At 41.2% G+C, this 144,179-nt stretch overlaps 2 protein-coding genes across 4 annotated transcripts in view; one reads left to right on the forward strand and one right to left on the reverse strand.

Moving 5' to 3' along the window:
- Positions 1-20,028: 20,028 nt before the first annotated feature.
- On the forward strand, positions 20,029-114,462 carry LOC144537160 (cadherin-20-like). Of its 2 annotated transcripts, none has more exons than XM_078280629.1 (12): positions 20,029-20,505; positions 81,665-81,937; positions 91,324-91,618; positions 92,614-92,727; positions 97,557-97,724; positions 98,813-99,000; positions 100,128-100,381; positions 104,712-104,848; positions 107,197-107,318; positions 109,625-109,742; positions 110,613-110,864; positions 113,088-114,462. In XM_078280629.1, exons 2-12 carry the CDS (start codon positions 81,749-81,751, stop codon positions 113,606-113,608), a joined length of 2,358 nt encoding a protein of 785 aa, XP_078136755.1. In that variant the 5' UTR covers positions 20,029-20,505; positions 81,665-81,748; the 3' UTR covers positions 113,609-114,462. The 2 variants fall into 2 exon arrangements, with proteins under 2 accessions (XP_078136755.1, XP_078136754.1); XM_078280628.1 differs by having other exon boundaries at positions 20,030-20,505; positions 92,608-92,727.
- Positions 114,463-141,456: 26,994 nt separating this feature from the next.
- The window catches only part of rnf152 (ring finger protein 152), a 66,705-nt gene continuing 63,982 nt past the window's right edge, over positions 141,457-144,179 (reverse strand). For both annotated transcript variants that reach the window (XM_078280293.1, XM_078280294.1), the window contains exon 2: positions 141,457-144,179. This exon is cut by the window's right edge and continues 3,387 nt beyond it. The gene's annotated coding sequence lies outside the window, so the exon portion shown is untranslated.

Here is a 144,179-nt window from a genome sequence, read left to right on the forward strand (position 1 = left end):
ACTTTTGTTCTGCCTTCATGTTGAATGTACACACTTTGTCGCAGCTGACATAAGTGTGCACTCCGATATCTCCATCGGGCCGATTGGGCGCATGCAGTCATTTTCTTTTCTTCCACAGGTGACTGCCTTGTTCACTCATAAAGGCAATGGAAGATGTAAGAAGATTGCTTTTTATGGATTGCATTCTTAACAGTTGGGATTGACGCTTTTCTCCGGCTGGCTGAGGGTGCTCTGTACAAAAACGCAGTGGGTGATGGGAGACACTTTGCATTGTGCGTCGGTGCAGCAGCACCCTGTGAGAAGATCTCCTCTGATGGCCCAGGCAATTTCAAGTTGCAGACACATTTATCTTGGAAGGGAAATTGCAAAACTGTGGTAATGTGCATGTATTTTGATGATTTACTGTGTAATATAAAGCACAATCTAGGACCATGTATATATATACATGTATATATATATATATATATATTAGGGCTGTCAATTGATTAAAAGATGTAATCGAATTACATACTCTGTGATTAATTAATCTAAATTAATCGCATACATAATTAACGGTGCCTGAACCGAAACTTTTTAATAAAGTTAAAAAAAAAAGAAAAAAAAGAAAGGTACTAAACAACAGTTGGCGAAATTAAAGAACTTGTTTATTGCTAAGGCCATATGGTCAAAATTAAATGATTTAATAATAATGTAATAACTATAACAATAACTTATTTCACTAGTAAAGTGCGACAAAAACAACCACCAGATGGGAAAAGGACATTTAACAATAACTTTGAATGCACCACGAGAATGTAAATTACCAGTTTCATTGAACGCACCGTCTGTGTTTTTCTGACGTCGGCAGCTGCAGATTGTTACATACCGGTGTTGAATCCTCTACAGTGAAATACAGACAAACTTTACACCGTTTAGCGTTAGCGGTCAGCATTTTAACCGTTTTTAATCCAGCTACTAGCTAGCGGTAGGCTAACGTTAGCTGCTGTCGAGTATAGTGTTAGCATCACGTGCAGCAGTGTTTGTGTTGCCTGTAACGTCTGTTTCAGAGCATCAGATAGAAGTGCAGACATATCAGTGGTACCAGATTTCGGTACCCAACCCTATTCAGGAAGAAGATTTGTATAAGTAAATGTTCCAATCAATGATCCAGGCAGCACATTCTCGTCTCCCTCCTTCATTTTACAGTCCAATGGTGCTAGAACGGCTCCGGGTCAAGCGTCAATATGGAATGGATTAATCTGAGTTATTTTTTTTAACGCGTTATTTTTTCTCAGATTAATTAATCGAAATTAACGCGTTATTTTGACAGCTCTAATATATATATATATACTTATTTATACACTGTCAATGTTTCATGTGGCTCCCTGCTGAGGATGGCACAAGTTTCCATTGGAACTCTGACAATGAACGCAGCCTTTCTCCTGCCTAATGATGCAAATTATTATAAATAATTTCCCTCCACAACCTGTATCATGCATTTCCTTCCAGAAATAATTGAGGAATCTTTTTATGTTTTCAATTAGCCGCTTTCTTTTTTTCTTTTTTTTTACTTCCTCTCTGGTTGACATTTGTTCTAATTGCAAAAGATTCCGGCTTTTCTTGGAAATGTTGCAGGGCCGCACAATTACAGGCACTTTATTTTCCCTGTCAATCTTCTACAATGGGAAGGAGAAGTGAGAGGGAGTTCACTAATAATTACTGGAAGAAAATGCACACATATTCCTCTCAGGGAGTAATTAGAGTCTATATTGACACAATACCATTTTTTGTTGTTTTCAGGAAATTTGCTGCAGTCACACCTGATACACGTATATCTCTAATCCTGCCTGGATTTGTTTATTTTCTGTTGCCTTAAAATTAAACCCAACCCTTATGCATCCTCTTGTTTGTGTTTCATTGCTACAGTCAGTAGAAGTTTGATACTCTGCAATGTTCCGTGCTCCATCCTAACAGAAAATGCCACTTAAATACTTTCTACACGCAGTTCTACTACTACACAGTTTCAGTTTATTCATTAAATATGTACAACCATAAAACAAAATGGACACCCTGAAAAGCCATCTGAAGCTTGAGAAACGGGGCCCAGAAACGAGGCATGTGGTATCTGAAAAATGTTGGTCTATATCCATGACGTTCCATTTCCGGGATTGCTCCGCCGTCGGAAAATCCGTCGGCAATCTTTGGATGTCCGTTACCTTCCGCTTTCTTTGTGTTGGAATTCACTATGGTTAACTGCAGTGGTGTAGTCTACGTGACATGCAAGATAACGCCCTATACCCACTAGGAAAGGTCAGCGATTTCCGTATACCTTAGAATATGTATCGACGATTGTTTTGTGACAGAACTTTCCCACTTTTGTTCATAAATTCAATTCTGTGTTACGAGTCACTTATCACATATCTTCATCTTTAGTTTTCTGTCCTGTTTGATTTTGCCTTACATTTGCACTATTTAGAATTGATTACTGTATTGTATACATTACTTATCTTTCTTTATCTTATTTGTACATATTACTTAACTTTTCATCTTTATTTGTATATAATTCTTATCTTTTATATTATACTTGTTGTAAGTGTCCTTATTGCACCGTGGGTCGGAGAGAAACATATTTTCAATTGCTCTGTATGTCTGGCGCATATTGCAGAATTGCCAATAAAGTTGACTTGACGAACAACAACACAGTTGCTTGGCTGTCGTTCTCTGCGCAAATTTGAAATGAACTAATGTGAATCACCATAGACTATAGGAGATACAAAACTAAAGCGAACATAACTACACAAACTACACTCTCAATGTTTTTGGTAAGTCTGCCGCTGAAGATACTGCCGCTTCGTGTGGCACTGCAGCAGATGTTAACGTTACAGAAACTACAGAAAATGAGCCAGATGAGGCTGATGTTATACGCGGTAACGTTATAACGCTCTGGGACGGGCGGGTATGAAGCTGGGAGGGAAAAATCACTCTACTTTCTACAAAAAACTAGACTACACCACTGGTTAACTGCTCCTCAGATCTCTGCAGGGTAAATCCAGACAGCTAGCTAGAGTTTCTGTTGAAGCTGAGTTTTCTGTTGCACGACTAAAACAACTTTTGAACGTACACATGTTCCACCAAAACAAGTTCCTTCCAGAGGCTATTTTGCAGAGGCACCGAGGTTTTTCTCCCATACCGGAATACTGTGTGGACTAGCCAGACCCTCCTCCGCTGCGCTGTGGAGGAAGGTCTGGTAAAGCGATACTAACTAACATGTTGTCTAGATGGATGGATGGAGGAAGAGGGGGGGGGAGGGGGGGGGGACAAAACACACACACGGATGGACATTTGAGAGTCCTGATGGAGGTACAAACTAGGCTAACCTTCCTGGCTGTTTCCCTTGGGAGGAAGTGACAGATGTACAGAACCATACTTGCCCAGTAGTCTACACATCATAGACTGTATAATATTATTGGACAAAGCATCCGGTTTGGCGAAGTGCTGCAAATGCGGAAGTGCCTTAAAGCTGCATTCTATCTGAATTCCAGCAGGGGGCGACACATGCAGTTGCAAAAGGAGGTCGGTTTCTGTAGAAGTCTATGAGAAAGTGATCCACTTCTCACTTGATTTATTACCTCAGTAAACATTTTCATAATGAGTTTATGGTCTCAATCGCTAGTTTTAAGTCTTCTGCAACACAGAATGATGTTCATTTTTTTAATTATGGTCTCGTTGATTTTAAAATTGGCGATAAAGCGGGGGGTGTTTTAGGGCGTGGCTATGATGTGATTGCCAGTGAAAGTGTGTATCGTAACGTAGAGTGTAAGGGCTCCTCCCTCACTCCTCCTCCTCGTCTAAAATCGTCACATCCGCAACCAGGACGGCAAACTCGATGACTCATAGCAGATCTCCACAAACCTATGGGTGACGTCACACATGCTCTGTCCATTAATATTATACAGTCTATGCTACACACCCTAGAGTTGGATAGTCTGGTTTGTTTCGGGTAGCGTGAAAGCTCATTTGAACTCTGGTGCGGACCAAACAACCGATTCGGTTGCTTTCAAGTGCCCTAGAATTCCGTTTACTTTAGGTAAGAAGATGATTCAACCCAAATACAGGAAGCCTGCGATTTCAATTAATTCATCTTTGCACACATTTTAAGAGCCCGCAGTCACCCAGAAAACGACCAGAGAGTAGAGTTCTTTGAATCCTTCCATTGTGGATAAAAAAAAAAAAAAAAAAAACTTCCGTTGTGGCTTTGGAATTTGTGTGAACCATCTCGCCCACTGTGGACTTACAACTCTAACACGCGGTCCAAGCTGTTTTTTTAATTTTATTTCATTTACTTACTCACCTTCATTTCTACCCCATACCGTTCCATTTAGTCTGTGCCTCTCTACCTACAGTATATGATATGTTATCGTTATGTAGTTTCTGAGGAAATCTAAGACATGACAACAATTATGTCGGTGCATCCAGATGACACAAGCCTTGCGTGATCGCGCTTCACCCTAACTCCACCCCTACGCAGTTGCTGGTAACCAAGGAGGACACGGAGGATTGAAAAAACAAGAAGAACTCTTCGAGGAGGGATTTATCTTTACTCGAGTTTCTGCGTGCGAAAGTCGCTGAACGACACCAATTTCTAAACATAGCCATACTGAGAAATACAGAGAGAGTTGTGTGAAGCTGATAGGCTTAATTGGCTTTGTAGCAACTCATTTGGCAATCGCTTGAATGTAACGTCATTAATATAAAAAGGTTACGCACTAAAACTTTAAAGGTTTGAAAACTCATCAACACGTAGGAGTTTGGTGCACTTCACTCTGTCAATAACCCGACTGTCTATTTTGATAGAAACATGTTCAACATTATTTCGATTTCTACTGGAGCAAAATGTAATGACGTTTGTCTTATATAAGGATCATTTATTTAGTATTATGTATCCACATTCGGCCTTGCAGGATTGAGAGGGGGTTATTAAGAGTTCTTTATAGAAAACAGCAGCTGTGGTCAGTTTGAACTCATGTGGGTTACAATGGATGGTGACTCACAGAACAGATATTATATAACCATCTTCTCAGACCACTTCAACTTCAGATTCTATAACAGAAACTATCAATGCTTTCAAGTACGGTTACAATACAGAGGATTGCATACAGAAGCATTCCTCTTTTTGTCATACTGTCATTATTATGGAAAGCACAATAACCGATTTTATCATGATTTATTACTCAATTGATGTAACTGAATATAAATGCAGGGAATAAGCATATTTATTTATTATTCATCGATCAAACTAAAACTACATCCTTGGATGGGAGGGGGACAAAACGCACACATATGGACGGACATTGATGGAGGTGAAAACTAGGCTAACCTTTCTGCTTTTCTGGCTTTTCTGGTTTCCTTTGAGAGAAAGTGGCAGATGTACAGAACCATACTTGCCCTCCCTAGAACATATACAACACACACACACAACACTGAACCCAAAAGCTCTCCAGGGTTCTGTCTCAAGCCGAGCCAAAAACCCAAGCTGGGGTAATCCCAAGGGAGCTCAATTCTACCACCGGCTCTCCCCTCAAATCCTATTGGGTCAGAAAATCCAGAGAGCAACTGCTCCACCACTGGAGGGAGAAGGGGGGTGCTTGTTTTGCTCACAGTCCCGTACAGTGCTGTCGTCCCTGAGGAGACAGTGGCAGAGGGAGCAAAGGTCGGACACAGGGACGTTGTGTATCGTGACTTTGTGAAGCCCCAGCTGAGCGTGGCCAGCTGCTCTGTACCATGGTAAAAACACACACATACAGTGGGTATAATTGTCAGTTTTTTTTTACATAATTGCAGTTTCTTTGTTTAACCGCAACTAATTGCTAACATTAGCTAAGGTCCTAAAGCATATGTCTGGTAATTATTGATTTTGTTTAAATATGCTGAATTGTAATTATATAAGTGATTATTGGTCGGACGATATATTTCTATTATTATTTCAATTGTTAGTTTTTGGCATTTGACCCCATACACGTTAATAGCAACAAAAATAACAAGGGGGATAGAGTTAGAAAAAACAATTATGATAATAAAGAGGCATAGTTTACTTCATAGGCTATGTATTTGTGTTATTACATTATCTGGGTCACATAACAAAAATTTAAAAAAGTGATAAATACATAAATATTTTCAAATTGGACTAACAGAGAAAATTATATTGGTAATTGCAATTATTTCTGAGACAATTCATTGTACAGCAAAATATGGAATTGTTACAGCGCTATGTGTGTACACAGTCACCCCTCTCCTGGGCTTTAGCAGCACATCACATACATTTTATAGTTAAGATTCAACAGCCATGATAATGTCACATAAGAGAAGTCAAAGCAAAAACAACAAGGGAAACAATTTCTTTCATCACTTAAAGCGTTCTGGAAGCACAACAATCAATCACAGACTAATCCGAGCAAACGCTGCGGTCAGCTAATCAGCAGCAAGGCTGCGAGGTTTGCCTTGAATCATGGCACGGCACCGTCATGCCAGATGCCTGGTGCTGGCATGGAAAATGCACCAAAGAGCCAAAACGTGCCAGAGAAGAGGTTGTTTAACAAGCCAAGATGGGAAATAATAATTGGAAAATCCACTGAGCTGGGGAGCAAAGATAACACAGAAAGACACTGTAAGAATAGCGCTATAGGGAAACTCAGAGAGCACTGTAACAGCCGACAGGGGCATATTAGGTAGCCGTGTGCAGGAATCTGTCACTGATGTTTTTGTGTAAATTGACATTTAAAGTTGGGGCTGCACGATTTGAGGAAAATATGTGATAACGTTGAATATCGTGCCAACGCTATACTTGTTATATTACATGTATATTTAACTCTATTGTACTCAGTTTCTGCTTAAATAGAACACATTGCTTGTTGAATTTAAAACTTTTATTGACCAAATTGAACATTGAATTGGATATAAAAGGCCAACACATTCTCACTCTCCCATCGCGTAAAATATGGACGCTTGGTCATGTGCCTTTTGACGCTCAGAATCGTGACATACTGACTGACATGCGGCACAAGAACGGGACAGTTAAGTTCAGGAAAGGATTGTGGGTGGGGTTATAGAATGTATGTTTTCTGTGACACGCAGGACAAGAATGGGACTCAACCGATTCTCCTGGGTGAAAGTCCTGTGTTGTTTGGCCCATCCACCACCCCAACCAACCTCCCTCTTTATTACTACTCGCTACCGTTGTCGCTCTTAATACTACGTCATCTTACAGCGCAGCGGTCGCGCTGCTGCTCTGCCCGGTGCATTCCATACACATGCTGAAGTGTGATTTTTGCGTCATATCTGACGCTGAGAGCCACTGCCCACATGCGAGCAGGAACATTCTTTCGCTGGGGGGTGCTGCAGCCTAAATTTGAGGGAATTGCACACGCTTACACATATCCTCCTTTTCATCCATTGCAATAACATCACTCCCTTTAAAGCCATTTCAGATATAAAACATGATATCCACACCCTAAATCAGCTGATAGTAGGTTATCCAGAACCAAGCCGGTGTTACACCGTAATGCATTTATGTTTAGCCTACATTATGCCGCTTTTGTATATACGCTCTTCTTTGCCCCTGTTGTCGACAACGCACGTGCAGACAATTTGTGCAGTACCAGCACCGTTTGCAGTCACAGTTTCTGATGGGTCACAGATTTCGGTGTAACGCCTGTCAGCTGAACCCATCTATTATTAGAAAGCTGTGATCCGGATGCAATCAGAAACGAGAAATTCCGGACCCCAATGGCCCTGGGAGACCCAGCCCCAAATAGAACATATCCTTGCTTGGTATTTGCTATTACACGTTATTGGAAAAAACAAACCAGTGTCTTAGCTAGTAACGTAACGAAACGTAACGTAACGTAACGTAACATAACGTTAGGAGCCATCTCTGTCTCCGGTGCCAACCATGTTTTTATCGATACTTAATAATGTCCATCCAACAATCCCTTGCCATTAAAGTTTGTATGGGCTATTTGATAACACAATTGGCCACAAACACAAATACAGTAAATCCCCATTTTCTGTTGATGTTCTTCCTAATAAACACTTTAGTAAAATAACGATCGCACCCACGGCTGCTAGCCAGGTAGCTAATGACCCTAACTCGACCTCACTTTTCCACGTTGACCTGAGCAACATTCTTCAACCGACTCCTGTCTGACGTGATGACGCTGTCGTGTCAGATTGAAGGAATTAATTAAATTAGAATATTTAAAACATTTTTATATACTTTTTCTGACAGGCACGTCAACTGCTGAAAAATAAATAAATAATTGAATAAGTAAATAAAATAATTTTACATTGCTCCTCTCCCCCCCTCTTAGCCACCCTCCAGTGCCCTTGCCTGCCCAAGTGTCAGTATTTTACAAGTTGGGAGTGAGAATGAGTTGAAAGGGCACCACTAAAAAAAAAAGAATGACAGTTACATCATAAAGTACAGTTTTCTACTGATATTTTCTTTCAGCTAACACAAAAACTCTCCGAGTGTCTTTTGCGATATGTCTGCCAAATTACCTCCCAGCATCAAAATATGCATAAACTCATCAACTTTGGGGAGTCATTAAAACAGAACTGTGCAGAAATGATTTACAGTCATGAAATATTTACATCTAATCTCCACATAAAATCTGTGAACTGCTGGAGTGCCCTAATAACACCTCATTTCCCATCCCCCCTGTGCAAAGCAACCAAAGGTCAACAGCTGCTCTTGCCAGTTTGGAAAACACTGGGAGGCAGAGGATGACTGGGGGGGGTTGAATGGTGTCATTAATTGGCAATCAGAATCGGAATGGCAATCACTTTATTTGCTCTGTGCGGGAAATGAACAGAACATTTTTGTAGGTGATAATCAGTGGTGGAATGTAACAAAGTACAAATACTTTGTTACTGTACTTAAGTACATTTTTCACTTATCTGTACTTTATTTAAGTAGAATCAATATTGCATACTTTTTGACTTTTACTTTGTTACATTTTGCAGCAATTATCTATACTTTCTACTCCACTACATTTCCGTTTCCTACGTTCCGTTACATTTTCGTTACATTTTCTGATCAGTTTTTCCCCCTGCCAAAACGTCTTCCTGACCGTCACACACAGATCCTTCATCGGCTTCCAGCGCCGCTGACCCTCGGTAATACAGCCTCTGGTAAAATTGAAAATGTTTTTATTTTTATTATTCCCGTTTTTAAATCATAGTTGCCATCTATTTCTCTCCACAGCGTTGTTTACTTCTCCGCCAGGCTGCATAAGACGCGTTCATATGTCATTTATTTTGGCTGGACCTCTTCTTCACATCTGCCTCCCCATTCCCACTGCTTCACACACTTTATTTGCTTACGTGGTTAAAGGAAATAAAACCGTCTTAAAATACATCCATGAATGAAACCAAAAAGCATTCCGATTCTAACAACATATTTCCGTTTTATGCTGGTTAGGATAGGAACTTTTTTTAAAAAGCCAGGCCTTGTTTGTGGTCGTGGACAGTATGGATACTGTCGAATAAAACCAATCGCTTTTTAAATGGTAATATGCAAATAAGATTAAGAGAATAAATCGTTATGCAAGTACTTTTACTTTTAATACTTAAAGTACATTTAAAATCAGGTGCTTTTTACTTTTACTTAAGTAAGGTTGTCATTGTGGTACTTCTACTTCTACTAACTTCACTGGTTACCAGTCCAGTATAGAATTCAATTTAAAATCCTGATCCTTACTTTTAGAGCCCTGCATGGTCAAGTTCCTCCCTACGTCTCTGACTTGATACAGCTTCACACTCCCACCCGGAGTCTGAGGTCATAAGATCAGAGGCTAACATCATCATCATCTTAAAACTAGAGGGGACCGATCATTCCAGGTAGTGGCTCCGAGGCTGTGGAATGTCTTGCCTCCCTTTCTACGTTGTGTGAATTCTGTTGAATCTTTTAAAAAGCAACTGAAGACTCTGCTCTTCAAGCAGGCTTTTAATTAGTCAAGGGTTTTTTATGGTTCTTTGTTATGTTTTCTATTTGTATTTAATTGTCTTGTATTTTAATTTGTTGTACTCTATTGCATTTTGTTGTGAAGCACTTTGTGATTTTTGTCTGTGAAATGTACTATATAAATACACTTTACATACTTACTTTTACTAAAGTAAATATGTCTCTGGTTATTTGTACTTTTACTTAAGTACTGAGAATCAGTACTTCCTCCACCAATGGTGATAATGATGCGGGGATAAATAGCAGTACATATATAATTTGTCTGCAAAAGGGGCTCAAACATTTCTGCAAATGGATGCACATACAGTATCTCTGCATTCAACAATAATGCAGTAATGGATTTGTGAAGGGGGCTTGTCCATTTTTTTTTTTTATTCTAGGTGGACCAGGAACAGTGAGCCGAAGCTAAAGTTACTTTTTAAAAACCTGATATAATAAAGTGTTTTTCTCCATTCTGTATTTCCATTTAAATTGTGTCCGTCAACAATATTCTCACTTCTGCTTAATATAGAAACAGGACTCTCCCAGATAACGAAACGATCATGTAGGTTTAAGTTATGACCAATGGTTTCAAAAAAAGTTTAAAATTACTACTTTGTTTCTGAGAAATCATGTTTAGCCACCTAAAAAAAAGGACCACCTAAAAAAATCTATATCTGTTTAAGTGTACATTATATTAGGAATATTTTCACCGCTTTACCTTGCCGTCCGACAGCCCTTTACGATGGGGAACTGAAGCCGTTACATCACTCTCTTCAAAGCCACCAGACTCCTTTGACAAAAACAGTCATTTTAACTCGCAGAACACGTAAGTTGCTGCTGTACCGCTGCCTCCATCGGTCAGCAACTCCCGTGTTCTGCGACTAAAAATGACGGAACTATCCCTTTAAGGCCACATTTTGACAAACATGATTGTTTGGACATGCTTAGGATAGAGACAGAGAACGGAGCTGCAAAAGTGATTTGAAAAGTTTAAATGAACTTTTCTCTGCCGTGAAAACTTTAAAACTAAAGTTAAGATCTATTGGAGGAATGCAAGCCGTTTTCTGTGAAGGCGCAAACGTTTTTTACAGGCCCATTTCAGACACTGAGGGCTTAAACAATGATTGGCTATGCAACATGTGATGGTAATACAGGGCTGAAAAGGTTAATATGAGAGAGATGATCACTTCATGCAGAACGTTGGCGTGATTTAAGCCGCATTGGACCCATTTGCATAGTCATGGCCTGGGGATTGTTTCCTGTGGTTCTAACTCTTCAGTACCCAGATGTCAGTAAACCTCACACATCACTCAAAAAAAGTAAAACCTTGCCAGTCTGTGGAGAATCCACAGGGACAAGAAAGGAAAAGATTTGCACTATGACAATCTCTTCTCTGAGACTCCCTTCCCAACGGCTGCGTTTGGTTGTCTGAGTACATCTGATCCACCGTGCAACATTTATTCAAAACAATATATATATATTGGATTGGATTTGCTTCCTCGTGTGCACAGCATGTATGGATCACTCTGATTGGCAACTTGCATTTCACACATCTCCACGGCTGCGGAGGAGAGAGACGGTCCCTGTGGTGAGACAGCAGCTTCTGCCAGGGGTCCATCATATAAATAAATACATAAATAACACAAACACACACTCGCTTTGTCATGCTGAAATACTTGGAGCAGACTGACAGAATTTGGTTGTGAAAAGGAAGAAAGAAAAAAAAGGCAGTCCAGTTTGTTTGGTTGTTGACTGGCGGGGTATTGCATATCGAGACAGAACGCTGACCATCAGCTGACTAAGTGTAGAATCAGGTCTGATCAAACTTCAGCTCAGATTTGCTCTGACCCTCCTCAAGAGTCATCCGAACCGTCACCCCCCCCCCCGGGGGACCGGCGCACAACTTCTCTCCAGCAATGTCCTCCTCAGTTTGCTTGCGTACACGTGAGCGGCTCTCCATCCAAATTATTCATCAGGCCAAGACTAGACAATCTGCTGGAAAATGGGAACTGAGAGAATGGTAACTAACAGTCTTGAAAGAAATTGGTCGAGTCCTTTTTTTCTCTCTGTTGGTTCAGGATGCCGAAAAAACCAACAACACATCAATCTTGCATGCTGTTGACAGACCTCGGAACACCTTTCCAGCGACATTTGGTTTGTCATTTGAATAATTTGTGCTATTGTTGTTTCGCGGCCGGACCGTATCAACATCAGCAGCTGTGTGGGCTCTCTTGCGGCGGTGTCTTGTTTGGTATTTCAAACTATGACAAACGTTATGTGACAGTTGTGTTTGCAGTGTGTACACTAATTCAATACAGAGAAGTGCGAGGCTCCCAGACCTAATTTGCCATATATGGTACCCTGGTGGCTCAGTTGTTTCTTGCGCTACACAACCGTTTTGATTTATCTTCCGACTGCATGGCCTCTCTGATTTAAAATTCCCTGTAGATTTGTGTAAAACGGTACAAATCATCGAACGTGTACTTTATAAATTAGGAAGGTAATATGTTCAGAGGAATATTTACAGTGGCACTGAACTTTGTTCTACACTCACACTCATTAAAAGATGTTCTGGGGCATATATCAGCTTGCTAAATGCTCCTAATGTAATTGACTTTTCATTAATATGCATTTTTGTGTATTTTTGGTCACTGCCAGACTGAAAGCAAAAACCTTCTTAGCCAGTGCAGAGCTAGGTTTGACAGGTCCAGTCCTTTATATATATATATATATATATATATTTTGCTTCTTACAATAACAAAGACCTGGATCATGAATCAGACAGCCAGGACCAGCAGTCACTGCACATGTCCATCACAACGCAAATGGCAGTTTGCATGACTGCAGTCCAAAAGCCACTGCCAAACCGCCAGCTATAGTCACAACACAGGCAACTGTCACAAAAGAGATATAGCTGACAATTAGGAAACTGTCACTGTCATTCACTCCCAATCATTCACATATTAAATTGACCATTGGTCCAGAATGGGAGAATAGACTTCAGTGTTTTTCTTTCTTTACTTCACTGTTTTTTTTCTTATTATCTCCCGTTGAGGCTTCACAGAGACTTTCCCACTTGTCAATTCTCACTAGCCATTTGGCCATCAACCACAGCACACAGACGGCTTATGGCAAGACCCATGTTCCGCCTTTGTATGACTTCCAGGAAACCGCTGTGTCCATGGACGAAATAAAAAGGAAGTGATAGAAAACTGGGAGAGTGTAATTTTTAAATCTGTATTAACTCAAAAGGAAAAAAAGTGCCTTAAAGGAAATTATGAGTTTTGACCTTGGCTTCCCATCATTTGTATCAATTATGATATATTCATTTCATTTGCTGAGTTCTGCTACAACACCAGAGACAACATTTTTACAAGGGAGTTAACTGACAATAAGATCAGAGTAGCTTCATAATCACATTTTCACTCCACTTATTCAGTCATGTTAGTCGTAACTTTCCTATACATCATCATCATCATCAGTCAATACAGATGCTGTGGTAGTGGTTGCTAAGAGAAGCTAAAGCCCCTTTCACACATGCACTGCAAACATGAACTTATCTTGACATTACCTAGCTGTACATGAGAACGCAAATGTCTGAAGCTAACCCCTGAATAGTTCATGATGCGTCGCGCGAGCGTATCAGCTGCGTGGCGTGTCCGTTTATATTTCAGCTCCCATGTTAACAGGTTAGAGCTTACACACTGCCTGCGTGACACGAGCGTCTCAGGCCCAACGCCGAAACACGTGCATGCTAGAAATACAACCAACGCCTATTTTTCACACGACACGCAAGCGTGTTGGAAGCGTTTCCAGGCAAAATAGAATAGGAAAAGATGTTTATATGTCGTTTATACGAATACATATTAATAAATTACATGTTGATGTTTGAAAGTCTCTAGGTTTTGATATATATGCAGATATAAATGTAATTTAAAAAAACAAAAATCGATTTTCTAATATTGCACCTGTCAATACAGAACGAAATATTCTGTAGCCTATTTTGCCGTCAATACTGCCGACGTTGTCTTTGTTCAAATCAGTATATATTTATGTTTAACATAGTATTTCATTTTATCAATGGGAAACATACATGTGTCTAGACAAGGCTAGCAGCAGCAGCACCGCATCTGGTGTGTAAAGACATCCACGCAACCGCCACGCAGGCAGTTATTCTGCAATTGAGCCCAAAGTCTGAGAAGCTACAGCGGGCGAGTGGGTATGTTGATGACGTTTCTCTTTTTTTTTTTTTGCTCACGCAAAACCAGAAGAAAACAAAGAAGGGTAAAGAAGGAGGAAGATTTACACCAAGACAGCAACATAAATTTCTAACTGGAAAGGCACAGACATATTCAAGGAATGGCAAGAGACTTGGTTGTTTAGGACCAAATCCGCGTCATGTTCTACCTACATTATAAAGCTCTGATTGGCTTGTGTTTCTTTCAGCTGAGGAAATAGTCATCAGTGAGAGCACTGGACACTAATGGTGTTTTTCCATTACATGGTAGCTGCTTGACTCGACTTGCCTCTACTCACCTTTTTTGTTTTCCATTATGAAAAAAAGGTCTTTAGTATCACCTCCGTCGAGGTTCCAAGCGAGCTGAGGAGATACCAAAAGGTGACGTGAAAACCTGCAGACTACTGATTGGTCGGAGAGAATCGTCACTAATCACTGCCTCATCACGACAGACGGGGTATCCTGAACAAACCCACCATTTGTAAATAGTTAAGCCAGCTGTGTTTTTTTTTTGTTGCTGCCTCCAGCTTCTTTTGAGACAAAATTTGTCTTCTGGCAACAGCCACATGCCGAGAATCAAAAACAACACACCTTCGACGTTCTGTGTATGTGTCGCGTTAGGTCATGGCAGTTTCCTGTGGTCACCGTACTAAATCTGCAATGAAAAATGGAGGACGGGGGCACCGCGCCGAGCCGAGCCGAGCCGAGCTCGTACTAGCAGTGGGTAAGCGCCATAACTAGACCTATCTGAATCACTGGAAAATCGGTTGTGATTCAGAGGTCTGCAACTGGGATAAGACCAGACAGGTGCAAAGAAATCACCAGTTTCAGCCAAAATGTTTTTAACCACTTAAACGTTGTCATTTGCTTGATACAATGTATCCTTCTAATCTTACAGAAAGTGAAAACCTATCCAGTATATAGTAGGTGGAGATGACTCATATAGAATCCACAGGTCAAAATAAGTAGGTCAGGGTTAACAAAAAATGTCAGCAATAGTGTGGAAAAGATAAACGTGAGTCTGCCCTAAATTTTATGATTTCCTTCCCTGACACTTTCTGTACCTTGACAGTTCAAAGAGCACCATCCTCATTTTGCCTTTTTCTTTTGCCTTCTTTTTTTATTATCTATCTATCTATTTATCTATCTATCTATCTATCAAGGTCTTACTTGTATTTCATCTCTGCCTCTGTGTCTGTCTCTAATTGTTTTCTCAGTTCACTCTCTGGGGGATGTGTAGGCATGGCCTTATCATCCTGCCTGATCAATGTGATTTATAGGTTTAGGGACCGAGACATGCAAACTTTCTCATCTCCTGGGGATAAACCGAAGAAATCAATCACACACACACTCGCTGTGTGTGTGGGGCCAATCCAGACCTGAAAACTACTTTCTCCAAAGACCATCATGGAAGCAGTAGCACTTTTCAAATTGAGTTTCTGTGTGCAAGTTTTTTTTTCTTCCTCCAAATACTCAATTTAATCTTTATACTAGCATAGTGGCTAGTATGTGCTAAAAATATACACAATCGTGATGTTACTCAGCTGAAACACCTGGAAAATATTGTCTCACACTACAGTTGTGGTGATCAATTTGTTCATGCAATTGCACTGTGCAGTCATTTTCCATGATGCAGATGGCCTCCTTGTTAACATAAATGATGTTGGCCCTCAGGAGGACAGCAGGAAATCATATTGCTGTGGAGATAATTCCCAACAAGATCATGGTTTTTAATGACATTCAGCTTCATAGCAAGAGGCACCACACTTTTCAGACCTAAATTAACGTAGTCTTGCTGCTTGTGTTTTTATTGATTTGTCTACATGACTCAGGCTGACTAATAAAGGCTTAAGGACAATAAAAGCCTTCCAAAGACTGTATTGGATGAAAGCTTCTCTGATTTATTTATTTTTAACACCTCTCCCTTATCCTTGATGATAAATCAATACAGTGCACCTGCCAGACAGGTGCGGTGAGTCACATCAACATATGGCAAGCTGCGAGAGTCACAGTGTGGCTTCTGCGGGATCGATACCAATACAGTTTAGCATTCAGAATCAGCCTTAACCCTTAAGAAGTGTGCTGCGTAATGCATATCAAAGACTGAATTGTCTCCATCCAGCTCAGCAAACTCTTTAAAATACATCCAGTAAGGTTAGCTTACTTTAGCACTAGCCTGAAGCTAATGACACTGACAAAGTTTGCTAATTTATTGACAGATTGCTGCTAGTTTAGCAGATTTAATTGTAAATTAAAAATTGTTTTTTGGCTTTAAATGGTCTGTGAAGTGGATTTTTTATTACAGGACCTAACCAATAAACTGAGACTTTCTGTAACCAAAACTTTAAAGGTCCAATATCTAATACTGACAGCTAGCGTTTAAATTGGTTACTGTAGTCCAAATTCTCAATACTGGAGAGACCCGTCTCACCCGGCCCCTCCTCCCCAGTGTCGAAATACACAGAGGTTGCAAAGTTGCGAATGCTAAACCCAACATGAGTGAGCTAGATGCTAGTCTCGCATTGCCAGACATTACTCCACAGCGCAGTGGAGTTCCTAGATGCTGCTATGAGTTCTGTACCCAGTTTTTATTGGCTAATTGCAACAACAACGACCGCTAAAAAGACAGCAACCTTGCGGAGCTTTGTGCCCGACTGACAGCCACCCCTTCTTGGCTTAGCGTCACTGCAACAGCCACTAAAAAGGCCGCTAAAAAAGCAGCGACCTTGCAGTTGTCTGTACCCAAATTCTAGACACCAACTGTCGGTTACGGCCACTGAACAGAAGCGGGGGAAGAATTTCGGCATGGGGGAGATTTTCGGTACTACTACTTTCCAGAACACGTTGTACAGCTTGTCTATACACTGTATTACACATTATGGTTGCATGCCAGTTTGTAACAAAGTGAGATACTGTCCAACATATCATAACCTTGAGGCTGGCGATGGTAACATTAGCCACAATAATATTCCATAACATAACATAACGTTACATACATTGCAGAGCAACCTGTAGAGAACATAAGCTGTGTCCCAATCCAACATTTTTAGGCTACGCGGGTGTTTTGCCAAAGTTAAATTGCACACAAACATTGCGGTTTCTGTCATATGTCTGTCATTAACACTCTAGATTATTTAATGCTAGCACATGAATGTTCAAATGACTGAAAATGCCCATACCTACTACGTTACCCGTGAAACTACTAGAAACTAATGAAGCTCAACGCTTACCTGTTTAGGTGGAATTTAGCCAACTCTGTTGTTTTACTCCTTTTAGGCTCTAAGCTGTCTCCATCTTTCAAATGAATCTCCAATATTTACCCGTGTTTTACCACGTCTCTGGTCATGCAACTGTTTACAAAGAGTTTTTTATAGGTCTGGTAGAGTGAATATGTTAATCCAGTTTGTTTGGTTGCTTCTGCCATGGCTGCAGCCAGCACATTGTTTTTGCGTGCTTGTGTTTCATGTCTGGCAACACGAGCGTCAAAATGGGCAGTTGACAAGAACACAGGCCAAAATAAAAAAAGACATTGCGTCACGGAATGGAAATTTCAAAGGAGAAAATACTGGCATTAGTATTGTTGTCAGAGAAGATAATATTTCAACTTATATTTGTGATTTTTTGATTAAATACAGTAAATGTATTTCATATTGGACCTTTAAAGCTATAGTGCGTAGTTTCTGTCTCCCCCATGAGGAATTCTGAGTAATGACAACAAAACTTTTGGCTCTTCCACATGACACAAGCCTTCCGTGACCGCGCACCGCCCCCGTCCTTCCTCCACGCAGTTGCTAGTAGCCAAGGAGGACACGGAGGATTAAAAAAACATGGACTCTTCTGATAGTCTTAATTAGCTTTGTAGCCACTCATTTGGCAATGGCTTGAATGTAACCGACATTCATTAATATAAAAAATGTACACACTAAAGCTGCAATGATCAATATCTAGCAGTAGTGTTAAATTCAAATTTGAGTTTTGGCCAGATCCCACTTTAACCCCTGATTAACAGCTCCCCTAGGCTTTATGGGGAGACAAAGTTAGCGACTAGCTCACCAGTTGATCAGGAGTTTGTGTGGACCAAAACAGAGCTAAAACAAGAGTGAATATTGGCCTTTCGCTTGATCCGCTTCATTTACTTCTGTGTCTAAACAAGTCTCGCTCGAGGAGAAGTCTCGTTCGAAATCTCACGAGAGCTGACTTGACTCATCCACACTGTTGAAATCAGCTAAATATTCAGCCATAACTTTGAAAATCTTTTAGATAACACTAAGCTAGACTTTATGAACTCCAACACAAACTCTTCCCGACTCACTCAGTGTTTCCACGCTGTCTTCCGACAACGAGTCAACTCTGGAGAATTCAGAACGAGACTTTTATGTGAGCAAGACTTTGTTAGATGCTATAACAAACGGATCAAGGGAAAGGTAAAGAAAAACCTTTTACTTCTCCATAGGGTCCTTTCCATAATGTTGTCATAATGTCGGACGTACATTGATAATTCGTAATTGCCCCGTGTGATTACATTGCAGCCCGTTTCACGGCTGCAGTGTTCTTGCTCAATACTGGACCAATTTAAAAAAAAACAGTTGTCCCCATTAGTCACTTAGACACAGAAACATTGGAAAATAGGGTCCAGGTTGAATACCAAAGTTTCCCTTTGAGTGCCAAGTTGGATACATTTGAGGAAAAATCCAGATTTTCTAGTATACTAGTCGTTAGTAAGACAACTTGTAAGTTGATGACAAGGAATTACAAATCAGAAAATGTTCAATGCAATAACTTTGATATGTCACAACTGTAGCAATAGTATGACCTACTGAGAATGGCTACAGGAAGTTATCTTTAAAGCACGTTGAGAACAATACAAGCAGCAGAACGTATGACAATGCATACTTGTCATGAAGTTCATATAGTGAGAGCTATTTATTCCCTTAAATGTGTCAACATAATCAGCGTATAAAGTTGACTCTGATTGGGTTTCATTAAAGGGAAGAAGTAATTGGCAGTAATCACGCAGTAATCAATCCAAATCACATTTTCAGAGCCTTTTGAGCCTGGACTCTGACTTTGATTTGGTGACGTATGAATGTCTCTGGGTTCGCTGAGCTCATAGGAGACGCTCATCGGAGACGCTCATCGGAGACGCTCCTCAGCCTGCGGTGAGACATCCAGCGACGGTCGCTGGGTGATGTTTTATCTGTTTTCCAATGGCTCAATACTTCAATTAACTCCAATTACACTTGTTTAAGGACAATTAATCATTAATTAACAGAGGGAGGTGGGTGGTAAATATTTACTTATTCATCATACACATTTCTTGTTTTGCTCATGATTATTTTATGAGCCAATTTTCTTATAATGTGTGCTCGTGCTCAGCATCCCAATCTAACAGGCCGGCGTCCCTGATTGCACATCCATCACGGATGTTCGACCATCATTTTTTATCCCCCCTGCTCCAGACAGTCTGTTGATGCAATCCAGTGGAGAGCAGGGACCACAAAGTTAATAGACTATCACCCCCCGCCCCCCTAAAAAGAGAACTGATTGAACTATTCAGGGGGTCAAATATACAGAGTGAGAGGGGTCGCCGCAAAAGCAGGAACAAGAAGAAAAACTGGGGGAAAGTGAGTGAAGCGAGAGTGTGTATTTTGGAGTTCTGCGGGTTAATTCAGTGCCTTTCAGCTACAATTGCCGTGTCTAAACATCCATGAGCTGTAGAGGGATGGAGGGAGGGAGGGAGGGAGGGAGAGGCAGAGAACCGAGGGGCATGGATGGAGCAACAGCACAGCGCTCATACACAAGAGAGAGAGATAGGGAGGCAGCTGCTGTGTGAGCTATGAGCAGGTAGAGCGAGAACAGGCAACAAAGGGAGAGGTGGGGGGAGCGAGAGAGAGAGAGAGAGAGAGAAAGAGCAAAAGCAGAGGGAAAGGAGGGAGGGATGGAGTCCTGTCTCTTCACCTGAAGATTACTTTGTCTCTCACTTCTCTCACCCTGAGCGCTGGAAGGAGCAGCGAGGAGGGAGCAGAGTTGATCAGGAGGTGCCAGCTCTCGCTCTCACTCTCTCTAGTCTTTTTTCCCCCCTTTTTTTCTTCTGCAGGGGGTGGGGGGGGGGGTCAGCTGGACTTCTCTGCGAAAACCCCGGTGATCAGCCTCCACTGGAAAGACGGAAACCAACGGCGCGTCAAGGAGAGAAGTCTAATAAAAGAATTGAGAAAACTGCAGTCAATTGCGCTGGCTGCAAGGGAGAAGTTTCACTAAAAATCTACTACTGAGACCTTTTAAAAAGGTAGGATTATTTTTTAAATATATTTCTGTGCTAATATGCATCTGATAAAACTGCATCACCTAAACTGGTGAATGTGACCACTTGCATCTGGATTACTATAAAATCCCTATCATATATTCATTTGTTGCACATAATGACCAGAACAACCTGTTACAAAGGTAAGTCTTTAACTGCTTGCAGAGGTCTTCTTCTATCTGTGTGTGCTGCAATCGTGAAAATCGTCTGCTGACTTTTGAGAAGTCGCAGCAATTTTCACTCATTTTGTTTGCCACATGTGGGGGAAATGGTCTGACAACAAGGTGAAGTAGAATAGAGTGGTGATAAGAGGAAAAACACAAAAAGCAGAGCGGAGAATGAAGAGTACAATCAGAAAAGAGAGAGAGGGAGAGGCAAAGAGATCTGTGGGAGAAACTGGGTGTTAGATTGAACTGAGGGGAGGCAGAGAGAGAAATACACGAGTGTTAAGGAGAGTTGCACTGAGAAAGAAAGTAAAAGAGGGATAAGAGGAGGAGAAGGAGGAGGGATGGAGGACTGGAGTGGCGGGGGCTCGCTGGCAGCCAACTCGGTAACCAAGGCAGCTGACATGAGGGAGAGCCAACAGGGGACAGTGGGATTTCTATTTTTCACCCTTGCCGAGATACGCAGGGGCTCTGCCAAGTCCCCTGCCTCATCCCCCACGGATAAAGATTTCATTGGGCGGCGCTGTGACCGAATTCATTAAGCATCTCTCCTGGCTGCTCTTACTCTCTTATGTTCTCCCAACTCCCTCTCCACTCGCACTCTCCGGCTGATACTCACTCTCCCCCGTCTGCTCCTCCCCTCTCGCTTTCATTACAGTCTCAAATGGCCCTATAACAGCCTTGATTCGTGTGTGTTGCATCAACAGTTGTATTTTGTAAAGCTTGGCAATGGGCAGTGAATAATTAAAGACATAATGTATGATTCTTGAGGGAGGATATCTATCAAAAGGACCAGTCTTTTGGAAAGACTGGCCCCAAACCTAAAGTTGATCAACCTTGGTGCGTCAGCCTTTATGCAGCTGAGGGCCACAGGAGATTTCATAGATGGAAACTTGGCGACTTTGCTAGCGTCGCGGGAATTTGGGGAATTTTAGGCCAGTAAAGGGGTGTAAAATCAGGTTGACTTTTGCAGTTTTAATGTCAAACTGAAATTCTCTAAATACAGAAGACAAAAACTAAATTATGTATTCAGTATTCACTTGCATTTCTTATTTAAAACTGCATTACCTTTAGAAGGACATGATGACATTAAAGTGAGTAGTATAATAAATCATTTTATAATAACATTGGATTACATGACTGTCTGTAGGTGAAAGGGGTTACTCGTATAGTGACATAATAGTGAAAAATGTTTTCTCACAGTTTTCTTAAAATAAGCACAGCTTATTTCAGGAATTCATAGTAAATACTGAGTGAAGTTGGAGAAAGCTGGATATAAATGTTTTTGTATGTGTTCACTGGATTTATTATAGTCTTTTCATGCCTTTACAAGTCACCAACCCTTTAGGTAAAAAGGCTGGTAAAAGGCTCCTTATTGTTTCCACGATGTGAGACACTTTGCTCACGGTGAAATCAATAGCCTAGTAAAGTCTTAATTGAATGACTGCAGGGCCTGGAGCATGATGGGGCTTTATGGGCTAGCAGAAGGCGCCTTTGAGAGCGTGCTGAATAACAAGAACTCTGTCGGCATTGTTGTGGTCTGGGAAATAACGTCACGTCACTCAGCCCGGCCTGGCAGGCGTCAGCGGCAAAGAGAGTGTGTTAGCGCTTGTACACCTGCCATTATGCTTGAGCTGGGGCCAGTGTCATCTTACCTCTAATTAGCCTTTGTTCCATTGAAACACTTTTTTTGGCTCTTATGATCATTATGCAGCACATTTTCCCCGTGATATGTGACACCAGAGAGTGGTAGCGTAGATGTCATGATGGTGATCGAGGACGGAAAAGCACCCTCAGGGCAGAAACATAGTTGACAGGAAATGGACAAATGTCAAAATGAGATGTATGTTTTCTGTACACAAAACACCCTTGTAGTGTTTTGTAGCAGAGCAAATCCTTTTGTTGGAGCTGGAACTCATCTGCCAGAGCTGTTGATGGATTTGACTGACCCTGGTGCTCTTGAAGACACTTCAACACAGGGAAAATGCTACAATGCATACTTTTGGCCACGCTGTAGAATGCCACCCATCACTTTTTTAACCAGTGTGTCCACAATGGAAAGCGTGCAGATGTTTAATCAGTTAGTAAGTAGGAATTGTACACTGAATAAGTATTCTTTTCAACTGAAATGAATGGGAGTCTTGATCATTTTGTGGAGTGACCAGTATAAACCAATGAAAGCCAAATATATTTGTTTTACTGATATACAATTCTTGTTTCTGCCTATGGGAAGTAATGGGTAGTACATTTCAATACATGCTCTCTCAGAAAAGCTGTCCTTTCATATATTAATATCCAATTCCCGCAAGTTTACTAAACCATCCATCAAATACATAATAAAAATTCCCAATTTAAGGCCTTTTTTTCATCTGAAATTGTCACACGTTTATAAAATAAATACGACCTCTCACTGTGTCAATGACGTTTACACACTGACTCCGAAACTTTGTCCGTCAAAGTTTTCCAAACAGGTTTGATTTTCTGCTGGGAATCGGGGATGGTACTGATCACAAAACAAAGGATGTACAACAAAATAAGACAGCTTTAGGAAGCTAAACGATAGCTTCTGGCTAATGTCATTCATTCATTAGCCCCGTTTGGGACTAGTGCTATCCATTTCACCCACGTAATTAATTCAGTTGACTTTCAATGGGATGCAACTCTCGTATTGCGAATGAATAATGAATGAATAATAACACATCGGAATCTGTGTGCAGGGTTTCTGTACGTAACAATTGTTATCGAATGACGGATTAAGCACATGTGAAAAATACAGACTTGGATGTGCAAAGGCCTTTACTTTTACTAAATGGTTAAAGACACTTAACAGTTTTAGCAAAATATGTCTGCAATTTAACTTGCAGTCTTTCTTAACAAAAAAAGCACAACCAGCACTTTTCCAGAAGCATTTGTTTAGCACTTTACGTTAAAGAAGAGGCACATGGTGGACAAATGGACTGAGGCAGCTAAAAATGCAACTGTAATTTGAACTGTCAGTACCAACACTTCCACCTTAAAGAACACCTACAGCAAGTAATAAGACCATTCCCTGTGAGTTTTTTTTAACACAAGCAACATCTCCCCTGTTCTCCCCCAGTGTATACAGTACAATAATTGGTGTAATTCATACGTGTGCACAGGCCAATAATTGTGTTAGTCGGAGCAACTTCCTCAATTCCAGAGCCTGATCCAGAAGATGCAAGTTTTCTTTTTATTAGGCTGCCCCTGCAACCTCAGACAGTGAATTATTCCATCCCCTCTTGGGTTGAAGAAATAAAATCAATGTTTTGACTTCATTTTCTTTTTTTTTTGTAACCAGGACTTTGTGACTCTCAGGCAATGGATCCATTCAAAATGAGAGTTGTTGAGAGTAATAGACAGAAACACCTCATCTCTGAAATTAATTTGAATTGATTCTCCCTGGTCCTTTTCCCCCTCCTGCTCTGACAAGGTTTTGAGAAGGAAATTTCAAACGTTCAAGGCCACATGTAAAAATCAATTCCTAAATGAAGCAGATCTGAGAGATGAGCTGTCTGTCTCAGTAGTCCTCACTGTGGACAGGAGAGCTGCACATACCAAATGTGCTTTAACTGTTGAATGGTAACTAACACGCTGTAGAGCTCATTAGTTTCCACTAACCAATTGGGATTCCTATACAAAAAAAACCTGCTCTGCCTAAGTTTATTCATTTCTCATCCACAAACTATGATTGCCATGATTTTTAGGATACTTACACTGCTCACTTTAATAATCAAGATGACAAATCAAAATCACCAATAAACCACACCCGAATGACAGAGGTTAAAGACGCTTTGATGCCATCTGGTTTGCTATAAATCTTTCTGACAGTGCAGTGTGCAGACACGTCACTGTCCAAAGAAGAACAATAGCATGGCTACAGCTGTGTTTCATGACAAGACACAAACATACATGTTAGCACTACAGCCAGTTCAAACAACGGACAGTTAAACGCAGCTGCCAAAACTGGTATCAAACTGGAACTTGTACAAAGCTTCATTTTGCAATCAGATACAAGTCAGTTAGCAAGCTAATGGCATGTAGCTAATGTGTTGTCTTGAATATTCTAGCAGCAATGGTTCCCGAACTTTTTCACGTGAAGGATCCTGAAACTGACACCACTTAGACCACGGACCCCCATTTAATAGGATTTCCTCCCAGGGTACCCCACCTTTAGGATATTTGCTTTTAGATGTTTTATTATTTCACATTACATTGCATTAAGTGTATGAAATCCACGACCAAAATAGTCATGAATTATGTCATTGTGTTACTTATGGACGGAATTATAGTAAAGATTATACTGAAACAATAATTCCCCTTTTTGCTGGGGACCCCTCGGAATACCCTCAAAGACCCCTGGCAGTCCTCGAACCCCATTTTGGGAACCACTGTTCTAGCTTAATATTACTCCTCAAATGGACTCCTCTGCTTGCCCAACATTGCCAGACTAAATCGCAAATGGAAGTTCAGTCTGGAACCTCTCAGTTCATTTTTGATTTCCAAGGGGTGTTATCAACGGCCGTAGACTAAATTGCCTCTTGACACAATTGGATAGACCTACAACCGATCAGCGCAACAGAAAGTGATGTAGTGCTGAGCAACTTTCACGTGTAAACAGACGACAGCGGGTAGAGATGAGCTGTGATGGTGTAGCATCAATACTATGTCTGCGAACGAATTGGAAAATAAATACTTTAACAGAAAGTTTCACATCAGCTGCAGCCATCTTGGGTGTTTTTGAAAATGCCTTAACGGCACTCTTATTTACTAAACCAGGTTTATGCTCGCTGTAGTTTCCCCATCATGTAGCATATTTTGCATGAAGTGTAAAGCTCCGCAAGTTGACAGTCATTGTCTGAAACCCACCCCCATTGGGGCCAGAAAAAAAATATCTGTTAAGGCCAAACCTTAAGTCCCATGAGCTGCAGTTCTGACTGTGGCCACTACTGCAAAATCACCACACAGCCCAGTGTTTGTTCTAAGAGCCTGGGTGAGGGGCTGTCCATGCAGTCCATGCTGCGATGGGATTGGAGGATTCAAAGTAAACTGTCTTTACTTCTGCCAATAGAAGACACTGAGTAATTGAGGAAGGCGGTCCCCCTTACTGAAAGGTCACCAGCTTATTCAAGCAACAGCACTGTCAACCTGTTCAAATATCCTACCAACACATTTATCACACTCTGGATTATAGCAGCAGGAAAACCCCTTAAATATAAGTGCAAACTATGGTCCGTAATAAGATCAAAACCAAACATCCACTATTTAATTTAAAAAAAATCCATCTCTCAGACATAGGCGAAAAATAAACAGCTAATGGACCTTCAGCAAAAGCCAAAATAATCATCACATTACATAAGGAATACAGTGTGACCTTGGTCCTGGCAGACAGTGATTACGTTTTATTGGCCCAAAAGAAGGAGCCCAATACTCACCAATGTACTCTGGCTGAATAAAATGGAACATGGTGGGGAATGAATTATAGTCTCTGGAGTCTGGGAGCTCCAGTCAACTTTTTCTCTCATATAGCAATAGAAGGGATGAGACACTATAAATCTTACTCAGAGATCCATTAGGTTTCTGTACTCTGCAGCACACAGTATATGGCTACTCTCTCTTTTTCTCACTCTGTCCACGGCTCTTTGGATCAGCCCTGACAGTAAAATAATGTGTCATGGTAATTCATGTTAATCAGGATTTTGTATGTGTATTTATGCATTTTTGAGAACATACAGTATCTTTCTCTGTAGTATGTTGTGTGTTTAATTCAAAGAAACCACTGAATTACTAGAAATCAAATAGAGAGGGGTGGGTCCAAGATCTTGGACCTGATCTACAGTAAAACCCAAACCCAATGTATGCAAGTTACAACAGAGACAATCTGAAAGGGATCCAAGAGACAGTTGCACCCCGTCCAAATGACCCAATTCATATGGCAGTACCACCAGCTACTTCTGCTTTACAACACCTGATTTCAACAGCCGCCTTCTTCCAACAACCCCCCCTCAGCGTGCTCAACTAACATTTTCTTCACGGTTAAAGACGTGTTGTCCAAACTTGTTGGTCCTGCCATCGATTTACAGGCAAGTCAAAGTGTTTCTTGCACGTCGCAGCTCACACCCTTTGTTTGACTTTTCCGCACCACGTAATCAGAGCTGATTGCGAGTCCGGAAAAATTGACAGTTTTTATGAAATTGTGACACAGAGTGTGTGTGTGTGTGTGTATGTGGGTGTGCGTATTTCTTTGTCGGTAACCTCTAAAGACATGGGTGTGCGGGGGGATGGGGTGTGTGTGTTTGCATCAGCGCAGACTGCTCATGAAATATGACCCCTGGAAAAGTTTCCTGTCCGCATTCTCCTCCCTTGAACTCCAATCCATTATCTCCAGGTATCAAATTCATCCCAACAGGTGTAGTAGTGTGTTAAATGATATGGGCCCCTGGCAGCCTGCCACAGACACCGGGATGAAAGAGAAGCACAAGATCAGGTGCCAAGTGCTGGCTCTGCTTATACACACACAAACACACATATACCAGCATAGCTTACACATTTCACAGGGGCCCCATACTGCAGTTATCGCCCGCATCATCTGCAGCTGCGAGGGAAGTGAGAGCGTCACGCCATGACAGTCATCTGATTGAAGTTTAAGGGATTTTTTTTTCTGTCTTGCAGGAGATGTGACTCAAATTTCGAAGACATATTGTAAGATACAGTTTTCTCTCTGATTGGCTGGAAAGCTTTTATCTGAGCTTCACTCTGAAACATTTTTTCCTCCATATCGCGAAGCATCCGATCGATAGCGCGAGAGTCATGTAGACAAAGGAGACAAAGTCAGGAAAGAAAAGTCTCACATCTGTTTCTTTCCTTTCCTGCTGTTTTGCTGAGACACGCAATAATTGCTAGTTCTTTGAGGAGAAAGAATAAATCTTTACACTACACTTTTTACCTCGCAGTTCTGGAAATGAAATAGTTTGCATTCATCCACTCCTGTCAAACTCTACGACACCATGATCAAAATGATCCTTACTCAAAGAAGACAAACAAATTCTGTAAAATTGCTGAATTCATCTGCTAAAAAAATGGCTTTTGGCCTTTCAAAGCAGCTATAATAATAAATATTTTTATATTGGTAATGGATCAAATGACAAAATGTAATGTAAAGGGGGCGCTCGCAGTGATGAAGTCACAGATAATTATCATCGGAATTCTGTAGGAGCTTTATCATTGGATTCTGTAGGAGCTTTATAGCTTCTTTAAGCTCACTGTTTTATCACCGCTCTAATAGCATTGCTTTCGGATGCTGTTTTCAGCTAAAAATCTCGAAAAACCCACTGTACACTACTTTCCAGCACTTAAAAGACAACGAGACAGACAAAATTAGTGACACGCTGGTGAACATAGTGGAGCATTTAGCAGCTAAAGAGACAAACAAGTCCCTCATAAGATGGTGGAGACCCAAAACGAGCTAAAAGGAGAGTAATGAGTGTTCTACGTGTCTACATGTCCACTGGATGTGTAAATGTTCAACTGTTTTGATAACACGTTTGCCATATCAATATTATAAGGTGTCAATCTTGTGTTTACAACTTGTTAAACTGTCCCCAAGTGGCTAAACAAAATCTGTTAATGCAAGCTTAAGAAAAGAAAAAGATGTTTGGTTGCTCCTTTTTGGTCATATTCTTTATATAAAGTTTGATATTATTATTCATAGTGTAAGCAGTTAGCATGGATTAATGATTACAATTTAAGGTGACTGATGGTCTTAGGGTTAATGTGATTTTTAGCGCCAAAATATGAGGGTACAAAAATTAATAAAAACACTAAGCGTATCTGATATAAGAATCCTCTCTAAACTTAAAATTGTCTCAGTCACACTATTTTGGTTTTATTAAACATTTAATTTACTTGTGGATAAGAAATGAAAATGTACAATGATCCAGAGTTTAACACATTAGATTGGTTATAAGTTAGATGAATATCAAGCTTAACAAATGAATGCATGACACATTAAATCCTAATTTTCGTCAAATATTAACTTGCTCTGCCAAAGCTGAATTTGTGGTGTTAATTTGCAGGGAATTAAGCTTCAAAATATGATTTATGATGAAATTACTTGTGAGAACATTATATTTTCTTGCAGTTGAATGATGTTGCCAGCCCCAGTGAAAGAGCTCCAGTCAGAAACGTAGTTGTTCACGCTGAGCAAAGTCCCTCATGTTCATGCATGCTGTTTGATGGGGCCGACATCAGCGAAGCCTTGTTGCAGTGATGGGTGGGAGTGCCGGGGCGGGGCGTCTGCCATACACCCCCTCTACACACAAACAGATGAGTCGTTTGATCTCACTCAGAAGCGATCTCCCCCTCAACAGCAGTCATAACCCCCCTGAAAACACACACTTCTACACCCGTCCTCCCTCACATCCCTCTGCCTGGCATCATTATACTTCCCTTTGAAATCACATTACCTGTGTCCTCTTTTTCAGCTGAGGAGTGTATATAGTAGTAGATGAGACAGAATGGGAGATGTAGAGGAGGACAGAAGTGAGGATATAACCACAGCAGGAGTTCAGTGTTGGCTGTCTACAGGAATTCCCAGTCTGATGGGAGGATCAGTTCTTTTTCCTACTGTATTCATGGTCTCAAATGTCTCCCGAGGTGATTTAAGTGTCTCATATGGTAGCCATAAAATCTAAATCGTGGAAAAATGTTAAGCAGAACCTCCTACCATTTCCCAGCAAGCGTGGTTGTGATCGTTTGCAAGTCAATAGTTGTCTAGATGCGCAAGTTAAAGGTTTTTAGACATCTGGGAAGCATAAAATAATTCTTTGAGACACTTGAGGCAGCAGAACAACCTGTAATCATAACATAAAATCACCTTATAAATTGGACATGCTAGCTAACAGTTGCTCCTAAGCACATCCAGGAGCTTTGGAACAACATTTGGAGCAACATTAGCATTCATTTGGAGTCAGGTTTTTAGTCCACTTGAAACATTTAAGTACAGTATCAATTTTCCTTTGAGCTCCGTTTTTGGTCTCCACCAATGTGAGGGATATATGTTTCTTTAGCTGCTAATGTTATACTATCTTCACAAGCCAGTTGCTTACTGAGTCTGCTGTTTGGTGGTGAGCAGGTAGTGTACAGTGGGTTTATCTTAGTTTTCTTTGCAGAAAACACCTGCCTGCAGCAACAGGATTGATGAGAGAAAGCAAAACAATGAGCTAAAATGCTGAAAGTCTTCCTATGTAGAAAACTGCTGATTCGGTGATAATTATTTGTGGGTTTCTTCCCATGAACTGTATATGAAGATGGACGACACATCTCCATTACCTCCCACTGTACAAAAGTTAAGCCAAAATACCACCCCCGCCCGCCGAAACGCGAGTCAATCACAGCTGTCAATCGTGACGTTTCATTCCGTTTTTAGGTTATTTAATAATTAATAAAAAAAACATAAATAACAAACATCAGTGTGTTCAGAACTACCTAAAATGACAGAAACCATAGTTTGGCTGATGTCCCATCTGCTAACATGGTGGGGGCTGTGTTTTTGACCTATACTGCAGCCAGCCACCAGGGGGCGATCTAGATGTTTGGCTTCACTTTTGGGGAGCCCACAAATTACCGAATCACTGCTTACTGCTTTTATTTCATATCCAAGAGTACAGCTTCCAAAAAATTTATTGTATGAATATATCAATGCTAGATAACGGTTTGGCTTCCCTTTTTCAGTACTTCAGTACTTCAGTGCCAAGCTCTCGTGGTCATATGTTTGAATAAGTGCCTGTCTTGTACAACAACCTACCTCGCCTTGTCAAGTGGGCCCTCGGATCCATGTTTGCCGTCACTTCAATTCTTAAATCCTACCTTTAAATATTTGAAGAGCCCGACATTAATTAAGAACAAGGAGAGGCACAGCACACGTAGGCCTACAAGAATAGGAATGCATTCATAATTAATGCGCCTCAGTTCCCTCTCTTGATTTATTTCGAGGCCAATGAGCATAGTGAGCTAAATTAACTTGTTTTACACATTTAGCATGTGATGGGAATGCAAATTGTTTGTTCCCAAGTTGGGAATACAAGGATTTGATGATTATTTAAATGACTTTGTCGAAGCATTCCAGGTGTGGCGATGTACCATGTAGTGCTTTATTTTCCAGGTGAACTCAATTCCTCTCCTACTGGCTCGTGTATGTCAACTTCAGTTTGTCATATTTGTCATTTCCTAGAATATGTTTTTGAAAAAAGGGGGCAGACAGCATGCTGTATGCAGCTATGGGTTACATACAGGCTACAGTCCAGAAAATGTGGGAGTCACGTGTGCATGTGTGCCCACATCCTGTAGCCGTATGGCATCATGGTCTACTGAACCTGCTGTTGTTTGAGAAATTGGTCTGACTTACAATGGATTTGTCTCCGTTTGATTGTTCAGTTGGCTGAAAATGTTGCTGTAAGATGTCACTGCGGTTGGGGGAATTTTATGGATCACATCATCACGAATGAATATGCCGCCAAACAATAAGAGATAGATGTTCAGCAGGGAGGTTTAAGTGTTTTAGGATGGACTTTCTCTGTAGATGGCAACGTATTATTCTATAAGATTAGATATAATCTAAGAAATCGTTGCAGGAAGACAATTGCAACGAACGTGGGTTTGTAGTTTAACATTCTGAACGACACTTCAACAAAACACTGAATCCCTTCCTGCACACTCTGGTGGGCAAACCAACCAAAAACAGAAAAAATAATAATAATAATAATGTTATAATCATGAGAGAAGACAGAGCCCTATTTGAAAAAAGCAGTTCAAACCTTCATGTTTTAGTTGCTAAGTGAAAACTCCAATCTGTCATTTCAACACCAACAGCTTCACACATTTGGCAAGGCCGGGTGGATTTTTTTTTTTTATGGTTGAATGTTTATTAGAGCAACGGAAGTAAATTACTTCTCTTTAGGAAAGCGCTACAGCGCCGTTTATTCCTTGCTCCTACAATTACACAGCTCCAAATAGTGCAATTTAACAACATGCGCTGCACTTTTTCCTCTTTATTACAGTTTTAAAATCTTAATTTGCAACTTTATGAGCAGCTTTGTCTTGTAAGGAAGTCAGTTATGGATGATTAGTATTAAAACACAAGAGTAAGAGAGAGAGTGTGTGGTTCTGTTTGTAGACAATGCGTGTGAATGTGCCAAGCTGGAGGCAAAAAAGCCAGAACATTGATATGGAGTGAGTAAGAAAGACAGAGATAGACGTATGTAAACAAAGCAGGCAGAGGAAAAGCGAAGTGGAAGCCTGCTGAGTGTTGGACTGTGGATTTGTGTCCTCAGCTGCTGGCTAAGTCTGTCATCTGTTCCCTGGTTGAATCAACATCTGGCGAAACCCGCATGAACGCAAGCTCTGAGCAACCGACTAGGAGGCAGTGAGGGAGAGGGAGAAGCTTACACACTCGACTGGGTGTCACAGTTGTAATACACACATAGAGAGAATGCAGAGTGCAGCATGCAGCATTTTCAGTACATCTGTAGTCAATTCTGCTGGAAGTAATGCATTAGAAAGCACTGTAATCATATTACTGTTTCCTGTGAGGGAATCAAGCGGGATATCAAAGGTCTACTTTTAGTCATCACATCCCATTTACTGATCTTGATCTTATCAACAGGTTTTATTACATACACAGTAATATAAATAATTCTAAAGTGTCATACCTATTACAGTCTTATGCCTTTAGTTTGCCTTACTTCTGCTCCTGCATTACAACAAAGAGAGCTCAGAGGTAGAAGATGCATGCAGGAAGATGAGAGGCAGTGAGATGAGGGAGAGATCGGACCTGATAGAGGAAGAAGAAGAAACTCCTAATGGCCAGAAGAACTGATTTAGTTTTGCTTATTGTCATCTGGCAAAGCTCAGTAGACATTTTCTAGGGGTAAGGGGTGTGGCGAGTGGACCTACACTACTCCAAGCAACCTGGGGTCAAACCAAAACGCAGGTGTCTACGTGTTGCTACAGGTGCTAGTTCGAAGATGAAATGTGATCCAGGAAGGCCAGTTTAAGTAAAACATCCATGACTTTAAAGGCTAATTAAATACCAAAACTCTTAGCAGCGGTTTATAATACAATGAAGAAGAATGTACAGCTCCTGGCAACAACCATTTTATCCTCACTCGACAATCGTGAGGTAAACTGTACAATTACAACCCGTTCTGACTCACAACTCGTCAAATACAGTACAGCAGCTTGGTCAGTAGCCTTCAGCGTCTGATACCGACGCACCCTTTAGCTTCAGCAACCAGCAACCAAAGGCCTCTGTGCAGGAACCACAGCTTACTAATTGATTGCGCGTTTTGTGTAGATTTGGACTTTTATACGTTTTATTCCACATTGTTTAAATGGCGAGGTGGATCCGTCTGAGACAGAGAAAAAAAAACCTCTTCAAGGTCACTTAGTTACCTGTTCATACATTATGTTTTGCGAGAGACAGTATATCTTCTATTAAGATGATACATTTGCTTTATAATTTGTGATAATCAAAAAGGAAGTGCAGAGTAACACATTATAGGATCAAAGTAAGCCATATAATTAACTTAAAATATAAAATGGAAATGTTCCCATTCTTGAACTTATTACTTGTCCTAAAGAATTCATAGTACAAAGTGCTCGCTGACATTGTGTCTGTGGCCAAAATGAAAATGATTGATGCCTGATGATTGAGGTAGCCTACTGTATATGATGCAGCCAGGCGTATAGCAGGCGACCAATCTCGATGCCTGTTCTAGATGGATTTTGAATTGAACTAATACCTGTTTTCTGAACGAGCGTGGTTTTGTTTTGAAGGAGGAAGTTACTTTAGAAGAAAACCATATAGTGCTGGACTCGGTCGAGACCAACTAGAATATTTGGAGAGTCTAATGGCCGAGTCCGAGACAAGTCTGAGTCTAAATACCAACGAGTCCTAGACAACAGAAAAGCGTCTCGAGTCCGAGTCCGGACTCAAGTACTACAGCCCTGGTTGATTGCATTACGTCATGTGTCACTATCAAGCATGTATGGTTATTCAGATGCATACTTATATACTAATATTGTAACTCAGCAATAGATGTAAAAAGATAAGGATTAAGTTTAAAGCTAGTTAATTAGCATTTTTTCACAGTCAGGTTGGTTACAGAAGGGGATGAATTTTACACTTTTGGCCACAACAACAGCAGTTAGAACTGCATGGGTAGCATAAAAGGTGAAGAAAAGATTGCTATGTTCAGAACCTTAATCTTCCAAAATCTAGAGAAGGGATCCCACAGTGCCCCCAACACTGTTTGAAAAGTGGTGTTGTAAAGAGCACGGCAGAAACACAACAGCTATGGCACCATACCACCAAAGATGGCGCCAAAGTTAAATAAATAAAAAAAAATCACAGTTTACCAATTTAAATGAGTGTGCAGACAGTGTTTCAGTCAGCCTTCATGGGACATCCTCAATGCATCAAGCTGTTCTATTTCTGGGCCGTAGGAGAGAGAGAGACGTCCTGGATCAGTGCCTGTTCAGGCTCGCTTTATGGGAGACCTCCTCCTCTTGCAGTTCAAGTCAATTGTCAACATGATTTATGGAGACGTGAGCTATCTCCAGACTGGCTACTCAATCTTCCCCTGACGAATTGGTACCATCGGCCCATGTAACCGTTGTTTTCTTCAGCGGCCAATTTTATATCCAAGTTAACAAATTAAACCTGCCATGTTTTTGAGGAAGCTATTTTTTTCCTCCCTTCCTCCTTTTTTCCATATCTGACCTGCTCGACAATTACCGTAGATGTGAGATTGACATGGAGGAATGAACTTCACAGAACAGTTTGGCACATGGCAGTTTTTTTTTCCCTCGTCCAAGGCTCAGATATGAGTAATTTCCAGGATTTTGATGGTGGTGTAGTGTCGTAAAATGTAATGGTTGGGAACTTAGTTTTAAATGACACGTTCTGAGTCTCACGTCTCTCAAAGACACTCACCACTTATTGTCCCAATCACGTCGTATAGCTCACCAACACCAATACAAACTTGATTAATGTGGCTGGCTTTTATGGGCTGGATAAAAGGCTCTGCATATAACCCAGGCAATTATAATACCCCAGGAAACTCTTCTAAAAACAATGGAAAGCTCATGCAATCAACATAAGTGGTGGTAACTTTCAAAGTTTGGCTATTTACATTTTCAATTGACTCCTCTCCACCACCACTAAAAAGAAAATTAGGGTACAGTGAGCAATAAGCCATATCTTTATCCAACAACATTGCTGCCCTGCTGTGCCCTGACCTGCCTGCAGATTAGGGGAAATTAACTGCCGGTGGCAAGGTGGCTGAAAGGTTGGAGAAAACAGAAAAGGCAGGAGGTTTGACCCACACAGCAGCTAGTACGTCCATCTGCTGTCTGTAAAAGTGGAGACAATCAAAATACTGTCTCCGAATCATTAGTCTGGCTTTGCCAGACCTTCCTCCACAGCGCTGCAGAGGAAGGTCTTGCTAGTCCACACAGCATGCCGGGATGGGAGAAAAATGTGCTCTGGTTTATGGTCTTTAAACCAATCACAATCGTCTTGGGCGGCCCTAAGCTCCGGGAAAATCCACAGTGCCTCGGGAAGGAACTTGTTTTGATGGAACGTGTACGTTTAAAAGTTGTTTTAGTCGTGCAACAGAAAACTCAGATTCAACAGATAGTCTAGCTAGCTGTCTGGATTTACCCTGCAGAGATCTGAGGAGCAGTTAACCATAGTCCTCATAGTCCAATTTCCGACGGCAACAGAGCAATCACGGAAGTGGAACGTCGTGGATATAGACTACCGAATCACAGACCTTATAAAAGAAGTGGACGTAGCCACCGTGACGTCATCCGTTGGTTCGTTGACCACAGTTTTGAAGCCTCGAGTTTGGCATTTCGTCAGTTGCCATATTGATTTTTTGGAGCCAGAAGTGACCATATTTGGATGAGAGGATGAAACTAGGAAGGAGCGATGGGCAGATCTGACTGAGAACCCGAGGACACGGCTGCGGTAGCGACATCCAAATCACAAGCTTGCCAGGCCCTAAATCATATCCTGCTTTATCATCTATCTTACTCTAAATGGGACCGATTTACAAAAATTAACAGCATGCTGTATTGAAGACTTCAAACTAGCGATTAAAACAATAAACCCATTAGCAGTGTTGGGGAGTAATGGAATACATGTACAGACGTTACGTATTCAGAATACAAATTATGAGTAACTGTATTCCGTTAGTTACAATTTAAATAGTTGGTATTTAGAAAACAGTTACATTGTTTAAATCAATGGATTACATGACGATACTTCTCTGTTTCACGGGTTTATTCACTCTCGCAACTCCATGCATTTCCCAGAAGCCCCAATATGAAAACAAAAAAATTAGCTATTTGCTTGATCACTGATAGAGGTAGAGATGGAGCCGGAACCGGCACAACAGAGCCAGGGCAGGAATGCGTTTCTATCTTGGAAATTCAAACAGCATTTCACATTAAAGAAAGAGAAGGGAGAACGAAATATAACTGTGCACTGCAGTGCAACTTCTGCTTGCCAGCAACCAACTTCCTTTCAGCGTCCAAATTACTCCACCTCCAACCTGAAGAAGCATCTTAAAGTAAGTTATTTTTAGCCAAGGGTAGTCTTCTGCTGTAGTTTTACTGGTCACCTTGCTATTTTATAGTTGACGTGCGACTTTACATTCTCCTACATGCTGATTTACTAGCCCCAGAGCCGTTGAAAGACTGACTGGCCCCGTTTGACATGTTAGCTAACGTTAGCTAAAATTAGCTCATGGTAGCTTAGACTGCGGTTCGATTTTTGTAGTATGCAGTTCGGGACTACAAATACAAAAATCTATCTGCTTGTTTAGGTACACATTCAGCCAGTTGGAACAGAAGAACACACCAGAATAGGCCTGTTTAGTAAGCTGTATGTGATGGCCGCATTCCTACTTATAAAATGCAATTCAATGTGGAAGTAATCCAATCCATTACTCAGATTGAGTAACGTAACGGAATACGTTACAAATTACATTTTTGGGCATGTATTCTGTACTCTGTAACGGAATACGTTTTGAAAGAATCCTTCCCAACACTGCCCATTAGATACATATTTACAAGGTAATAAATCAAGTGAAAAGTAGTATTTTCTATTAGGCTTCTATATTTTTTTTTTGCAACCAGTGGAGTCAGCCCCTGCTTGCCATCAGTGCTGGGAGTAACGCGCTACAAAAGTAATGCAATTACAGTAATGTATTCCTTGTTGCTGTAACATAACACATTACTAGTTAAATTTTGGTAATATTATACCCGTTACAATCTCAGTAATGTGAGTTACAATGCATTTTAACCCGACATTTAGAGGTGTTTGTTATTTTAAGAATTCACCAACACCGCAAAACAGAGTGGGATTTCTTGTTGCTGGAATTCTGTGGTTAAAATGACTGTAGAGACAGATGCATTTGTGAGATGGACAATATTTTCAGGAGTTATTACGCTGCGTTGAAGCGAGCTGTCCCGTCACTGTTCCCGTGGTCAGAGCCAGTACCAGAGACGGTACGGACAACATCTGTGTCCCAACAGGTGACTGTACGTCAGCGCAGACAGCCGTGTGTCCGAACAGCATGACATAACAATATGTTGGGAATTAATGTTTAGTCTTGCTTCACGTATTATCATTAGCCTACATTTTATCAGCAGTGGAAAGTAACTATGCCATAGGTTACTTCAATACAATTGTAAGGTACTTTTAAGTTAGCATTTTCATTTTTTCTACTCCTACTTTATATTTCTACTCCACCACAATTCAAAGTCAAGTAGGCTTATTGTACGTTTTACTTCACTATTTATTTTATAGCTTTACAATTCAAATTCATTATACAAAATATTATGAATAAACTGTGTGTTAACGTGGATAAAGATAAGACTTTATTGATCCTGTGGTGAAATTCACAAGCTACCTGTCAAGTCATAGCCTACTTCTGCGGTTATTTTGGTTAAAGTAACTCAAAAGTAACACAAATGGAGTGTAAAGCATTACAATTCAGAGACAGTAATATTGTAATATAACTAATTACTTTCAATTGATGGTTGACTAGTAATCTATAATGTATTACATTTTGTAAACTTGAAGTAACTTGTCCAACACTGCTGCCGTTTAGAAAATAATTGCTTGGCTTCACATTTCAAGACCAGATGTTGCCGCTTGGTCCAATCGTCGTCAGTATCCTTAAGATGTCAGTACAGCTTTAAGTTTGTAATGCAGATCCTCATCAACAGCTTGAAGTGTTCTTCGAATGTTATCCAGGGAGAATTATAGACAGTTCAATGTGATTTCACAGGAGGCTCATTTTTTATTTTGAATAGTCTACAGCAACACTAGCGGCTTTGTAATGTCATCCTGCTAGTGGGGCTAAAAAAAAAAAATAACAACAACTAGCAAGCATCTAGCATCCACAAACAAATTGTCAGAGAAGGACGTGATCGGTAGGAATGAAAAGTAATCCCACTGTTCATGACTCTGAATTTAATATGCTTTTATCCTCCAGCGAATATTGTCAAATTGAAACAACAAAATGCTAATTGTCAAAATTCCTCATTATTTGTTATTTTTCCTTTGACCACAAACTGTAGCCCGGTCGTGCCTACCGAAGGCTCATGAAGAAATTAAATAAGTTGTGGAACGCTGAAAGAAAAGTAATCGGGCTGGAAACAGCAGCAGTGGTGATTCATGGGAGCTGTGGATTTCAGGAGACAGGAAGCAAAGCTTTAGGCTTTTAAGACTCTTCACCCCCCCCCTTTCTTCCACACAACACAAAACAACACAAATGCGCACAAAGGCACACAGGTCCGCACTCTGGAGTATCTCCACCTATAGTGCCAGATGAGAGAGATGGATGGGGCAGCAATAGTTTCTGATTTAGTCCGCACAATACGGCTGAGTGATTTTCTCTGTGGAGCGTGTCTTGCCTCTCTTAACCCTGTGAGGGGGGGACGGACTCATCCCCCCGAACAACCTCTCCCCGATCCCGCACCCTCCCCTCCCTCCCCCCTCCTTGCTGCTCAGAAGATTGCCTCGGTTTTCCTGGTGTGATTGAGGCAATAGCCACTAATGGTTTCGGAGCCCTAGGTTCATTTAGGAGGAGAAATGTTGGTGAATCTTGCTTTAACTCCAGAATAAGCAGGGAATGCTGATGAACTCGTAAACCCAGTGCAATATGGTCTGCATCAAAAAGGCAAGATTTAAAATATGTACGGCCAGAGCTCCCGAGTTTGCAGATGAGCATCGATTTCATCTATCGTTACGAGTATAAACTATTCATAGATATCATGCTCAAGACCTTAGAAATTAAAGTAACATTCTCCTCCTTCACATTCCTGTAGAAAACACTTGAATGAGCAGGATAATCAACAGCTCAGCGAAGGGAAACCTGAAGCTATATAATCATAAATTCATATACCGAGGCACAAACAAATATGTATAAACACTGGTGCCCCTGCACAGCGTGATCCGTGTGCAGGCTTCTTTTAGCTCGCCTCGGGGCAGGGGGAACCCTCATTGTCATGTTGAACAAATGTGCCGTCAAACATGCACTTTAAAGATGGGACGTGTCACAGGGGATATGAGGGGAGGAAGCAAACACAGCAGGCGGCAGCGACAATCCTTGGCATTTGGCTACGAGCACTTGTTTTAGCTACTGCTGAATACATCATCTGAGCACGGGTATGATAACTATCCTGCAACGTTGTGGTGTGGAGGGAGAGCTGTAGCCAGACCTCGAGAGGGGAGGGTTATTGGGTTTGAGGTGAGGAGCCAGAGACACACTGGGAGTCCATTTGACTTTGGTCCAAACAGAGCCAAACAGAACACCCAGAATCTTCTTCAAGGGGCATTACCGACACTGTTACTCTCAACTCTTCAAGCACGGCATCTTTTTTAGGACCCATTTGTGTCACAAACTACTAGGCTACTACTTTTTTAGATTTAGGCAGCAAAACTACATAGTTAAAGCTTTAGTGCGTAACTGTTTTATATGATTGAACGTCCGGTTCATTCAAGCCATTGCCAAATGAGTTGATACAAAGCTAATTAAGACTATCAGCTCCACAACACTCTCTCTGACCGCCATTCTCACCGCCGCTCCCTAAAGGGCTTTTCACATGGGGAGCGCCACCTTGCCTGAATAGTCGCGTGAATCCGCACGGACTACTACGCTCCTCATGTGAAGTTCAACACTCCACGATTGAACGCCAGGCGATCGATGTGTGGTAACCATGGGGATTCTGTGCACTACTTCAAACAAAACCCCTGCTGTCTTCGTCCTGATAACTGTTTAGAAAACAGTTTAATATTTTAGGCAACTCACAAACAGCAAGAATCCATCTCTTGCTCATTGATTTGCAGGGCGCTCACGTAGGGAAAAGTTCAACACAATTAATCTCTTGCGGCGGGCAGGGGTGTGCGTTTGACGAGCACGAACGCGACAGTTTGGGACTGCGCCCACTTGTCGCGTCGCCTGTCAAACTGCCCGCGCCTCCCTACCTGCCCGCTCCTCTCTCATTGAAAATGAATTACGAGGCGTGACAATCGCTTTCCGTGTGAAAGCCCGTAACTGCCGCTCCCTAACCGCCGCTCCCTGGCTCACTAAACCAATTTATTTTTTTCCTGCTCCATGTCTGCTTCTTTTCCTTTTCACATGTACAAACACACTGATGAGTGAAAAGTGCCCTCCCCTTGTAGAACGTGTTAAAGGAAGCGAGAAAGGTGTGGGTGGACAGCTTTTTTCGGTGTCTTCCTATCAGTTTCATCCACTCTGACAAGTTCCTCGGCTACTGTGTAAAATGCTTTGGCATTGGAGGAGGAAACCAACCCGTGCTGGCCCCAGTAAGAACGTGTGAAAATCAATGATGTTTAGATAAACTCACTATCAGTCCTGGCATCTGCTCTGCCTCCTCTTCATCTCTTTTCTCTACGGAGTACAACAACAAGAAAAACAAGCCTCAGAAACGTTGCGCTTTGTGTGTGTGGGTGAATTGGGGGTGTGTTGGGGCTAGAGGAGGGGGGAAGTTGGGAGTACAGAGGGAAGCTATATTGGAGAGGTTTGTGAGTAACGTTGCAGACTGTGGGACACTCAAGGTGTGTGTCCATTGTCAGCGTCATTTCCCCGCTTCCCATTCATTTCTATGGGAGCAGCTGTGCAATGCATTCTGGTTGTGTCGCGGGAACTTTGGAGAAGCGGGGCGTCGAGTCGCCCTCTCTTCATTTGCATAAAGTTGAATCCAGCCCACTTTCATGCAAATGAGGAGTGGGCAGCTCGGCTCGCCGCCTTTCAAAAGCTGACGAAAAATGTTTTCAGAAACACATTTCGGTATTCCGAACGAGCCGCCATTATAGTTGGTTTTGAAAAACGGGAGTAGACAGACCCGCGTGATGCGTTTCGTCCAATCAGCTGCAGCCATGGCGGTTGAAGGAGGGTGTAGACTGTTTTCTTTGCTTGTCAGTGGTCATTGAAGAGAAACTGGTAGCAAGCCCACTAGCGTGCAATGCTGGGAAGCGAGTCGATCCCATCTGTGAAAACAACGCCTATATGCACATGTACCATCACAGTACGCTAATTTCACTCAAATCCTGAGCCTCACTAGCAGCAGTGGTAAGATGTGGACGAAATGCAAGACACTCAAAGTCTGGGAGGGAAAGTTTGCAGATCTCCCTGTGAGAGCGAAGGACTGTGGGTACACAGGGATGGACAGAGGATGGAAATATCCACTCACACAGACAGCAGGGAGGTTAAAAAGGGAGGTTTTTCATGCAATTTTAAAAGACAATTCAGTGGTCCAAATGCTTGCAGGCTTTTGCTTTATGAATTTATTTATAAAAAAAACATTATTAAAAAAGATTTTATTTTTAAGATATTTTTTCTAGAAATTTTATTTTGTTGTATGTATTTAAAATATAGAAGCATAGTTCGATTTCTTTTCACAATTTATTTTTATTTTTTTATTATTTATTAAATGAATCTATAAATTATATATGTATCTCGTGTATCTTTTTGTCGTTTTTTTATTTGATATTTTCAATTTATTTGTTTAAATACGATGATTCTTATTTATTTAATCCTACTTTTTATGTTTATATACTATTTCATTCAGTTTTCTATTCATTATTTTTTTTCATCTATCTTCTATATACAGTTTGTTTATCTACATGATGAAAATGTTTTTCACACTATACTATTTATTTATTTATTTATTATTATTATTACAATTATTTATTTTAGTTTTTTTTCTATTTTCTAAATATACATGATACACATTTTTTATTATATTTGTTTTCTTTTGGTCTATTTTTATATATCATAAAATATATTATAATACCATTTTCTTACTATAATGACACAGGAAGTATAGCCAATCGATGGCTATCTTGAATCACAGATGAGTCACGTCTGCTGGGTGTAGAACACTCCGCAGACCGGGATCAGAGAACTTAGCACGGCATTCTGCTCCGGAGATGTGTTTAGGCCATTTGCTCTCTCTTTAGCCGATCTCCATTTCAGACGTGCTGAAAAGGGATTCAGACCCAATATTCTTTCGCCCCACCTCACATGAGACATAACAGGAGGCAGGAGATGGAAGATTCAGCTCCCCTGCAGCAACAAAAGCCTCAAATTACCCGATAGATTAGCAGCAACACCAGAGGGGCACAACAGGCCTCTCAGGGATCGGAAATACCTGGCGTGAAGGGGTGCAGGTCAACATTAGAGTGCATCCTGGAGCCACAGCTGCATCTGGGCTCCATCGCCAGCAGGAGATAGCATGTGGAATTACATGTAATGGTACTTGGTGAAGGCTGGACGACTGGGGGAGAGATGGTCCAGTACCATTTTTATTCTTCCCGATACCGATTCCAATACCTGAACTCGCAGGTACTATTACTTTGATGAACTTTTACTTAAGTACAAGTCAAATTGTATTATTCGTATTAAAATCTACTTAAGTAAAGTAAAAAGTAGATCATTTAAAATGTACTCAGAGTAGTTACTTTTTAACAGTGGGGGGAGTTGTACTTTTTTTTATATTTATACTTAATTAATATCTTATTTATATTCATTATACTTGTTTAATTAATGGCCTATGGGCGGGTACAAAGTGATACTTTGCCATAACAACGTTAGACCTTTTTTGTTTACGTTTTTTTATTCAGTAACGGATGTGATTGAAAATGTATCAAAGTACAATACTTCAAACAAAACATACTTAAGTAAAAGTACAGATTTTAAAAACTATTTTACAAAGTAGGTGTACATATAAAAACTACTCGTAATGTGAATAATTGTAATTTTTTACTTTCCACTTCTGGATATAACAGCTGTACGCTACAATCCCTGTATGGATGTGATATGATTTCTATATTTGTTGTACGGCCTGGCTCAGGTTCAGCTTTTTGTGAAACATTAACAAACACAAACAATGAATGCCACACAGAACTTTCTTTTACTATCCCGTTTGATTCAGTTGTTGAGTAAGTAATGAACAGAAAAAGAACATAAATAAACTACTTATAGGTCGTTTTTCTTCGGGGCTAAATTACTTTGTATCGGATCGGTGCATAAACTCCAGTACTCTCTGATACCAGGATTTATTGCAGTATCGGAGGCTTTTCCAATACTGAAGTTGCATATCGGCCGATACTGAGTACTGATCCGATACCAGCGTGTCATATTTAATTATGATATAACAGCTGTACGCTACTATCCCTATATGGATGTGATATGATTTCTATATTTGTTGTACGGCCTGGCTCAGGTTAAACTTTTTGTGAAACATGAACAAACACAAACACTGAATGCCACAGAACTTTCTTTTACTATCCAATTTGACAGTCAGTCATAAGTGGAAAAAGAACATAGAGGAACTACTTTAAAGTAGATTTTCTTCAGGGCTAAATTATGTGGTATCAGATCGGTGCATAAACTCCAGTACTCTCCGATACCAGCATTTTAGGCCATATCGGAGGCTTTTCCGATACTGGTGTCTGTATCGGAACATCTCTACTCCAGGGTTAGGGTGAAGGATTGCAACCAGAGAGCAAAGCAGCGTACTCATGTCTAATTCATGACACTCAGAGAAACTAGGTTTCTGGATGGGAGATGGCGTCGGTTCTTTTCAATGCAGTTATTACATGGCTGAGTGGAGATGTAGGTGGACAGAGGACTAAATGAGGAACAGAGGTGTAATCATGGTTGGACAGCAATGGAGGACCTGAAGAGGCAGATGACATTACAGCTGTGCTGTGCCTCAGATTCATCACTCAGGTGTTTTGCTACAGATTGTTAGCTTAATAACTTTTTCAGAGAGGTAGCTGCTCACGGGGGCAGGAATAAGTTGTTTGTTAGAAAGTTTCCAAAGAACTAAAGTTTTTACGTGATGTGTGTATGTGTGTGTGTGTGTGTGTGTGTGTGTGTGTGTGTGTGTGTGTGTGTGTGTGTGTGTGGTCTGTCTCTGAAATATCTTATGAACCGTTTCATCCAATCTACTTCACACTTGGTTTCCTGGGAACTCGGTGAACTTGGGGTTTGGATTTTGGAGCAATTTGCACAGCATTGGATATTGGATTGGACAGAGCCATGGTGCCTCTGCAAAATAGCCTCGGGAAGGAACTTGTCTTGGTGGAACATGTGTACAGAATCTGTCTAAACTCAGATTAGACAGATAGTCTAGCTAGCTGTCTGGATTTACCCTGCAGAGATCTGAGGAGCAGTTAACCATAGTCCTCAGAGTCTAAAATGCCAACACCAAGAAAGCAGAAGGTAACAGATATCCGGCCAAAAAGGACATCCGGCGGATTTTCGATATAGACTAGATAAAGCCAGCTATCAGCTCCTCTAAAGCTCACTAATTAACACGTTATATCTCATTTGTTGAAATAGTACAATAAAGTGTAAAATCCAGCTGTTTTCAAAGCAGTTTCCTGCCTCCACAAGAGACATGAGAATGGTATCAATCCTGTCGTCTAACTATCTGCAAGAAAGCGAATAAGAGTATTTCCTAAAATGTGATTCCACAAAATATTTATGTAGCTCTAATCTCCCCGTTTCTTCTGCTATCTATCATATTCAGAGCGGTTTGATAGAGTGAGCGTCTTGACATCTGATCGAGACACACAGCTGTTGATGGACACAGGTTGCATGGTAGCTCTCAAATTATATGGAACTTGTGACCAAGGGCTGGGCCGATATGGAAAAAATTAAATATCACGATTTTTCTGACCAAATACTTTGATATCTATATTGCGATTATATTGTAGGGCTGAGAATTTGTGCTTTCACAAAATATTTACACAATGAAATTCATGACAAATCATCATCAGTAATGTGGATGTAATGACTAAGTGGGTAAAGGCAAATTATTGAGCTGCGAGAACAGTTTGGTAAGTTTAGAAAATGACATCGCTTTACTGTAATGCATAGACAGTTAAAGACGTGGACAAAGTGACGCCGTTGTTTTCTACGGAGACCAGTGAAGTATATTAGAAGCACTTTTCCGGTGATGGCTGAGCGTTACTGCACAGTCTCCAACTGAGCTCGAAGACATAAATGTGACGTGAGCAACCTATCTGAAAGTTGGAAGTCTTCTGGTAGCTGTGCCAAGAGAAATCTCAATCATTCCCAATCTTGCAGAGACGGAGAGCGTAGGTATATGTAAGGAGATAACATAGGCACAGGCTAATTATTGCTAATTAAAATGCTGCTAAACAGCTAATGTAAGTCCAAACTGCCTGCGAGCTCCTACTGTACGGTAATTTCTCTACTGTGCGACAGTAAGTCGCGTGGTTATGACACAATCGTTAGCCTACTTTAGAAATAAACAATGGACAAATAAAGTCTTTAAACGCTTCAGATGTAAAGGATTTCGCTGTCAAAATGAATGGCAGTCAATGGGATGTTAACGGCAGGTGATGGCTTGATAGCAACAAAATGGCTCCATAGGAGCTACGCTTTGTGGACACTCGCTTACCCCCTTGCTGTAATGCAGCCTGTAAAACCAGGAAAAGACAACACTTATTTCATATTACGATATCCAAAATCAAAGACGATATCTAGCCTCATATCACAATATTGATTTATATTGATATATTGCCAAGCCCTATTGTGACCTTACGTGCTTATACATGAATTGAAAGGAGTTGATGCTGTATTAAAATATACAAGTTCAAATGTGAAAGAACTAGTCATGAACTAGAGGGGAGTTGAAATAGAACGAAGCAAGGAGATGGCACCCTTGGGCCTTGGTTGTGTCATTTAGTTGAAACCCATCACAGTGCCAGTCCTTATTCCCTTTGGGCTCTATTACAGCCTACAGCTACTCCTGCTGCCCAGCCAGACACAAACAGAATCCCTCTGTGGTAAAGTAAAGCCAAGAAACTTGGGGCAGGGCGCATGTTTAACATCTCGATTCTTTCTTATTCCACCTTGGGGGGAAGCGGTCTTGGCAAGATCCTGCTCCAAGATCAACACGAGGTTGACGGCCATCTGGTCTACAGCGCTGAAAATCCTCAAATGGCAAATACCACCCACAGCCTGGGCTCTGTATGTGTCCTAACAAACACAGCAGTAGCAGGCTCCAGCAATCAGTCAGGCAGGCCAGCCGAACAGCACAACGGCCCCAGACCAAACTAGGGAGACTAGATCAAACAAACGCTCCCGTGTGTGGGAAGGTGGCATGTCTCTTTAAACAGAGAGGTGATTGGCTTTTGTACTCTTTTATTTATAGCAGCGTTTATCTGAGGGAGAAATAGACTTTGTGAAGGACAGGAAGCTCAGTCATCCAGGGGGGAGCAGGGTTTGTGAGCCAGTCAAGGCTGTGCATCACACTCCATGGTGGATGGAACCGAGCGGTGCACGGGGGTTGCTATTATCCTCTTTCGCCTACACGCCCTCTCTGGATCATCATTTCTATTAGAGCTGCTATAAATATTTTTTACTGCTATGGAAACATCTATTGTGATTGCCTGCCCTTCTATTGGCAAATGTCATTGTCATAATAATACCCGGGAGGTTTCGCTTAGCTGTGATTATGAGTGCCACACAGACGCGGCTAGGTGGGCCGCACCAAATAATCCGAGCGAAGAACATCCTCAGGCAGAGGATGACTTTTATATAGCAGTTAACAGCTCATGTATGAAAAGTTCTGTGTGAAAAGTTGAGCACAAACAGGAGGAATATAAGTAGCCCCATGGTCATATCCATTAAAAGGCCCTTAAAATATATTTTCTCAGTCAGCTAAGCGATGGGATTCCACATGAACACAGTTTTTTGTGAGATTTGTTTTGGCTATTTCACAGGAGAGATTTCTGTCTGTGCTTTTCTTACTGGTTTGAAATGGGCGAGGTTCGGTTGAGGTCACACACATTCAGAGTGTGATTTTCCGGGGGGGATGTGTGGGATTTCCTACTTTCTGGTCTATATATCCCTGCCTCTGCTGAATAATTTCTATTACCGGTGGGGACAAAATGCATCCCCCCCTCAAAGTGATCAATGTTATTTCACCAATAGACCTAAAATAGAAGTATTTGAAACTAAAGCGCTGTAACATGAACAGTCTATATTGCCATAGAACGATAAAATCTAAGCTGCAGTTACTGGTTGTATTTAGCCGCTACAGAGCTCCGGGGCGGCGGCTACCAGCGACAGTTGTTTAGCCGCCAATAGGTGACTGTGAGCCGGCTACAGGCACCGCTAGATGATGGTCCTTTCAGGGGCCATGTAGTGGAGTTTAGCCAGAAAAGGTAAGCGTCATGCAAGGTTTAGGCACCAAAATGACTAGTTAAGTTTAGGTAAAAGATCGTGATTAAAACACTCCCGAAGAACGAACGAGCGTTTCCTGGGTGAAAGTATTTTGTGTTCGCCGCGAAGTGAACTCCGCTCTCCGGCTTGAACACGCTGTGTTTTATGTTGACACCACGTTGTGCTATTTCATTTTGAAATCATTTTCCATTGGATATTGAAGTTCATAAATCAGTGATTTGGCATGGCTTGCCGAGTGGCAGTATATCCATGGTATTGAAAGGGGGATTTAATTCTTGCGCATTTTTTTGTTGTTGTGCATGTTTGTTTTTTACAAATCAAGTCTAAATGTGATGACATGGTGAGGTTGTTTGTTCAAGTTGGCTGCACGCTGTCAATCAAATCTGATCACCATCACAGTCTTGATTGAAAGATCTGAGTTGTTGAGGGTTAAAGTCTTACAAAGTAATAGCTAAGGAAATTTGGCTTATTAAGTCATTATTGAATGCTATAGAGATACACAGACGATTTTAAATCAAGTTGACAGCCACTTGAGGTGTATCACAATTCCAAGCTACATAATTACAGTGGGGCAAAAAAGTATTTAGTCAGCCACCAATTGTGCAAGTTCTCCCACTTAAAAAGATGAGAGAGGCCTGTAATTTTCATCATAGGTACACTTCAACAAATCCAGAAAATCCAGAAAATCACATTGTAGGATTTTTAATGAATTTATTTGCAAATTATGGTGGAAAATAAGTATTTGGTCAATAACAAAAGTTCATCTCAATACTTTGTTATATACCCTTTGTTGGCAATGACAGAGGTCAAATGTCTTCACAAGGTTTTCACACACTGTTGCTGGTATTTTGGCCCATCCCTCCATGCAAATCTCCTCTAGAGCAGTGATGTTTTGGGGCTGTCGCTGGGCAACACGGACTTTCAACTCCCTCCAAAGATTTTCTATGGGGTTGAGATCTGGAGAGTGGCTAGGCCACTCCAGGACCTTGAAATGCTTCTTACAAAGCCACTCCTTCGTTGCCCGGGCGGTGTGTTTGGGATCATTGTCATGCTGAAAGACCCAGCCACGTTTCAGCTTCAATGCCCTTGCTGATGGAAGGAGGTTTTCACTCAAAATCTCACGATACATGGCCCCATTCATTCTTCCTTCCTTTACACGGATCAGTCGTCCTGGTCCCTTTGCAGAAAAACAGCCCCAAAGCATGATGTTTCCACCCCCATGCTTCACAGCAGGTATGGTGTTCTTTGGATGCAACTCAGCATTCTTTCCCCTCCAAACACGACGAGTTGAGTTTTTACAAAAAACTTCTATTTTGGTTTCATCTGACCATATGACATTCTCCCAATCCTCTTCTGGATCATCCAAATGCTCTCTAGCAAACTCCTTTGCTAGAGAGGGGGACACGTCTGGCACTGCAGGATTTGAGTCTCTGGCGGCGTAGTGCGTTAGAGATGGTAGCCTTTGTTACTTTGGTCCCAGCTCTCTGCAGGTCATTCACTAGGTCCCCCCATGTGGTTCTGGGATTTTTGCTCACTGTTCTTGTGATCATTTTGACCCCACGGGGTGAGATCTTGCGTGGAGCCCCGGATCGAGGGAGATTATTAGTGGTCTTGTATGTCTTCCATTTTCTTCCATAATTTCTCCCACAGTTGATTTCTTCACACCAAGCTGCTTATGTATTGCAGATTCAGTCTTCCCAGCCTGGTGCAGGTCTACAATTTTGTTTCTGGTGTCCTTTGACAGCTCTTTGGTCGTGGCCATAGTGGAGTTTGGAGTGTGACTGTTTGAGGTTGTGGACAGGTGTCTTTTATACTGATAACAAGTTCAAACAGGTGCCATTAATACAGGTAACGAGTGGAGGACAGAGGAGCCTCTTAAAGAAGAAGTTACAGGTCTGTGAGAGCCAGAAATCTTGCTTGTTTATAGGTGACCAAATACTTGTTTTCGCGAGGAATTTGCAAATAAATTCATTAAAAATCCTACAATGTGATTTTCTGGATTTTTTTTCATTTTGTCTCTCATAGTTGAAGTGTACGTATGATGAAAATTACAGGCCTCTCTCATCTTTTTAAGTGGGAGAACTTGCACAATTGGTGGCTGACTAAATACACTTTGTACTGCATACAAATTTTCTAATCACAGGGTTTCCATGACTACAGTATATTACAGTCAATTACATTCCTGTCTGAATAAAGAAGCGGAAAAGTGTTATAAACAAACAGACCTGTTTAGATAAAGTCAGGCAGATTTAGTCTACATACTGATATCTTAGGAGTAAACTTCATTTAATCACTTCTCCAAAGTTAATAAACTACATACGCACAGGCCTGCTTAGTATTAGTATGCAGTGTGGATATCAGGACAAAGCTTTGCACCTACAGAAGGCGTGTAGGTAATTACTGAAAAGCTGTTATTTGCTTAAGTGCAGTGAGAAACAAATCCTATGAGCTGTATGCAAAAGGAGAAATATAAATAAAAGTTTGAATTCTGCAGCACGCAGACACCAGCTCCCAGCAGATTTGTGTAAACAATGTCTTGCAGGAACCTATATGTCAAACATTAGCATGCACAGCAACTGACTAGCGCACAGAGGAATTCTGTTGTTTGGGACCTGGGATGTGTCATCCTCAGTTAAGGATATGTCAGCTACGAGGGTGGCTTCCTGCTTCCCCATCACCCTGCACTGCACCCAATAAATCTACTGTATGTAACGCCTTGTTTTTTTTTGGTTGTTTTTTTTACAAACTTTACTTCTTCTCTGTCTTCCAATCTGTTCAGTCACTTATCAGGTTTTCTTTACTGACAGTAACCGTCTCTCTGGTTAGCTGTTCATAGATCAATCCTCTGCCCGTTTAGCTAATTGCGGGCTATGGTGAGTGGTGTGTAATTCATCCACAGGCGTGATCCATCAGCCGATCAATTGTATTGACGCACTGAAGTCTTGACATGTGTTTATCACAGTGCCGCAGAGAACCCATGAAGATGGATGTTCGTCGTGTTGATTGATATAGAACAATGCGCTGAAGTGGAGCGAAAGTGGAGTTATTTTCCAAGCAATTATTATTTCAAAGTTTACATGAATCTTTATGGTATTTATCATTGTTTTATTTACATTTTTAACATATTGGTTCTTACCTCTTGCCGAGAGTATCCATATCTGTTTGACAGTTTTACATTTTTAAATCTTAACTCAATGTCCATTTACTGGCTTATTTGGAGCCTGTATGTAAGGCTTTGGAAAGCTCTGAACTGGTATTTCCATGGTCAAGAATGAACTTTAAAGGTGCACTATGAGTTCCTGCATGGTTTCAGTGCGATTTCATTTTTGTCTCATAGGCATCTCTCCTTGATCCGCTACCTGCCTGCCCCCTGAACACACTGTGAAAAAGCCCGGTCTCGGGAGACAACACAGGGGTCGTAAACGTCAAACAAACACTAGGGGCACAGGCTGTGCACCAAAATACAACAAACCACGTTCCAGCCAATCACCGACAAGATGTTTGGGGGTGGGGGTTAGTGACAGTTAGTCAGTTAGTCATGACAGTTATGGAAACATGGGGGGAGGGGCGAGCTTGCTCTGTTTTGTTTGGTATTTACTTGGAACGTCAACAGAAGTGACATCATGCAGGAACTCATAGTGCACCTTTAACACTCCACTACTAGTACGTACTCCTCTACTGTATTTATCTACACTGTAAAACTTGTTACCGTAAGTTTACAGTAATAAACTGGCAGCAGCTTCGTCAGTAAACTACTCTTTATTTACAGTACACGTACCGTTTTTAAAGTTTAAGGTATTTTACTGTAAATAGACAGTTTCTTACAGTAGTATATGAATATACAGTAATATACTGGCTGCAGTGTAATTCCCGCCTTTTCCTTTATTTTCCCAAGATGGATTGGTATTAACAGTAAATACCTGTAATCTGTAACATTCGCAGATAGTGTTGTAATATTATTTTCTCCCAGAATGCATTGCCATTTGCAGTATGATCCTGTTTAACATTAAAACAGTAAGATACTGTGAGATGTTAGCTGTAAATTTACATCAAAGGTTTATAGTGTAGCTATTTAAATACGTTCCTATATTACTTTATATATTGAGCTTTCTATCCAGCTGTCAATCCAGTCTTCCTTCCATCCATCCATCCAAAAAATATACACATATACAGTATGTGCACTTATTTTTGTACTATAAGTTTTACTATAAATTTTGATAAACCGCTTAGCTATTTATCATGTCAAAAATGCCAAGCATTTGCTCGTTGTGGCTTCTCAATTGTGATGATTTGCTGCTATTCTTAGTTTTATATCATTATAAATTGAACACATTTGGGTTTCGGAATGTTGGTTAGAATAAATTAGCAATTTGAGGACGCCACTTTGGGCTCAGAGCACTTGTGTAATAAATGATTACGCGATTAATCAAAAAATGACAATTGATATATTATTCAGCAACAAAAATAATCATTAGTACAACATTAGCAGCCCTGGTCAAAAGTCGTATTGTTTTTTGGTTACGTGACAGACGCCTGATTCTGTAAACAACACCGGATGCAACACACCTTTCTTGACAGACATACAGGGCATTAGAAAACCTGACATCCTTCCCAAAAATCATTGTGTGAGTAATGAACAGCCATGCCTAGGATTTTTCCATGATGTTGAATTACTGAGAAAGACAAAGAAAAAAAATCAACACAACAGAGCAGCAGAGACACCAACTGACAGCACAGCCTCGGCGTTAAGATCTGAAAGTCCAAGTCTCTGACAACAGAGATGGCAGCGCCTGCACTGTGACAGACCTGATCCATTTGGCACTGCCGAAGACACAAACACAAGCTGTCTGAAGGGAGAAAGGTAGACTTCAATCTAGCTAAAAGGTGATAAAACATAATTAATTTAATCACCCACTCACTCTCTCATCCCCCCCCTTCTCCCTGTCCTCAGAGAAAAGCAAACAAAGAAAAACAGCAGCTTTCCTTCCTGTGGGGATGCATTCACAGTTTCTTTATATATATATATATATATATATTTTTTTTTTTTAAAGCCTGCCTTTCCTCTTTATTTATCCACTACTCAATAACAAGCTTCCCTCCATTCTGTGCAGTTTTATAAAGGGGCTCACAATACAGCTCATGCCATTAAACACACACACACACACACACACACACACACACACAATTATCTATGTACGCAGATCTTTATTTATATATTTACACATCGCATGTTGAGACCCTCTTCACACTTCTACCCTAGTCATTGAAGACTAGGAAGCAAGACCTGGAAAATGATAGATGGCTGGCGGGAGAGAGGTAAAAGACTGTTAAGTGAGCAAGTGCATATACACCCGTTGAACGCGATGCAAAGTAAACCAGCAAGAGCCCAGACTGTGTCCGTCAGGGTCAAGTAGGCCGTGATTACTCCATCACGCCACGCTCCCCGTCTCCTCGGAAAAAATGACAGCGTGAGATGGAGAAACAGGCTCGGAGGGAGGAGGAGGAGCAGAAGGAGGGGTGTAGCCTCTGCAAATGAGTTAGCATCAGATTTCTTGTCAGGCAGGTGTGAAATATGCGCTGGGAAAATTAGTTGTCTGTGAAGATCCTAATGGCCTGAAGGTAGATGTGGAGAGATCAGAGAAGCGTGTGATTTGTGAGTGTGCGCACATTCTTTTTGTGAGCCAAAAATGAGCATGTCTGCAGGTAAAAGTGTGTGAGTGAATCTGAGTGGGAGAGTGGATGTTCTTTTCAGGCCTTACAGGTAGGATATATAAATGCCTGAGAACTGGTGCACCGGTGAAAGTAGAATCCACTTCCCTGAGGCGCTCCCACTAGAGCAAGGTGTGAGGAATGAGAACAATAGCCGTTGAAGGCAGAGTCATGTTTCAGCACAAATTGCTGCCCGCTGTAATACAAGGCCGCTACAGCCTTGTCTCCCATGACAACCAAGCCCTACGCTCCAGGGACCGGTTGGTAACAGGAGACAGTTTGTCCTCTCCGTGTCAACTTGACCACAGTGAATAGTGATGTCGTGGAGGAAAAACAACAACAACCTCCTGTTAACAACACACAAAAGCTACAAAAGGCGTTCATTTAAGCTTTTTACCTTTAGAAGACTCATGGCTTTCATTAGTCTGACACTACTTACAATTAGATTTTGGTCGATATGGGTTTTTAAAAGGCCTAATGTTTCTGTAATGTCGCTGCCAGTTGTAGCTGTGTTATACCAGTATCTTTTGATCCATTTTTAAAGCTCCCCTAATCAATATTAATGCAATTTCTAATATTTTACATTAACAATGATTCAAATGACTACATGTAATGTCAAAGGGGTTGCTCGCAGATGACGAACGCACCGATAATTATCACTAACTCTGTAGCCCAGCGCAGCTTTTAGCCTCCTTTAGCACATTGTGGGGTTTTTATAGCACATGTCTCACACCCATTCCTTTTATGAATCCCTCTCCAGCAGGGATCTTAACAATCTTAAACAAAAAACAAATTTGATAAACTTTACACTACTTGTAGTAGCAAATGAAAGGCAAAGCTAGAAACCAGCTAGTGAAGAAATCTAGCTGCTAACCTGCCAAATATTTTTCTTAGGCGTTGGTAGAGACAAACCAGAGTTAAATGTGAGATAATGTTGTTTTTTTCATTCGGTGAACACAAACACAACTCCAAGTGAGTGCTAATTGTGTCTGTTGGATGTATAACTATGTAACTTTTTGTGAGTAGTAAGTAGTACAGTTAGTGACAAACGTAGCTAGGTGGAACCTGTATATTTTTCACAGAAGATAGTGAAGACCAAACCGGAGCTGAAATGTGAGTGAATGCTGGACTTACATTCATTGCAATGTTTAGCTTACAACTGCGACAAAAATTAAAGAGTAGAACATTAAAACTGCAGTTAGTGACTAACGTTAGAGAGTGAAGAAGGTGGAACACAGCAGCTGTAGAGCCAGACATTTTTCAACTAGGTAGAGACCAAACCAGTGTTAAAAAGAGAGTGAATACTGGACATCTGGTGGACACAAACAGGACTTGATAGGACGGATGATAATTGTGCTCCATGTTTACTGAATTTTTAAACAGAGCTGTATAGTAACGAGGTAGAACTACTTCACTACTGTACGTAAGTACTAAAAAGCTGTATCTGTACTCTACTGGAGTATTCTTTTTTTCTCCTACTTCCACTTTTACTTGAGTACATATTTTCGATGAGTTTAATACTTTTACTCCGATACATTTTTTATGTGCTGCATCGTTACTCGTTACTGTTGTGAATTCCTCACGCTACGGAGACTCTGTAGGTTACAGTGTGTGTAGTTACGGCTACGTAAGTTACGTAAAAGATCCACGAGATTGCGTCGTGTTTCTTTTCATTACGGCGATCGCCTGTTCAGAAGTCAGAGACGATGTAAGTTTGTACTCTTTCTATTTAGCCGTTGTTGCAGCAGATGAAGCTATTCCTGAGTTGTTTCAGTCTGAAATGAGGACTGAATGTTTTCTGTGATGTGAAGCTGCTAGTTTATCTGTGTTTTGCTAGCTTGCTAACTTTCCACTACATTACACATTTTATTTCAGTATTTGTTAATAAGTGATTAATAACCCACTGCTGTATCAGATAATAGTAGTTATAACAGCTGTGACATTAATGTACCTTTTTGGGTTTAATTCAGAAACTTCCTTCATATATCCAGCAATGTACAGCTTGTGAATGCCTGTAATGAACCATCTTAATACCAAGTAAAAAGTTGAAATCCAAAAATATGATATTCAAAATTTGACTGCTTTCTTTAATAACTAGGCTACATAACACAATACTTGTACTTTTACTTTTAGTACTTGAGTAATAAATTACTTAAAACTACTTGCAATACTTAAGTACAAAAAATGCTGAATACTTTAGTATTTCCACTTAAGTAGGGTGCTTAAAGAGCACTTCAACTTCTACTCAAGTCACTTTTTTGATAGAGCACTTTTACTCAAGTATGGGTCTCTAGTACTTTATACACCTCTGTTTTTAAATAGGCAACTTTTTTGCTAGCACGTTGAGAAAACTAATTTACAAGACCATGATATGCAGGGCTGCAAGCCCACAAGCTTGTTTTGCCTTCTAATTGCCAAAAACAATGAAAGTAGAATGTATTCAGTGTTTCCCCCTGCATAAAACTCTTGCTGGGAGAGGGATCTTATTAAAACTAACTTCAAGTTATGGTTTGCTGCTCTAAAACGGATGACTCACTCTGTTGGTTCAATAGCATGAATGTCTGGCATATTGCTTTCATATGAGAACTTATTAGCAAACAAAATGTGTTATTGTACCTTTTACATATTGATTTTATGTCACAAATAATATCAGCAAACTCATATCATTCTAAACTCACTTGACATATATTCTTTATGCCCAGAACAGTTTGTGGAGTTCTTTTTGGTGCAACTGAAATATTATATAAACTGCCATTTTCAATGGATATACTCTCCACCTGAAGATCACCGCATCGTAGCATATCCCGCTTGCAGGACAGCACATTATAATTCCATAAACAAGTAATTTAGTTTGAATTGAGTCTTATAATCTTCTTTTCCTAAAACCAGGTCAACAATATCTTGCCAGTGGGGTGATATAATGAATACACAATGAGTTTCTAAAGCAGTTTTTCCTGTTTGGAATTTCCAAATAAATGGATTTTAGGCAGGTCACATCACACAAAAAACTGCCGTTTGTTTTAGAAACCATTAAAAGTATGAGATAGATGTTTTCCAAAGGCGAAATCCAGTTCTTGTTCTTTTGTTCCGTGCACCAGTGGATGATGTAGCCCATCAAGAAAGAACTAAACGGCAAGAAAGAAAGGAAGCATAATAGTTAGACAGACTGACACAAAGAGACAAAGAGTGAGGGGAAACACAGGGAGGTTTCTGCCTCAATGTGGATAATTACATTTCTACCTTTCTCTGGCAGTTGCATAGCCTTAATGCTCGTAATTAATTTCATTATTTTGGGCCCTGGCTGTTGAGTGCAGATTAGTTCTCTCTGAGTTGTGGGGATAAACACACGGTAATTGCTTATTACTCTCAGAGCCCGCATTAGATTATACTAAAGCCAACGAATTAGAAAATATCCAATCACCTTTAGCTAAAATTCTAAATCTGCTGTTGTTATAGTCGTCGCTTGTTTTCATTTGTCGAATACGTTTTTCACTGTGTTGGACACTATGGGTCCACTTAGAACAATGCTCTGCCCTATACCCTGCTGCATTAGTTCATCTCTCACGTTTTAATGTTGTTACCCTAATTTTGTTTTTCTCAAATTAAGACTTTTTTTCTAATAAGGCGTTCTAAATACATTTAAACCAATAATGTAATAAAAGTGATCCATTTTCGTCGCGGCCTCTAGCTCACCCAGTAGAGCTTGCGTTCCATGTAGACTGAGTCCTTTGTCGGTCCGAATCCGACCTGCGGCCCTTTGCTGCGTGTCATCCCCTTTCTTTCTCACCACTTTCCTGTCTATCCACTGTCACTATCTCATAAAGGAATAAGCCCCAAAAAATAAATAACCGGTTACACTTTAATTGAAGGTATCTACATAAGAGTGACATGACACTGTCATGAACGTATCATAAACATTATAAAAAAAATTCATAAACGTTTATGACATAAAGCGTCTTTTAGTAAGTGTCATTCGGTTTTTGTCATGACAAAATATGGTTAGGGTTAGAGTTAGGGTTTGGGTTAGACGTAGGGTTAGGGTTCATGTGTCATGACAGTGTCATGTGTTCATGACACTGTCATGTCACTCTTATGTAGATACCTTCAAGTAAAGTGTTACCAAATAATCTTTAAATAAAAAGTGATCCATTTTGATATTGCATACATGTTCTTTGAAACTAGCGTTACCAAAACCATATTCATTCTCAGTACAATGTGCATTTTCCATTTCATCAAACTCACCAAAGTCCTTGAGTCTTTTATTTTTTTTACCTATACTATTTCTGGGAAGGTTACCAGAGCATTGCTGGCCTTTTTTTTTTCATACTATAGCTCTTTTTTCACACTACACACTTTTATTCCACAGGAGCTGGCCACTGCAAATACAGTCCTCTTTTGCTTATTTATCAGCAGCTTACAACTGAGAATTTACCCACTGGATGAAATCGGCAGCCCTCCGGCCACAACACAACCCGTCATCACCACCCAGACAAAAACCAAGAAAAGATGACACAGTAACTACAATATTCAAAAGCATTCAACAGAATAGTAACAAAATAGACAAACCATAGACCAAATAATCATATGTATACATGACAACACCATAAGCCCATCATACACGGCTCTCCCAAGCACAAAGCTTCTTAGGAGCCCTCCAGAAAGATCCGGTACTTTCCCCATTTTCTAGTGTAGACATCCAATCTGGCAAACCGTTTATATGAAATTATTTCAAACGCAGCAACCCTAACCATCTCACAAGCCCACTCCTGGATTGATGACACTCCTTTATTCTTCCATCCTCTTAAAATAATCTGTCTGGCTATCATTCAACTAGTCTGGACCAAGCTTCTTATGTGCCTATCCATCCCGCCTAGGATTGATTTGATCATTTCTAAAGTGACCACTAGGCCATTATAAACTATAGGGCTATCATCAACATGTTTTACCAGTAATGTATTTTAAAGACACTTGTAATTGTTTAATGTCAGGGGGTAGTTATTGTTTGCAAATTTTCTTTGCAGTTTTGTGCTAATACTTTACCCGAGTTACAGATACCAAAGTATAAATCAAAAGTAAAGTAAATCAAAAGAACTAGAAGGGTAGGAATTTTTCGGGAACTCATTTTTCCAAAATATTCCGACACCTCACGAATGCAACACAAATGCACATCTCGCAATGTTAACGAAAGTGAGAAATAATTATTGTATCTGCCTTGTGATTGGGATCCGCTCCAAATTTGAATATGTTCTTCCATGGCCCATGCTTCACTCTTGATCAAGTTTCATGAAAACAAGGCCGGTGGTTTTTCCGTTATCCTGCTGACAGACCCACAGTCAGACAAACCAAGCCGAAAACATAACCTCCTTGGCCGAGGTACTAAGTTGGTGCCACTGACATAATTAGTTTTTTATCCAAAGACATTATATCCAAACCATGATAATGATAACATGACCGTGTTACTTTTATACGCATTTCTATTGTCCAAACTAATGATTCAGAGCTTTGCTTTAAACATCAGTCTATCTTCTTTGTGATTATGCCACCATTGTCACATTATGATATAAAATATATTGATATCAGAAAATAAACGTAAACCTAATGACATTGCACCATATCATCCAACCCTAAGCACTGCACATTGGCAAGCAGCATGTACAGTAACATCTTGTCTACGGAGAAAGCCGAATGTCAGCTGCAATCAGAGGCCTTTTGAAAGAGCTCACAGCTCTTACACTACATATAAGACAGACAGTAGACTTGGAGCCTAAAAGGTTAGAGTTAGCCTCAGGTTGCAGTTACAAAAGATGAAGAGTGAGCAGCTACAGGGACATGTGTAGATAACTGTAGATGTCGGTCAAACCGCAGTTGAAATGGGTGTGATGTAGACCATGTGTAAGCTGTAGTGAAGCAACTGACAACAATAGAGTTGAAGTGTAGGACCCACACTTTCTGGCATAATGTAAAAAATAAATAAATATGGAAGATATACAATCTAACCAAGAGCTGGACATTAATCCATTACAACCTTGTCCTCTCTTATAAGAAGTACCCTAACAGTGGCGCTGGCAGGATTCTATTTCCAACCTGATCTCACAGAATTCCGTGAAATGAACACGGTCCCTTAACTCAAAATCTGTGGCAGTTTCACGGAATCGCAAAAAAATCTGTGATAGGCCCACGGAAGAATTCTGTGAAATGAACATGTATCACCGAAAATTCCGTGATGGGCCCACAGAAGAATTCCATGAAATGAACACGGCCCCTTAAGTTAAGGAAAAGGTCGTGGGTGGGCTTACGTTTCCATGACACGCGGGACAACAACAGGACGGTTGGGTTTAGGAAAAGAACAACGGGACGGTTAGGTTTAGGAAACATGACACGTGGGAGACGAACCCCGGTCTCCTGGGTGAATGTCCTGTGTTTGACCCATCCACCAACCTCTCTACGCTGATTTTCAGGCTTTCATACTACTCGCCACCGTAGTCGCTCCTAATGCTACGTCATCTTCTCATTGACTTACATTGGCATTGTTTTCCTGGGTGGCCACACGGAATTTTCACACATTCCGTGCCACCACCACGTAATGCGGTGTTAACAGTTTGTGATCATTTCACGGAATTCCGTGAGACCAGGCTGTCCATTTCATAGAACTGACAAAAACCGCCCGCTGAAGCGGTTTACTGCGTCAGAAATCAGCTGTTCTTATAATATTGAATGTGTATAAGAGTGTGCTCTTAGGTTACTTTCATCATATCATAATGACCAGATCATGAAAATATTTAACTGAAGCGTTTTGTAAGAGAGAGAGAGAGATAGAGGTGGATGCGCTCAGAGCAGACCGCTGTCGGCGAGCCTGTACTGAGATATGAATAACCTGATTTCTCTGTGCCATGTAAACATCATATCCTGCAATATTGATGTCCATGTTAACACACATGATTCAAACAACACGCTATAAAGCTTTGTCCGTGGGTTTAGCGATTCTCAACGTCCAGCAACCAGTTTATCTACGGATCAAATCATAAAAATGAACATTCAGATTAATAGTGGATGGGTTGTAAGTGAAATCATTAACATCATTAATGAGAAAATTAGTACTGTGAACAGAGCAGAGAGCAGAACTGCTGTCAGCTGCTGCTCCTGTGCGCATTTACGCATTGTTGTCATTACATGTTACATGTCTCACAGAAAAAAAATTATATGCACACTGTGTACTGTACCCTTATATCTAACTTTACATTTCTATTGTGTGGTTACACTTGAGTATCTTTCCGACTCAGGTCTATATGCGGTTACTTCTACTCAAAAGGCAGCCACCCACTCATCTGTCACAACCAGCAGAAAATCTACCAGAGAACCACATCGGAGTGCAGGCTTTTATGAATAGATCATAACTCCCCGTAACAAGATCTCAACACAGACACCTCTTGTTCCATCAGGCAGGAGGAGAGTTTGAGAGGGACTTCTGACAATGCTTCTTTATGTTTAGCCAGTTTTCAATGTAGATCGGTGAAAAGGCCAAGTAACGAGATCTAGCACAAAGGAGACAACAATGGAAAGAGAAAGACAGAAAGAGAGGTATCACTGTGGCAATGGAAAAAGATACTGACAAGAATATATAACATATCACCTCACCTGCTCTGCATTTACCCATTTCTGCATCTTCACGCTTTGTTCGCCTGCGAGCTAACGGACGTAGCAATCAGCCCACAGTTTGGCTGATTCACCCAAAGTAGAAACACTTAGCTCTAATGGTAGCCACTCATGCATAAGATTTTGCTTCTTTTTTTTTTTTTTTTAAGTATGCCAAGGTTTTTAGTTACTCAACTCTGTGTTTTCTGCCACCATACCATTACTATGGAGTTGTTTCGTTTGTTACTCACGGCATTGAATGCTCAGGAACTACTTTGTATTGCAGAGATGGGGTAGTTTAAAGTGTTGACTGTGTGTTGCGTGGATTATCCAGAGTATCCGGGACATTTGTTTGTGGCAATGCTGGATAAGGAACTGCTGGATGTGTAAAAAGGCAAGCGCTTGCTAACAGGTTTCCCATATCAAAATGAAGACATGATAATATGTCACTGTTGTTTTTACAGCTGTTATGGTGCCCCCAAGTGACCAACAAAACCAAACAATTAATGCATGTTTAGAGTTTAACATTAACTGCCATGATAAATAGTTTAAAAGTGGGTCCTGTTAGCTGATGTTGAGAGCTGGACTTGTGTCAAAATCCAATTTAGAGTCCTTAAACATTTCAGTTTGGCATTTAACAATTGTTCCATACTGCTAAATTAAAGCATTTAGAAAATTGTCCACACAGTAAACCTAGGAACAGCTATTGTTACAGCCTAGAAAAAGCATACACATTGCCCCTATGCAGCCTAGCAGGTAAATCCAAAAATGGTTTCTAGAGATGATGCTCTTGATTTTTCTTAAATGTCATTTTTTTTTATCATTCCACCACATTGTATTGGAATGGTACCATAAACGTCTGTGTAGAATCTACGTAGAATTGTCTGCATGGCTACTTACAACTAGAGGAAAGTAAGCAGTTTCTTTTATTACATTGGGTAAACCAACCCTTTAAATTATGTTTTTTTTTCAATATTATCTTAGATTTACTTGTAGTCAATCTGCACCTTCTCCATCAATCACCCCTTCCCCCTGGAAAATTCTGTTCCTAGATATTTTGTTCTAATCATTAAGTTAACAAACATAGCTCCTTTGACAACTAAAACTCATATGACGGCTGAGGTGCCCAGGGGCAACACACACATCAGCTTATTAATGTAAGCCTGACTCACATCACAGATCAAAACCCATACTGTCAATTTCTGGCTGTCAAGTCCACATGTACGTACGGATGCATGCAGAGTTCAGCATGCGTCCGCAGAGCTGCAGAGCACTTTAAAGCCTGACTAAATTTCTTCTGAAGAACTGTAGGAGCTCTCCTGGGATGCAGCAGCCTGGCCCTGCCACTAAAGTTAATATGGTCAGACAGCTGCATATTAGCCGTGGATCATCTCCTTTGACACAGCCGTTGATCTCACTGCCAACTGCAGCGCAAAGCCCCTACCTTTACCTGCCAGGAATATGTGTGCACACTGCAGTTGGGGGGGTGTTAAAGCAGTGGGCAGTGAGTGGAGTGCCTTTTCCCTCCCTCGCTTCTCAGGTACAGTTTACGCCTCACGAACTCTCCGTGCAGCTATTGCCTTCAAAGACATCCTCGCTCACTGCATGCGAAGGATGGCAGGTTCGTTTCTTGCAAAAAAAGCACCAAAGCAGGCACACACACTCTTATCGTAGGCTACACTCGCTCTAATATTCAACACCTCCTCTCCAGCCGTGCATGTTGTTGCAGAAGAAGAAATCCTGGGTAGATGGGAGGTCGGGCCATTCATTTCACAGAAACGGGGACAGATCAGACGGAGAGAGCTGCATCTTCCCAAGGCCCCTCATTTGAACGAGACAAACACAGGGTCTGTAATTAAAGATGTAACAAACGCTATGTCCATTCCTCTTGTCGTTTCCGCCGGCGTGTCACCTTGCATTACGGCACAAAGTTTACTCTGGCGTGCTCCACACACGAGGCTGCTAGCTCAGGTTGAGCCGTCCTCATATCCACTCAGCTAAAAACTCCTTTGCCCCTCTGAGAGATAAAAACAGCGCTATGGCTCCGCTGTTCTTGTGTTTTAAGCTTCGTAATATCGGCGATAGAAATGAAGAAATCCTTCAAAGCTTGATTCATATTGCATGACTGAGCAGGTTGGGATTTGGAGTCTCGCTCAAGGACACTTTGACAGTGCACATGGCTGTTGATGGACGTATGCTGGATGTAGAGGGAATTGAACCTGTGAGCAGATTTGAGTTTTTACTACAAACATTTCTCAGAGACAGGGCTGCTCTGGAGGCGGAAATAATCTCATTGATTAAGTTAAACCTCAGTGGGCAAAGCCAAAAAACTGCAGTGCTTCAAAGTGTGTACAGGTAACTCACAAAAGACTGATGAAAATGTTAATTTAGTAGTTCCATCTTCACTTAGTTACTTTCTAATGAGTCCACATGGGAAATACGGACATTTGGGATTTGTCTAATTAATGTCTACTGATGTTAGTGTCACACATGTTCAACTACTTTTACATTGTTGATGGCTGTTGCTGCACTGTTAATCCATCCTTCACGTACATCTCATAACATAACAAAAGATATGTTTTTGGCATCTCAAATGCTGATGTGAACAGACTATTCCATGCACTTTGCTCTGTCAATCCATATTGTCCTGGCATAGGTGCTAGAAAAAACATGACAACAAACAAACAGTAACTTAATAATTGGCTGAAAAGCAGTATTTTACTGTTTCAAGTCTGTTGCATCTGTAACCAAATGTATGGTTTACAATTACAATTTAGATCTTATTTTTGTAGGTTACGATTAACAAGTTGATTGGTGAGATCTGGTGACAGCTTCGCTAAAATGAAGTGTGACGGAACGAAACATGCAGTCAGGCGATCAAACATCCAGGCAAATGGAAAAATTACAATATTTACAGTTAAAACTTTCAGGTTGAACTTTGATCTACTGTACACAAGTTTTCCTGTGAAATGAGGGACTATTACAACATTTCTGGTGCACTCACTTTCAGTTTTACCTCCAAACAAACTGGTTTAGAATAATCTGACTAAACAGTTTACAACCTGTCTGATTGTCTGAACTCATGTTTCGTACTCCATCGGACTTCGTTGAGAGTTTGTTCGGACTTTTGAAGCAACGTCGCCTCAATTCCAGCTCCTACCTGGTGGCAACTTCACCCCCGAATCGCACCGAGTCCATCATACTATAAGATCTGAAAGCGCCCTAAATTGCACTGGGTCACTTTTTCTAGCCAAGAATGTTCAAAAATTCTCTGACACAAAGTGATATTCTGCTCCTAATATATCATGTCACTCCGATTTCCTGGCTGCAGCATCGTCAACTACATTTGTCGATTCGGTGAATGTGGAGGTGTCACATTAGCCCATTTTGTGCATGGGGAATGAATTCTGATTTAGTTTTCCCGCAGATAATGCCCAGATCAGTCCCAGAAGTGTCACATCTTCAAAACCTCATTCACAGCAGCAGCAGCAGCGATGGCAATTCATTCTGACTTCAGGAGCACCGGCCTCCTTTCTTCTACTTTCGTCAATCCCAAATGTTTCCACATTCTTGGGATAGTTTTTGTCAGCTCCGCAAATGAGGTATTAAAATCCTAATTTGCTTTCTGCGGCTGTCTATCCAGCACACAAATGGCTCTTTTAGAGATAACGGATGGCGACGTTTCTCAGACGCCTCCGGATTTCAGCAGCCCAGAACGCTGCTTCACCGTGGGGCTGAGCACAGCAGTGGAGTCATTAGAGAAGTCAGAGACAGATGATTTCAGATCAGTCTGTCACCAACCCCTGGGTTGCAACCCCAGCATATAGCATTAATGGGAACATTATTAAATCAGCTAGAAGAACAGGTGCCAGATTTTACTTTGAACCAAGCAGCCACTTAAAGCTATTTTTCGTTTAATCCTGCTCTCGTGGTTTACGCTCTCAATCTCCTTTTTTCGTCATATCGCTCTCATCCAGCACTGTAACAATACAATGACTCGATGAGATGCGAGATAAGGAGTTCATATTTCAATACACTTGTGATATTTGGGATCAAGCTGGATTGAAAACAAACTGTGGCTGTATGAAATTCTTTTAGGTGGAAGAAATGTGATTCATCATTGCAACTTTTAAAAGGTTTGGGTTGAAAATGCAAATAACAGAATCTCTTACGTAAAAAAAAATCAGCTCAACAAAAGCAGCTTTCGTACAAGCGGATGTATCCGTGTAAAACTAAACTGAAGAATGTCTGAATAAGGTTGTGTTTGTAAAACCCACATTTTATATTCATTTCACATGGCTAAGTAGGACAAGGACAGTATTTTTTTAGCCACACAGATCTATAAATGAGAATGGTCCAGACTGAAATATCTCAGCAACTATTGCATGGATTGCAGTTAGCGTGAATTACGGATGTGCCTTGCTAACATAGCTAGCACTACCCTCTCGTCTAAATATGGTCACTTGGCTCCAAAAAACCAAGCGCGAGGCTTCAAAACGGTAGTCCACAAACCAACGGTTTACGTAACAGTGGCTACTTCCACTTCCTAAGGGTGTTTTCACACCCAATAGTTGTTTGCTTTGGTCCGAATCAGTTGATGAGCTATTTCCCCTTGGTTCGGTTGCGTTTCACACCTGGAAACGTGTAGACCTTGTGGCATTTAACATATGCAAACTAAAATTGTTACCTTTTGGGAGTCATAATGAATGGTCTGTTTGATTTATCTTGTTGGACTGTAATTTAGTTGTGGTAAAGACTAGGGGTAGGACCTGGTTCTACCTATACCTTTTTGAGTGTTATGTTGAAATTTAGTTATTTTTTTTTAGTAAATATAGTATTCAATATAGTATTTTTATTGTTTTAGAGAAGATGCAATGTACAATGCAACATTACAATGTCAATTATAACAATACATCTTTCTATTAACCCCATCCCACCCACAACAAACCCTTTTGCCGAAGAAAAGAGGACAAAAAGAAACAAAGAAACAAATAAAAACAAAAGAAGAGGAAAAAAAACTAAACAAAGAAGACAAATAAAAAACACCTTTCTTCTATTACTCATGATAGCAAATAGTGTAATCATTGTGCTTTACAATTCTTAGCAGTTATTAAGAGGGAAGTGTAGTAAGTCTTTCAAAGTAAGCCAGTAAAGGGCCCCAATTTTTGTAAAATGTTCTGGTTGATCAAAGAAAGTATTTGATTTTTTCTATTTTTAGAAACATATCAGAAAGCCATGTGGTGCCTTTTGGTGGTGTAGATGATTTCCATTCCATAAGTATTCTCCGTCGTGCTATTAAGGTTGCAAAAGCAACAACACTTTCCTTACTATTGGACATTACAAAATCACCCCCTTGTACCCCAAACACGGCCATTGTAGGGCTAGGTTGTAGATCTAAATCAAAGGCTTCATTTAAGACTTTAAATATGATGCCCAGAATTCTCTCAACATGGAACATGACCAAAACATGTGAAGTAAATCTGCTCTGTCCATTCTAAATCTGTCACAGATGACATCCATGTCAGAGTATATGTTGGCCAGCTTAACCTTACTATAGTGCATAAGGTGAAGAACCTTAAACTGAATCAAATTCAAACGTGCATAAGAAGAGGTCCCATTCACTCAGCTTAAAGCCCTGTCCCATACAGCATCTGATATATTTGTCCCTAACTCTTCTTCCCATTTCGCTTTGGTAGGATCCATGGATATATTGTAGAGTGACATAATTGAATTGTATATGTTCGAGATTTGGCCTCTTGAGGTCAGCGGGGTCTCAGGAAAACCTCTAGGTCAGAGTGCTCAGGTAATTAAGGAAATGATGAGACGTGTGTCCGATGAAATGACGAACCTGAAGATATCTAAAAAAACTGGACTTGGTGATGTTGAATTTACTGACCAAGTCAGTGAAACTGAGAAAGATGTTATTTATGAAAAACTCTTTACATGTAGAAAAGCCCATACACAAACACACATAAAATAAACACGAGCACCTTTTTATCCTGCGGCACCTTGCGAAGTCACCAACATGGGAGTCTTCGACATACAGTGAGGCAAAAAAGTATTTAGTCAGCCACCAATTGTGCAAGTTCTCCCACTTAAAAAGATGAGAGAGGCCTGTAATTTTCATCATAGGTACACTTCAACTATGAGAAACAAAATGAGAAAAGAAAATCCAGAAAATCATATTGTAGGATTTTTAATGAATTTATTTGCAAATTCCTCGGGAAAATAAGTATTTAGTCACCTACAAACAAGCAAGATTTCTGGCTCTCACAGACCTGTAACTTCTTCTTTAAGAGGCTCCTCTGTCCTCCACTCGTTACCTGTATTAATGGCACCTGTTTGAACTTGTTATCAGTATAAAAGACACCTGTCCACAACCTCAAACAGTCACACTCCAAACTCCACTATGGCCACGACCAAAGAGCTGTCAAAGGACACCAGAAACAAAATTGTAGACCTGCACCAGGCTGGGAAGACTGAATCTGCAATAGGTAAGCAGCTTGGTGTGAAGAAATCAACTGTGGGAGCAATTATAAGAAAATGGAAGACATACAAGACCACTAATAATCTCCCTCGATCCGGGGCTTCACGCAAGATCTCACCCCGTGGCTACCATCAGTAACACACTACGCCGCCAGCGACAGGGACACTTATTTTCCACCATAATTTGCAAATAAATTCATTAAAAATCCTACAATGTGATTTTCTGGATTGTTTTTTCTCATTTATTCTCTCATAGTTGAAGTGTACGTATGATGAAAATTACAGGCCTCTCTCATCTTTTTAAGTGGGAGAACTTGCACAATTGGTGGCTGACTAAATACGTTTTTGCCCCACTGTAATCGCCAGTAAAGTGCACGGAGGAGGAAGTCTTCTTCTTTGGTAAAAAGGTTTCACGGTCAACAGTGAAAGATTCTTTGACCCCCCCCGAGTCAGCGGGTTTGTTTGAGTAAAACGAGTGGCAAAGAAAAGGTTTTTTGGATGTAAGACCTTCTGGGATGAACGGGTCCTTTGAAGCTTTTAGTTGCCAGGTGACAGAGGAAAAAAGTAAATTTTCCAATTTATCCAAGTATGCTGTTACAGACCTTGAGAGTAAGACTCCAGGTGAACAGAGGACTTCATAACTACCCTCATAGATTTTTCATTCTTCCACTAGTAGTTAGCGAGAAATTGGTGAAGATTTGGCTACAGTTTCATCTACAGAAGAGATCTTCAACAGGAGGTTCGAGACCCCTAGGGGGTCCTCAGAGTTGAAGCAGGTGGGCCACAGATACAGTTAAGCTTAAAGTTTTAATGCAAAACTTTTTTTATAATAATGAACGTCCGTTACATTCAAGCCATTGAGTTGCTACAAAGCTAATTAATACTATCGGCTCCACAAAACTGTCTGTGTTTCTCAGAATGGCTATGCTAAAGTGCTCATATTATGCTCATTTTCAGGTTCATAATTGTATTTAGAGGTTGTACTAGAATAGGTTTATGTGGTTTAATTTTTCATCGCACTTCTGTTCAATCTTTGTTGGGAGTCGCACATGCGCAGTACCGCAGTAGCTAGGTAAGCACTACTAGCCAGTCAGAAGCAGAGTATGACTGCGTGCCATGTTAATAGCTAGGCGAGCATTATAACGTGTGTTACAAAGTGACGCATGTTTGTCACGGAAGTAAAGGCTGGACTACAATAGAGCTGTTTGTGGGAACAGTGTTTTCTGTTGGAGATGGTAAGTCCCTTTGGGGTGGACTTTTTCACTTTGTAAACCTTATAAGTTATAATGTGCACAAAAAGATATATAACACAATAAAGGAAAGGGGAAAAGCCAAAAAGCATAATATGAGCACTTGAAGAAATTGGTGTGGTCCGGCGACTTTCACGCGCAGAAACTCAAGTAAAGATAATTACCTCTTCTGAAGAATTCATCGTGTTATTTTAATCCTCCCTGTCCTCCTTGGCTACTAGCAACTGTGTGGAGGAGGGGTTGGGGTGAAGCGCGATCACGGAAGGCTTGTATCATGTGGACGCACCGACAGTGTTGTCGTCATTACGTAGAATTCCTCATGGGGGAGACAGAAACTACGCACTACAGCTTTAAGCATTCAGTGTTCCACATTTTAACATTAATATGTTAATTAGTATACATATTATATAATATAAATATATGAATATGTCAACAATTATTTTAATAGCTTAGTACTGAATGTGCCATAAAAAGGTATAGCTAAAGGCTCTAGGCCACCCTACATTTTATTGTGAACCCAGTTTGTAACTCAATTTTATACATTATATATAGTAAGGGGTCTCTGCTCTGTCTCTTTTTCAGCTGAGGGGTTCTTGGCTCAAAAAAGACCCTGATCTACAGTGCACAAGTAAGGAGATGGCAACAATTGAATAAATACAGTGTCCTCTCCTCCTGTTATAACTCCTGTTCTTTTCCTCTGTTTAGATTAATCATGTTTATGTAGTTGGAAAAGAAAATGGAAACTTCACACACGTAGCTTTGAAAGGAACCACTGGGTTTTCCACTGTGATAAGCCAGATTTGTTTGGAAGTGTGGAAGGCGAGTGGCGGACGGTGTTGTTTAAACCCCCGCTGAACTATTTCTTCCTCTGATCACTGGATCAGTGGGGAACTAGAAACACACGGAAACCAACAAAGGAGACAGTTATCCTGTGTGTGTTTGTTTCTGGTTAAGACGTGGCTGCCGGTGCATACACTCCCCGCATACCAAACATGTAATGGAGCGCGCACACTCACCCTACTTGTTATTCTATTGACTCTGGGAAATGAGGTTACTTAAACTCAGCCGAACCTGCTGATATGAGACACATGCACTCACTACCGGGGCATGAGCCCTTTTGAACCTCGTATTTTGTTTAATTAAGAGCAGGAAAAAAAAGCATCTTTTATCCTCACGTTACAAAATAAACTTCCCAAATGCTGCCACTATGTGAGTTCAAATACTGTGGAGTGGGATGCTATTTTTCATTTGTAGAAACATGGCTTCCTTTCTTTTTTTCCTACATTATTTTGTTTGTCTACATGTAAATAATTAAGCTGGAACAACATAACAGACAGCATGCATTCATAATTCAGGCATTTCATGTTAAGTGTGCATGTGTACCTTGCATCAGTCACGACGTATGTGCCCCTCCCTCCCCTTAATTGCTACTTCAAAAGCCACTTTAGTCTTTCATTTCACATTCAGCAGCACAGACATGCAGGGTCACAGGGACAGAGCAGAGAGTAGGGGTTATGGGGAATGACAGAACAGGGGAGGGGTAAATATCAGAGCGATGCACACTGTGCTTGAGGTTTGTGGTCCTGCTGCTTCGGGGCCCCACATCTCCTCGACTCCTGTCAGCTCATCATGGCCAAGTCCCTGCCTATCCCCGCTGGAATACCGCATCAAACAGCCCGGAGAGCCTTTTATCCCAAACAGAATGCTGCCTCTTGTCACAGCGGAGGCTCTGCAACGAGCCCCGCACGGACGGCAAAGTTTAACACGGCGGAGTGAAAGTCAATACCCTGCCGAGGTGCAGAACAGTGAAAAGGTCACCAGGAAAATGGGATCTTGAAAGACATAGCTTGTCTGAGACAAGAGCACGCAAAGCAAGAAGCCAGATGATGCCAGTCAGCCAGTTAATGTCACAGTTCTCTCTCTTCTGACCCTGCGCCAATTCTGATGTCTCACAATTAAGGCCAAACATCTTATGTTTGTCTTTTCCACCAATTAATGTAAAGGTTACTGCTTCAGTTGTGAAACTTGGCTTGTGTGTACAAATCCTTTTACGTGGGTATCGCCCTCAACAAAGAAGAAACATTAACTTGCTCCATCTAATTTCCATTTGTTTGGACCTGTAGCCAAAATCAGACATGAAAAGGCTTGACTGCGCACCCCAAAGACACAGAAGAGCTCTTTGTACTCAGGCTTGTTCTGCTCCATGCCATTTTTAATCTCGGGCAGGAGGCAAGAGAGCTGCTCCTCTTATCTTAGATGACATGGAGGCTTTGCTCTCTCTCTCTCTGGCGCGCTTTCTCATCTTGTTCTTCTGAAACCTAACCCTCTTTCATGCTTTCCCCTAGTGGTTGTGGTGGCAAAGTGGCACACTCGATGAGACTGGCTGAATTTTGTTTATGTTATTCCATCTGAATGCTGTTACATGATAAGTGAGGGGTAAAGAAGGGCAGACGGCAAGTTGGGTGTTACCTTCCTGGGCTGGATTTGTAATCAAGTCTGGTACACCTAACTAATGTCGTTATTTTTAATTGCCTATTGGAGGCACACCACTTTTAAGAGCTTATTTAACTTTCAATCTTGGGAGAGAGGGTCAGTAGTGTTCATTTAGTGGAAGGATGCTCTGCTTTCACAGACCTCTGAAATGTTGCCCATAACTCTGTTCAGTGACACATTTTTTGGTGGCACTGAAGTTGGTGTTGTTATCAAGTTGTGTAGATTGTTTGGGCCATCTGAAATATTGTGTTAGTCATATACCGCAACTCAACTTCATAGTTCTAAGTAACCAATAAGTACCAATAAAATCATCTTATAGTATCTAAAATCTTGAGTTAAATGTCTTTTTCTCTTAATAAAACTGTTGAAACATGAAAATGCTTACTTAGAGTGGGAATAGGACTTAAGGTAACATAGCTACAATGATACGTTAGCTTAACTAGCTAGCTTGCAAATGGTAGCCCGCCAGCCAACTTCTCCCCGAACCGGACGAACATTTAACCCTTATTGATTTAAATCTTAGCTTTTGTGCAATACAGTAAAGCTGAATTAGTCAATTAATCGATGAATTGATTGACAGAATGTAACAGGTTGCAGGCAAGCAAGCGATACGCTGATTGACAGAAAACTTAGATAGATGGACTTTATTAATCCCAAACTGGTAAATTACTGACTTATTATATTTCTTAACTTAGTGCAAATATTTTGATCATCAGTTAATCCTTCTCTCATTCCAGCTTCTCAATTGTAATGATTTTGCTGTTCAGACATTTTATAAACTCCACGGTTAATTGAACAAATAGCAATCAAGCCGTGATACTGTACAGAACGCTGCCAGCGTGTGGGCTTACATAGAGAACAATAGGTGATGGTGTTTTAAAGCGTTGTAGAAACTTTGACCCTACATTGTCTATTATTTTCCTATATCAGGAGACCAGACAGACCAACAAATTGTCTTAAACGGAATTGACATTCTCTTTATACTTGCAACATGTGTCCACTGAAAATGATATCACAGCAGGCAGATACTAAAGTCACAAATGATGGCTTAAAGGGGGGAAATCTGCTAATAGGACAATAATGTAAGACTGATTAATGGAGTGTTAACCAAATGGTAATTTAGAGGATACTTGTCCAGAGAGGAAATGTAACTAACAGCCATGAAATCTGTTTTCCAAATTGAAAGACCTGAACAGTTTGTAAGTGTTGATAAAAGGTACTCTGGAGGTGACAGAACAAGTCACGGCCTTTATAAACCTACAGCCCTCAACCTTAAGAGTAGGCGTTCTTGATCCGCTGTGACAAAGCACCGTGTCCTTGCACATCCTGCACATTATCACAAAACCAAAGTCCAGCAACATGCAGAACATAACTGTATCCAATCTATTTCCATGGCCGATCTGGGCCTTTGTGAAGGGACCCAGAGGGACTTGTTTTCCAGACGTCTACCACCGTAACAGACCATAAGAACAGATAGAGGCCCTTCAAAAAGCCCTATAGGTTCAATTTGTTCTGCCAATTATTATCCCCAACTCTGCCACAGTGATGGAAGGTGCTGTTCAATGGGCTTGAATGCCACCCTCTCAGTGGCCCGCCCTAACAAAGAGTGAGCCCCTGACTTTTTTTCTGGGGTTCCAGTCAAGCATTCGTTGACAGATTGGTTGGGGCGCTAACCAGTCAGGTCTTCAAAGACACAAAGACGATGGAGAGGGCAGCGGGGAAGGGAGGGGGGAGCCAGTGGTGAAGAAGAATGACCTGCCAAATGAGAAAGAAGACATATTGAAAGGGACAGAGTGGGAGAAAGAAAAAAACATATTGAACCAATGGAGAAGTACAACCTTTTGACCATCTAGCTCGGTAGGTGACAACAGCCTTCATCTGTATTTTTAGAGCTGGACAACGCACCAAATTACTCTGTCAGGAAGATTAAGTAGAGTCAAACGGCTGTCGAGTGGGGCGGGGAGGAAAGAGCAAAGTCGTCCCAATTGGCTATGAAAAGTGGGGAAGCTTAAAAGTTTGCTTGCTGATATCTGGAGCTCCATCGCTTTATTTTGTCTATCCATATACTATGAAAACAGCTCAGACTATGTCATGAAAAGAAACTAAGTAAGTACCCGCGCAGCAGCCTAGAACACTTCTTGTTTCTGTGTAATATATTCTCATTTCTGTTTAAACACGGTTGAGTTCATCTCCAATATGATTTTACTTCCCCAGTCCTTCTCCTCATAAGAAGAAATATGCAAGAAACTGAACTCGGAAAACCTGTTTTTGCCGCATTAATTCCGTGATTGCTTAAATGAAACACTGCTATTTCCTCCGCTCTGTGCTAAACAGGGATCAGATCTCCGTGACCATGACTAATCTTGCGCTGCACTTTTTGTGTGTACTGGCTTGCGCCTAATTTTTCAGGATCTTTTTGCCAATTTGGAAAACTAATTGCTTTGACTCCGACTGGGCAAGCGACAGAATATAATGCAGTTTAAAGCTTCATCTTTTATGCCCATAAAAGCCCTCTACCGATCCAGCCGTGTACAACACTGACTCATTAAAATGCATTAGTGCAGGTTTGCTGCCGTGAGAGAGAAGGTGATTTTTTTTCTCTTTTTTTTCTCCACCCTTCATCCTTTGCGTTTTCTACTTCGCTTGTCAGTGATCCGAGGACCCTGCACTCGCAGCAATCTCCACACACACACTCCCGAGTCGTCACACACTCCTGAGTCTTCCCCCCCCCCCACACCTTGCTGGTCACTTTTTTCACTTGCAAATACCCTGAGATGAAATGCTTTTTGAGGTGCGTGCAGTAGCACATCCCTCCACTGCCAGCACATCTCCCCCTTCTCAGTCCTCCATCCCTGTTGCTTCCCTGATTTCACTCCACTTCTTTGATTTCCACCCCCCACTAGTTGTAATTCCACCCCTATCCTGCTGTCAATCTACCCCCCTACGACCCTCTCTCTCCCCTCCTCTTCGCCTTCTTTCTCCACCTCTTTTTTTGTCCTTTGCTCCTTCCCATGCTTGAGCTTGTAGATGGCTGGATTCCACTGGACCAGTGGGAGGCCGTCCCACTGATTGTAAAGAGAGGGGTAATTGGTGCTTTAAAGTGATTGGGTCTCCAGATAGGCAACACCAGGGATGAGCGTGTGCAGCCAGTTATGAGAGGCAGAAAGCAGCGGTGACAAGAGGAGAGGCAGCAAAGAGAAGACATATATATGTATACTTTTATATAGATGGAGAGAAACTTTACAAAAGAGGACAGTGAGAGAGAGCATGGACTCAAGGTGACTTTATGGGAACTGATGCACTGCAGGCAGCAGCTTTCACGACTTTTAAGGGAAATTTAGGGAGCGTGCAGGGAAAAGAAGAACAAAGAGATAAGGGGAGAAGAAAAACTCATTTTCCACAGAAGAAGGACTGAGAAAGAGGAATAAAGTTGAAAAGAAAAAAAAAAAAAGGTAAGGCATGATATTTTTGCTTGCATAAAATAAGAGAAAATAATCCTCGGTCATGTTTTGAAACAGTAGTGCAAACGAGAAATGCCAATAGGACTTTTCAAGCTGTAAACAGTGAACGGTGAGCATGATTTAGGGGTGACTGGGGATTTGTCAGCTGTAACTGAGCGTTTAAACTCTCTGAGTGCAGATGGAGAGTGCTCAGACGAATAAGACACGAGGTGGGAGCACCGTGTCATTACTGCACTGAATCAATAGTTCTTTTTGTGTGTGTGTGTGTGTGTGTGTGTGTGTGTGTGTGTGTGTGTGCTAATTGACAAACAAGGTTTTCTGGAACAAATGTATTGCGTTGTCAAAAGTAGGTCGCGGGGAATATTTGGAGAGCCTCGCCTCAGCCGGGGGGGGGGTTTGGTGGCACAAAAACTTGTGAACACGAGCTCAGACTCAAAAGCGTGGCTCCAATTCCCAGCACGTCTGCACTGTCGCTACTTCAAACAAGTCATGCTGAAGGAGAGGAATGCCTATCTGCTTTTTACGCACCTCTGTTTGCCATTCAGACCTCATTCATCAGCCATGGTTCTAGTTTCTCAAGATGAGAACAGATTCATTTTTTTTTTTTTAAATAAAAAAAACCATTAAGCTTTTGCCTGTCTTGTAAGCTCTAGACACTAGATTGGCATGTGTGTGCTATCGCCGGGGCAGCCAGACTTTTCTTTTCTTCTCTTATCATCAGTGTCAGCAAGAGGCGATGAAGGCTGAAAGATGCACAGGAAATGGTCACATAAGAGGAGAGGAGTTTCCAGCTGCAGCCACGTGGTGGATGAAAACTGAGCATCCAATTCTCCTTCTAGACAAAACCCCCCGAAATTCAAAAAGAGATAGTTCGATATTAATTAGAAAGGATCTGTCCCCAGGACACCGCTGTTTAACTTGCGGCGGAGTGACACTGATTGCAAACTTTTTCCAGATGACGCTGATGCACGGTGACATCATTCCCATGCACCAGTGGCTGGGATGAATGCCAGTTTGTGTGATTTAATTTCTCCATAAATGACAAGGCTCCTTTTATGGCCTCCGCCAAGCAATGAATGAACTAAATGTGCATTGGGGAAGGGAAGGGGAAGGAGAAGGAGTCCAAGACGGGAGGGGGAGAAAAAAAGGATTAGAAACCTAAAAATAAGTGCAGGAGTTGGAATGATACAATAACGCAGATGTTGAAAAAGACAGAATAGGAGGAGCGATATATAAAAACAAAATGTAGGGTACAGAAGTATCAAGAGGGTTGAACAAACTTCTGAAGCGCACCCAGCACACAAAAGGCAGCTAGAGAGTGGAGGGAGGGACGAGTAATTAAAAACACCTTACAGTCAAACAGGCCACAGGGAACGAGGCGCTCGTCACGGCACAGCGGTGGCGGCGCACACAGCTGCACATGCCGAGGCCCGGGGAGCATCCCCACAATTAGAGAGCGCGACAGAAGCAGGTTCAAAGTCTGCCCCATGCCAGTGTCTCTGTCCTGAGGGGGGACAGGGTTAGAAAAATGAGGATGAAGAGAGGGTAGCACTGACACACACACTATATATATATATATATATATATATATATATATATATATATATATATATATATATATATATATATATAGTCATGCTGTGCATCCACAGAGAACTCATATTCATACCCACACACAAACAACTGTGTAAACTTGAGAGTTTGGCCAGAATACACACCGCCCCAAGCCTGAGGCTGCCATTGAAGGCTGCCATCTCTCCTCGAGAGCCGGCTGAGGAAACTGGGTCCCTGCTGCAGGCGCTGACGCTGTATATAACATTTGCTTTAGAAACCAGAAGACCTGGTCATTTTATTCCTTATTTATACACTGACACACACACACACACACACACACACACACACACACAGCGTGTCACTATCTTTGTGGGGACCCGTCATTGACTTAATGCATTCCCTAGCCCCTTACCCTAACCCTAACCATCACAACTAAATGCCTAACCTTAACCCTTACCCTCACCCTAACCAGAACCTAATTCTAACCCTAATCCTAAAACTAAGTCTTCCCTCAAACAGCCCTTTAAAGTTGTGGGGTCCAGCATTTTGGCCCCACAAAGCTGTCCGGACCCCACAAGTATACTGTATTCCCGGTTTTTGGACCCCACGAATATAGTTAAACAAGAACACACACACACACACACACACACACACACACACACACACACACACAGCCTACTAGAGTCCATAAAGCGGGAAAGGCCTGAGTATTAAAACTAAGTGCACCAGCAGAATTTAATTACATGTAAATGAGTAAACAAACATTCAGAAATTATAAAACTACGCTTGGTTGAGGAATGTGGCTCGCCACGCTCAGCACTCGGCCCAGCAAATGAAATTAAATTCTGTATTTCAGAAAACGCTTCGACATTTTTGCAACAGCACCCGCTCGGCTTATTGTGTACTCAGCTTATTGAAAGACATTTTCACATTCCGGCGCTTCTGCATCTATTAAAAAATAAATAAAAAATGTCAAAGTGCATTGATGCCGCCTCTCGCCTGGGTCGGAGATATACATAGCCTTCGCGGTGGCATCCACCGTGCAAAATCAATTGTGGTTAACAAATTGGCCGTGACGTTTTGGCCTGCCGGGGTGGGTGCAACCCTTTTTCATGGGTCCACCCAGTTTTAAAAAGGATCTTTTCCTCATGCTGGGAGGCCTCTTTTTAGAGCCGAGGTGAGTGGAGCACAGACATGGCCACTGTGAAATTAACACTTACTAATGCTCCACATAGCACTTAAACAGGGCGAACCCATGCTAATGTACCACACACTGAGTTGGCCCTTGGCAGCCTCACTATGTCTGGGTGAGGTTTCTGATAACATTAGGACTGGAACTGACGATTATTCTCCCTAATCAATTAATCATTGGGTTCCAAAAAGTAATTGACAAATTTTTTTTTTTTTTGTCCAACCATCAGTCCAAAACCCAAATTTCTAAAATAAGACAAAGAAAAGCTGCAAATCTTTCCCTTTGAGGAGCTGAAACTAGGTAATGTGGGGCATTTCTGTGTGGATATTACTTATCTTTTATTAAGTTACCAAAAAAGTTTACAAGGTAACAGTTTACATCACATTTTTTTTGCAGGCTGGGTAGCGCTGCAGATGCCTTGTTTTGCTACCAGTACCAAACCCAATACTTTTTCAATACCTTTCTTTGAGGAATTTTGTTTAATCTTGTTTAAATTAACTAAATAAACCAAGCTTCTCAAACGCATTCATGTTTAAATTTACCTGAACACAAGTAACCAAAATCTAAAGTCTAAAATTGTCAAAATGATTGCATGATTTGAATCAGGAACAAAAGAGTCAGACAAAGCAACCAATGTTTGGTCCAACTTTTTAATCCAAGAGTGTTTCCTTAAATTATTATCAGGGCTTCAAATAGACACCCGCCAACTGTGGGTAAAAGTGATCTTTGGCGGTAAAGTTATTTGCCAATTAGGCCGTTGATAAATTAAAATGATACAGCCTCTGTTTGAATCGATGTGACAAGTCAGTGTTGCCAGATTGGTCTGTTTTCTGCCAAGAAATTTGGGCGATTTTGTGCGTTTTGGGCTTGGAAACGTAACCCTTATCTGGGAACACTGCTTTTAGCACTAATCCTACATTTCCCATGAACACTATGTCTTGACGTGTCGTACAACCGTCGGCTACGTGCCTAGCTACGAGCTACGCTGAAACGGAGAAGACGAACGGAACGGTGCGAAACAAACCAGAGGAGCTGAAACTAAAGTAGTAAAGTTAGTTAGGGGAAAAACAAAAACAAACATTTGGCTACTGGAAAATCTGATGCTGGTAACTTTAAGAATCTACTAGCCATGTTGGCTGGGGATCAACCATGTTCATTTAAAGCCCTGGTAATTATACAGGAACAGAATGTTTTTTGGGTGAATTTGGGCATTACCAACTCATTCATTTGAACAGGTGGAGTTAGTGAGATTATGCATGCCGTTTCAGCCCAGTGGCGGTCGGTCGGCCATACTGTAGCAGTTGTTTGCGGGTTTGTTTTCCTCCATTGGAAGAAAATGCCTCTCTCGCTGCTGTAGCAGCAGTTTGATGTAGTCTGCAGTTAATGGAGCAGCAGGTGGACTTGGATTAAGATGATACAACAATATGGCCCATCATTTTGTCACACCAGCTGCTCCCCCTAACAATCAATGTCTCTTCCGCTGTCACTCAATCCCTTCTTCCCTCTCAAGCAAACACCTTTCCTTTCAGAGGGTCTCTTGCTTTTTTCAAAACAAAAACGTAAAAAAAATCAGATTTTTCTTCTTTTGACTTAATTTTCTCTTTTACCATTGTGACACTAACGACTCGAAAATGTGTGATTTTCTTTTGAATACAAAGACAGATTTTCAACTGAGAAGAAAGTTTCAGCCCAGTGGGAAAATACCTTAAGTCTTGGCCTTAAGCTTAGTCATATGATTGCGCCTCCGCCCTCCACCTTGCTCCTCATCCCTCCGTCTCCCCCTGTCCCGTCCATTCACAGCTTGTGTGGCAAACGCCAGCTGCTTTCTCTTTAAACAAGTGAGGTGCCATAAGAAAGATGTGTGAAATGTTTTGCCAACACAATCGCGTAGCATGTCACCTCATTAGGGACGACAAAATGGAGCAAAATGCTCGGGTGCAAGCTGTGACCTTTGGAGGGGCGGAGCTGAGAGGGGAGATCAGGAGAACAGGGAGCTAATTTGACTTCATAATGGCAACCAGGCAGCTTGAATGGACAGAAAAGAAGGGAGCAGCGAGGTCAAGTGTCACCCGTCCTGCCAAGCAGCAGAGACAACACACACACACACACACACACACACACACACACACACACACACACACACACACACTCAGCCCAGCCTCCCACTGACAATGCAGCCACGCCCCCCACCCTTCGCTGCCTCTTGTGCCTTTTCAACAATGATTAACTGAGTTTGGCGATTCAGAGAGAGTCTACAGCGGCACAATGCACTCTTTCTCTCTCTCTTACAAAACATAATGGAGTCAGCCCATGAGTCTCTCTTTCTTCCGCTGCTTTTTTATTTCCAGCCCCAAACTTTGCTCCTCCCCCTGCTAACAGCCTCTCTGCTTTTCTTTTAACTTCCCACCCCACACTGTTTTTTGCATTTTCGCTGCCTTTTCACCATTAATCAGCCTATTTTGCCCCCCGAGCTTGTTAATGAAGGAGTGGGCAGATGCAGCCGTCTTCCTAATACATAAAAACAAGATCCAGATGGAAAGAGGCAGCGTAGGTGCCATGCGCTGCATGTGAAAAGGTATTGATAAGCTCCGATCGATGAGTAACCTCAAACAGCATCTCCTGTAAGAAATTCTCGGACTTGACCTCACTGAACTTAAAGATTCCTATGATGTTTGTATTAAAACGAGCAATGCAGTGGGAGATAATATTTAGAGGCATGAAATCCAACATCTAGGAAATCCCATTGAGACCTTCAAAGACCTGAAATATAGAGAAAAAGAAAAAACTTGTAATGAGCGGTGTGCACAGCTGAAGGGAACTTGTAGAACATGGTGTGAGTGAGGGTGTTAACAGAAACACTACAATCTTAGAACATCGCACCCCCGGGCCTTTTACAGGAGGTGTGAAGGAGCTTGCCTCTCATGACAGGAACAGATGGAAGGAAGGAAGGAAGGAAGGAAGGGAAAGACTGTGATTTCACTTTTTCCTTTTTCTTTTTGTGAACTGCCTGATTGTCCCGAGCTGTAGGGGAAAGAGTCTGAAGCTGCTGGTTTCAAAGTGCGCAATCATTTCTGTTTTCTCCTGTGGGCTCCGAAAAGTAACATTATGTAACGGTTATGTTTCCATGACAAAGTTTGAAGGAAATTTCTGGAATTTCAGTAACAGGAAATGTGAATTAATGCATGATTGTGTCACGTATATACCTAGGAAATAATCAACATTTTTGGAATTATACTTATTTGCTTTCTTGCTAAAGGTTTGATAAGAAGATTGATATGACTCTTATGTCTGTGATAAATATGGAGGTTGTAGGTTATTAGCCTAGCTTAGCATAAAGACTGGAAGCAGGGGGGAGACCTCGGAGGTCTCTAAAGTTTAAAAATACACCTATTAACACTTTTAAAGCTAACCAATGGTGGCGACAAGATTCCCGGGTCGTTGTGGCTGCACGTAACTCCTAGTAAAACCACAAATTATTCCAACCTAAGCTAACTGCCTCACTGGGGACTTTACAGTGACATACAACCGACTACATCACCAGTCTTCTTCTTTATTGTGCAGTGCCTGTTTGGGTCCAGCCTATTTCTTGGCCTCCGATATGGATGCTTGCAGCTTTCTCAAACAAAACAAACAACTTCACACTCGACACCGCGCAATGCACCTGCCCGGACACAGTTGTGTCATCCTAGCAATGCTAGAGTATATGCGTCATTTGGTAACAGCTAGCTAGATGGGACCAGGCTATTTGCGCTAACAAAAATTGGTCATGCTTGAAATGTTTGCTACAATGTCACATCTCCGGTCTCTCTTTCTTCATCTGTTCTTGGATGAATTAAAGCAGGGGATGGAGAGTAAGCGGTACCTAGCATGCCATTATTGACACTGCCCTTGGGTCCTGTGCAATCCACCCGCCAGGTGTGAAGTCGATGAGACATACAGAGAGACGGACTCGTTCGATTTTAGTTAGATAATTGGTGGTCCCCCCTACCACCAATTATCTAACTAAAATCAAACGAGTCCGTCTGTCTGTATGTCTCATTGACAAGTAAGTAGCAGCATGACATGAATGTTTTGTGGCATACGTATTGACCCCGTTGTTGTCTTCTCTGATATAACCTCCACCATGTGGCCTCAGTGGCAGCATAGGAAGAGCCCGCTCATTCAGAGTTGATTAGACTCATTATAACTGAACAAAAACTCAGCAGTAGAGGGGTAATATGAAGGCAGAAGAAAAGACTGGGAATATGTGCAGGTATCCCACAGTGCAACACAGACTGGGGCTCACTATACGACAAAAGGATGACGGTGTCCAAAAGGACATACATCTGAGACTAATCTGTCTTCTTCTTTTCTCTTCCAGGACGCCAACAGTAGCACCTGGAAACAACTGCACTTGTGAAGAAAGAAGAAAACAGTCTTTATAAATACTACTCTGTGCTTGACAATGGGAGACCGATTACATTTTCCAGTAGTTGCCCTCTGCATTTTGGCCCTTCTGCCCCACGGCCTTCTGGGAAAACCCGAATCTGCAGGCAGCTCAGCACTGCTGCAGAGGGTGAAGAGAGGCTGGGTGTGGAACCAGTTCTTTGTCCTGGAGGAGTACACTGGACTGGAACCACTTTATATTGGAAAGGTCAGTGTTTCCTGTATGCGGTACTTTATGAACATGCACATATACAGTCATGTGAACAAATTAGGACACCCATGCTAAAGTTGACTAAAAAGAGGAATAAAAAAAATAATCTTTAGGAAATTGATCTTAATGCCTTAATTAAAGAAATGAGGAAAAATCCAACCTTTAAGGACACCAATTTTCTTTGTGAATGAATAATGTATCGTAGATAAATAAATAAATGTTCTTCCTTAAAATACAGGGGGCATAAGTAAGTACACCCCTATGTTAAATTCCCATAGAGGCAGGCAGATTTTTATTTTTAAAGGCCAGTTATTTCATGGATCCAGGATACTATGATCCTGATAAAGTTCCCTTGACCTTTGGAATTAAAATAGCCCCTCATCATCACATCCCCTTCACCATACCTAGAGACTGGCATTGGGTACTTTCCATAAGACCATCTCTCAATGCAAATCAAACCAGCTATTAGGCTAACTGAAATAAACCATGACAATCTCTAGGTATGGTGAAGGGGATGTAATGATGAGGGGCTATTTTAATTCCAAAGGCCAAGGGAACTTTATCAGGATCATAGTATCCTGGATCCATGAAATAATTGGCCTTTAAAAATAAAGATTTGCCTGCCTCTATGGGAATTTAACATAGGTGTGTACTTACTTATGCCCCCTGTATTTTAAGGAAAAACATTTATTTATTTACGATACATTATTCATTTACAAAGAAAATTGGTGTCCTTAAAGGTTGGATTTTTCCTCATTTTTTTAATTAAGGCATTCATTTCCTAAAGATTATTTTTTTATTCCTCTTTTTAGTCAACTTTAGCATGGGTGTCCTAATTTGTTCACATGACTGTATGTGCACAGAAAATGTGTAACACATTCTCACTCCCAGGGCATCAAAAAGCGACGCTTGGTCAGGTGCCTTTGGTGTTTGTTACCGATGGAAAAAGTCTCCTTTACGGTCTAGCCCTTTGGCGTCATATTTAGGCTATATTTTGGTTTTTAAGCAGAGTTGTGAGCCAAAACCGATCTCCGTGCACAAAGGTGTAGCTCCAGTAGAAGAACTAACCTCCGATTAAACTGACACACCCAAACCGCATATCTCACAAACATTCTCGTATACTGGGCATAAAAAGGAGGCAGCATACTCCGTATACTCCGCCCGTAGCTGGTAGTTGCCATGGCAACGTTAGTAGCTTAGTCTCAGAGAACAAGACGTCATGACCCAATCAGGCAGCGAAACATTGGCGTCTGTGTTGGTGTTGCCAAAAGTTGAGAATGCAGAATGCAACACAACCCCGCAGATTCCAAACCAAAGCGGGGTCAGAAGTGTTTTAATATTTCTGCGGTTTAGGGTCTCTGAAACGCCAGAGCAGTGTGAATGCGAGGTGTAAACATAGCAAAAGATATTCGTTTTTTAAACCAAAACGTAGTAATGTAAATATCGCCTTAGACGTGCTTGGTCGGAACTCTTGGCGTCGCTTTTTGATGCTTTGGGTCAAAGCGTACGTTTCAGTGACACGGGACACAAGAACGGGACACAAATCTCGGTCTCCAACCAGCCTTCCTTAAGTGGATTTTCGGTCTTTCACAATACTCGCTATCGTTGTCGCTCTTCATACGTAGTCATCTTACAGTGCCGCGGTCGAGCTCCTGCTCTGCTCGGTGCGTTCCATACAGATGCTAAAGGGTGATTTTTGTGTTGTCTCTGACGCTGAGAGCCATTGACCAAACGTATTGGGAGAGTTGGGAGTGAGAACGGGTTGATAGCGAAGAGGTTTCTGCGCTGGTAGGGGAGCAGCTTTTAATGCATCACGTTTCCACTTGGTGAACATAAGGGTGCCTCAGTGCAGGCATTTCAAAGAGATTTCAACCAGTAACTTTCAAACAGGGCAAACTAACAGATCTTTAGGGGAGCTAAGCAGCCTGGAGTTCATCTGCTACTCGGCTAGAGCCGAGTGCATGAACGCAAAGAAGAAGATCACTGGTGGGCAGAGGCAAACTTCAACTACTGCAAAAAAAAATAAAATAAATAAGATTTCCAATTTAATCCCTGGATGCACTGCGCCCATACTAAGACAGCCTCTCCTCTGTCCACTTTGAACCAGAGCCAAAGAGCAGTGATTGAGTTAATTGACTCGAACCGAGGCTTCACTCAGTCGGGTCGCCCCCACCACCCACCCCCCGTTCCACAGAACTGGACGGCACGTCTGCAACACAACTGACATGCTCTGAAAAGAGCAGACGCTGGATACTCACAAAGGAGCACTTTGATCGCTCAGTCGCTAAAGCGAATTGAACATTTGATCAATAGTTGTAAGGCCAGTCATCATCAGCAAGGAGACACAACAATCTTGCAAACTGCAATGAAAATATCCACTACATTGCTGAAAGAAATGTTTTGGCTTTTGGTGAAGCTTTATAAGCCTGCAAAAATGAAAGAAAATATTCTTTCATCCTGTTATAGCAGTATAATGACATATGTTTCTTTTTTAATCTTATTACTTTTTCATTATCACCATAAGTGGAAAACTCTCACTTTTGAAGAATGATTATTTTAGAAAATTATTCATTTTAAGTATTCCAGTACTGTTGTTGTCACTAAATGAGTTACATTCATTTGCTCTGGTTTTCTAGCTACACAGTAGATGAACATTAAAGTGAGTAAAATGCAGATGAAATATTGTCAGTGGCACATTTCAGCATTGATGAAACAATGAGGTATTGCACTTCATATGATATTTTGTCAGATTTCTTAGTTTAGATTCAGATTAGATTTAACTGTATTGTCATTGTGCAGAGTACAAGTACAAAGACAACAAAATGCAGTTTGCGTCTAACCAGAAGTGCAAAAAAAGCAGAAAAGTGCAATGTATAGACAGGTGGTGCATAGACAGGACAAGAAATATATTGCAGTGTTATAAGAGCAGAATTAATATGGCTATGTAATATGAACAATGTGTGCGCCCTATTATGAATCCCACGTGGTTTCTTGGCAGGACCCGCCCTAGTAGCATTCAAGCGCTAGAATTGGCCAGGCATCCATGCTTGCACAAGGTATTGGAACCCAATTTTTCCAGATCCTATCCCCTGACCAATGGTCCTGACGTTAACCACTCGAGGTCAATGCCTAACCTCAACCAATCGGGCTGCTACGCAGGGCGGGTCTTGCCAAGAAACCAAGTGGGATTCATAATAACGCGTAATTACCTCCGCCAAGTAGGTTATGTTTTTCGGTTCAGATAGCAAATTGAAAATGGAACTTAAGTAAATAAATTCCTGCAGAGCATTCTGTCAGAACTTGGATGGGAGCTCTCCCGCCCGTACGTGGAGGCATTAAATACTCTCCCAAAAATGTTGCTGCCCTGATCTTAAAAACAGATTTCAGAACTTTGATTGAATTTGCCGTTGCCTCAGTAGTCCACGTCAACTTTCAAAACACTGCCCCACTCATGCTTCGAAAACATCCCTTTGGAAATTATGCAAACCCGGCTAATTAGTGTTCTGGAATAACTTCCCCTCCACCGCTCGGGAATACCGGGGAAAAATCCGGATTCCAAAAAGTCATGTTCACCGCAGCCGACAAGATAGAAAAGTAACAAGTCCTGAGAGGGTACCACAAGTGCTGTAGCATAAAGAACTGTATCTGCTAACAGGCGCTGTAGCTTTCACTTCCATCTTCTTCTTTTCCATTTACAGTTTTCTTCACTGAAGCCGCCCACCCTCATTTTTTCAGACTGAATGAAATAAGTGATTCTAACAAGCCCATCTGCTTCCCGATGAGCTGCTCATGGCAGAAAGGCATTGTAGCATGTGACAAAGCAGGAGAAGAATGTGCTGTAGGTGTTTTTTTACTCAGCTCTGCTTACCTTGCCACTCCTCTGTTGAGCAGCTTAGTATTCAGAGGCGTGGGGATGTCGGATGTTTTGGGCATCGGGCCGGGGCTGAGGCGGAGCAGGTAATTGATAGCCTGAGTGTCAAATTCTTTTCATAGGTTTGAGCGGAGAGGAAAGATCAGTGCAGGAGAAGGTGGATGAGGAGGAGAGGGAAGGCACTGGCCCGAGATATATCGCCACGAGACACGCGGCTGAAGCCAACAATGGGGTGTTGATTAAAAAATATATTCTGGGCCGAGCTCGGCTGAGCGGCACTTTTTCAAGAGACAGTGCAGGTGGGCACGTTGTCCGAAGAGATAGGAAAAGACGTATTATCTGGCTGCTCGGAGAGCGAAGGGTATTGTAAAAGATTGCTGCTGAACTGTCAACCGGCATAACAACAACAACGAGTGCTGTAGCTGCGGTGAGGTATCTGTGCTGTGTGCACCCCTGCTGATTATATACCAGACACAAAAAATTAAAAGTTGACACAACTTACAATTTTAAGGCAACAAACTTCAGCAACATTTTAAGTTGGGGAAAAAAACTTAACCTTTTAAGTTTTGGTCTAACTTTCAATTTAAAATTTGCTTACTTAACTTAACTCCAAGTAAGTAATAATGAATTAAGGTAACTTCAAAACCTTACTTATCTTAACTAAACTAAAAGTCGCAGTTAATCATAACAATACATTGCGATGACTTTAAAACCTTTCTTATCTCAACTTCAAGTTTCAGTAACTCATTGTTGTGCTTTGTAACAACTTTAAAACCTAAGTTAGGGCAATTTCAATATAACCATAATACCCACTTATACAAATAATTTGCACATGCAAATAATCATATACAATGTCTTGATTCAAAGCTTTTTTTATTCAACATGTTTAACATGTATCAAATGCTTCAAACAAGCAACTGAGAGCAGCTGAGACCCATAACTGACCCAATCAGGCTAAACAGTTATACTTTTCTAACTTTTAAAATGTTGCAGCAAATGCTATATGTATTAAAATACTGTCTGTGTGTCAACAATTCAGACACAATGAAATCCTTACACAAGTAAATAATACAGTATAGTATTATATGTAGCTAGTAAAGTGCGGGTGACTTAAAGAACTGAATATAAGAAATGGGTAGAAAAGGAGACAAAAAAGTTAAGAAGTGTACAGACAGAGCAATGTTTGTTACTAGCAGAGAGATAGTTAAAAGGCTAGCTCAGTATATTTGAAGTGCGGTTGTATGAGCTTACCTATGCATTGTTAGTCTTTTTCCCTTATGGAGATGGTGATTAGTGCAGTCACTATAAGGATTTTGGGGGAGACGTTCCTGTAGCAGAAGTCATCCTTATACAGTTGCAGAGGGCAGGTTCTTTTTAGCATTTTTTTCAAGTGTAGATTAGCCATGTATTACTGTGCCAACTCGTGCTGGTGGAGTGCAGCGAATCACTCAACACGCCAAATCAGAGCCGGGGAGTTGGTGTAGAAATACATGGCCCAAACTACACTACAAAAAAAGTGCAAAAATAAATGTTTGTCTGGTGGCAAACTAAAACAGAGACAAAATTTTGTGTACACTTGAACAGATATTTATTTATTTTTAGGTTAGCATTTTGTATGTGGTAAAAAGGCATTTTTTCTACTCGCCCCCACAGTAAAAGGATGACTTCTGCTACAGTGACATCTCCCCCATCTCCTTATAGTTACTTCACTCATCGCCATCTCCATAGCTAATAATGGAGAATAAATAAATAATATATAATATCTCTCAGTACACACTGCAATGCAAAAAACGATTGAAAACACTGGACCCATGCTTGGCATGCTTGGAAACGCCTGGCTCTCAGATGATCTAAGAGCTGATTCAACATGATGTGTTATTGTTTTTGAATAAGAGAGATTTTAATTGATATTAGTCTGATTTGAAGTCTTATTCAGGTAACAGATCACATGTTGTGTGGCTGACAATAGCGTTTAGTAGTCAGAGACACTAAATCTGATCATCAGCAACATATTGCATGTAGAGCATTTTAACAGCTAACGTTACTCTGTCATAATAAAAACAACTGGAGACTCCGTACAAGCTGAAATATAAGTCAAATAACATTTTAATAAATTGTGAATCGGACCTAATATTATCTGAGTGTTTCTGTGACTTCCTGTTCTGACTGAAGGCTGTTGAAACGACTTGACCACCGCTTTTTGTCACGCACCGGATAAAGCTAGCTAGTATCCAGTTGTGTTGTTTGCATGTGGACAAAAGGCCAAACCGCACAGAAAAAGCTACAGTTACGGAAATGTAACGTTAACGTTACATGACCTATAAGTGCCTTCACCGGTGCCTCTCTAAGTTTGCTGTCCGCATCGTATGTGTATGGGTGTAGGGAGGAGTTGAGCCCCGCGTCAGTCAAGCGCAATAATAATGTCCATTATTAGACCCCACTCAATCTCTAACGTTGCTATCTGTCTTATACAACCTCCTTGCTTCTCTCCTGAATCAGAAGACGGGGAGATGCAGGTAGAAGTATGTCCATGTGTTGAGGCAGCATGATTTAGCAAGCGCAATCTATTCTTCTTACCTGTTATTTAGACGTTATACTGTAATGTTAACTCACGTTAGTACTGAAGTTACTTTAAAACACTATTCCACAACACTGACTTGAATTGAACCCAATTAATAGCTTTAACTGTTGGTACTAGCTAGGGTGTTTAGGTTTAAGCAACCGAAAGCCGACCCTGTTAAAAATGTATAACGTTACTAGCTAGCTAATGTTCCTGAAATTACGAAATAGTATAATCACACACGTATTTTAACTTACCTGTCTGAAAAGCCTTTACGAAGTTTAAACGGTAACATTTAAAGTTACCTGCTTAGACAAGTACCGCATTTATCAGATAACGTTAGTCTTAGCTAAAGTAACCTGGCTGCTAGCTTACGATTAGCTGAAGCTAGCGGCGAACGTTAGCTTTGGGCCAAACTGTTGTCAATAAAGTGACACTGCCTACCTTATCCACTAATTTATCACACAATTTATATTTTAATTGAAAAACAGGTTCAAACTTGCCTGTGTGGGCCAATTGTAGTGTGGGCTCCAGGTTCCATGCAGCTCCGCTGCAAACAGCCAGTGCGGGGATCTCAGGACTTCAAGTGACTATCTTCAACTCGGAAAGTTGGCTTTCCCGCATTTCACAACAAAGACATATGAGTTGTCAGAACTTTTGCACTTGTTGTGGACATTGAAACATCAGTTGTGCATCCCAACTGAATGATGTATTTTGTAATGACTTACTAAATGCTGTTGAATCATACACATTTCAACTTTTGCTGGAGCGACTTACATTTTTTAGTCAAATATTAATGATTTATATTTTCAATTCTTAAACACTTAAAATACTTTTTCATGTCAACAATATTAAGTTGGAGTTTTTGCAGTGCAGTTGTCAAGAGGGGCATTTAATTTCGTGCTTCCAGTGTGATGGTAGTAGTACTCATCATATGCGGAGTGATTGCACATCAACAGGCTGCCATTTGCACTTACAGGCCACAAAAGGCTTCTGATTGCACCGCAGGGCCCATGGCAACAAACAAGGCTGTATGCTGTGATTAGATGTCTACTTACAGCTATGGTGCTAAGACCTGCATATAAACACACACCACCCCTGGAGGTCTAGAGTTATTCATTTACTCACTGGTTCCTTAAAGAATCATGTTTCAATAATGAATCCTATGTTGACAATATTGTCATGCGTTTGTACTTTTGTGCAATTTAGCAGATAGACTGAAAAGAAAAAAAAATAGACATTACATTGAAAAGGAATTTAACTTTGAAATAGCAATTCTGGATTGTAGCATGTTGATTGAATAGAGAGTAGGCTCAGACACATTGTGTTTGTTCTGTACTCCAGCACAGTTAATTGAAAGTTGCTATATGGAGGCTAGTGGTGACTCTCAGCTTCAATTTGAGGTTATTTATATCCACATCAGATGGTCAGGAAGTAGGAATTGTAGCCTGTTTTATACCCCCAGTATTGGGGTACAGAAAGTCATTAGACAGTTATTTCCGTAATGATTAACCCGTCATGTAGCTTTCCGATGTCTTCAAATTTCTTATTTTTCCTAACGGTGCAAAGCCCAATGCAAGTGTCTTTGCTATTTTAAGACCATCCAGCACCCACGTCGTTTAAATAGCTAATGCACCTGCGCCCATTTTTGCACCCATGGGCGTGCTGGTCTTACAGTGAGGTGTGTTCAGGTGAATTCTTGGCGTATTGCTACAGCGGGGAGTGATCGCGCCATTGACCAACCAAAAACCTGGTCTAAAGTCAAGAGCGCAGCATTTCCTTTTTATTTTTTTATACACAGCACACACACTATGCTTGTTACACACACTAAGGGACATTCAGCAGCACACAAACATGCAAAAGATTACAAATAAAAATGTTACGGTGCAAATCCTCCATCATAATAGCAATGCGCCAGGTCCAAACGCGCCTGGCTTTTAAAGGGAATGGGAGATGACACTCTGATTGGTTTATTGCATGTTACGCCCAAAACACACCTCTGAAATAATGAAGACACTAAGTTTTTGAACCATGCGCCCGGCCCACGGACCCGTTTTTCCGCCATCAAACTAGCAAAAGTGGATTTGGACACGCCCTAAACGGACCTGCGCCATTCACTTCACACCGTGCGCTTAGATCGTTCAAATAGGGCCCTTGGTGTTATGCTCTACCGGGCCTGTACAACACCAGTTCATTTGGACCTGATCTGATGTGATAGACTTTGAAAGTTCCACTGGTTGTCTCGTCGTATGTTTCCGATCACTGTGCTGCTGCATTGTTCTAAAATTAGGGGATGTGACCTAATTAAATGTCCTCAAAAATCAAGCTGTCCTAATACTTTTGGACTGCACCATGCGTTTTATATTCCTGTTGGTTCAACTTGTGATCACTGTTACACCTACTGGACGCTTTGTTGACGCATTCGTGATGTTTGAGACCCCTTTTGAATTATTGTTATGAAGGCATCAGCAGTTTGGGAAAGGATTTGAACACTTTAAGTTGTCTCATTTTACTTCCAAAATAGGGCTGCGCGATATGAGGAAAATATCTAACTGCGACTATTTTGACTAATATTGCAATTGCGATATGATTCACGATATTGGAGGGAATGATAATTCCGGTATCATTATACTCATTTTCATTGAGAAATGATCAAATTGAAAAAATATAGTGTGATTTTTGCGAGGATCTCTACCAAACAAAGATTTTTTTTTTCTGTAGGACAGGATCTGTAGGCCAGGATGTCTCTGGGGCACCACAATGCAATAATTGCGCGCCCCCTGCCATTTGGATATTCCACTAGTCCATATTGCGGTTTCGATAAACCACGATTCATTATGCAGCTCTATTCCAAAAGCCTTGAGATGTCTCTAAAATAAAAAAAAAAGTGGAAAGTTTAGAGGGAATATGCATTGTGGGATAAAACATTTTTCTATGTGAACATCTCCGCAGCTCCACTCAGACATGGATAAAGGCGACGGCTCGATTAAGTACATCCTGACAGGCGAGGGCGCGGGTACCACCTTCACCATCGACGACAGCACGGGGGACATCCACGCCATTCAGAGGCTGGACCGGGAGGTGAAGGCCCAGTACGCTCTCCGTGCCCAGGCCCTCAACCGCCTGACGGACAGGCCTCTGGAGCCTGAGTCCGAGTTCATCGTCAAGATCCAGGACATCAACGACAACGAGCCAAGGTTTCTGGATGGGCCCTACCAGGCGTCTGTACCCGAAATGTCCAACATAGGTAATAGGGGTGGGGGGGGGGGGAGAATAGAGCAGAACGTATGTATGGTGATTTGTTTGTGACGATTTTTAAAATCAATTCTTTTACCTAGAATCGATTTTTTTTTTTAAAGGATTACTTTTTTGGGCTTTTATTGCCTTTATTTAATAGGACAGATTCAGGAAAGTGGAAGCAAAGGGCCACGGGTTCAATTCTGACCCGTGGCCGCTGCGGCAAGGACTGAGCCTTTCTACATGGGGCATACAGTCTACCAGGTGAGCTACGAGGGCGTCCCAGAATCAGAATTTTCTATACATTTTTTTTATGATTCACCTAAATATTTTCCGTGTATACGGTACCGCCAACAGCGACTACATCATATATTTTTCCAGCAAAACAGACCGAAAGCAGAAAATGCTAAAAATACATGTTATGAAATGCTTTACAAATGAATTAAATGTCAGACTGACTGACTGACTGACATGATGTGCATTCATTTTAGAAAACCAATTTGTAGAAATGTCTCATGATATATTGTCTCCAGAAGTGTCTAATTCAACTTTAGTTTTTCTTAAAGAAGGAAAAGAAAAGCGCAATACTCAATACTTCTAGAATCGCAATAAATGAAAATCGCAATACAAACCATGAATCGTGAAAGAATCAAATTGGAACAAAAGCATATCGTCCCAGCCCTAATAGGTAAGCAGGTGGCGATGAAAGTTAGACACATGGATGGAAACTGAAACTAAACTGTTGTATGCATGTCTGCGGTGTTTGCTGTAAAGTACATAACAGCCCAGCAGAGTTATCGTTTGTTCTTACAGGCCCACCTCCATCTGCTTCATTTACTATTCATAAAACCACGTTTTGTGGTTACTCTGAAGTAAAGCATAGTTAGTTCCTGGAGCTGCTCCAGCCACAGATGGAAAAACTCCACCCAGAATTTTGTCTTTTTTTCAATATGTTGATATTGGCATCTCCTCCTCACCTTTGCCTCCATGTTCACCCAGGAACAGCTGTGATTCAGCTGACCGCCACAGACGCCGATGACCCCACGTATGGCAACAGCGCTCGTGTGGTCTACAGCATCCTGGAGGGCCAGCCTTACTTCTCAGTGGACGCCAAGACTGGTACGACTTCACACATGCTGCCTTCTAAAAAAAACACTCTGTAACCACGGCAACTGGCGTTTTGATCCATTACATGTAGTGTCTGATGGATTTCAAACTTCAGCAGCCACTGTTACTATTTTATGAGCTCCACATGAATTTGTAATAAGTATGAATGATGTTAGATGACCTGATAAATTCGACAAAACTAGTCAGGATTTACTAACACTCTGCTGACAACTACTGCTAATTCCCCACCTTGTTTCTAACACTGTATCACGCCATAAGCTCCACAGTCGGATGTCAGCAGCCCACACTTTAATCCCCTCTGTATACCAACCGGCTCTGAATGTGGGAAGCTCAGCATGGCTCCCATTGTTGCTACGAGACTGCCGAAAATTTGTCTGAAACACGTCGCTTTTGTGGCAACTTGCGATAACTCATATGCCTGGCACCTGACATAAAAAAGATGTGCCAAACTCAAAGTGTGACTTCTCTGATTGGGAATAAGGAGAGATTGAGACGGGCAGGCTCTCGTAGACAACTGATCGAGTGGTTCAAGGAACTGCTCGCAGGTTAACCCTCTGAGGTTTTAAGGTCACTTTTACATATTTTCTTAAATTTACGTTTTTAAGGTATTCGCGTATAACCTGATCCCCATGTGTTTCATATCAAAATATTCCGAACAAACTCAGCTTTCTGTATAGTGTCACCCAAAATTGTTCCAGAGCAACGTATAAAGAGATCATTTGGCCCTTAAGCGGAAATATTTCTCAAATCTGTTGTGAAAACATACCCAGACTCAATTTTTTTTTTTGGTGCTTGAAAAAAGTCTTTGGTTCATAAAAGTAGCGTAATATATGAATAAAATAGTCAATTTTGAATATGAGTGTTGTCAAACATCGCTTGGACTCGCCGATGCATCTTTTGTCTTCAGAGGGTTAAACCCTTAAAAATAGATCCATTTGGCCATGACAATGATTTTGAATGTTTTAGTACCGTTAACTACAAAACAAATATACCTTACTTTGCTGCCATTTATTTAGTAAACAATGCTATTGTGATTCACATCATATTAACATATCTTTCAGCTTATTTGTTTTCTTGTCAAGAGTTAGATAAGAAGATTAATACTACTCTCATTTCTCTATGCTAAGCCGGAACCAGCAGGCAATTAGCCTAGCTTAGCATAAAGACAGGAAGTCAAGTCAACGTTATTGTCAATTCTGCAATATGTGCCAGACATACAGAGCAATTGAAAATATGTTTCACACGTACAACAAGTATAATATAAAAAAAGATAAGATATAATATATACAAATGAGATAAAGAAAGATACGTTATATATACAATTAAAAAGATAAGTAATATGGACAATACAGTAATATATTCTAAATAGTGCAAATGTAAGGCAAAATCAAACGTACAGAAAACTAAAGATAAAGATATTGAAATGTGCAGGAAGAGTTCCTGAATGTCTTTATTATAAAGTGGCCGGTGCTGATCCTGATTGGGGGGGTTCAGAGTTCTTGGGGGCAGATGGGAGGGAGAGAGGAGAGGGTGTTGAACTTCCTGACAGCCCGGGGAATGAAGCGGTTCGCCAGTATGGTGGAACAGGCTCGGATGCTCCGGGACCTTCTCCCAGATGGCAGAAAGGCTGAAGAGGCTGTTTGAGGGGTGGCTGAGGTCACCCACAATGCTGGTTGCTTTGCGGGTGAGGCGGGTTTGGTAAATGTCCAGTGAGGGCAGTGAGGGGAGTGGGACACTAGTGATCTAAGTATGGAGATAGAGAGGAAGTGATTAGCTTAGCTTAGCTCAAATACTGGAAGCAGGGGGAACAGGTTGGCTCTGTCCAAAGTTTTTAAAAAAAATTATCTGTCTACCAACAGTGCTAAAGCTTAATAGTTTACACAGTGTATCTTGTTTGTTTAACCTGTTTTTTAACTATGAAAAAAGCCAAGCTAAGTTTGCCCCTGCTTTCAGTCTTTGTGCTAAGCTATGCTAATCACTTCCTGTCTCTGGCTCCATACTTAATGCACATACATGTGAGTGGTGTCAATCTTCTCATCCAACTCTCTAAAGTGAAGTGAAAGTGAAGTGAAGTGTATTTCCTGAACTGAACTCTTTCTTGAAAGAGGTCATTGAATAACTGAAACGTTTATTTAGAAGAAACTAAATATAAAATAATCAGCGGGTCACATATGGGTGTAATGTTTCGGTGTAATATATGATTGAATGAAAATAAATGAAAATAAAGTATACAAAACAAAAAGGAGCCAAAACTCCTCAAGTTGTAATATGTAACTGCAGCACATTACAGCATTCATAACTCAAACTAGCACTTATCCATTAGATTCCTGAAAGCAGAGAGGCACTGGCCATTCTTTACCACAGCTTCCTCATTTCCTTGTTTGTCAGCACAGACATCTGTTGCCAAACCTCTCAAGCTCCGCTGCCCATCAGCAGCCGGCCGGACTGCTGCTGCTGTAGGTCCATCCATCAGTGGAACACAAGTGGCTCTACAGCTATCAATCAGCCTCCCTGACTGGGCTTTAAGCACCGCACAGAGGCTTTTATTGGTGCAAACACAATGTAAAACCTTTAACACATATAGCTCAAACCCACACAGGCACTCCCTGTTCTTACTCCTCAGCACAAACTTTGGTTGGATTCTGAAAACTGTCTATTATTACCAAACGCATCCATATATAGACTGTTGATAATAAGTGTATAGGTGGGATCCGGACTAGCCTGGCTCCGCCCTCCTACGTACTTATGCTCAATTTTCATTTCCCTTCAGTACTGCGTCTTGGTTCGCGGTATAGTCTTGGGTTTTCTACAGCCAAACTTTTGGCGGTCCAATCAGCGAACAGAGGGAGTGGCTGAGAACGATGACGTTGAGGCTGTGTGCTAGAGTTGCGGCAGAGAAAGATGCGAGCGAAGCCATTCGGTCCGTTGTGGCAACGCTGCCGAATATCCTGAAGTTAAGGCCCGAGCAAGAACAATCTTTGCTGAGTTTTGTTGGTTGCCATGATGTTGTGGCCCTCCTCCCCACGGGGTTCGGGAACAGTTTAATTTTCCAGCTCGCTCCGTTAGTGGTGAAGGAGTTGGCTAAGGATAACGCTAGCGATGCTAACTATAAGCCTTGACGATCTCCCCTCTTGTTGCACATGCGCATGACATATGTCACGACCAAACGTTAGCGATTGGTTACGGCAGATCCAGAGTGGCTCTGGGCAGATCCAATAGTTTTAAACTTCAACAGAGTACCCGCCTTCAAGGAAGTTAACACTTGTCAATGGAGAGTGGCCAGACTCTCTGTACAAATGAAATGTACCAGAGTCTGGTAAGACCAGGCTAGATCCAGACAATAGGGCAAAGCGAAATCACACATCCTTGAAAGTTAAGCAGCAGGTTAATGCAGGTTACATCCACTGCAATAACCTGATTAGTCTTCAGAGTGTTCAGTTTTCACTTAAACTGCCTGAATTTCACACATCATCAACTGTCCAAACCACAAATACCAACTTATTTAGTCTTTTAGAAGCTGTAGCCTTAGTCAAAGTTTGGATTTACTTATTTTGTACCTTTGTCATGCATATATGCATGCACAGTCTAAACCATGTTAACTCGATTACTGATATATAATCAAGGTTTTACCTGCAGAAATGCTGCTATTTTAACCCCGTAATATCACATCTTATCCCGAAAAAAGAAAAAAAAAAAGCAAGATAATTGCTCTAATAACTTGATATAACTTGATGTGCAGCCCTGTCTTCTAAAAATAATACATTCCCATGCAATAAAACTGCATTCTCAATCACGTTTGGGGGAAACGTATTTTGTCCCGGGTTACTTTTGTCTTAGTCTATATATACGACGTTTCATTTCTGGGATTGTTCAGGTGCCGCTGGAAATTCCGCCGGATGGCCCTCATTTCGACTGGATGTCTGCTACCTTCCTCTTTCTTTCTGTTGTAATTTTAAACTCTGGTGGATTTCTGAGGACTGTGGTTAACTGCTCCTCAGATCTCTGCAGGGTAAATCCAGACAGCTAGCTAGACTATCTGTCCAATCTGAGTTTTCTGTTGCACAACTAAAACAACCTTTGAACGCACACGTTCCACCAAAACAAGTTCCTTCCCGAGGCTATTTTGCAGCGGCACCATAGCTCCGTCCGGTGCTTAGTGCCGCCCAAGACGATTGTGATTGGTTTAAAGAAATGCCAATACGTTTTTCTCCCATCCCAGAATGCTGTGTGGACTAGCCAGACCCAACCTAAACCGAGACAAAGACATCACAGAGACTGCTGTTTGTGTGTTCGTTATATGGGAACGACAGGGGTGGTATGTCGGGCAAAAAATGTAAATTTCTTTGGAGAAAAAGGGGCTTAAGGTGTGATAAAACACATAACATTCAGGAAATCTTAGTGATGTAAAACATAACAGTAGTTAATGTAGCTGATGTCCCATATAACACTTGTTCAAGAGTAAAACACAAGTATATTTTACCCCTTAAGTCTCTATTTATCACTTCTTGTGGGGCAAAGAATCTAGCTGTTTCTCTATTGCAGCCTGTTAAGTTGGGTTTAAACCATATTGTTTGGTTCAGTTGTATGTGATTAAAATCATTACTAATGGAATAGAATGACATGTTCAATTATAAATCACTCATCACGCAGCCTCCGCTTATCCGCTCCATTGAGAGCACTGACATTCCAGGACAGCATCGTGTGGACACATGACCCTAATCTGTGTCACCAGCTCTCTGTAGCTGAACTTCAATTCACCTTTTGGTCTCTCTCTCTCTCTCTCTCTCTCTCTCTCTCTCTCTCTCTCTCTCCCCCCTCAGGCATGGTCCGTGTGTCCCTGGCAGACATGGACCGGGAGACCAGAGAAAACTACACTGTGGTCATCCAGGCAAAGGACATGGGCGGACAGCTGGGGGGACTCGCTGGTACCACCACTGTCAACATCACGCTCGGCGACGTCAATGACAACCCGCCCATGTTTGACCAAAGTAAGAGAAGGAGACAACGGTTCCTCCTTACTGCACTACCGTCTTATTATTCTCTCTCTCTTATATTTCTTGCTGATTCACTTCCTACTCTACCTGAACCCGCATCACCTTTCTCTAATCCCTCCTGACACTCTTACTGCTGAAGTTCTAACGTTTTAGACACTTTCTCTCAACAGTGTAGTGGAGATGGTCCTCCGTGGCGCTGTGGAGGAAGGTCTGGCAATGCGAGACTAGTTTTGTATGACCTGCAAATACACTTATATTTAAAAAAACAACACGCTGTTTTGTTTCTGGGCTGATGCTTGACTTGTTCTGCTACACAGGACTGCAGCATGTGTAAGCCACGTGTGAACGCTGATATCCAAAGTGAGAGTTAACTGTTCTTGTAAGGATGAGAATCAGCCCCTTTGACCACACATCTCTACATCTACCCGCTATAGCTATTTCTCTCCAGTATCCAAGCCATTAGACCCTCTGCCCTTCTCCTTCGGTCCACTGGCCACCAGTCCCTTTACCCCGTGGCTGGCTGCAACCCTCCCTCCCCTCCCAGCCACCAGTCGCCCCATGCTGTCTCTTTGATTATCCCCATTCCTGCTCCTGTCATTACCGCCTTCCTGAGGTCAGGGGTTGTCTCAGCTGTCTGTGGTCATCTCTTCCGAACGCGGTGGGTGGCTTTACTCCGACACAAAGAAAACACCCGCCCACTTTCACTTCCATCATTGGTTCCCCCACCAATTAGCGCCATCACTTCGATGGAACTTTGATCGGTTGTGAAGATCTTCAGGGATCCCCCTCTGTCATGCACAATGTGCAGGCATTTCACCATGGACTGCGGGGAGCGCCACAAATTGGGCAGCTGTCAACTCTTCTTTGAGGTTAAACAGTAGATGAAATTGAAGCCGACCCACGAGACAGTATATAACCCAATTGTGATGCATTTATGGAGCCATGTATTCTAAGCCCTCTCTGATTTTGAGAGGAGAGAGCAGCCGTAGAGGTGATGGAAGATGTTTGGCTCCCTCTAGTGGATATGTAAAAAAAAAAAGAAGGTACGACAGGATGATCACCCTGCTCATTTATTTCCTCAGGGCTGTATCAGATGAGCATCCCAGAGTCGGCTCCGGTGGGTTCAGTGGTGGGTCGTATCTGGGCAAAGGACAGGGACATCGGGGTCAACGCTGAGATGAAGTACAGCATCATCGATGGAGACGGGAGGGACACCTTTGAAATCAGCACCGACCCCACCAACCTTTTCGGCATCATCACAGTGAAAAGGGTACACAGAATATAGAAATCTATTTTCAGCTGTTTTACAAGTCATAGCAAGTTCATCCCGATTATTCCCTTTATCATAAATCAGAAAACATTTTAACAACTTATTTTAATAAAATGCTTTCACAGATTCTATATTATTCGTTCATGCATTCATCTTACTTTGAGGCTGCAAATATGTATGTTTGACAATTAAAACTCTTGATTTATGATAGATTTCATTAAAGAAGGAGTAACGGCCTGGGTTTGTAAAGCTAAAAAAATAAACCTTTTTAGGTTATTTGTATATAACTGATCCCCATGTGTTTCATATCAAAATGTTCAGAACAAACTCAGCTTTCAGTATAGTGATGCCCACATTTTTTTCTAGAGCAATGTGTAAAGACATAATTTGGCGCTTATGCTGAAAAATTCCCTCAAATCTCTTTTGAAAAACAAACCTTAACTTAAAGTGTTGATAAATTGTTTCGGTGCTCGAAATGAGTTTACCAAAGTATTTGGGTTCACAAAGTAGTGTTAATATATGATTAAAATAGCAAATAAAATGTCTGAAATGAAACTTTGTAATATTGCTTGGACATATGCGCCGGTGCAGAGGGTTAACATCAAACTGGCACAAATTCAAGAGTTTGGAAATTTAAACTGAGAACTCTGGGTAACACTTTACTTGAAGGTATCTACATAAGAGTGACATGACACTGTCATGAACACATGACACTGTCATGACACATGAACCCTAACCCCTAATTTGTCATGACAAAAACCGAATGACACTTAATGACTGAATTCTGTCAACTTGTGTTTGAAACTACTGCCAAATTGCAAGAAAAGTTTAGTTACACTTTACTTGAAGGTATCTACATAAGAGTGACATGACACTGTCATGAATGTGTCATGAACATTATATACAAGTCATAAACGTTTATGACATAACGCTTCTTTTAGTAAGTGTCATTCGGTTTTTCTCAAGACAAGTTAGGGTTAGGGTTACTGTGTCATGACACTGTCATGTGTTCATGACAGTGTCATGTCACTCTTATGTAGATACCTTCAAGGAAAATGTTACCAAAAGTTTTAATAACCATGAAAGGTTTCCTCTGTATAATGCTTATCTGTGTCTTCCCCCTCCAGCCACTGAACTTTGAGAGCAAGCCCAGTTATACTCTGAAGGTGGAGGGTGCCAACATCAAACTGGACCCGGCCTTCCGCCACCGCGGGCCCTTCAAGGACGTCACCATTGTGCATGTGAGCGTGGAGGACGTGGACGAGCCCCCACTGTTTGACTCGACGGCGTACTTCATCGAGCTGTCAGAGGACGCTGAGATCGGGACGGTGGTGAAGACGGTGTCGGCGAGGGACCCAGACGCTGCCAACAACACTGTGAGGTGAGGAAGAGGAGGAAACAACAACGTCTTTCATTTATTTTTATAGCTTTCCTCCTTTTTCAACCTACTGTCCCGTTGCTTCCCGTAGGCCTATAGCCAATAGATTTAAATTTAATTTAATTTCACATTTGCCTTCACTAAAAACATATTTGCAAGTTTACACTCTAAAGTCCAAAAAGGTCCTTAACCCAGTTCCTTTATCAGAAATTTGGGTTACATTCAACCTAATTTGCCAAATACAACATGGATGGTTCCATACAATGCTCTTCGCAAGTAAAATGAAGGATCAGGTCACTACTTTCATTGAATTTTGGGTGTTTTATTCAATTTTATAGCATTTAAAAAAAAACAAAAAAAACAGATGAAATGGTTTTAAAACAGTCTGTAATAATCCATCAACAAACGTTCCTCTGATGTTAATTATTAGTCAAAATAATTCTTAACATTAGCTTTTTAACTCAAAAGTTAGATATAATTTCATATAAATGAAGTTTATTGACCGTAAAAAGTGTAAAACTAGTGGTAAAAAGTTGGTGTTAGTGGCCAAAAAAAGTGTTAACATTTGACCCGGGAGGACAACATGTTGCAATGTCGACAGGAAGACAACACAAGGGTTAAATCCACCAAAGAAATTTACCCCAACTGCACAAACCATGCTCCCAAGTCTTAATGCATCATTCAGCAAAGTATAAATCATGTCAATCATACAGTTGTGTTCAATATTATTTGTATTCATAGGTTTTACAGGGAAATGTAGCTATCAACCACTGGATGATTCTTTATTTCCAAACTGGTGTTTTTGCACGTGAAGCCCCAAAAATCTCATATTCTTTACATCAGTATAGATCATTATTCGATTTCTTTTGATACGGCATAAAAACTGATAATGGAAACCTACCTTATCTAGGTAAACCATCACAATAAATAGTCTATGTTAAGTTATTTTCTAAATGCTAAATGCAGTAAAAAAACAAAAACAAAAAAAAACATTTCAAGTCTCTTTTACTGACTCATGATGGGTTCAAGTTGCAGCTGTGAGGCTCTGAAATCTCAAACATAAGTGTTGGCTGCCTGAAAATGTTGCATTCATGAGCACAGTATATCTGTAAGTTGTCAGACAAGGACATATGGACCTCATGAAAAGAATCATATTGATCTGAAAACGTCTTCAAAAGAAAATGCCAATAACAAAACAATGTGGCTGCTGTTTAGCTGCTGTATTTAAATTCAAGTTAATGCAAGTCCATTTCAGAATATGCATAATCAATATGGTACTAAAATGAGTGCCAATAACAAATCACATGAAAGCTAGGTGGATTGGAGAGTTTTACGTAACAAACTTCATGTCCTGAGTGTTTCCCACTTAATGCTGTAATGCGAGTAAAGCATACATTATCAGAACACTACAATTGGTTGAGTTCAAGATCCCCATTGACATCAGGACAGCTGAAAGGCTACACATCTTCCCCCGCAGAATAAAAACACCTCTTCCCACTGCACCATTAAAGATGACGTTATAATATAAATAATAACAATTTGCACTTACATGTGGCACTTTGTAGTTTGGCTTATTTGAAGCTAATGTACTTCTTCTATGTGATGCTTGCTGTTCTGAGTTTGAACCTTCGTGGTTGAATGCACTTATTGGAAGTCGCTTTGCATAAAGGTGTCAGCTAAATGAAATGTTATGCAATGTAATGTTTATTGATCCAAAGCAATTAAATGAGTTGGCTGACTGGGTTTTTACTGGCTCTGTAGCTGTAATGTGACCCGATCACCGGCAGAGGGCGGCATCCCAACATGACTTAACTGCAGACATGACTGAGAAACCGTTTATCAACACGTGTGTGTGTGTGTGTGTGTGTGTGTGTGTGTGTGTGTGTGTGTGTGTATTTGAGAGCTCCTCGGTGTGGACAGCTGATACTGAGGAAGCACAATCATAATAATGTTGATAACATTATTAGTTTTAACATTCAGTAATTAGTCATCAACACAAACAGGGGAGCCAAGGACTTTTACTTCTCTCAGTTATTGGAGAGTATGTTTTGTGCTCTAACAGAACAGATGTTGCGTGGTGGGTTTACTGTCCAGACTGCACCTCTAATAAACTAATTAGACATAATGCATTTAATTAGGCTATTAATCATCGGAAGGAATCAACGAGTGTTTCACATGGCACAGGCTGTACCGCGTCGCATCTGTCGCTTTACAGCCTCTATTAGGGCAGAAAGTAATGCACGGGAAATGTGTGTGTGTGTGTGTGTGTGTGTGTGTGTGTGTGTGTGTGTGTGTGTGTGTGTGTCGCATAACTGTAATTTGCACATCTAAAAGTGAAGCATTTTCATTGTCGATTACTCTCTTTATTATTTTCTTGATTAATCAGTTAATTAGTTTTTTTGGTCTATAACATGTAAGAAAATGGTAAACCATGTCCATCAGTGTTTCCCAAAAGATCCTCAAATGTCTTGTTTTGTCCACAACTCAAAGATATTCAGTTAACTGTCACAGAGGAGAGAAGAAACTAGAACATAAACACATTTAATAAGCTGGAATCAGAGAATTTTGACTCAAATCGATTAATCGACTCTTAAAAATAGTTGGCCATTAAGCTAATAGTTGACAACTCATCGATTAATCAATTAATCTTTGCAGCTCTATCGGGAACCGCTGCTCTAAACTCTTTTGATGCTCGAGGAGCTCCGCTGATGACAATTAACCGACAACTCTCTCATTCCTAAAGAGATGGGGAGAATCAGAGCAGTCAGCCACTGGCGCAGTTAAACCCCCAGAGCTGGCACTGTATTCTGGCGGTGAAAAGAGTTAATGCCGGTTTGGAGCACGAGAAGAGTTACAGCACAGGTAGCAGATAGCTGAGGAATCAGATGAGGGTGACAGCGAAGGGCTGAGATACAGCAGCATGAGATGACATCTTTCTGTCCTTTACAAACAACAGCATGACTGGGAGATATAAATGAACCCACACAAGTACGTCACACACACACACACACACACACACACACCAGCCTCTCCTCACGGCTGTGGAGGAGTGATATTAATAGAGATCCTTCAGGGAGATCCTTGCCAGCCGTTGATATGCCAGTCATGACTGATCCCTGTCGGCACATAGTCCGACACAAACACACACTGCAAACAACCCTGCAGACATTAACACACACACACACACACACACACACACACACACACACAAATTGCCTCCTCGACTCCTCCACTTGCATTCCTTCCTCGCGTCTGAGTCCCTCCCACCGAGGAGGCACGGGAGAGACGCGAGGAAATGTGTTTTTAGAGGGATGAGACGTCCTTTCCTTAGCCTGGCTCCGCCCTCCTACGTACTTCCGCTTAATTTTCATTTTCCTTCAGTACTACGTCTGGTGTATTCGCGGGTTTTCTCCGGTCAAATCTTTACCGGTCCAATCAGCGAACAGAGGGAGTGGCTGAGAACGATGACGTTGAGGTTGTGCGCTAGTTTAAGTTGTAGTTCCGTAATGGCGGCGGAGGACGATGCGAGCGAAGCCATTCGGTCCGTTGTGGCGACGCTGTCGAATATCCAGAAGTTAAAGCCCGAGCAAGAACAATCTTTGCTGAGTTTTGTTGGTGGCCATGATGTTGTGGCCCTCCTCCCCACGGGGTTCGGGAAAAGTTTGATTTTCCAGCTCGCTCCGTTAGTGGTGAAGGAGTTGGCTAAGGCTAACGCTAGCGATGCTAAGCCGACGTCACGACCAAACGTTAGCGATTGGTTATTGGCAGATCCAGAGTGGCTCTGGGCAGATCCAATAGTTTTAAACTTCAACAGAGTACCCACCTTCAAGGAAGTTAACACTTATCAAAGGAGAGTGGCCAGACTCTCTGTACAAATGAAATGTACGAGAGTCTGGTAGGACCAGGCTATCCTTTCCTCTGAAGCGCCACATGAATTTGTCAGCTGTTTGGGCGAAGTTAGCAACTCCTTCAGCTGCACATCTATAGTTCCTCGATGATCCCTCCTCGATGCTCGCTCCTCGCTCCTCGGGGCAGAAATGAGAGCTTTTGAGACGGCCTTCATCGAGGAGGGACAGAACAACTTGTGATCCAAGGCAGCCTGCTACAGGTGTTTGGCAGAGGAGGCACACACTCTGATTAACTCTTATCTGGAGCCTATTCTTCTTCCTGTGCCTTCAGAAGCTGCCAGCCTGATGCCTTATCGCACAGATGCACACATGCTGGATGGTGCGTGCGCTTGCTTCCCCCTCAGATAGGATTACAAGCTCCCCAAAAACACACACTTTATTCAACACTGATACTTCACATGGCGCGTGTCATTTTGTGTCACCAGGTATTCCATCGAGAGGTCCAGCGATCCCGACAAGTTCTTCTACATCGAAATCACTTCCGGGTCGCTGATGACGGTGCGTTCGCTGGACCGAGAGGAGATCGGCTGGCATAACATTACCGTCCTCGCCATGGAGATGAGTACGTCATACACACACACACACACACACACACACACACACACACACACACACACACACAAACACTGGCTTTCTCATGCAAAATCTCCTTCTTTATCAAGTAATTTATGTTTGTTTGCCTTGTCTCATGCCAGTGCAATAAAAATATTTCAAACTGTTTCTTAAAAGCATAGATAGATAGATAGACATCACAGTGTTTCATGACCTACAGTATATAAAAATAAGAGTCTGTATCTGTATTGAAACAAGGAATAAGACGCCACAAACACAAAATAAGCTTGTTTTTTTAAATACGTTTCTACGCAGGCACAATTTTTCACAAGTGTAAAGACATAAAGGATTTAAAGTAGAACTGGAATTTGAGTTCTACTCATTTTTTGTCTACAAACATAATGTAAACTAAAACACTACTGCAGCTATTGCACATATTTACATATACATTTGAAAGAAATAAGTTTTTTGGACATATTTTGTTCATCATTGCCCTGTAAATCTTGTAAAGGTGTTTTTCTCCCTTTTTCCACAAGATTGCATAGCGTTGGTTATGCACCCTTCAAATCAGATTAAAGGCAACATTTTGGAGGACTCTGTTGTGTTGTTGAGTTTGAATTGAAGCTGGCTTTCTGATGTGAACGTAGATTCCCAGAACTTTTGATTAAACTTAGTCTGGCTGAACAGATTTACAATGCTGGGATAAAACATGACATCTGGTGCATGAGATGTCCCTCCCCTTCAGCCAGACCTCTAACCCAGGACGGTTGTGATTGGTTTAAAAGAATACGAACAAGCCCAAGACTGTTTTGCTCCCTATAACAGAATAAATAAGTGGCGTAGCAAGACCATGCATGTGGAAATAGACCTGGCAATGTCAGACTAGATTGAACTAAACTTACTAAGCATTTTACTTGTTATTGGTGATTAGTCCAAGGATTTCCACTGAATTTTCGTTTGGCTCGAAGGACTAAAGTTACAGACAGAAACAACTTGAGAAGGAGATTCATGGGTAGAAAAAAAAGCCCAGAATAAACAGATGTGTGCATATACACAAACAGAGAACCAGTGAACCCGTGCAGTTATGTCACATGGAGCGGGAGATGCCCTGCAGATGTGAAAGTCACCTTCACCCCCCCCGCCTCTGCTTTGTTTGTCTCTTTGTCCCTTTGTTTGGCAGACACACCTAAAAGGAGACGGTAATTAATTGAATTAATGACTAATTGAATAACTTTCTGCATTGGTGGCTAATTAAAGATGTGACGTGACGGAGAGGGCGAGAGAGGGCACAGGTAGGAAGGGATGGACAGAGAGAGAGAGAGAGTTCTCTTTACTTTACTCGTTACACGATTAAGTGGCTTTTTGTGCTTTATATTTTGACATTATGTTGAAATTTCACAACCAAATTCACAATATTATGAAAAGTGAATCTGAATTTTATGAAAAATAAATGCAATTTTATCACGACAGTCATCATTTTACAAGAAAAGTCATTATTTAAAATATTTCACAAGCATGCTGCATTCACCAAAGAAAAGAAAATACATTATCTTGTTATTATGATTTACTATCTCATAATTCTGAGAACAAATCTCATTATGAGAAAATAATATTTGTTATACTGAATAATACTAAAGTTGTGATTATATTTGAAAAAAAGTCAGGAAATTATGAGAATTAGGTCATAATTTTATAAGATAAAAAAAGGCATTATAAAAGACATCACATCATGATGCAAATGTTTAATTTCTTGCGAAAAATCTGTATTCTGAGGATTTAGTCTTTCATTAAATAATGCCAGTAAAAAATTCTTATTTGTTAAAGCAACTCAATAATATTCATAATAACTCAAAATTCACATTTTAATTGAACTGCGTCTCAAACAGGTGTTCACACCGCTGGTTTCCCTTCACTCCGGTAAAACGTCAGCACAGTTACAGCACATGTAACACACACACACACACACACACACACACACACACACACACACACACACAGCATAAACACCCACACTGCGACCTACAGCGCCAAAGTCACGCCACTGATTGATCGATCATGTGATGAAACCTGAGAAAGTACTTACTGCCCTCTAATTGCCTTTCCACTGGCTATTACACAGCTGGTTAAGATATGCAAATTCTGATTGGTAATGGTAGTGTGATACAATTGTAATGTAAGCGTGAAGAGGGCTAATGCGCCGCATGCTTGCTGTAAATGAGCGCAAGATTAAGGGAAGCACAAACTGAACTCAGCAGGCTCCTCAAAGAGTCATTTATCTGAGTCCATCAATGCAGCGCTCAGCTTCTGACCAGTGTGTGCATCTTCTCTCTCTGTGTGTGTGTGTGTGTGTTTCTGCAGATAACCCCACTCAGATCTCAAGCGTGTCGGTGGCTGTGAGGGTCCTCGATGTCAACGACAATCCCCCCTCGCTGACGCACTACTTGGAGGGTTATGTGTGCGAAAACGCCAAAGCAGGACAGGTACGAAACATCCGAAATGACAACATGAAACATCACAGCATGAAGAATGATACAGCTGATAAGTGGTGGCAGAAAACAAAGTATATTTACTCCAAAATAGAACGTTTGAGGTGCATTTCATTCTTCTACTCCACCAAAACTCCCAAGGAAAACACATAACTTTAACTCCACTACATGTTATGTGACTGCTAAAGCTACTAGTTACTATGAAGAGAAAGATTTTAACCACAAATCAATTACCGTTTTTAAAGAATATTATGCATTAGGCTCCCAACAAGTGTATAAAGTAATTTAAATTAGCTCCACACAAACCCTGCTGTCTAAACTGAGTGATTTTGGGGGGGAAAAAGATAACTCTTATGTCACACACTGCCTGCGTGGCGTGAGCGTGTCAGCTGCGTGGCGTGTCCGTTTTTATTTTGGCTCCCATGATAACAGGTTAGCTTGCACACTGCCTACGCAGACACTCACGTCTCAGTAAACGCGTGCATGCTAGAAATAGATCCGACGCCTATTTTTCATGCGACACACAAGCGTGTTGGAAGCGTTTCCAGGCAAAATAGAATAGGAAATTATGTTTATATGTAATTTTGACACAAATACATATTAATAAATGACATGTTGATGTTTGAAAGTCTCTAGGTTTTTACATAAATGCAGATATATAAAATAAATAATTATTGATTTTCTAATATTGCACCTGTCAATACAGAACGAAATATTCTGTAGCCTATTTTGCCGTCAATACTGCCGACGTTGTGTTTGTTGTAATCAGATCAGTCTATATTTATGTTTAACATGGTATTTCATTTTATCAATGGGAAACATACATGTGTCCAGACAAGGCTAGCAGCAGCAGCAGCAGCAGCGCCGCGTCAGACACGTTTCTGGTGTGTAAAAATCCACACAGCCGCCACGCAGCAGAAACGCCACGCTCACGTGACACAGCCAGTGTGTGGCCGGCCTTAAAACTAATTTCAGTTTCTCTACATGTATTTCTCGTCATTACATTTTTTATGAATTTTTTGCACACTAACATTTAAAATGTATTTAATCTACATTATGTAGATGATCTTTGGTTGTGGTTTTTATATCAGCCGTTACAGGTTTTTACTTAAATGTAATGAAAACTGGTAATAAGCCACTCTGAAAGTACTTGTGATATAAGTACATTTTACCAATACTTTCCTGTAGACTGGAAAAAAATGTTTATTGGACTAAGAAGAAGGATGTTAATTTGTATTTTGTAAAAGCTCATGTTTCCTAATTATATATTGCATGCATAATCACTAGGGCTGGGTACCGTTCAAAAATATTCGATACCAGTACAGATACCAATATCGTGACTTTGATGCTGGTTCCTAAAAGATACTTTTTTTTTTTTTTACGGCACAAATGTATTTATTTATTTTTCAGCTCCTACTACGCGTGTTACGATTCAGGGAGTTTGAGGACCCAAAAGCAGAGAGCAGGTGTGAGTGGGTTGAGCAGGAGGATTTATTCCACAGAAATTAAAAAGGAGTCCTGAGAGTAGAAGGCAAAAACTTCTTCAGAGTGAACAGAAAACAAAAACATGAAATCCAGAAAAAACGAGAAATGCAAAAAAAACAGGAACTTGAGAACAAAGGAAAATCCAGGGAGCAAAGAACCAGAAACTGACACGGGGAGACACGACAGGCACCAGCAAACACACACAAAACGATCTGACAAGAGACAAAGGGAACACAGAGGCTACATACACGAGGTAATGAGCAAATAAGGGACAGGTGATACAGCAGGTGAAACACATCAGGGCGGGGCAGGACAATCAGACAAGGCGGGAAAACACAGGAAGCAAAACTAGACAAGACGAGACAGAAAACTAGACTATCAAAATAAAACAGGAGACAGAAATATACACAATTCAGAATAATACACAATCAAAACGGGATGAACAGAAAACAGAAACATACCAACAGACAACAGAAATATCCACAACCACAACAACGTGAGCCCTGTCTCTGTGTAACGTGAGTTTTTCTTGCGTGTCTCTATGACGTTTAACATTAGACAGCCAATCACAAACATTATTAGAGCTTGGTAGAAGCATGCTGCATGCTGATTGGCTCACTGACGCTGATGACGCTTTATTCCTTAGGTATTGAATTTGGGTATTGAATGAAAAGGCATTTTTCGATACTCCATACTTTAGAGGCAATTTGGTCGGTGCCTAAAAAGTACAGATTTCTGTACTGAGCCCTAATGATCACAGCCAAACATGAGTCCTCCACTGGGATCTAACTGTGTGTCTGTGTGATGAAATTCAGCTGATCCAGACGGTGACGGCGGTGGATCCGGATGAGCCGCTGGGTGGACAACACTTCTACTACAGCTTGGCTCCGGAGGCCGCCAACAACCCCAACTTCACCCTGAGAGACAACCAAGGTAGACAGTCTCAACATCTTTTGTTTATATGTCAGTTATGTGACCCAGATAATGTAATAACACAAATACACAGCCTATGAAAGCAGCGCCTCTTTATTATCATTAAACAGTTTTAGTTTTAAGTAAGTGCCAACAACTAACAATTGAAATAACAACACAAATATATAGTCTGACCAATAATCACTTATATGATTACAATTTGGCATATCTAAACAAAATCAACAATTACCAGTCACACGCCTTAAGACCTTAGCTAATGTTAGCAATTAGTTGCGGTTAACCCTCTGAAGACAAAGACGCAGCGGCGCGTCCAAGCGATGTTTAACAAAACTCCTACTCTAAAAGCAATATTACAAAATGTTATTGTAGACATGGATTTACTATTTTAATCATATATGGCCCTAAGACTTTGGTCAACTCATTTCAAGCACCGAAACAATTTGTACAACACATAAGTTAAGGCTTGTTTTCTAAAAGAGATTTGAGGACTTTCAAAAAGCCAACATCAACGTTTCAGCTTTAGCGCCAAATGATCTCTTTACACATTGCTCTAGAAAAATAATTGGGCGTCACTACAGGGAAAGCTGAGTTTGTTCTCAACATTTTGATATGAAACACATGGGGATCAGTTCTATGCAAATACCTTAAAAAGGTGAATTTAAGAAGATATGTGAAAAGGCCGATAGACCTCAGAGGGTTAAACATAGAAACCGCGGTTATGTAAAAACTAATTTGACAATTAGACACTTTTGTAATTATTGTAACAGGCCTATACGCACATGCCCTGAACCCTGTTATCTGTGAAAGTCAGCGGAGCTCACAAACACTCCAGGAACTCAACCCTTCCCTGACCTCTTTGTCTCTTTCCAGACAACACAGCGTGGATCCTGACGCGGCGAGGAGGCTGGGCGCAGCAGGACCAGACCGTCTTCTACTTGCCCATCTTCGTGTCTGACGGTGAGCAGCCGGTGCAGACCAGCACCAGCACGCTGACCATCCGCGTGTGCAGTTGCGACCACGAGGGCAACGTCCTGTCGTGCAACGCCGAGGCGTACAGCCTGCCCGCCAGCCTCAGCAGAGGGGCGCTCATTGCCATCCTTGCCTGCATCTTCGTCCTGCTGGGTGAGTTATGAGCAGTGCTGGAAGAAGTTTTCTGATTTGATCTGATGATCAGCCATTTCTCCACCCCCCACAAAACTAGACCGCCTCCCAGCTAAATGGGCCAGTTAGGATTTGATGTAGCCTGGATATTAGATAACATTTGAGGTCGGGAAGTTCGGTCTGGACTTGATCCGTTGTGGAGCAACTAGTATGCTCGAACCAGAGCTGTTCGGACCAATCAAATTGTCAGGGCGGGCTTAATACGATGATGGACAGATGATCAATAGTAACGTCAGACACCACGTGTTGAATTCGTTTACAATATATTTTTTTCATATTCTTGAGTCAGACGGACGTACAGATGTAAAAAAATGTAAAAAATATATATATATACTTGGCGTGGCCATAGTGGGATTCGTAATTTTGCACGCCCCAGGGTGCAAAACAAAGTGCTGCAGTGATTTTAATCAAGGCCTACTGCTGCCCCAAGGCTCGCCCTCCGTCAGTACATTTACATTCTGCTACAAACGTTTAAAATGCCGACCAGGAAAATGTTTTCTAGCTGGAGACTCCAGGTAATGGCAACTACATGACATTTGCCTTGCATTCATTCGCCTTCATGCTCTGCATGTAATGACGCAGTTACACAAAGTAAGAGAAGGCATTACAGTTCATTCGTACAAGCAAGCCCACTTTCCTGACTTCAACAACCCTTCAAATCGGGCCATTGTGCTTTTTTTTAGATTTCAGGTTGGAGTTCATGTATTTTACCAATATTATCGGCCGATATTAGGCATTTTCCAAACTATTTAGCATTTATAATGGCGGATAAATGAATATTTAAAAAATAAAATAAAGACCATGTTATGAGTGTTGGCGTTGCATAGTTTGTCCACCAGAGGGCGCTCTACAACATCGCTGCTGGCAACATAATCTTTGATTTATTAATTTTTTATTGTGTTTTTGTTCAAAGGACTTTAAGTTTCATATCTTAAGTTTGTATTTTTATACATTTTATTTATCAGAACTAATATATTTTGATGTTCCTCTGTTCTGTTGTGACAATAAAACAAACACGTTTATTTTCAAACTGCATTAACATATTATTTTAGTGAGGACTAACTTAGTTAGGGAAATCTGTTTATGTTTTGTTACGTGTTTCTGGATTTTTTTTTTAAATATATATTGACCGAAATATCGGAATATATTAAAAATCCTTTATTGGTCGTGCTCTATATTTTACTGTTGTTCAAATATTTTTGAACAAAATTTTCGTTAAACTGTTATTATTATTTTTTATTTAATTAACTGCTTAATCTAGAAAATTTGCAAAAACATTTTTCCAAAGTCCAAAGTGACATCTCACTGCTGGTTGTGTCCGACCAACAGCCCAAAACCCAAAGATATTCAATTTGCAAATGATTTAAAACTGATTTTCAGTCAGTAAATGTTTCTTTTTGCTTCATAAATTATTTAATAGGTTCAACAATTAGCAGAATAGTATTAAAATAGTTTCATGACTAGTCAAGACTTCGTCTATCATGCATCGGATCTACAAAAAAAAACACAAGATCTGTGCGTCTGCGGAAAAAAAATCTAATATCACGATATTTTTGACCAAATACATCGATGTCGATATTACGGCGATATTGTAGGGTTGACATTTGGTGCTTTCACAAAATATTTACACAATGAGAGGTTTGATAAATAATCACCAATAATGTGGATACAATGACTAAGTGGGTAAAGGCAAATAATAAGACAGCTAGTAAGTCTGGACATCACTTCACTGTAATGTAGCTTTTAAAACCAGGAGAATAAAACACTTCCAAAAAGATGACATCTAGCCACATATATCGATGTCCAAATAGTCTCTATATCCTCCTCCGCAACGCTGTGGAGGAAGGTCTGGCAATGCGAGACTAATGTCCATCTGTAATGGCTGAGCCTAAAAACCTTAAAGCCACTGAGGGGCTGCTATACGGACGTGAAACAGTCTATGGCTAGTAAACTAGCTGACGCGCTCTCTTCTATCTTACACCGCTCAGTAGCCTACTGTTGAAATCACTCAAAAGCACACTAGTGACACCAGTGGACATTTTGTGTCCTACACCCAAAACAAATGAAAATGGCTCTTACACTATCGATATATTGCCCAGCCCTGTCTGTGTTCTTCATTCAGACTTCTATAAAAGTCTGCTGTGTGTCTCCGGCTGACTGTTTCTCATCTCTTCCTTTGCCCAGTGATGATCCTGCTCATGCTCTCCCTGCGCACCCATCGTAAGAAGCCCTACCTCTGCGACGAGGAGGAGAACGTCCACGAGAACATTGTGCGCTACGACGACGAAGGCGGCGGCGAGGAGGACACCGAGGCCTTCGACATCGCCGCCATGTGGAACCCTCGCGAGGCGCACCATCACCCGGGCAAAATGAGACAGGACATGGTGCCGGAGATCGAGAGCCTGTCGCGCTACGTGCCTCAGGCGTGCGTCATGGGCGGCGGCAGCGGGGACAGCAACGTTCACGGATACGTGCTGGCGAAGCTCCTGGACGCCGACATGGACCCGTGCGCCCCGCCCTACGACTCCCTGCAGACCTACGCCTACGAGGGGGAAGGTTCGGTCGCAGAGTCGCTTAGCTCGCTCCAGTCGGGGACGTCCAACACGGACCACGAGTACGACTATCTCAACGACTGGGGGCCTCGCTTTAAAAAACTGGCCGAGATGTACGGCGTGCTGGAGACAAACGCTCCTCCGATGTGGTAGAACATCAGAGCCTCTGCCTTTTTTTTGTTTTTTTAAATCTGAGAACAATTATGCCAACAAAAAGAGAGACACAAACATCAGAGACAAAAACGCGGTGCACAACAAAAGCCACAATGTGCTTGCGTCCACATCCATGACTGTTAGCACTTGAATTCCTGCCGAAAGCCTGGATTCTCCACAGCATTGAAGGCCTGGGATGCCCGCATCAGTAGCAGCAGCAGCAGTGTGAGCTGGTTTTAAATCCCCCCCCCCAGAGACTGAGGCTGGATTGGCAGCCTTTGCAAGGCAATGGCTTCAAAGCACATGTTTAAGTCCCCTGCCTGACCCAGCCACAGGCAGAGCCCGCTTTGGTTCAAAGAATGGAGCGATTTATGCCAGAGATGAAAACGACAGAGACCTGACTCACAGCAACACGGGAGACAAACTCCATACTGCCGATCTTCAGTGCTTTTCATATACGACCCGAGCCACAACTCTGAGCAGGGAGGGGGGGAATGAAAGAGAAAAGTCATAGACGCAATCAGATTTCTTTTTTCTTTCTTTTTTCCTCTGTGGCAGATCTTAATTTATTTCTTTGTTTCACGTGCCATATTTATACTTTTCGCTAACTTATTTGGGTACTTCCAACCAACACTGTACTACAACTGCCATGGCCTTGTGAGGAAATCCTTTAAAGATCACATATATGTTGTAACATACATGATGTAAAAGCTCTTGTTTTCATGCGTCTCTACAGTAAAGGACATGCACATGAGAGGGCGATGCTGTAATCCCGTGTGGGTTTTCCAGGTTGATATGTTTATCGTATTATTGTTTTTTGTATCATTTTTTGAGCTATTTGTATTGTAAATGTGTTTTTTCAAAAGTGTAAAGCAGTTCATTAATAAGGATGCAAGGGAAGCCATTTTTTAGGAAGTGGATATATATCGCAGCAGGCGATCAAATGTCACCCAAGATGTGGAAGTACGGCCAAGTCGCCTTTCATTTTGGATCCAACCACCGTGCCAACGGGAGTCCGACGCCAGCGAGGCTTGATCTGTCCTGTTAGAGACACTGTGTTGCTTTTTTTCTTCCAACACGCAAACGTGGCTTAACTCTCCAATCCTGTGGACTTCAGAAACATTGATAATCTGCATTAAGTGCCAAATGTACAACAACAACAAAAAAGGACAAAAAAAAGACGTTGTGGATGAAGAAAAAAAGAAAAGAAATCAGCAAAACTCAAACACCAAAAGATATAACAAAAGGATTTTACAAGCTGGGAAGAAAGTAAAAGTACATTTTGATAATTTGATTGGGTAAAAGTTTACTTGAAATCCATGTGGTCAGTCATGCTGCGGTAAGTGGTATGTGAATGTAGATATTATTTTGTATTCTTGGTAATAAAAAGGAAAGAAAAGAACTTCTCTTCTGTCGTGAAACTCCCTCGAGATGAGAAAATTGTTCATATATATATATACACTACCGGTCAAAAGTTTGGGGTCACTTAGAAATTTCCATTCCACTCCATTATAGACAGAATACCAGCTGATCTGAGTGGGTGGTTGATCTGTAATGCAATATCTACATTCTCCATTATCAGCAACCATTCATCCAATGTTCCAAAGGCCCATTCTGTTTACTAATCTGATATCATTTTAAAAGACTAACATTGGAGAACCCTTTTGCAATTATGTAAGCACATAATGTAATCTGAAAACTGCTGCCCTGGTTAAAAAAAACAATGTAACTGATCTCAGCTGGTATTCTGTCTATAATGGAGTGGAATGGAAATTTCTAAGTGACCCCAAACTTTTGACTAGTAGTGTATAATATATTCATAACACCGGTGCGAATGAACTAAAAACAAATGATACTTTCTGAACATCTGGGTGGCAACAGTTTCCAGAGTGTGTAATAATAAACTGCTTCTTTTTGGTGCTGAAGAGCATTACACAACTCGTCGAAGCGTGACAGGAACGTAAGTCCTTCAAAAGATAAAGCAGCGAGTTCAATTTGCAATCACACGCCGAATTGTCCTCCAAAGTGTTATTGCGGCTGATTCACTTTTCATAACGGCTTCCCTCAAAGTGCCTAATTTGCTTGTCTTATTATTGTTTTTGCAGCGATAATGCTTAGCAGTGATTAAAAGCTCATCGCCTGCTGTACCTGAAGCCTACCTCGAGCCTCGGTAGCACCTCGCAGCGATCGTTGCGTCTGATTGCTTTCGCTATGAGCCACTGGGAATCAATCAATTAGAAACAGGAGTCTTCACTTAATTGCCTATGTCAATCACAGTGAAGGATGAGAGGTTGAAAAATAAAGGAAATTAAGAAGTGGGCAGCAAAAAAAAAAAGAGAATCAAATTCCATTTTCTTTGTCAAAACAAATAACAAGAAAATAAGTCTGAACTCTTTGGCTCCGGCTTACCTGCTGAGTGGCATTCAACAGTGAAATTGCACAGAAGATAAGCCTATAATATTCCCAGGATTTACATTCTTACTTTTCTTTTATTCTCTGCATGCTGAGCAGAACACTTCAATTACTCACCCCGGGATATTTCTCTAATTTGTCCCTCTTTATTTTAACACGCAACAGTCCGCAAAAGGCTTCACAAATCTTTATGTTTCTCTGCCTTGCATCAGATCAAAGTTTCCTCCTCAGTAGTTTAGAGAAACACTTCCTAACCTCCAACCTTATTTCATCGGGTGACACTATTATTGGATAATGCCTGAGGAGCGGCTCTTGTTGGCAGGTTTGTGTCTTCTTCCTGCCCTCTAGTGGTCTAAAATGGCGTCATACACCTTCAAATTTTACTATTTGAAATACTGTCAAGTACTAACTACTTCTAACTTCATTGACGTCATTCGTTGGTAGGTGTATTTTTTTTTTTAAACTTTGGGCAGAGCCAGACTAGCTGTTTCCATATGCTTCCAGTCTTTATGCTAAGCTAAGCTAAGTGCATCTTGGCTGCAAGTATGTGTAAAAGTATAATATAATAACTAGGCCTGTAACAATTATTACATCATTGATTAATTGTGAATTTGTTTTACATAATTGCGGTTTTCTGTCTCCCCCACGAGGAATTCTAAGTAATGACAACAACACTGTCGGCGCGTCCACATGATACAAGCCTTCCGTGATCGCGCACCGCCCCCAAACCCTCCTCGACGCAGTTGCTAGTAGCCAAGGAGGACACGGAGGATTAAAAAAAAACATGATGGACTCTTCAGAAGAGGTCATTATCTTCACTCGAGTTTCTGCGCGGGAAAGTCTCCGGATGCTACAATCTTCTGAACATAGTCAGAAGTACTGAGAAACACAGAGAGAGTTGTGTGGAGCTGATAGTCTTAATTAGCTTTGTAGCAACTCATTTGGCAACGGTTTGAATGTAACGAACGTTCATTAACATCAAAACGTTACGCACTAGAGCTTTAACCACAACTAATTGCTAACATTAGCTAAGGTCTTAAGGCGTATGACTGGTAATTGTTGATTTTGTTTAGATATGCTGAATTGTAATTATATAAGTGATTATTGGTCGGACTATATATTTGAATTATTATTTCAATTCTTAGTTGTTGGCACTTGACCCTGAACACGTTTATAGCAACAAAAATGACAAGGCGGGTAGAATTTTTTTTTTATGATAATAAAGAGGCGCTGTTTACTTCATAGGCTGTGTACCTGTGTTATTACATTATCTGGGTCACATAACTGACATATAAACAAAAGATGGCTCCTGGAATTCATTCAAAACTCTAATTTGTTTAAAAAAAAGTATTAAATACTCTACATATTATTACATTTAAGTGAAAGAGACAATTATATTGTTAATTGCAATTATTTCCGAGACAATTAATTGTACAGTACAGCACAATTTGGAATTGTTACAGCTCTAATAATAAGTAAAAGTATAGTATAATAAGGGTATGTGATATCACCACTTTCCAACTTAGTCCCGCCCACTTCAAACCCGTAAGAGGAGGCAGAAACAAAAACACAGAAATCTGTTATATTAAAATAAGGCTTAGTTTTATTAAATTTAGTCCGTCTATAGTTTTTAATTTCTCCTTTAGTTAAGTAACAACTTCTGTGTCTCCTCGTCTCCCCTCCTTTGTCCAACCTTAACCTGGATTGTGAATTTCTCAGAGCCCAATGTACTATTTTTTACTTAAAAAATGTAAAGGCTTTCAGTTTGAAATAATATAAGATACAGAGAAAAAGCAAATCATCACTTCTGAGTCTTTGTGGGGAAAGAAACTTTCTATTTTTCCGTTTTTTTATTAATCTATGAATGTTATTCTCTAGGTGACCAAACTCCCATCACTCCTCACCATAAATCTCTTGTCATGAGCATTGTAAAGCTCATGTCCTGCGGTCTCTTTCCTCCTCAGTGCCCTTCCCTACACATTGCCCCATCCGGCTGCATAAATAAAATCCTAACAACCCCAGACACCCCATCGCAAACCTCTTCTTTCCCATTTTGCCCAGTCGCCAGCTTCTCCCAGGGCCATTTCCAGGCCGGAGCGGTGCCATCCGAAAGGCGCTGAGGGGGAAATTCGTCTTAAGCTCCACTGCTCTTTCTAACAGACGAAGGCGCTCAAACGGTGGAAGATAATAAGAAGCCTTCCAGCTCTAATCATGCCGAGGGTAAACCGCAGCAGACCCAGTGAATCATCCCCTAATGCGAAGTGGAAAAACACACTCCGCTCTGCTGGAAATTGAGGGGCGAAAAGGAAAGGCAAACTCAAGGCCCTGGGAGTGTAGAGCAGGTCCAACCCATTTGACATGTGGAGTTGGAGAGCAAAACATATACAGACCCAAATCGCTGCCGGGCTTCCTCTCTCTCTGATACTCTTCTTATCTCTTTCTGTCTCTCTGCCTCTCTTATTCTGTCTGTCTCCTCCGGTCCAGCACTTGCTTCTTTCTCCCATACAAATGCCCTCCATGTCTTTCACTCCCTTCTCTTCTCCCTTCCTCTTCTAAGTCTTTTGTCTTTTCCCTCCTCGTCCTCCTCTCAGCCCAGCTCACGAGTGCAGCGATGGGATATTTCAGCTTTATCTCTTTAAGCTGCAGCATGAACATGAACTTTTGCCCGTCAGTGTCTCTGCTGCGAGAACAGAGCATCTCGTGAGCGCCGGATCATTGGCGTCTCACAGAGGTTTACAGTACTGTAACTTCACAAGCAGCTGCAGATGCTGGTGCATGCATAGCTTTACTTTTTTAAAGCAATAATGTGCTCATTTCTTTTGTTTTGGAAAGGGTGGTAAGTGTCCATGTCGTAGAATTTATCTGAAAGCACTCAGGACTACATTCACGAGAAAAAACTCACAAATTTACAAGACAAAAAAAAGGACTCCCTTCCAAGGTATTTAAATGATGATCCCAGTTCTGCCAGTCGACCTTTGATACTGAGGGCTTGGAAGAGAGGTGGTTGCTGTGAGTCTGTTTTCTCTCCCACTGCACAGCTCCTTGGTCTTGTGATGTTGAGCTCGAGGGCGCTTCCCCCAAAATGTCCAGAGCAGGTTGTTGTACTGCCTGATGGTATCCAGACAGAGCACTGGGGCCATGTCATCCGCAAACTTTAAAAGTGTCATTCCTTCACTGCTGCAGGAGATGGTGTTAACAGAGAAGAGAATGGGGGATAAAAACACAGCCTCTGGGGAGCCGATGACACACCTGCACTCCCACAATGCCCACTTATCATGTTTATTTCAAAGATATTTTAGACTAGACAGAAAACATTCTGGGCCTTAAGGTGCTGCAGGGCAGTGTAGCTCTGTTTCCCATACCGATTATTCATGTTGATTAAGGATTGCAGAAAACTGACCCTGGATCTGCCATAAATGATCAAACCACATCTCTCGTACACTGTCGATACTCAAAACCTCTTAAAGCTACACTCACCTAAAGGATTATTAAGAACACCATACTGATACCGTGTTTGACCCTATCCTATCAATATGGGCCAACATTTCTAAAGAATGCTTCCAGCATCTTGTTCAATCAATGCCACGAAGAATTGAGGCAGTTCTGAAGGTGAAAGGGATCCCCCACACCCTTACACCACCACCACCACCAGCCTGCCCAATGGTAACAAGGCATGGCGGATCCATGTTCTCATTCTGTTTACGCCAAATTCTGACTCTACCGTCTGAATGTCTCAACAGAAATCGAAACTCATCAGACCAGGCAACATTTTTCCAGTCTTCAACTGTCCAATTTTGGTGAGCTCGTGCAAATTCTAGCCTCATTTTCCTATTGTTAGTGGAGATGAGTGGTACCCGGTGGGTCTTCTGCTGGTGTAGCCCATCCGCCTCAAGGTTGTGCGTGTTGTGGCTTCACAAATGCTTTGCTGCATACTTCGGTTGTAACGAGTCAAAGTTGATCTTCTATCAGCTTAAATCACTCGGCCCATTCTCCTCTGACCTCTAGCATCAACAAGGCATTTTCGCCCACAGGACTGCCGCATACTGGATGTTTTTCCTTTTTCAGACCATTCTTTGTAAACCCTAGAAATGGTTGTGCGTGAAAATCCCAGTAACTGAGCAGATTGTGAAATACTCAAACCAGCCTGTCTGGCACCAACAACCATGCCACGCTCAAAGTTGCTTAGATCACCTTTCTTTCTCATTCTGACATTCAGTTTGGAGTTCAGGAGATTGTCTAGACCTGGATCACCACCCTACATGCATTGAAGCAGCTGCCATGTGATTGGTTGATTAGATAATTGCATTAATGCGAAATTTAACAGGTGTTCCTAATAATCCTTTAGGTGAGTGTATAGTGCGTATTTTCTGTCTCCCCCATGAGGAATTATAAGTAATGACAACAAAACTGTCAGCGCATCCACATGATACAAGCCTTCGGTGATCGTGCACCACCCCCACCCCTCCTCCACACAGTTAATGGTAGCCAAGGAGGACACGGAGGATTAAAGAAACATGATGGACTCTTCAGAAGAGGTATTTATCTTCACTCGGGTTTCTGCGCGGTAAAGTCACTGGACGACACAATCTTCTGAACATAGTCATACTGAGAAATACAGAGAGAGTTGTGTAGAGCTGATAGTCTTAATTATGTTTGTATAAACTCATTTGGCAATGGCTTGAATGTAACGGACGTTCATTAATATCAAAAAAGTTACGCACTAAAGCTTTGACAACTTTAATTTGCTACGGTAATTCTCACGTTTTGTTGCCTGTAACATATTTGCTCACATGCCAGGAGGCATATTGCCCATTGTAGGCAACCTAGGGCCCTTTCACACTTGCACTGTCAACGTGAACTTATCTAGACATTACCCATTGTGGGTGTGTTGATTACATTTGTATCAACTCGTGCCAAAACCAAAAGAAAACGGCTCAGGTAAATTAATGGGTGTCTTGCTTTAGGACTTCCTTTTAAACTTCAGATCTATATGGGCACCCGGATAGCTCAGTTAGTAGAGCGGGCGTCCATATATAGAGGTTTACTCCTTGACGCAGTGGCTGCGGGTTTGACTCTGACCTGCTGCATGTCATACCCCCTTTGATGTTCTGTCAAATAAAAGCCTAAAAATGCCCAAAAAATAATCTTAAAAAAAACTTATATATATGCTGGAAACTCAGTTATGGCTCCACTGCAGTCTGGATTTCAGAGTGCAATTGTTTTCCCTGAATTATGATAATTCTGGAGTATTTGTACAATGACATCCCTTTCTTTTATTCCAGAAATAGGACACGTAATTTCCCACCAGATTTGCTTTGATGCTTTGAGATTGTTACATTAACAAGTGATGGGAAGCAAATCTGACAATTGATTATGGCTCCCTTACAATTGGTGCCATTTTGGTAACATCTTATTTCCTGGAGCCACATTAAAACAAAAGAGCCAAAAATCTAAATCATCTACAAAGCATCCTACACAGAGAGAGAGAGAGAGAGAGAGAGAGAGAAAGAGAGAGAGAGAGAGTGCCGAAGCATCCTCAAACACTGGAAACACTGGAAATATATAGGAGACAGTGTGAGCACTCCGCAGGTAAAGATGACAGCAACATGACAGAGGAACACAAGTACATGTTCTGCTTTCTACCAAGTCAGGATTATTAAGACATTTTTCATTCTGCACTTCAGACAGTTTTTTTGATCCTGTGAGGTTTATCTCGGCCCTGCCTGCTTTGCACATTTTGTTATTAATGGCAGTGACAGACACCTTCGTCTCGGAGCCTACATATGTGAATTAAAAATAAAGCGGTGTCGGGCTGAGGTGGGAAGTGATCCAGGAGGTGTTAACTGAAGTTGTCAAAGGCAATGGATTAGAAAAAGAGGAGGCTAAATAGGTATCCGAGAGCCTTGCAATGGATGCCACTTTTGGGCAAATAGAAAAACAGCGAGGGGACAGGAAGGGACGTGATGGAGGCAGCTGAGAGCGGGTTGATATGAAGTGTTTGTCAAATCGGAGCTGGATTGGGATATGGCTACAGCACTGGTTGTTGTCCCTGTGATAGTGTTCTTATTGAGCTGCCAAGCCAGTGAATCCCAGCAGGACTGTTTGTTTACCAGCCTTCTTTATTTTGTCAGACCACAGAGATGGAGAATATGTGGATGTTGGTGACTCTTTCCAAATAGATACCGTACCATCTGTGGGGGTTAAATAAACCTGACTGCGTAAGAGTCTATGTTGGCTTTTGTCTTACTTCTACTAAATCTCCATGTTTTTCTTTTTTTTTTAAATAGTTCTCCACTGCAGTTCTCCGTTGCTGAATTAAATAATATAATGTATGTATGGGTGTGTCATTACTTTTTAAGTAGTTTACACGACTTACCAAGTTGTCGTCATATTACGCAGAAACGTTTGTCAATGACGAACGAAATTAAATGTTGGGTTGATGGTAGTCTCGCATTGAAGACCTATCTCAACAGTGTAAGGGGTGGCTACACCACAAATAGGAGGATAGGAGAAAAAAAAACAATCTGGGTCGTTTGCATTTCTTTAAACCAATCACAATCATCTTGAGCAGCTCTAAGCTCCGGACGCAGCGATGGTGGCTCTGCTAAATAGTCTTGGGAAGGAACTTGTTTTGGTGGAACATTTGCACCTCGCAAAATAAAATGCCACATACAATATGAAATTAAGTTAACTGTCTAACTGTCATCGTGTGACCCCTCAGATCAGATCTATCTTCCTACCCCTTTAGGCACCCTGACCCATATGTAAGTCCATGCAAAAAAACATATGCATTATCATAATAATCTGCTTTGGACTAATTAAACCACCTGGGAAGGGCAATCATATCCCACGTTGGCATTGAGCCAACCTGAGTATGCAGATTTTACAGACGGTGATTTCCACTTGAAGGCTAATCAGTGAAATCAGCAGTCTTTGAGTTAAATTAAATCCTGCAGATTCTCAGCCCTCCATGGGACGTGCTTGTCTGTCCCTTGAGGCTAAAGCCACCTAACATGTGGCTGAAGATAGAAATGAAGACATGCAAACATGTGCATCCAGTCACGCACACATGTAAGCCCAGCTGTGCAGACCCAGGCGGCAGGAAAAGCACATTTTGTGAAGGGCTGCACAAGCGTGTCATGCACTTTTGAGCATATCCACAAACTCACGACATAGTTCAAGGGATAAAGCACCAGGTTTCTCATATTTATGATACAATACATTTGAATTTGAATCAATATAGAAACACAAAATATTCAACTTACTATCTGAGAAATATTTTTTCCTGTCAGTTTGGTGTTGCTAATGTCTCTACTGTAGTACCCATGACCCTCTGCAACCTTTGGTGTTTAAAGCAACACTATGTAACTTTTCCCACTTCGGTCCCCCTACAGGTTGTCTCATTGGAACTACAGCCGTGCAAGCTGTAGTTCCAATGAGACAACCTGTAGGGGGACCAAAGCGGGAAAGTTACATAGTGTTGCTTTAATGGCCCTGACACACCAACCCGGTAATCGGCCGCCAGACAGTCTGGCGAGGTCAATTCGGTGCCTTCATTTTGGCCGACCTAACTTGCTGGGTCAGAGGGCGGGCAGTCGGACTCAATGACCAATTTGATTGGTGGAGTGCTAACCCGGAAATGACGAGCGTGACTAAGCCTCTAAAAATCTGACGAAAATCTTTTAAACTGACCTGTGTCGATCTGAAATGAAGACAGATTCAGCAACTGCACGGCCTATTTCGCGCTTAAAATGTTTTCAGAAACACGTTTCGGTGAACTATCTTCGGAAAATATGAGATCGTATTCTGAACGAAGCCGCCATTATGCCCAGTTGAAAAATCCGGGAGCAGCCAGACCCACGTGACGTGTTTGTCCAATCAGCTGCCGGTTTTCATTTTTTGGGCGACAATGCAGATTATGCCAATAAAACCTGAGCACATTTTTCTCCCATCCCGGAATGCTGTGAAGACTAGCCAGACCCTCCTACGCAGCGCTGTGGAGGAAGGTATGTCAATGCGAGACTAATCCCTGCTTCCTCTGTGCCTTGGTGCTTCCTCTTAAAGCTGTATATATTCAACATTCACAGAATAATCAGTCCTTACAGTTGACATTTTACATTTTGTGCACAAGAGTCCTACCAGTGTTTGGCTTCTTCTTTTTTAAATCAATATTTGAGTCTCGTCGGGAAGTGACGAGCATCTGTTTCACACATCTGCAGCATAAATGAATGCTCATTTTACTTTATATGTTAATGTATATCATCTCGTTTAATAAGATAGGCACTTAATAACGTTACTAACAGTGACAGCCAATCTGAATATTAATAGAAAGAAAAGAGTATACAAACAACCAGAGGAGATTTCACAGAGGTCTCAAAGGCAGGAATTTGAAAGGCCATTTCCCCTCAACTCAGAGCATCAGCGGTCAGTCGTTACCAGCTCTGACATCCCTGTCCTCAGGTGGGGCTTTGAAGGGCGAGCAGCGAAGGGCACGCCTCAGGCTACATCACCGGAGAGCGAGGGATGGATGGAGAGCGAGGGGCTGTCATATCAGTCCAGGATTACGTGTGAAAAAGCTCGGCCTGTGCTCGATGCATCACAGGAGCTGCCAGCGGACATCACTCATCGACACACTTCACGGAGCTCCAGCCATGTGAGTGAAGAGCAGCTGCCTCCGTCTGGTTCCACCTGCCAGCTACTTCATCTACTGAAAACTGTCTGATAGCGTGTAAATCTAACAATGTAACGCAGGTTCAGAGAGAAAACAACAACAAAAATAATGTAACGTTGCAGGAACAGATATTGTCACTTTGTGATAATATAACTCAAGGGATCGGATATTTTTGAGTATGTAAACTAACTTTAAATCAGTGCCTGAGTTGGTCAAAAAAGGTGCCAGTACCCTAACTAGCAGTTGCATGACATGATCATTGCAAGTGTCTTGGATATATTTATATTCACGTATTCATTTACGTATATCTTGTAGGGGTGATGCCGAATAGTGTGTTTTTTTGACAAATAGGCGGATTTATATTTGCTAATAATATGTTGGATTCATGTTAAGACATTTTAATTTTTTTTTTTTTTTACTTTCACGAAGAAGAAGAAACTCCCTTCATTTTTTTTGCCGGATGATGGTCTAGCTATGAAACGTTGCCTACTATTACATTTAGTTTTTGCAAGTTAGACAGTGTGCGGGAGTTTCTTTGCAACTTTTGACTTACTTATCCCCCTACGACGCACCTGTCATTATAATTACATTATAATTACATTAAAGATCTGCAAAGTATTTTTCTGTAAAGAAAAAATTTAAAATAATTAACAATTTGGCGGCCCCCCTGCAGTGACTCTGAGGACTACCTAGGAGCCCCGGAACCCCTGTTTAAGATCTCTGGTCTAACTTTTCATTGGGGGAAACTGGGGGAATTTGCCCACACACTGACTGTGCCCTCTAAAGATTCTCTCTCACACTGTAACTACAGTCCTACAGGCAGATTCACACACCTCGTACTGACCATCTGAGACGGACTTTCTCCCGGTGAGAGAAGTGAAGCTAAGCATTTCTCATCACCTCTGACTCCACATCTCTCCAACCAACAGCAACGAGGCGAGAGCGGCTGTGCCTCCCCGACTGAACTCCAGTGACAAATTGGAGGACAAACGAGCCCGTGCACACTCCTCTGCAAGTACAGGATGTGGTTTGGTCATTATATTTTCACTTTCAAGGAAAATTAAGCAATTTGTGACCTTTATTTCTGCGTTACTGAGTTCTGAGTTACGGTAACACAGACTGGACTTATTTCTTTCTCCGACCAACATTCCTAAAGGGCACCATAGCGGTTTATACAGCTGAATAACCTTAAAAGTCCCGCCCAGATCATGGCTCTATCTGGTATGTGACAGAATGAAGGTGAATTTAGGTGGACAGAAATTGGTGCATCATGAGAAAGCATTTTGTCAGGCCACAGTGTACACAGAAAGCAGCATGATACATATTCCCAGGATGGGACACATTTGTTTGGAGTTGAGTATGACCTCCTTTAATCCGTCATGCCGCCTTTACAGCCTCCCCGGCGCATTCATTACGGCCGAGAGGCGTAAACAGATCGATGGCATCAGAACAGGTAGATCTGGAGTCTTAAACAGGGTCAAATGTAGTCGCTGCTTACATAAAAATCATCAGAAATATAAGCTATGTTCGCCTGGTCAAGCGAGACAAATTTTAAGATTAGGAATGCTATATATATATATATATATATCCATTTAAAGATAAAGACCTGATCTTCTTTTCATACAATAGTTTTGAAAGTTTCCACTAGTTTCACAGAATTTAGTTATATAGGAAATCCCTGAAACTCAAAACTACATATACTGTACAGTTGAAATAGTAGTTGAAATAAGGGTTATATTAAAACAACCCTCCCTTATGCATAAAGCAGATGATGGATTACAAATGGATATTTTGCTTTTGTTAGCTACTTTCAGCCCGTTGTTTTGGTTTTCTGACCCACACATGGACGGTGTGGTTAAAACTAAATTGGCAGCAATAGCTCAGACAAGCTGGCTGAAAAGTAAATAAGTGTAGCTTGTGAAGAAATTGAAAACATTTTAGCAGCTAAAGGAATGGACCCGTACCCACAGGACCTACTCCTGATAAAGATAGGAGCACATGTGACAGCAAGGACTTTTGTATAAAAGCTTTCCTTACAAGGATATGAGTGCACACAAATGGTCTACCCATATTTTCTCTTATACACAAAGACTGACAGTTGGTACCAATGTGGTTAGGGGGGTTTAAATGTCAGTAGTCCTTTCTCAGGCAGACAGGCCTCATTAGATCAAAGCTCTGTAGGTGTGTCTTTAAGGGCGTTTTCACACATACCTCATTTGGTCCGGACTTTCGGACTTTTCAGTTTGATCCGAACCAAAATTACAGGTGTGAAACCTCCCCCGGACCACGGTCCGGATCAAAAGACCAAATTTTGGTCCGATATGAAAGGTGGTCTCGGTCCAGACCAAACTGGTGGTCCGGTTCGTTTATAGTGTGAAAGCATTTTTTGGATGGTTCGGACTTTCGGAACAAATACAAGAAGCTCTGGCAGGCTCTCCTTGTGTTACAAGACCGGGGAAGCTCCTTTAAGGAACAGCTCGGTGCTTAGTGTGTAGGCTACATGAGAGAGTGACGATGAATGTGTGTGTGTGTGTCTGTGTGTGTGTGTGCCCTAAATGTCTTTGTGGGGACTCGTCCCCCTTCTGGTGACAAAAGTCAGGTCCCCACAAGGTACTTTTGGTTTCAACTTTTTTGTTAAGGTTAAGTAGTTAGAGAGAGGGGTACGACATGCAACAAAGGTCCTGGACGGAAGTCGAACTGTGGACACTGCAGTTATGTGGTATGCGCCTTCACCTTTAAAACTTTAACAGACATGAAACTAACTTTTCTTTCCACATAGTGGTTACTCTGAATAATTCACAAGACACGGTATTTACAGTTTTCACTGAGGCTATTTATAGTTTGCTTTGTTTGTCTTTGGTAGAAAGTAGTTCCAGTAAAAGCGAGGTTTGTGGAGACAATCAATGGAAACAGGGGCCACAAACCTGAAGTTGAATTTGTCAAATGTAATTTGATTACGCTTTTAGCACAATAACAATGGGTTCCAATCTACTGTTGACTCACCGTTGTTTGCATGTTCTCCTCATGTCTGTGTGGTTTCCTCCAAAAGTTCAAATACAAGTTTAGTGAATTGGCGACTTTAAAAGTTACCTGTGGGAGTGAGTGTGGATGGCATCTTGATCATGGTAATGTACCTTACCTTTTGCCTGATATGTACTGGGAGTCTCCAGCTAGCTGCAAACCTTAACAGGTAAGCTGTGGTGGCAGCAGCATTCTAAAACAAATTAAAAAAACCTCACCCCTCCTTGCTCTCTGCATGGTATAATATGTTCAACATGTTTTTGAGGGGGATTTGGGCAAAGATACCAGCTAAAACAATGTGTGTGCAGTGTTCAAATATGTTTAGGTGCCTGAGGTGGGGACAGGGAGGCGGGCTGATGACTTTGACGGTGGGGGATTTAGTGAAAACAACTGGCCTAGCGCTTTCTCCACAATTGATGGATTAGACTAGCTGGAGCAGGGCTGCGAAAGAAAACGGGGCCCGTCTCACACTGAGCAGGTGTGTGTGTGTGTGTGTGTGTATGGGTCTGGGTGTGGGTGTGTGTGTGTGCATAATTTTGCTTGTCTGCCTTTATGATTGTGAGCATAAAAAATGCACTGCTTGCAGAAAATGGCTCGCAGGCCCTGTGTGATGATGGCACAATAAATGTTTCTACAGTCAATACTCCAGTATAGTCCAATAATTTGCACAGGGCCATGCATCGCTGGGAACTATCTGAATCAATAAGTGGGTAAATAAATTAAACTGGCGATGGGACAGTCGAGGAAATACATCGGCAAATGGCAAAAACGTCAGTGAAATGGAGAGAGCAAGCGCTCTGCTCCTCCACTGGCAGAATTCATTTCAGTTTATGCCTCTTTGAACTATCAAAACACACAAAGCTGTTAATAACGTGTGGGTGGGGGAGACAGAGCAAACTAAATCCAGAACCACATTCCTGATGTAAAAATATGCTAATGTACATTCTACCACCTGCAGCAAAGGTCGTCTCTCAACAGTATTGATCCTGACACGCGCCATCAGCTCGTTTTACAACCCTGTCACCACTGACGGCAAACAGTCTGCGCCACGAATCTAATTAAGAAACAATCTAATTGAGGATGAAATGTTTTGCCGGTAGAAAAATACATTTAAACACCCTCATGGGACTAGTGAGAATCAATGTTGTCTACACTGGGTTTGCAAACTTTTGCTGAATTCAGGACAGGATATTCAATTTTATTTATAGTATCAAATCATAACAAGAGTTATCTCAAGACACTTTACAGATAGAGTAGGTCTAGACCACACTCTATAATATACAAGGACCCAACAATTCTAGTAAATCCCCCAAGAGCAAGCATTTAGTGCGACAGTGACAAGGAAAAACTCCCTTTTAGGGAGAAACCTCGGACAGACCCAGGCTCTTGGTAGGCGGTGTCTGAAGGTGCCGGTTGGGGGTGTGATGAATAGTGGCAATAATAGTCACATATAGTAAAGATAATGGAACTATGACTAGAAATAGTAACTCGTAGTAGTTCATGGCATAGCAAGGCACTGCAGGGCGTTACAGGACGTAGCAGGGCACAGCAGAGCATGGCAGGGCGTAGTAGGACGTAGCAGGGCGTTAGCAGGGCAATATGGATTGACATTTTTTTTGCTAAATATAGTTCTGGAAAAACCAAGATGAGTAGATAAGATGCAGGAAGAGAAATCACTGACGTTTGTCAAGAGCAATATTAGCCAGAGGATTGTGTCTTTCCATCAACTGATAATCAACACAGGCTCTAAAAAAGGGTAGAAAGATGGCTAAAATTTGATGCCCACTAGGACGTCTGATTGAAGAGACTGAACAGGACAAGAGAACTCGTCTGAGGGCCGTTCAGGTCAGAGTGGAAGAGCAGCGATTTGAGCGATTACCGGCGCAGCAGGAAAACAGTTTGCCGCTCTAAGTGGACTGCCAGAAATGAAAACTGGCTGTGACCTGCCATTTGATGGGCTGGAGAGGAGAGAAAAACAGCCAGGAAGAAATACAGGTGCTGGTCATATAATTAGAATATCATGAAAAAGTTGATTTATTTCAGTAATTCCATTCAAAAAGTAAAACTTGTATAATGTATACATTCATTCCACACAGACTGATATATTTCAAGTGTTTATTTCTTTTAATTTTGATGATTATAACTGACAACTAATGAAAACCCCAAATTCAGTATCTCAGAAAATTACAATATTGTGAAAAGGTTCAATATTGAAGACACCTGGTGCCACACTCTAATCAGCTAATTAACTCAAAAGACCTGCAAAGGCCTTTAAATGGTCTCTCAGTCTAGTTCTGTAGGCTACCTTTTGTGTCTCGCCCTCCTTGTGCAAGGTGTCAATCGTCGTCTTTTGGACAGCTGTCAAGTCAGCTGTCTTCCCCATGATTGTGTAGCCTACAGAACTATACTGAGAGACCAATAAATCAACTCAGAGGAGGTCGAGCGAAGATAAAAATGGATTAAGTGTTGTTGTTAGAAAGGCCCATGCTGGTGGCTTTGACGTTTTTAGCCCAATATCTACAACTCACATTTTGTGCTTTTACTGCTCACCATTTAACAAATGACTAACACTTGTGAGGTGTTATAAGACAAAAAATTAACAAGACTAAAGAGTCTTCAGCCATGCTAGCAGCTCTGAGAGGTTGTACTAAGAAACAACGGTGCTTTGAGCTTAACGCTAACGTCAGCATGCTAACATGTGCACAACTGGACCAAAGTGGTGGACCAACCTACCAACAGTACAACATTGCCATCCCTTTAGCGATGCTGCCAGAAATGGCTAAAAGCAAAAGAAAAGATGGGTCACAACTCTTAATGCCAATGTAAAAATTAAACTAAATAACGCAGGCGTATACCCTGACAAAGTTTGAATAAATAAAATATAGTTTTGCATTAGAACTAAGACATCTTTAGTTTGGTTTGCTGTCTTCGAGGGAGCCATGTTTCCATTCTTTTGAGTGTGGAAGGAAAATCAGTTGCAAGAACTGTGTTGCAAACTCTTGTCGATGTGGTCAAGGATGCTCTGTGACATCTGACATTTCAAAGGGCAACCTTTAAAAGAATAAATTCACACCGACCTTCAAGGTCTGTGCTTATTTATTGTTTGTCCAATGAGTTTTAGATACTAACAGTAAAGCTATAGAATAAAATACAATAGTGGTAGCTGATGGTTGCACAATCACGTGACAATAGCACTTACGTATTGATATAAAAATGAAATATTACTACTACTGTGATTGATTACATATCTCAAGTCTTTAAGTTCCCTCTAGATCTACATTTCATCATCCTTCTTTTCATCTACTATGTCTCCTTTGAGAGAATCGTCAAACAGTTATGTAGAACACATTCTATGAATAAACTTAACTTGATGAATACACCCCTTCATAAAGAAAAGTGTCAGAGAGTGCATGAGTCTGCTCTCTCCAAACTGCTTACTGTTTGTTTACCACCTTTGTTGTCATCTGCAGGGACACAGTACTGAAGCGATGAAGGACGAGCAGTCTGTCACAAAGACTGGCGGCAATTGATGGTTTACTCTCCAAACCACAAAGGTCGGACTGAAACAAGCCACTCAGCTCTTCTGTGGTTTGCGGATCAAAAGAGCCTCATGGAAAGGCTCCAAGAAGTAAGTGTGTGTGTGTGTGTGTGTGTGTGTGTGTGTGTGTGTGTGTGTGTGTGTGTGTGTGTGTGTGTGTGAGAGAGAGAAAGAGAGAGAGTGTTTGGTTTGTTTGCATATGTATGCACATGCACACATGCATATGTCTTTAATTGATTTTTTTTTTCCTGTATTTGATCCTATTGTCGTCTCTTATGTCTGTTTTTAGCCACACTAGCAGCATGTCATGAGCAATGTCGGCCAACCACTTTGGTCCAAACTAAAATATCTCAACAATTATTTGATAAATTGCTAAGAAATTTAGTACGGACATTTATGGTCCCCAGAGGATGAACCCTAAGGACTTTGATGATCCTCTGACTTTTTCGTCTAGCACCACTTTTTTTTTTTGTGGTGGTGAAATTTCTCCACAACTATTGGATGGATTTCCACGAAATTTTGTCACATGATCATGTTCCATTCAGGAATAAATCTAATACATTTGATGAGCATGTTAACGCAATACCTGCTAAACATTATTCACATTGTCATTGGGAGCATTTTAGCATGCTGACATAAGCTTTTAGCTTAAAACACTGCCTCACAAAGCAACCAGGATTTGCTGTAGACTTTCAGTATTGTTATGTGGTAAAGCGTTTTGTTACTTTAGCTGAAAAAGGTGAATATTTGTTTTACTTAGTGTTCATCAGTTGATCTGCTGAATAGACTTAACATTTAAATATCCTTTAGTCCTTAAAGGAACACGCCGACTTATTGGGACTTTAGCTTATTCACCGTATCCCCCAGAGTTAGATAAGTCCATACATACCCTTCTCATCTCCGTGCGTGTTCTAACTCTTTCCGACGGCTCCACCGGTAGCTTAGCCTAGCACAGATCCTGGAGGTAACCGGCTCCATCTAGCCTACTGCTCCGAATAAGTGACAAAATAATGCCAACATGTTCCTATTTAAATGTTGTGATTTGTATAGTCACAGCGTGTACAAATAACAAGGTCACATGAGACACAGCCATCTTCTAACTGTATATAAACTGGGAATTATATTCTCAGAAAGGCAAAGCAGTGCTACTTCTGCTACTTGGGCGGAGTGATATGCTTGCAGCACCTGAGAAGCCCTGAGCAGAGAGTAGAAAAACACACACAACACTCTGAAATCCATTTTGTGCCTTCCCTCCCCATCTCCATCTCCATCGACATCCTACTAACACCAGCAATCCCTGTGAAAGATCGACAGAGAACTCTCCAACAAAAGGGCCATTTCTTACACAAGCAACGCTCTCGGCTGTCTAAAGTCCTAATTAAACCTTCTCTTAATGGGTATCCCTGTGATCCTCGATACCCCTCCACGTAAATAAGAACACATTGATGGGCTCGGAGAGACATACGAAGGGGGAAAAGGAAAATACACATCTATTAAATCAGTAATTAAGTCAGAGCCTGGGAGTCAATCGGAGAGGTAAAAACCAGGAGAATCCTGGGGCAGAAAAAGGAGCGCTAGTGTCAACCGGTGTGATTAAGTCCTTGAAGTGTAATTGCACGAGGGAATCAGGGTATTGTCGGCGTCAGAGAGGGATTTCCAGGAGTTAAGCAAGAGGGAGGGGATGGGAAATGATTGCATGTACACACTTCGAGTCCTGGAGCTTGGGGGAGGAAGGAAGTCGGTTTGGGCTAGACTTGAACAATATTTAAGTTCAAAGAATAGCATGAGGGCTGAGTGGAGTGCTCGCCGTTGATAAAGTGTACCATCTGTTGTTTATACCTCATCATTATCTCTTGGGCATCCTCTGTGAAGAAAATTAAATGAACACATGGAGCCAGTAGTTCCATTCAAATTACAAGCCCTGTTTTTCTTCCTTTACGGTCCCCCGATGAGCTCTTGGTTACCTCTCGAACTTTCTTTTCGTGCACGCTCGTGAATTCTATTGTGCAGTTAGCAGTAGCCGCAAAACAACATCTCAACTTCTCACACTTTGTTTTTCCACACCAGATGTGGCCTGTTGAGAGTACACCGGAAGCTAGAAAACATTGGAAGCGGTTCAAGATCTGTTTTGGCCATCTGCCCTGCTCATGGCAAAAGGCCACAGAGTGAGTATGTCTGAGCAAAAGGTCCGCTGCTGATTGCGAACGTGTTGTGCCTCCAATCAGGCCCCGTGTTTCTGTGGCGGACGTGCAGGAAATCAAGAAGCAGGAGCAATGTGATGATCGTCATTTCCCGAGCCCAATTCAACCAGATATATATGAGGGTGTATCTTGAATGCATGACAGCACTTTGATCTATTCATTTATACACAATTTAAGTGCACAGATAATTTAGAACCCAATACTGAGTAACTCAGTTATAGTTCACTGCATCAAAATCATCATGAATACTTTGGAACAACATGGCAAGGAAAATATTGCTCTGGCATGGAAACATCTCCCCCCCCCCTCGGTGCAAGCTCATTGTTTTGAATACATTTTGATACAGAATGAAAAGCAGTTATCACGAGGAGTAAAAACAGTGGTATAACGTTGCTTGTCAAGTCAGAGAAAATAACCCTAATGTTGCAAGCAAGTTTTTTTTTTTTTCTTATACAGAAACCTGTGTTACAAACTGCAGGTGTGGGGGTTTGAAAGAAGTTAGGGGGTTCTAATGAAAGATGCATTATGGGAAAAGTAAGACACATACTAGGAACTAAAAGTTGGGATATCTCGGCCTCTGCTGCTTTGGTTTTGACCATCATTTAACCTTTATTATCTGTCTCTTGTGTCATGAAAGTTAAATGATCCCTTTCAGACATTGTACTCTGTATTGCTGTGCTATAGGAATAATCACTGTGTTCCCCTACATTACACTATGGCTTATTTCTCATAGCTTGTTTTATGTGTGCATGGACTAAATTGTTCCTCTCTTGATACATTTTTCTTTTTGAACTCTGGTGTTATGTGTCTGTGATATATGACAGTTCCCCTTGTTTTAAATGTTATCCCTTTCTCACACATTGTATCTCTTGTCCTCCGTCTTTATAGTCCACAAAGCCCGTTCACAAACTCTTGAGATTTTCGATAACTCGGAGCTCGTAGTTAAATAAACAGTTCAGATTCTAGCGTGTTATTTTTATGTTATTAATAATAATAATAATAATATGAATTTAATATACAGTTTTTGGATGGTAGGGCATGAGACTTTTTACTGTCTATGGAGTTCTCCAGGCTGCAGCCATACCTGACTCTAATAAAAAGGCAGAGCGGTCTCTCCCTGTGGGTTGTAAATCCAGCTGTTCCACTAGCTGCTCCCTCTAGAGGTCTGGAGAACTTCTGTTGTGTAATCTGGATGCAGCGTTTTTTGTTGCATTTGTTTTCGGGGTTTGTGTGCTTTTCTTTTTGCATCGTTTTTTTATTTGCAGCGCGTTTATGTATTTGGTTGTGTTGTGTGTATTTGCAGCGTGTTTGCTGAATGCTGCGCATGTGTTGTCAAATTAATGAAGTTGTTTTCTTAATTTGCTTGTGTTTTGTCTATTTGCATGTGTTTTCTTAAGTTGCAGGGCGTTTGCCCCTGTCGGCCACCGTAGAAACCAGATCCCATTCATATTAATACCTTAATGTGAACCGGACTCCAAAGTCTTTCCCTGCAGGAGATGGAGATGAGTTGATGGTGGTCAGAAAATATGCCTAGAAATATTGGTAATATTGGATAGCACAGAACAACACAATGGAATTCTGCTAAATAGGACATCATATTCAATATTAATTTCACTTGTTTTCATTTTAAACAAATTGTATATACAAATACAATACACATTTTCTATAGGCTCAGCCTGCAACTTTTTTATTTGTCATGTTTTCAAGAGTGACAAAGCTCATCAGAGTGCCGAGCAGTTCATAATAGATCATTTAAGTAATTTATGTGATGCGTTTCAAAATGTTAGGCTTCATTGACTTGCTTTAAAAAGTCTGATTATCATGGGTCAATATATTAAAACACATGTTCTATCATTAAGGTCCTTAAGAAATTATGCAAGCAAAGGTCTTAAAATGACTCATTGCTTCTGGAAAAAAAACCAAAAATTTTTTTAACTTTCATGCCAGCACTAGTAACTTATGAGTGGGTGTAATTTTGAATTTAATTTGGAAGGAAACTCAATCATTCATTTTGGTTTGACCATTTAAATGACCATGTAACTCTGATCTATAGTGGGAGTTCAAATCAACATGATTAAGTGACTTTGAGGTTTAATTCTCTAAAGACTGCGTTAAAACTGGAAACATTTCATTCCCAGGCCTTTAGACGTAAATGTTTTGCCATGGTTGTTCTTCCACAGTGATACAGTGGAAGAGTTTTTTAGGCACAGAGTACTCAATCAAGCCCCGAATAGGTGTTGGCCTCCAGAAAAAGATTAACTTCTGAATTTCATGAGCGTGGGATTGATTGGTAATGTTCTCGTTGCTGGACGCTGTCAAAATGCTAATGAGGGCCTTCGTATCCTGAAAAGCCACCAGCCATCAGTTAATGTGGAAAATGAGGGTCGCATGTATTAGAGTGCACCCACCCACCCACCCACCCAGCCACACACCCACCCAGCCACACACACAGCCTACTAATTACCTGCCATTATCTGCACCAAAGGAACAATGGCAAGAGGAACAGAATTGATTTTTCTTTTCGTCTTCATGCTGAATTTGCCTGCTAAGTGAGGGTCATTTTCTCTGGCTGTCATATTTCAATTTGTTTGATCATCCCAGGTCAGACCGCAGCCCCTGTCCTGGAAGCAGGAACGAGAGCTCGTACATACAGAACATGGACATGCAAATTCTAAAGGATAATTTTCTCGCTGAATGAGCTTTCAATTGTGGGGGCTATAGTTCGGACAATGAGGAGGTTTTCAAAATCGAAGGCCACGATGTGATTCACATTAAAGCTAGCAGAGATTAAATACTTGAACATATATAAATACAACACTGTTTATGCGAACTGTGCATTTGTGGATTTTTGCATTAGTTTATTAAAGGGTTTTAGAAGAGGTTTTTCTGCTTGTTATGACCACACACCCTTCCGGTTTGGTTTTGCGGCTTTTTTTGATCGGGATTTTTTTGTAATGAGATATTTTTAGGAAACCCCTCCATGCACGCTAGTGTCACCAAATGGCGTGAATGAATAACACAGCCAATTTGTTAAAGGTCCAATGTGTGGGAATCTCTCCCATCTAGCGTTGAGATCATATATCGCAATCAACTCTCTCGCACCACGCAGTTCAAAGTACGTATTACAGCTACGTAGCCTTCACGCTTTTTTCTGATGACTCCGGTCCCTTAATCTTTTCTTTTCCTTTTTCTTTTTCTGGGTGAAGAAAAAGACTCTTTGGATTTTTTGGATTTTGAATACGTGTGGTCCTCCATGTTTCCTTCTTTAAACTTGTCGCCGCCGGGAAGCGACGATACCCATTAGCACTTAGCAGCACCTTGTGAGTTTATCATGTGACAGCGAAAATGCGAAAGGCGGAGCAGTATGTCCTGTATGTCCCTTACCGGCTAACGTATTTCTAGATGGAGCATGAATATGGAGTGTCTACCCCATTTTTCCAATTTCAAGCCAAAAGGAATACTTGGAATTGATGGTGGTAAATATTCATGAAAAAGGACAAGTTTGTGGACGGGCAACACAGATTTTGATAATGAACAACTAAACAGGTTACACACTGGGGCTTTAAGTAATTTAAAGTGTTATCACAATGCATTTTTTGATTGTCATTTCATGGCATTTAGTAGGGGTGGGAGAAAATATCTATACGACAATATATCATTGTCCTTTGTGTGATAGCATAATCGATACGCTGGCGCCAAATATTGATATTTTAATAAATAAAATAAGGCACTCTAAATAGATTTCCCTGCTCCTCACGTCGCAACTTGATGGCTCATCAAGGTTGCGCTCGACACATGAATGAGGAAACTTGAACATAAGTTAACTAGCCCGAAGAGTAAGAGGTTTTCAACGGAATGATGGACATCAGTTTGAGAAAAATAACAGATGCCCCAGCCATGTTTAAGTCCAAAGAAAAACTGCAGAATTGGGCTGTTTTCTAACAGTTTGGACTTGCAATGAATAAAGAGAGAACACCTGCACTTAACCTTTTCACGGGCATTTTGTATTCAATATATATCGTGATGTATCATTATAGGATTGTCTAGCAATATATTGATTATCGCAGAATTGCTGTATCGTGATATTATCGGTATCGGGAGCCATGTATCGCGTATTGTGAGGTACCCTGTGATTCCGACCTCTAATAGTTAGTCTCTACTGACTTATATTGTGACATAGTATAAAGAGCGAAAAAGTCCGTGTAGGGAGGAGGTACGGGTGGAAGGACGTGTCAAACAAACACAGGACTCACCCAGGAGTCCGCTGTCGTGTCCCGTGTGAAACCAAAAGTCAATGTTGACTACTAAACTTACTTCGTACGTACATAACTTTATTAACATAACAAACGTACTCATTTAACCCAAACCAACCGAACCTAAGTACTTTTGTTGCCTGAACATAACCCAAGTAGTTTCTTTTATTGTAGCAACCAAACGGACGAGTTGGGAATGAGAATGGGGCGTTGAATGCAACGCATTCTCATGAACGGGTTTGGATGAGATCGTACGAAAACTTATGCACAAGAATTCGTAAGATATCCTACGAAATAACTGCGGCCGCTAGCCGGTCATGCAAGAAAGTCTCCCCCAAAATCGGAAATGAAAATGCACTTCATCCTCCTGCATATAAAAAACGGTTTCCAGGTCAGAATCCTCCATCTTTGTGAACCGTGCCTCTCTTTGCATTCTTGGGCAACACACAATTTTGTCCTCTAATCCTTTCAAATATTTGAAGTTTTCGGCTGCCTGACATACTGTAGGAGTGTTCGCTGAAAAATTGATATTGCTTTTATTCACTCCGTTGCACACTGTCACCCAACACTGCCTCCTACAAATAGGAACCATAATTTTTTCTTTTTTCTTTTCCAGCATGAGGAAACAAAGTCTCCTCTGCTGCCAGGCTCAAACAGATGACAGTCTTCTAAGCGTATGCCAAGAATCCATGATACATCCTCGAGAGCGCTCACATAACGCGGTGATACGAGGAAGTAGTTCCTGTGACAAACCTGGCATTTAATACTCTGTGAACGTCTGTCTTCCCGACATAAATAAAACATGGGAATAAATCAGCCATACAGGTGAGAATTAGAAAACTTTAGAGAGAAACATTTGATTTTCAGCATGAGATACATGGGTAGAAAAATCCCTACATTAGGAGGGAAAAGTTGTACTCAGTTAGTTCAAAAACTGTTTCAGAAAGCAGCTGTTGCATTCTGGAGCTGGTAGCGCGTTATGGAAAAGAAACTCTAATCAAAGCTGCAAACATTCACACAGGCACGCGGCTGGAGAATGTGTGGGATTCCTTACATCTATACCACTTTGTTTTCTTGGCTGCATGAATTCTTATTTAAAGAAAATGAAAACAATATGGACATTTTAAGAGAGTTTTTGTTGTGTGGGAAGAGTTTATGTAGCGAGTCACTGACTTACCGTGGGTCTCAGGTGCATTATATCCTGCCTCCGTGCATGAGTAGAATCTCATTACTGGTCTCCTTTGGTAATCCATCCAGAAAAGACTTTAGCTCTGTATACTATTACTGACAGTAACAGTGACAAACATCAGCCTGTAGCAACAGAAACAGGAGAGCTGCAGACATTTGCAAAGGAAGAAAAATGTGTGAATGTCAGTGGTGAAAGAAGTATTACCGGTAAGATCCTTTACTTAGGTAAAAGTAGAAATACTATAGTCTCAAGCAAGGACCTTCAACAGGGGGTCCTCAGAGTCAATGCAGGTGGGTTAATTTTTGAAAGTTTTTTCAAAAATGTAAAAAGTCTTAACATGAATCCAACATATTATTAGCAAATATAAATCCCCACTGCTTACTGGCTTATAGTCAAGGTAGTCACTAAGGCCATCCACAGATATGTGCCACATGTATGTTTAACATTACATGATTTATAAAATCATGCCAACAATTATTAGGCTTTTGAATCGCTTAGTATTCTATGCAAAAAACAAATGTATAAAGGCTTTAGGCCGCCCTACAAGTTATTTTAGGCCCAGTTTTGTTTGCATCTTAATTCTATACAATACAGTGTATGTAGTAGGGGGTCCCTTCTCCATCTCTCTTTCAGATAAGGGGACCTTGACTTGAAGACCCCTGGTCTACAGTAAAATTGCTGAAATAAGAATGTTGCTTGAAGGTCTCATATTGTAAAAAGTGATGTCCATGCCTTAGTCCTTAGTCTCTTATTGCCAGACCTTCCTCCACAGCGCTGCGGAGGAGGGTCTGGCTAGTCCACACAGCATTCCAGGATAAAAGAAAAATGTGCTCTGGTTTATTGGCATTTCTCTAAACCAATCACAATTGTCTTGGGCGGCTTGCCGGATGGCACCCTGGTGCCTCTGCAAAACAGCCTCGGGAAGGAACTTGTTTCGGTGGAACATGGTGTACGTTCAAAAGTTGTTTTAGTCGTGCAACAGAAAACTCAGATTGGACAGATAGTCTAGCTAGCTGTCTGGATTTACCCTGCAGAGATCTGAGGAGCAGTTAACCATAGTCCTCAGAAATCCACCGGAGGTTAGAACGCCAACACAAAGAAAGCAGAAGGTGACGGACATCCGGCCGAAATGTGGGACATCCGGCGGAATTTCCGGCAGCACCTGAACAATCCTGCAAGTGGAACATCGTGGACATAGACTAGCTGATCCTCAGATCTCTGCAGGGTAAATCCAGACAGCCAGCTAGACTACCTGTCGAAACTGAGTTTTCTGTTGCACGACTAAAACAACCTTGGAACCTTTGTAGGTTTGGCAATGCGAGACTACCTGGGAGGAACAGAGGTGTTTTGCTGCAGCAAAGCTGGCTGCAATTGGTCCCTGGAGAGCGTTAATTACCTCCCTGACACTATATCAATCAATATTTGAGGAGAAAAAAGGTTCCTAAGGGTAAACAAAGAGAGTCTGCTTTCCACTGAGTTCACTCAACCATGAAATATGGGACTACGATAAATAAAGCTGCAAGGAATAAGATTCTTTTTATCCTCTAGTGGAGTCCATTTCTTTATTTAAAAAAAGGAAAATATTTAAGAGGTTATCTGTGTTTTTCAAGCAGTAAATGTCAAATATTTCTCGACAAATGTCCATTTGTGTTAAAGTTGAAAAAGATCCATTATCAAGCCAAATGAAATAAAGACCGCTGGAGTCCATGTTGTTCAGATTCAGAGCGTTTGCTTTAATAGTTCACCAAAAACAACTGCCGTTTGCGTCGTCGGCCGTCGTTCGACCCGACACAAAACAGGAAACTACAACAGGAAGTTCACGGCATTTTTACAAACACATGGGCACTGAAATGACAAGCCTTTCCTTCTACGCTTCTCTAGTCGTCACTCTTTAAGTCGCTGTAAGAACGTTGTACAGGGCAGCATTTGATTTTAAGAAAAGAAGATGATTACAGAGCACAGAAAGGAGATTCAGAGGCGTGTTATTCTCTCAAATTACAGGGAAATTACATATGAAAAGGTTTTATTATGACAGGCACATACCTTTATGTTAAAGATCAGGCAATTTAAGAATATTCTGTGTTAACCTTAGTAATCTTTTACTGGAGGTTTCATTTAACAGGAAAAAAAAATTAATTATAAAAAGCTATGCAGCCAAAAGCCAAAGTGCATGTCCTTGGTTTTGCGCATGGCAGCATTTTACACTGATGAGATTTTATCACCTTCAGATCAATATTCTCATACATCGGCAGCGTACAGACACCATAAGGGTAAAAAGAAATGAGGTGCATTTGTTTCTACATCCCCCCCGTTACATCACATGCCTCTTTCATGATGGATTGGCAGAGGGAAAGGACTAAAGACAGGTTCATTTATCATGAATGAAGTAAACCCACTGTGTGGATAATCACCCAGAGCACGTTAGTGCTGTTAATACTGGTTTGTATTTCATGCAAAACAATCTCCAATTTAGTCGTTTTCGGCTGTCCTTCCTACATTTAAAATCTTTACGAAATGTCTGAAGCAAAAACAACTGCACTTTTCTTTCTTGTTTTAATTTAAATGATGACAATGACCCAGTGATTTGAGGATGATCGCTGTGGAAGTGGGTTGTATGAGACATCTTGTGAATAGCCAATATTAATGCTTTTTTTTGTGTTGGAAATCTCCTAGCAACCACATCTGGTGCGGTCACGGGGGGTCAGTTGGAAATATGGCTGTGAGAAAAACACGGCAAAATAACGAGAAAAAAAAAGAAGGGGAGGTTTGTTGTGGTGTGAACTTAGGTCCAATTGTGCACTAATTTCAGATTCAGCAGGATCATTTCTTAATGCAAAAAAAGTGGTTCAAACAAGAGTGATGACTAAATGAATAGTTATGAAGCCAATAAGTGAATATTTGCCTAACAGACCTGATAATGCTTTGTGCCAAAGTGATACAATTCCAGTCTAAAGCTGTACAAACATGAGCTAAGGACCCCCAAAAATGGCTGCACAGATGGGAGAATCAAAGCTTTAGTGCGTAGTTTCTGTCTCCCCCGTGAGGAATTCCAAGTAATGATAACAATCCTGTCGGTGCATCCACATGACATAAGCCTTCTGTGATCGCGCACAACCCCCACCCTTCCTCCACGCAGTTGCTCCTAATAGTGCGTTCCATTTGTATTCGGAACTCGAGGTCAAAGTCGGAAACACGCCCCCTGACCTCGGATTTACGAGCTTGGAACTCAGGCAACCACTGAGTACCCCGAGCTAAAAATCCAACATGGCTGCATCAACAGTTGTGAAAGCTGTAGTAACACACAGTTATAAGCACTTCTGTGTTATTTGTGTCTCGCTAAATCATACACGCAGCGCTGCCATATTCTATCTGTGGACATGTTGCTACGCTGTTCGTATGCACAAAAAATATCGTAATGCGTTGTTTTAAACTGAAATAGCTAACCTGGCTAGAGCTAAAGAAAACTCGGGTGTGACGTCATTCCCAGCTTCGGCTTCCAAGTTCTGATGTAAATGGAACGCACTATTAGCCAAGGAGGACATGGAGGATTAAAAAAAACAGAATGACTCTTCAGAAGAGGTAATTATCTTCACACGAGTTTCTGCACACGAAAGTCGCCGGACGACACAATTTTCAAAACATAGCCATTGTGAGAAATCCAGAGAGAGTTGTGTGGAGCTGATAGTCTTAATTAGCTTTGTAGCAACTCATCTGGCAATCGCTTGAATGTAACGGACGTTCATTAATATCAAAAAGTTATGCACTAAAGCTTTAAAAGGCCTGGTTCATCCACATTACTAAGAAGCATATCTTTGCACTTACTGCACTTATTTAGTGGTATCTCGCCATGTAGATAGTGCTGGTTTGATTTGTCCATGTTTTGAGATGTCTGTCGATAACAGACATATTGAGTTTCAACACAATTCGAAAGCAACAACCCTTTCTAGAAAGTGAGTCTCTATTACTTTGAATAAAATCAATAGAGACCACAGTGAACAGTTGAAATGTGTCAGGGGTTTTGGGGACTGTGTCTGGAGAGATATAGAGTTACTGTTGACTTTTTCACTGTTTTAAGCATCAACATTTAAATCCCATTTGCCTCCATTGTGGTGGTGGCAGATATCTCAAAACCTCAACAGATAACAAATGTGTGATGTACTTGTGAGTGTTATAGCCCATGATGATGAACAGTAAAGACTGTGTCTAATCCGGGATACTTTCATTGTTTCTTCTTCTTCTTCTTCTATTTGATTCAGTTCCCCCCAACGGAAATGCTTAAAGAATCGTAACAGTGAATTCCAGCAGGACTATCATACTAAAATCAAAGATTCCTTAATACTACTTTTTAACAGGGCATGGTTTATTTTAGGAAATACCCTTCATTATTAATGCTTGATAAATCATTAAACGCTTCATAAAAACACACAAATGGCAATTGGCGCAGTCTGTTGACTATTGGTGATTTAAAGTGTTTGATAAGAAAACATGGTGGAGAAGAAGATACACCAGCCGAACACATTTTTCAGAAAATAAAAGTTCTTCCTATAAATGGTTCATTACTGATTTATAAAGCATTATTTACAAGCTATAAACCCAGTATTAAGTATGTCACATAGCCTTCATCAAGATTCCCCCAAAAATGATTCAGTTCAGAGTTATCTCGGGCCACGGCAGAAAACCACTTCAACCTCAAGTGCTGAGACATTAACAAGTTTTCTAGAGCCGACAGAGCGCCAAGTGTTCGGAGCTAAAAATATTTCAACTTTCAGCTAAGCAGCGCCGCACTTCAAAAGGACTTTCAGAATAGTCTCATAGCAACAGGAGCCCAAACACCTTCATAACTGAATATTCCTGGGCAGGAAGCCTTGAGCTGCCAAATGGCTGAAGTATGTTTATGATTTAATCCAAGTGTGATTTAAATGTCCAAACGCTGAGAAGAGACAGAAGAAAACTCAGACATTGCTTTGTTGAAATCATGCTGATATCAGATGCCAAATCAAAATAAATTGAAATCAAAGACAAGTTGCTAATTTTTAAAGAAAAAGGTCTCTCTTTTCTGTTGAGTAGAAGGAGTATGGTGGTAAAATCATGTTGATATGGGGATTTTAAAATAGATTTAGTTTCAACAAAGCCTGTCAGCTTTAGCTGTATTAAACAAGTGATTACATGTGTGTGTATATATATAGAGATAACATTTTGGTACAGTATATAATTATTTTATACTAAATACCAAAAATACTAATCACTTTCTTTCCTGTTGTGTCACTGGTGTGTCATGAGTGCCCT

Source organism: Sander vitreus, chromosome 22, assembly GCF_031162955.1.
Source record: "Sander vitreus isolate 19-12246 chromosome 22, sanVit1, whole genome shotgun sequence".
In the NCBI taxonomy this organism is placed as follows: Eukaryota; Metazoa; Chordata; class Actinopteri; order Perciformes; family Percidae; genus Sander; species Sander vitreus.

Coding starts and splice junctions, on each gene's coding strand:
- LOC144537160 (XM_078280628.1), top strand. CDS start 81,749: ATGGGAGACCGATTACATTTTCCAGTAGTTGCCCTCTGCATTTTGGCC. Junction 91,619..92,607: donor ACCCGAAATGTCCAACATAG/GTAATAGGGGTG, acceptor ATGTTCACCCAG/GAACAGCTGTGATTCAGCTG. Junction 100,382..104,711: donor GCTGCCAACAACACTGTGAG/GTGAGGAAGAGG, acceptor TTGTGTCACCAG/GTATTCCATCGAGAGGTCCA.